The sequence below is a fragment of the Phascolarctos cinereus genome, unplaced genomic scaffold (genome assembly GCF_003287225.1).
Source record: "Phascolarctos cinereus isolate Bilbo 61053 unplaced genomic scaffold, phaCin_HiC Scaffold_4;HRSCAF=312, whole genome shotgun sequence".
In the NCBI taxonomy this organism is placed as follows: Eukaryota; Metazoa; Chordata; class Mammalia; order Diprotodontia; family Phascolarctidae; genus Phascolarctos; species Phascolarctos cinereus.
The window spans coordinates 337182952-337310058 of NW_027555847.1; the positions used below are offsets into that span (position 1 = coordinate 337182952).

The following is a 127107-nucleotide window of genomic DNA, read 5'->3' on the forward strand; positions in this document are numbered from 1 at the left end:
TTTGGGAGATGTCCAGTAGCCACTTAGGGATTCAGGAGAGAGGCTGGGGCTGGGTGTAGAGATTTGAGAGCCAACTGTGGAGATCACCAAGAAAATGAAAAATGAGAAAGAGGAGGTCCCAGATGAGAACCCAGGGATATATCCACGTATAGGAGATGGACAAGGATGATAATCCTGCAAAAGGGACCAGGATGGTGATTGTTCCATCTTCCTCTCCCTTTGTCAGACCACACCCGAATATTGTGTTCATTTCTGGAAATACATTTTAGGAAGGACGTTGGTCATCTAGAGGTTGTCTGAAGAAAGGCAGCTAGGATAGTGTAGGTCCACATTAGGATTTATTGAAGAAATTGGGACTATTTAGCCTGGAGAAGAAAGGAGTAAGGGGCACATGATAAACATTTTTTTTCCTAGCATTTGAGTAACTATCATATGCAAAAATGATTAGTCTTATTCTGATTCATCCCACTGAGCAGATAAAGAGCCATTGGTGGAAATTGCAAAAAAGCAAATTTATGCTCTTTTTAAGTCAAATAAAGGCTATTCAAGCATTTATTTAGTGCCTGCTATGTGCCAGGCTCTGTGCTAAACTGGGAATACAAAGAAAGACAAAAAAAAAAACCAAAACAGTACCTGTTCTCAAGGAGTTCACCAAGGGGGAGGCAACATGCAAGCAATATGTAGAAAACAAGCTACAGACAGGATAAATTGGAGACAATTTTAGCAGGAAGGCACTAGTATTAAGAAGGACAAAGAAAGGCTTCTTGAAAAAGGGGGAGTTTGAGCTGGGGCTTGAAGGAGGCCAGGAGATGAAGATGAGGAGGGAGAGCATTCCAGGCATGGGGGACAAATAAAAAAACATAAAAGATGTCTGAGGATGGGGTGTTTTGTACAAGGAACAGCAAGGAGGCTAATATCACAGAATCAGGGTATGTGAAGGGAATTAAGTAGGAAGGGGCCAAGTTACAAAGAGCTTTAAGAGCCAAACAAAGGATTTTGTATTTGATCCTGGATGTAATAGGGAGCCACTGGAGTTTGCTGAAATAGAGAGGTGGCATGGTCAGACTAGTCAGCTGTAGGAAGATCATTTTGACAGCTCTATGGAAGATGGACTGAAATGGGGAAACACCTGGGAGGGAAATTAACCAAAGGACTGCTATAGTGAGGTGATGACAGGTATTATGTAGGTAGCATTGACAGGGCTCAGCAATTGATTGAATGGAATGGGGAGGAGGTACACAGGAGGAAAGGTAAGTAAAAATGTCCTAACCATTATAGCAGAACGGTCTGGAGTGGATTCCCCCTCATTGGAGATCTTCAAGCAAATCTATATATCTATCACTTATAGCATATGCCATAGGGGGAATTCTCATTCAAAGTGTCATAGATTAAGAGTTGAAAGGCAGCTTCAAAGTCATCTTGTCCAATTCCTTTATTTTACAGATGAGGAATTTGAGGCTTAGAGAGGTGGTTTGATTTGCCCAATATCGCACAGGTCATATAGCTGTCTAGCATCTATATAGAAGAGAGACAACTTGGTGTAATGGATAGAGAGCTGACCTCAGAACCAGGAAGATCTAGGTTCAAGCCCTGACTCATACTAGTTGTGTGATCCTGGACAAGTCACTAAATCAGGGTTCTAGGTACTGTTCTAAGACTATAACTTTCAAATAAGGTGCTAACCTACATCAGCAAGAGGGAGTTTCCCTACCCAGGAGGGAATCACAAAACCATGTTGACTGGGTCCACTAAAAATTTATGTAATGTAATCTCAATTGGGCACTCAGTGAAGCAAGGCAATCCTTTCACATTTCCCTAATTAATTCATTATCCCTTTCACCACAGAGGCTTTTCATACATCTTCAAAACTTTCATGGCATCTTATTTCCCTCAGCTATGAACTCTGCTTCCTATTTCATTGAAAAAAATGGGGGCCATTCACCAAGAGCCCTGTCTTATCCCTCCTCATTTTTCATCACTCAGATGCCATTCCCCACTATTTCCTCCTTCACCGCTGTCTCAAATAAGAAGTATTCATTCTCCTTGCCAAGGCACACCCCTTTACATATCCAAATAACCCCGTTCCATTGCATCTTCCCCAGCAGATTCTTCCCTCCATCATCCCTACTCTCTCATTAATTTTCAGTCTCCCTAGCTACTAGCTGCTTTCCTACTGACTACAAACACACCCATGTCTCTCCCATCCTCAAAAAAACCCCTCATTTGAACTGTCCATCCCTGCCAGCTATCACCAGATATCTCTCCTCTAATTTGTGGCTAAACTCCTTAAGAAAGCTATCTATATTCAGGTCTCCGCTTTTGCTCTCAGTCTCTTCTTAACTCTCTACAATCTGCCTTCTGACCTCATTATTTAATGGAAATTGCTCTCTCTGAAGTTACCAATAATCCCTTAACAGCTGGGTCTAATGGCCTATTCTCAATCCTCAGACTTCTTGACCTCTCTGCAGCCTTTAATCATGTTGACCATCCTCTTCTCCTTGATACTCTCTTCTCTCTGGGTCAGCCCCATGCCTGGACATGTGACAACTTTGTCTCTTGCTTTGTCTGAGTGCTTCTTCTCTGCTAGATTTTCTTCCAGATCACTCATGCTAGTTGTGAGTTTATTCCAAGACTCTCTTGGGTCCTGTTCTCTCTGTGTACTATCTTTTGGTGATCTCATCAACTCCCATGGATTTAAGTATCATCTCCATACATACAATTCTCAGATCTATTTATCTAGCCCTAACTTTGCTCCTGACCGCCAGTCTTACATCTCCAACTGCCTACTAGACATCTTGAGCTAGATAGCCCATATGTAACTTAAACTCAACATGTCTAAAACTGAACTCATCTTTCCTCACCAAGCCTTCCCCTTTTCCTAACTTTCTTATTATTATCAAGGGTACCATTATCCTCCCAGCCACCCAGGCTCCCAACCTAGGTGTTATCCTTGACTCCTCATTTGCACCCTCAATATCCAACCAGTTGCCAAATCGACCTTCATAACATGTCTGATATATGCCCCATTCTCTCTTCTGCCACTGCCACTACCCTAGTGGAGGCTGTTGTTATCTCAGGTCTAGACTATGTAATATCTTGATGATTGGTCTGCCTGACACAAGTGTCTCCCTGCTCTAATCCATCCTCCACTCAGCTCTCAAAATAATCTTCCTGAAAAGTAGGTCTGACTATATCACTCCTTTATTCAGTAAATTCCAATGGTTCCCTATTTACCTCTAAGATCAAATATAAAATCCTTTGACTCTTAATGCTTCTCATAACCTGGCTCCTTCCTACCTTCATGGCCTTCTTGTACCTTTTCACTTACTCTGTGATTCTATGATGCTGGCCTCCTTGCTGTTCCTTGCACAAAGCACTGCATTTTCACTGACTGTCCCCCATGGCTGAAATGCTCTCCCTCCTCATCTTCATCTCCTGGCTTCCTTCAAGTCCCAGCTCAAGCCCCACCTTCTTCAGGAAGCCTTTCCTGGTCCTGCTTAATGCTAGTGCCTTCGCTCTGGTGATTATTCCCAATTTATCCTGTATATACATTGATTATACATAGTAGTTTGCATGTTTTATGCCTTAATAGATTGTGAGCTCCTCAAAGACAGAGACTGTTTGTTAGTTTTATTGGGTTTTGCCTTTTTTTGTATCCCCAGTTTAGCACAATACCTGGAAAATAGTAAGTGCTTTATAAATTTTTGTTGACTTAACTTGATTTGAATGACATTAGGGGCCTAGTTCCTATCCTATTTATGTATAGCTTTAAAGTTTGTCAAGTACTTTATGTAGATTATCTCATTTGACTATGGCCATGCCTATAGAGGAGTGGGCAGATAGAAGGTGGACCAGATGCCCTTTGGAATCTTGTCCAATTCAGATTCTATGGTTCTGAGAGATAAGACATGTATACACATACATTTGATGCAGATTAAAATATTACAAGTGCATATGAAAGGTATAAAGTATTTTAAGAGATATAAAGAGGGAGTGATCACTTCTAGAAATAAGAATCAGCAAAAGCTTCATGGAGGAAGTGACACCTGAGCTAGAAAGATTTCTACAGGTATAGATGGAAGATAGGAGATGGAAGCCATTCCAGGTATGGGCTCCTTTCCCAAGACTACCTGTGGGATAAGCTCTCCAGGTTTCAGTTTCCTCATGTATAAAAGAGGGGGTAGGAGGTTGGACCAGATAATCTTCAAAATCCTTTCTAGTTCTAATTCTACAGCCCTGTGATAGCTCAATGAGGTGTCAGGGCCAAAGGTCAATTGTTCTATTTTTCTTTTAAGACAGGAGAGCATGTTTGTGGTAGAGAAGGAGCCAACATGGGTACGAAAGATATCAAAGATGCACGAAGGTGGTGGAGGGTTTCAGACAGAATGAATCAAAGGTATATAGAGAGCATTTTTTAAATAGTATTTTTTCCCACTTACATGTCAAGACAATTTTTAGCATTTTAAAAATATTTATTTATTTATTGTTTTCAACATTTACTTCCACAAGATTTTGAGTTCCAAATTTTCTCCCCTTCCCTCCCCTCCCCTCACCCTGAGATGGTATGCAATCTGATATGGGCTCTACATACACATTCATATTAAACATATTTTCACCATTTTTGCAAGATTTTGAGTTCCAAATTGTTCTTCTTCCCTCCCTTCCCTTCTCTTCCCTCCCCTCTTCCTAAAATGGTAGGCAGTTTGATATAGTTTATGCATATGCTATCATGTAAAACATATTTCTATATTAGTCACAGTTGTGAAAGAAGAAACAGATCAAAAGGGGGGAAAACTACAAAAAAGAATAAAGTGGAAAAAAGTATGCTTTGATCTGTATTCAGAGCCCATAAGTTCTTTATCTGAATTGGACAGCATTTTCTTTTGTGAGTCCTTTGTACTTGTCTTGGATCAATGTGTTGGTGAGAAGAGCTGAGTCATTCATAGTTGATCATCACAAAATGTTGCTGATACTGTATACAATGTTTTCTTGGTTCTGCTAATTTCACTTTGCATCAGTCCATCAAAGTCTTTCCAGGTTTCTCTGAAATCTGCCTATTCATCATTTCTTATTGCACAATAAGATTCCATTCCGTTCATACAGCACAGCTTGTTCAGCCATTTTCCCAATTGATGGGCATGCCCTCAATTTCTAATATCTTGCCACCACAAAAAGGGCTGCTATAAATATTTTTGCACCTATAGGTCTTTCCCCGTTTTTTGTGATCTCTTTGAGATACAGACTTAGCAGTAGTATTACTGGATCAAAGAGTACAGTTTGGTTGCCCTTTGGGCATAGTTCCAAATTACTGTCTAGAATGGTTGGATCAATTCACAACTCCACCAACAGTGTATTAGTGTCCCAGTTTTCCCACATCCTTTCCAACATCTATCATTTTCCTTTTTTTTTTATCATATTAACCAATCTGTTAGGTATGAGGTAGTACCTCAGAGTTATTCTAATTTGCATTTCTCTAATCAAAAGTGATTTAGAGCACTTCTATGTATTCTAATATATTCTATATTAGAGCACTATCTTCTATGGGCCTATAGATAGCTTTGATTTCTTTATCTGAAAACTGCCTATCAATTGAAGAATGGCTTGTATTCTTACAAAATTGATTCAGTTCTCTATATATTTGAGAAATGAGACCTTTATCAGAGACACTTGCTGTAAAGATTGTTTCCCATCTTTCTGCTTTCCTTTTAATCTTGTTTGAATCCGTTTTGTTTGTGCAAAGGCTTTTTAATTTAATATAATCAAACTTATCTATTTTATATTTTGTAATGCTCTGTATCTCTTGTTTGGTCATGAAACTGAAATTCATTTAACTTTTTAAAGAATTTGGATGCTATATCACTTGTTGCATATATTTAGTATTAAGATTACTTCATTGTCTATGGTACCTTTTAGCAAGATGTAGTTTTCTTCTTTATCTCTTTTAATAAGGTATATTTTTGCTTTTGCTTTGTCTGAGATCGGGATTGCTACCCAGTTGTTGCATAACAGATTCTACTTCAGCCCCTTACCTTTACTCTGGGTATGTCTCTCTGCTTTAAGTGTGTTTCTTGTAAACAACACATTGTAAGATTTTGGTTTTTGATCCATTCTGCCATCTGCTTCTTTTTTATGAAAGTTTTCATACCATTAACATTCACAGTTTTTACTACTTCTGTATTTTCTTCCATCCTACTTTTCCTCCTATTTGTCCTCTCTCTCCTTTCAGCCTTTTCCTCCTCACGAGTGTTTTGCTTCTGTTTGCCATTTTCCCTGGTCTGCCCTTTCTTCTGTCAGTTCCCCTCTTCTTCCCCCCCACCCCCTCCCTGCCACCTTTACTTAATCTCCTCCTTTTCTACTTTCCTTTTCAGTAAGATCAATTTCCATATTCAACTGATTGTGTATATTGTTCCCTCTTTGAGCCAATACTGATGAGAGTAAGGTTCAAGGTATGCCAATTGACCACCCTCCCATCTTCCTCTCCACTTTAATATGTCTTTCACACCTCTTCACATGAAATAATTTACTCTACTCTACTTCTGCCTTTCCTCTGCATCCAGTGTACTCCTCTTTCTCATCCCTTATTACTTTTTAATGTCATTCCTTCAAATTCACCTTATACCTGTACCCTCTGTCTATATATATTCCTTCTAGCTGTACTATTAGTGGTACAATTTTTAAGAATTACATATATCATCTCCCCATGTAGGGATATAAACAGTTCGGTTCCATTGAATCCCATATGTTTTCTTTTCTCTTTTTATGTTCTTAGGCTTCTCTTGGGTCTTGATATTGGAGATAAAAATTTTCTTCAATTCTGGTCTTCTCCTTATGAAAGCTTGAAATCCTTTTATTTCATTGAATGACTATTTTTTTCCCTTGGAGTATTTCACTGGGTAAGTGATTCTTGGTTGTAGTCATAGCTCCTTTGCCTTCCAGGATATCATGTTCTATGACCTCTGATCCTTTAATGTTACAGCTGCCAAATCCTGTGTAATCTTGACTGTGGCTCCCTGACATTTGAATTGTTTCTTTCTGGCCACTTGCAGTATTTTTTCCTTGACCTGATAGCTCTGTAATTTGGTTATTATGTTCCTTAGAGTTTTTTGGGGGGGACCTCTTTCCTGAGATGATTGGTAGATTCTTTCAGTGCCTATTTTGCCCTCTGTTTCCAGGACATGAGGACAATTTTTTCTTGATAATTTCCTAAAAGATGCTGTCCAGATCCTCCTTTTGATTATGGCTTTCAGGTAGTCCAATGATTCTGATATTGTCTCTCCTGGATCTATTTTCCAGGTCAGTTGTTTTTCACATGAAGTATTTTACATTTTCTTCCATTTTTTCATTCTTTTGCATTTATTTGACTGATTCTTGATGTCTCATAGAGTCATTAGCTTCCATTTGCCCAATTTTAACTTTTTTGTTTTGTAAAGTAATTGGGATTAAGTGATTTGCCCAGAGTCACACAGCTAGTGAATGTGTTGTGTGTCTGAGGCCAGATTTGAACTCAGGTCCTCCTGACTCCAGGGCTGGCGCTCTAACTACTACACCACTACCTGCCCCATTTTTTTGTTTTGTTTTGTTTTTGTTTTGTTTTGGGGTTTTTTTTAATGTTTTTGTTTGTTTTTTTTTTTCTAGGCAATGAGGTTAAATGATTTGCCCAGTAAGTGTCAAATGTCTGAGGCTGGACCTAAACTCAGGTCCTCTGGACTCTAGGGCCAGTGCTCTATTTACTGTACCACCTAGCTGCCCCCCCAATTCTAACTTTTAAAAAGTTGTTTTCCCCAGTCAGTTTTTTGTACTTCCTTTTCCATTTGGCTAATTGTACTTTTTAGGGAGTTGTTTTCTTCAGTGGATTTTTGTGTCTCCTTTTCCATTTAGCCAATTTTACTTTTTAAGCAGTTGTTTTCTTTTTCCAAGCTCTTGACTCTTTTTTCATAACTCCCTTGCATCATTCATTTCTTTTTCCAATTTTATTTCTACCTCTCTTATATGATTTTTAAAATTCCTTTTTGAGCTCTTCCATGAGTTCTTTCAAGGCTTGAGAGCACTTCCCATTGGGGGAGGGGGGCGGCAGTTAGCCCATAGATGTTTTGACATCATTGTGTTCTGATTTGTGTCTTGGTCTTCCCTGTCACTATAATAACTTTCTATGGTCATTTTCATTTTTTTTTCTTTTCTGCTCATCTTTGGTTCTTTTTCCTTTCTTTTAAATTTGAGCTGTGCTCCCAAGGTGGAAGGGGCACTGTCTCAGACTTCTGTGCCAGTTGCTGCAGGCGCTGGCTGTTTACCTGGTGTTGTGCTGATATTGCTCTGTGGCCATCTCAGGACCTCATGTCTAGTGTTGTACTGGGAGGGGATGGGAAGCGGCTGGCACTGCTAGAGGCCATATGGGTCTGGCAGCTTACCTGGTGCTGAGCTAGGATCCTACTTGTGGTGTCTGGCATGTACTGAGTCTGGCAGGGTGTTTCTGTATTTTCTCATGGCTACACTAAAGCACACAGAGGTTCTCAGAGCTGGAGTCTGCTGGTTCCCCTGGCTATACTGAGGCATGTGGCAGGTTCTGGTGTTGGCATTTGCCCATTCCACCACACTGGGACTCAGGATCTCCTGCTGGTTTGCTGATGTGGGGCTTGCTGCTGGCTTGTTGGGACACTTCCTGTCCTGGACTATACTGTCCCTTTCCCCAAGTGAGACAGACCTTTCTTGCCAATCTTCCAAATTTCTTGGGCTAATTGTTTCACCTTGTCTTTTTGCTGGTTCTGCTGTTCCACAATTTGTTTTGGAGTGCTACTTTATGGCTGTTCAGAGGTAAGTATGGAAGAGGTACAGCGATTTACTGCTTACTCTACCATCTTGGCTCCCAGAAGTCTCTAGAGCATTTATTTTTGATAAGAAGAATGGACCCCTCATAGTCCGAAACCACAGAGATGACTGATGTCCCAGAGAGGTTTTGAAGTGTGAAATTCACATTGATATCTCATATTTACATAGTATTCAAAGGTTTGGGGAGCTAGGTGATGTAATGGATAGAGTGTCAGGCCTGGAGTCAGGTAGATGAATTTTCCTGAGTTCAAATCTGGTTTCAGATACTTACTAGCTGTGTGACCCTGAATAAGTCACTTAACCCTGTTTGCCTCAGTTTCTTCATCTGTCAAATGATCTGGAGGAGGAAATGGCAAACCACTTCAGTATCTTTGCCAAGAAAACCTCATATGGGGTCACAAAGAGTCAGACATATCTGAAAATAACTGAATAACAACAAAAATTATGAGATTTACAGAACACTTCCCTCACATCAACTCTGTGAGGAAAATGGTACAAGTGTTATTAACCTCATTTAAAGATGAGAAGACTGAAGCTCAAAGACATTTGCTCAAGGCCCCAGAGCTGGTTAAGTATCAAAGCTAGGATTGAAACCCAGTCTCTTGAATCCAAGCCTAGTGTCATTTTCACTTTACCAGCTGCCTCCTATATAGGTCCTCTGCCCTTCATCTTGATCAAATAAAAGACAAGGTTGCCTCCTGAGGGTGTGGGGATGAGGGTGTAGGATTTGAAAGTAGATATGGCGACTTGAGGAGGCTACAAAAAGTTTTGGAACAGCTGCTGGTAATTATTAGTCAATATGTGATGAATAAAATGATTGCAATTGTGAAGTTCCTCCTGAAGTTAGCAAAGATCTATAGCGGATCCAATAATTTCAGTTTTATGGCTTATTCCAGCAGTGTTCAATGGTTTGGTTATGAGTTAAGAAAGTAGATGGTGAGGATTACCCAGACTTTCAGATTAGGAGACCAGTCTAGAGTGAAAGGAAATTCAAGGCTGGAAGAGAATACATCATCAAAATGACTGAGCATAGGGTGAAGAGTAAGTATGGAGGGAAGTGAAACAACAGAATAGGCCAGGTAAATGGGGGGGTGGAGGAGGGGAAGGATTTCCCTAGACAGAGTGATCCAAAGATCCAAGGACTTGATACAAGCAGGCAATGACAGCTTCAGGGAGAGAGACTACGGGAAATAGGACAGGAAGTTGTGATTGGAGACTGGAATTTCAGAATTAAGGTGCCAGAGATAAGCAATTTTGGAAGGTGGTTAGAAGTCCAAGGTATGACCAGTATCATGGAATAGTCGAAATAACTTGTTCTCTTTCTATGCTAACTACATTCCCAAGTCCATTGCTTTCCCAACCATCCAATATATTATTGAAATGCCTACAGACAATTAAAAGAGATTATTCTTCATATCTGTATGTTATGTTAAAAAAAATTTCTGTATTCCTGGATAATAATCCCACTGGACTTGACTTCAGGATTTCTTGGAAAACTGAGTCATCCTATTATTTAAACCATCTGTGGAAGGCACTAACTTCTCTTAGTAACCTGCTCCAGAATTAGTTACTGTCACATTTTTCTTTTTATTTTTTCCTAAATCTCTCCTTGTGCTTTAAAACCCCAGTTCTACTTACCCTATCATCAGGAAATGGATGGTCACTATCCTCCATATTACAGTAAATTCTGCTTATTCAGTGTGGTAGAATAGGGGACCTGCCAAAAGGATTTCCAGAAGATTTAATATAGTAATACAGACACCATAGCAAAATCATACTGAACATAATTTAATTTTTCCTTGATGATAAATGTTTTCCTTATGTTTGTACTAGTGGAATATAAATTCCTTGAAGGCAGGAAAAGTCGTTTTCTCTTTTTTCCCCAGGTACCTAACACTGCTCCAGGCATAGAGTAAGTGCTTAATAAATGCTTATTAAATTCAATTGAATTCTCAGTTAACATCAATTATCTTGGTATAGAACTGTAGGCATGAGGTATTTGAACAAACCTATGCTAATTGCAACAAATTCTGAAAGTGGCCCTATTGAAGAAGCCATGTTATCAGTATGTTTATCATTCTTATTTTGAATAAAAGCAAACAGCATTGCAGTGGATAAAGTGTCTTTGAATCTAGGTAACTGGTGGTCAGTAGATAGAGTACTGGGCCTAGAGTCAGGAAGACCTGAATTTAAATCCTCCCCCAGATACTTACTAGCTAAGTGACCCTGGGTAAATTACTTAATCTCTGCCTCAATTTCTTCAACTAATGGGGATAATAACAGCACCTACCTCCCAGGGCTGATGTAAGGATCAAATGAGACAACATTTGTAAAACACTTGGCATAGAACCTGGCACACAGTGGGCATTATATCAATGCTAGCTACTATTATCTAGGACAATTTTGGTTCAAGCCTCACCTCTCACACATTTTGCTCCCAGTGCATTCTGCAGTTCTGTAAGTCCCAGAATAGGTGTTGACTTCTGTTGGTAAAAGGAATTTGTTCTTGGGGAATTCCCTATATTGATGAAATTACAGCTCTAGTCCCAATCTAGACTAAAGACATAGAATAAGGGGGCAGGGGGAGGGAATCTAGTGATTTGAACTTCCTTGTTTTGGATTCTGGTTAAATGAAAGATTACTATATACAATTCCATATTTTTGAAGATTGGCAACACACTCCTTTGCCTCTTCTTTAGGGTAAGTAATTTTACTTCCTTAATTATTTCTTCACAGATCCTATTTTCCGTCTGTAAAAAAAAAAAGATTCTTTGTATCTACTTCTCTATATTCAAAGTTTCCATAATTCTCTTTAAAAAATGTGAACCCCAGGATTGTGGCCTGATAAGATGTACGCTGATATGACTAATGTGTCACAAATATGGGGAATCGAGAAAGTTGACATTCTTTGCATGAAAGCCCTGGACTGATGATTCATTTCTGGTTTACAATCCACTGCAATTTCAATCAACAAATATTTACAAGCACCTGTTATATGCCAGATGCTGTACTAGATGCTGAGGACACAAAGACAAAAATGAACCAACCAGTCTATGTTGTCAGGAACTTACATTCTAGGGGGAGGGGAGGAAGGGCAGACAGAAGAAATCAAGGAAATTGCCTTTAAAATACAGGAGTGTTTGGTGGATCCCTGACTGGGGTTATTGTAAGGGTTAAAGACATGTTTAGCTAGTGGAGGAGGGACCCTTCATCTGGAATATCTGTGTAGAGGGATAATACCCAGGAGCGGAAGTTATAACAACTAAACAATCCTTGTGGAAGAATAAGGGCAAACAGGATGTGGTAGGAAAGATTACAAGGTGGCTATGTTGTGGTGTGAGAGGTTGAGAGGTTGTGACCCCTCAAAGACTGAAGTACACGGGTCATCTGGAATGAATTCACAGACTCAAGCATTCTTTAAGCCAAGGTGGCAAAGTTTATTGTTACGCTTTTCAGCGGGCGAGGATTTTTAAAGGATCCTCAACCTTAGAGAGGTACAGTTAAAGTTTATATAGGATAAAATACAATAAAACATGTGCCAAATATGCTAACTAGGGGATTCAGGGTGGGATTAGGGAGTGGTTAAGGAGTGGTCAGTTCTTAAAAGAACATGCACTTCTTGTACCTACTGCGCAGGCATATTACCCAGAGTTCATTAGGAAAAGCCCACAAGGGGGACCACATGGAGGTGTGGTTTTAGACCTGCTATGTCACTAAGTCAACTAGAGTTCAGGGTAACTGAGAGTTGTCCAGTTTGCCACCAATCAATGTCTTGTTAGACAAGATAGATGTAGGGAGTATACATATGTCTTAAGTCTAGAATATAGTTAATGAGGAGCCCAGGATGTAGATAGTAAGGTAGGGCGTAGGATAGTATAGTAGTGGATAAGAATATCTTTATGACCCAGTACAAAGCCAGTTTAAACTAATAAATCCTTCAGGTGCTGTTTGGAACTGCACCAGGGAGAGAGATAAGGGTCTTGCTGGGGCCCACTCATGAGTAATTGCTAAGCACAGGGTCCTTGGGCTGGGGAGAAACTGTCAGGGACAGTGTTTCTGAGGCTAGGGAGAAATTGGGGTCCAGTACAAGCACCTGAACACAAGCACACAAGCACCCAAGCACCCCGTCAGCTACAGAGAGGACCCACGAAAAATGAAGGATGAAGGATGAGTTAAGAGAAGAAATAGCAAAACTACCAGAGAGAATGAAATATGAAAAATCTGACACTGTTCGTGAAGAAGTGGGTAAGGTAGGAAGAGAACGGATGAGACAATAAAAGCCACAGATATGGGAGAAAAGGTGAGGATGGGATGGGAGGCTGGGATCCAGAGTTTGGCTGTAAATAGAGAAATCTCCTCCTCCAGCCCTCATGTTCTAATTCATCATAAATCAGCTTTGGCTATTAGAAATACATATGTAACATGGATGGCAGGTAAAACATTTTGCTAGGTCAAGAGTCACACCCTTTCTCATGCAGACACACACATCACCACTCACAGAGTCATAAACACACCTACACAAGCGCTCCAAGTGTATTAGCCAGTTAAATGCAACAAACGTGTATTAAGCACTGGGAAAACAAAGACAAAAACAAGAGTCTCTGCCCTCAAGTGGCTTACATTCAGAAAGGAGGATATGCCAGATATACAGATAAGTAAGATAATTAGAGGCAACATAACCAAGTATGCAAGGTAATTTGAGGAAGTTGGGAGTAGAGATAACTATGGGATCAGGGAAGGCTTCAGAGTGGGTGGTGCCTATGATGAAACTAGAAGCTCAGGTGAGAAGGAAGTGCATGCCTGGCATGGAGAAGCCGGTGTGAAGGCACGGAGATTGGAAATGGGATGTCGAGTTTGGATAACAAGGACTCTAGATTTTCTGGAATACAAAGTGCATGAAGAAGACAATGTGAAATAAGTCTGGAAAGTAAGGTAAAAGCCAGCTGGTTGGTGGAAGGTTTTATTTGCCAGACTGAGAAGTGAGTATTTTATCTTAGTGGCAATGGCAATAGGGAGCCAGCCACAGGCTGAAAAAGTCATGGACACAAGTTTGAGTAGAACAGAGAATTCATTTTTTTCTACTGTTTCTGTTGTTTCTCTTTTATTTGGCTGTGGTAATCATAAACCTGTTGAGCTGAATGTAGTGATCGTTTTGAAAGTCCCAGGAGTAAAGGACCTCACTTGGTGTTTCTTAAGATGCAAGAATCACAACACAGTATTCCAAGTGCCAATGCACCAGTTTTATGCAAGGATACAATAATGTTTTCTATTCCATTTCTGTCTAGTTCCATTCACTTCTACATTGCCCACTACATTCCTGAACACCCATCCATTAGCCCCTTCTGTGCCCATCTACTGTGCCCCCTGAGACCCCTGTTCTATTGTGAGCAAATCCCATATAGCCATAGGGTCTCCTTCCAGCCTATTCCTTGTTATCTAAGTCACTATGAAATCATTCTGCTATCATCACTCAACATCTTTTTAAGCCCATAGCATTTCCTGATAGAATTTTTCTCATCTTGGTCATGTCATCTCCTGACCTCCCAGACATGTTTTCTTCTGGTTTACAGTCTTTTCCCTATCTTGGTCTTAAAAGATATGACTTATTCTTTAGTGGCTCTCACATCCCACTTTAATGAACTAGGTGACAACCTGGACTTACAGATCCTCAATCTCCCTAATGACCCTTATCTACACTCTTCAGCTACCCACTGGCATGACTCCAAGTGGATGTCATCATTGCACTGATCTACTCCATATCCACTATAGGACATTAAACTCTGACCACAACCTCCTTACTACCTGCTTCTCCCATTTCCCCTGAACCTATTTTTGTCTTCATTATCACCTGTATGTTCTTGAAACCTCTCTATCCTCCTAGACTAGAGCATCAGCTCTTTTCTGGATGCATTTGCCTTCCTACCTAAGCTATATCCAGAACTGTGGCTAGGAATGAGCAAGGTAGGCAGTTACCACAGGCACACCACAGAGACAGGAATACATTTTAACATTACTTTTTATAAATGAATAATTTTAATGCCAGAAAATTCTCTCAATGGCAAGTATGTTTTGTTTGTTTGTTAATCTAAATATTCAGTTCATTAGTGTAGGGATTTCCCAGTGCATGGAGGGAAATTCCCTTTACTGACGCTTATCACTTACTCCTGTATAACTTAGTCTTAGAGAGTTTGAAGGTGCTTAGAGATTAGTTGACTTACCAGTGCTCACATAACTTGAGTGTAGCAGACGTATAATTTGAATCTAGGTGTTACTGACTCCAAAGTCAGTCCTCATCCACTATACCACATTGCCTCTCTTCGTAGGTACATATTTATTTTGTGATAGATCAAGGCATACATGTAACAATAAAGGCAGAACATTTCTGGTGGATGGTTATACACAAATAAACACAAAGAATATAATTTTTAAGCCTTTTCTTGGGCACGGGGCTTTACCCTAACTGTCTAATGTCCATAGTTATTTCAAGAATGTCTCTATTCATACCCCAGGATGTCTCCCCCTCAGTTGTCTGCCATATTAGCCATGCTAATCCCTAACCCTGTGTCATCCTACTGTCTACTCACGGGGTTCTATGTTTTGCTAGAGAAAGCTGTCAAACCAAAGAATTGCAGATGATATAACAGACATATGAAAAATTGCTCCAAGTCACTAACACTGAAAAAAAATCCAAAAAATCACCTCACTTCTAGAAAAAGTAGCTGCAATGACAAAAAATGGAAATAATCAGTATTGGGAAGGCTGTAGAAAGACAGTCACATCAATACACTTCTGCTGTAATTGTAAATTGGTCCACTTCTGGAAAGCAATTTATTTCTTCTGGAAAGGATTATTAATAACAACAACAATAATAGCTAGCATTTATATAACTCCTTAAGGCTTGCAAAGTGCTTTATCAAAATCTCATTTTACCCTCATAACAACCATGGGAAGTAGATGATAAATAATACCAAAAAATGTGTCTAAAATTACCCTTTGATCCCATTGCAAGATATACCTCAGTGAGATAAAAAAGAAACAAACAAAAGGTGCCACATATACTAAACTATTAACAGCAGCACTTTTTGTGGTCTTAAAGAACTGAAAAAAAGTCATCAATTAAGTAATAGCTAAACAAATTGTAGTACATGAATGTAATGGAATATCACCATACAATAAGAAATAATCGGGGCAGCTGGGTGGCGTAGTGGATAGAGCTCAGGCCCTGAAGTCAGGAGGACCTGAGTTCAAATCTGGCCTCAGACCAAACACTTGACACTTACTAGCTGTGTGACTCTGGCAAGTCACTTAACCCCAACTGCCTAAAAATAGAAATAATTAAAAAAAATTTTTTAAAAAAAGAAATAATGAATAGGAAGAATTCAGAGAAGCAGGGGAAGATGAGTCTGAACTGAGTAAAGTAAACAGAACCAGGAAAATTACACATACAGTGGCTATTACAATGTGAATAGAAAGAGCACCAACAGTAACAAAACTGAAACTGAATACTCTAGAATCATAATGTCTTAGCTTGAAATAGGAGAAGAGTTGAGAAAATTTTGTCCCTCCTTTCTATGCAGAGGTAGAGAACTAGGGGTATTTAGTTAGATAGATAGATAGATAGATAGATAGATAGATAGATAGATAGATAGATAGATAGATATACAAATATATAGATATAGATATATACACATATACGCATATACATGCACACACACACACACACACACACATATGATACTATCAGGCAGAGTTGGTGTGTTAGTTGGTTTGGCCAAGTTGCTTTTTTTTCTTGTTCTCTATAAATCTTTGTTACAAGGGAGGGCTTTCTGGGTAGCAGAGATGGGAGGGATCTATTCAGAAATGAAGGTGATATAAAAATAAAAGATGCCATAAAATTTTAGAAATAAGGTCATTAAACAGTGCTGATTGGATCCAGTACAGATTAATGCTAGTCAAACCTAATCAGGCGTTCACTGCTGTCACACAATCCATTTAATGCATCTCTTAGTGGCTGCCTATCTTGCCTCATAATAGCAGTTCCATATCAGTTCCATACTCCTGAAGTCCTATTCCTCTCACTCTCAGAATAGTAGCTTGCCAGAGAAATTGTGGGAAGATGGTGGAAGAAGGCAGGAAATTACCTGGCTCTCCCAAATCCCCTCCTACCCCAATAACTTAAAATAACTTTTCAAAGTGAATTTTAGAGGGACAGAAATAATTTAATTTGGGGGAAAGCAATTATCCAGTCTAAGACAACTTCAGAGGATATTAGGTAAGATCTGCTGCTGTGGGGGTCAGGTGGCTGATCAGGGAAGATTGATGGGGGAGGGAGACCTCTGCTGAACCAGGCCCAGGCACACTGACAAAACGAAGTCTCAGGCTTCTATGGTGAGGAGGAAGAAGCACACATTAAGGGGGGGGGCATACTGGTTGTGGTCATTTGCAGGAGAATAGAGTCCCTAGTTTTGGTTTTAAGGCAGAGAAGCAAACTGATATTTGTGGCAACTGCTGGAGGGACCACAGGGAGCAAGACCTTTTGCAGTGGCAGCAATACTGGGGACTCTGGTCTTAGCTTAGACACAGAGAGGAATACCTGAGATCACTCATAAATCAAGGTGTGAGCCAGAAGAGCAGTAACCACAGATGGCCTTGAATTATAGAATATTGAGAAAACCAAAAAGTCAAAGACCCCCAGACAGAGCTCATAAAACAACAAAAAGAAAACCTGAAGTCTGAGACATTATCCCCCACATCTTAGGAGCAGAGCCCAACCCTAACATAAAGTTAATAGCCAAAAAATAGGTTATTTTAAAAAAAGTAAACAAAAGAGAAGGAACCCAAGCATAGATAGCTGCTATGGTGATAGAGAAAATCAGAGTTCAAACTCAGAAGAAGACAATGAAGTCAAAACAACTACTTGTAAAGTTATACACACACACACACACACACACACACACACACACACACACATATACACATACGCATACATATACATATACATATACGCACATGGACATATATATAAGTATATGTATGTATGTATATATGTCACAAGAGCAAAAAGAGTTTTTGGAAGAGCCTAAAGAGGACTTTAAAAATCAAATAAGAGAGGTTAAGAAAAAATTGGGAAAAGAAATGAGTAATGCAAGAAAATTTTTAAAAATTATGAAAAAAGTCAACCTTGGAAAAAGATCCAAAAACTTATGGAAGAAAATAACTCCTTAAAAATTGGAATTGAGCAAGGGGAAGCTAATGACTTCATAAGACATCAAGAAATTAAAAAAAAACTAAATCAAAAGAATAAAAAAATAGAAGAGAATGTGAAATATCTCATTAGAAAAACAACTGACCTGGAAAACAGATCAAGGAAAAATAGTGTAAGAATTGTAGGACTACCTGAAAGTTATGATCAAAAAATGAATTTAAACACTACACTTCAAGAAATTATTAAGGAAGATTGCCTGAAGTTTTAGAACTAGAGGGTAAAATAGAAATTGAAAATAATCCACCAATCACTGCCTGAAAGAGATCCCAAAATGAAGACTTACAGGAATGTTATAGCTAAGTTTCAAAGTTTCCAGGTCAAAGAGAAAATATTTCAAGGACTAGAAAGAAACACTTCAGATATTATGTAGCTACAGTCAGGATAACACAAGATTTAGCAGCTTCCACATTAAAACACTGAAGGATATGGAATATGATATTCTGAAGAACAAAGGAGTTGAGTTTGCAACCATGAATAATCTACCCAGCAAAGTTGAATGTAATCTGCTCAGAAAAAACATGGATATTTAATGAATGAAAAGACTTTCAAGTATTCTTCAGGAAAAGACCTCTTTGACTTAAAAGAATCAGGAGAAACATAAGAAGGTAAACATGAAAGACTAAGTATAAGTGGTTTAATAATGTTAAACTGTTTACTTCTTATATGAAAAATATAATATTTGTAACTCTTAAGAATGTTATCATTACTAGAGTAGTTTGAAAGAGTATGAATAGATAAAATGCTTGGAGTTGAGTTGATTGTGATGGGATGATCTTAAAAAACTAAAAGTGAGTAGAGAAAGGTAAAATTGAGCAAATTATCTCATACAAAAAGGTGTAATTGGAAAAACTGTTACAGTGGAGGGGCAATAGGGTGGCGGATGGGTAGTGTGGGAACTTTATTTTCATTTGAACTGGGTTGAAGAGGAATAATATGTACACCGAGTAAGGTATAAAAGTCTTCTTAATTAAAAGGAGATAGGAGGGCAAGGGGATAAGATAACAGAGGGACTAACAGCAGGGTATGCAGATTAGGGAGGCAGTAGTCAGAAGTAAATTAGACTTCTGAGGAGGGATGGAGTAAAAAGAGAGAGAGAAGGATAAATAGTGAATAAAAATAGGATGGAGGGAGATACACAACTATTAAAACTTTGAATGTGAATGGGATGAACTCATCCATAAATTGGAAATGGAGAGCTGAATGAATCAAAAACCAGAATCCAACAATATGTTATTTATAAAGAACACATAAAAATTAAAGACACACATAGAGTAAAAACAAAGAGCTGGAGTAGAATTTATTATGCTTCAACTGATGTAAAAAAAGAGCAGGGGAAGCAATTAAAATCTCAAAGGTAAAGCTAGAATAGGTTTAATTAAAAGAGATGAACAGGGGAACTATTTTATGTTAAAAGGTACAATAGATAATGAAGTAATATCAATATTAACCATATATGCACCAAATGCTATAGCATCCAAATTTTTAAAGGAAAAGGTAAATGAATTATAGGTGGAAAGAGGTAGCAAAACTATAATAATGAGAGACTTCAACCTTTCTCTCTCACAACTAGATAAATCTAACAAAAAAAATAAAGAAGGCAAGCAGATGAATAGAATCTTAGATAAGCTATGTATGATAGACATCTGGAGAGAATTTAGGAAATAGAAAGGAATATACCTTTTCCTCAGTGGTACATGACACCTTCATAAAAATTTACCATATAATAGGACATAAAAAATTTATAGTTAAAAGCAGAAAAGCAAAATATTAAGTGAATTTTTAAATCAGAATGTAATAAAAATTGCATTGAATAAAGGATCATGGAAACTGATTAAAAATTAATTACAGACTAAATAACCTAATCTTAAAGAATGAGTAAATTAAAGAACAAGTCATAGGAACAATAAATAATTTGATTAAAGAGAATGATAATAATGACACAACATGCCAAAACTTATAAGATGCTGCAAAAGTAGTAATCAGAGGAAAATTTTTATTTCTAAATGCTTACATCAGTAAAATAAAGAGCAGATCAGTGAATTGGCTATGAATTTTTAAAAACTAACAGAAGAACAAACTAAAAATCCCCAATTAAATGCTAAATTGGAAATCTTAAAAATTAAAGATAAGATTAATAAATTGATTGTAATAAAACCATTGAATTAAAAAATAAAACTAGGAGTTGGTTTCATGAAAAAAATAAAATGATAAAGCATTAGTTAATATAATTCTTTTCTTTTTCTTTTTTTTTAGGCAGTTGGGGTTAAGTGACTTGCCCAGGGTCACACAGCTAGTAAGTGTTAAGTGTTTGGTCTGATGCTGGATTTGAATTCAGGTCCTCCTGACTTCAGGGCTGGTGCTCTATCCACTGTGCCACCTAGCTGCCCCATAGTTAATATAATTCTTAAGAAAAAGAGAAAAAGACCTATTTGGGTTTTTATATTACTAGTATCAAAAATGAAAAGGGTGAATACACCACAAATGAAGATGAAATGAAAGCAATCATTAGGAGTCTAATCATGTGCCAATTTAACAATTTCAGTGAAATGGAAGAACATTTACAAAAATATAAAATGTCCAGATTAACAGAAAAGAAAATAGAATATTTAAATAAACCTATTTTAGAAAAAGAAATTGAACAGGCCATAAATGAACTTCCTAAGGAAAAAGCATCAGGACCAGATGGATTTACAAGTGAATTCTACCAAATATTTAAAGATCAGCTAATTCCAATATTAAATAAAGCATTTGAAAAAATACACAAAGAAGAAGTCCTACCCAACTCCTTTATGGACATAAATATGGTGCTGATACCTAAACCAGGAAGAGAAAAACAGAGAAAGAAAATTATAGACCAATTTCATTAATATGGATGCAAAAAATCTTCAGTAAAATACTAGCGAGGATACTACAATATATCACATAGTAACTAAGTGGGATTTATACCAAGAATGCAGAGATGATTTGATATAAGGAAAAATATTAACATAATTGATTATATAGATAACAAAAGTAACAAAAATCATGATTACATCAACATATGTAGAAGTTTTTGATCAAATACAATACTTATTCCTATTAAAAACACCTGAAAGTATAGGTATAAAAAGATTTTTTCTTTAAAACAATAAGAGTATCTACCTAAAAGCATCAGTAAGCATTGTCTGTAATGGGGATAAGGTAGAAGTCTTCGTAATACGGTCAGGAGTGAACCAAGGATGCCCATTATCACCAAATATTTTTCAATATTGTACTAGAAATACTAGCAGTAGCAATAAGAGAAGAAAAAGAAATGGAAGGAAACAGAATGGACAATGAGGTAATACACTTATCTCTTTTTTGCAGACAATATGAAGTATGCTTGTAAAATCCTAGAGATTCAACTAAAAAGTTAATTGAAAAAAGAATTTTAGCAAAGTAGTAGGATATAAAAGAAACCCACATAAATCATCATCATTTCTATATATCAACAACAAAACCTGCAAGAAGATGTTATATGAGATATTTCATTTAAAATAACTGTAGAAAATATAAAATACCGGAGAGTATACCCGCTAAGATAAACTCAGGAACTATGTGAACATAATTATAAAACACTTTTTAGGGGTAGCTAGGTGGTGCAGTGAATAGAGCACTGGCCCTGAAGTCAGGAGGACCTGAGTTCAATTCCAGCCTCAGACCAAACATTTGACACTTACTAGCTGTGTGACCCTGGGCAAGTCACTTAATCCCAATTGCCTTAAAAAACAAAACAAAAAAACCCCCAACACTTTTTATACAAATAAAGTGAGATTTAAATAATTGGAGAAATATTCATTGTTCATGGGTGGGCTGAGCCAATATAATAAAAATGACAATTCTACCTAAGCTAATGTACTTATTCAATGCTATCCTGATTAAATTACAGGGAAAAAAATTATTGAGCTAGAAAAAATAACAAAATTCATTTGGAAGAACAAAAGGGCAAGAATATCAAAGAAATTAATGGAAAAAATGTAAAGGAAGAAAGTTGATTACTACCAGATCTTAATCTTTATTATAAGGCAGTAATTATCAAAATTATCTGGTACTAGCTAAGAAATAAAATGGTGGATCAGTGGAATACAGTAGATATACAATACACAGTAGGAAATGAGCACAGTAAGCTTGTATCTGATTAATGTAAAGATTTAAGCTTTGAGGATAAGAACTCACTATTGGGTTAAAGTTGTTGGGAAAACTGGAAAGCAGTCTGGCAGAAACTAGTATAGACCAATGTCTTACACCATTTACCAGGATAAAGTCAAAATGGATACATTGACCTAGACATAAAGAGAGATATCATAAGTAAATTAGAATAACATGAAACATATTACTTATCAGATTTTTGGACAGGAGAAGAGTTTATGAATAAACAAGAAATAGAGAATATTGTGAGATATAAAATGTGTAATTTTGATTTCATTAAATTAAAAAGGCTTTGTGCAAATAAAAGCAATGTAGCCAAGATTAGAAGGAAAGCAGAAAATTGAGAGTAGAGGGCCAGTTTCTTAGATAAAGGTCTCATATCTCAAATATATAGAGAACTTTGTCAAATTTATAAGAATATGAGTCATTCCCCAGTTGACAAATGGCCAAGGAATATGAACAGGCAAGTTTTGGGTGAAGAAACTAAAGCTATATATATAGTCATATGAAAAAATGCTCTAAATCATTATTGATCAGAGAAATACAAATTAAAACAACTTTGAGATACCACCTCAGATTGGCTAAAATGATAGAAGGGGAAGTGACAATTGTTGAAGAGGATGTGGAAAAGTTGGAGCACTAATACACTGTTGGTGGAACTGTGAACTGATCAAACCATTCTGGAAAGCAATCTGGAATTATACCCAAATAGTTATAAAACTGTATAACCTTTGACCCAGCAATATTACTATTAGGTCTGTTTCCCAACATGATCAGGGAAAAAGAAGAACCTACATAACCTAAAAATATTTATAACAGCTTTCTTTATGGTGGCAAAGAAGTAGATACTGAAGGGATGCCCATCAATTGGGGAATGGTTGAATAAGTTGTGGTATACAATTGTGATGGAATACTACTAATGCTATAAGAAATGATGAGTAGGTTGATTTTAGAAAAATATGGAAAGACTTGCATGAAATAACAAAGAGTGCAATGAACAGAACCAAGAAAGCACTGTATACAGTAACAGCAATTGTCAAAGAATAATTGTGAATAACTAAACCATTCTGAGTAATATTAAATTCAAATCAACTATAAAGGACCTATGAAGGAAAATGCTATTTACCTCCACAGAAGGAACTGGTATATGTAAGTATGCACTGTATGGTTTCATGTGTGTGTGTGTGTGTGTGTGTGTGTGTGACATGGTGGCCTTCTCTAATATGGGGTTGGGAGAGATGGAAGGAGACAGCTCAGAACTCAAAATATAAGAAAAATGAATGAATGAATAAACAAAGGAAAAGAAAAAAGAAAACTACCTTGTCTTCTAATGTACTGAGATTTTTTTCACACGAGATCTGTCAATTTCTCTCTTCCTCATCTCAAATTTTTAAATGTCAAATACTGAGAGATCATTCTTTCTGCCTTCTGTGAAATGACACCATTCTAGTTCTCCTACAGACTCCCTGACTTCCTTTTCAATTTTTTTCGCTAGCTTCCTGCCCCCAAAATGTAGGCATCCCCTCCCCCAAGGTTCTTCTCCTCTCTTGCCTCATTGACCTCATGTGCTTCCATGGCTTTAATGACCATCTCTAAGTGGACAATTTTCATATCTATATTTCTAGTCTCTAATTCTCTCCTGAGCTCAAGTACCACCTAGAATGGGTGGAAGTTTAAAGGGCACAAATTTGGACTGTGTCAGGAAAATTTTCCTAAAACTTTAAAAAAAAATCCCTAACAATTCCAGAAGGGCTGCCTCAAGAAATGATGGATTATCTATCTTTGGAGATCTTCAAGTAGGTAAATCAGGTATATTATAGTGGGGGTTACTTTAGTCAGCAGTTCTGAAAATGTTTGAGGTTTTTAGTGATCTGCAAACTCAGTATAACTTAGCAATGTAATATGGCAACTAGGGGTATAGGGGTGAGGGAAGAATGCCAGCTTGGGCTACACTGAAAGAGATGTAATAACATATAGTGTTCACAATCAGCATCACATTTTAGAAAGAGCATTGATAAACCAAAGAGTGCCCAGACCTTGAGTTCATGCTTCATGGAGTTCAGTTGAAGAAATTAAGAAAGAACCTGGAGAAGAAAATCTCGGGGTGGGGGGGGGGACACGACATGAGGACTGTCTTCAAGTGCTTAAAAAGGTGTCATATAGACAAGAGATGAGACTTGTTTTGGTTGATGGTAAACCACAGAGTTAGGAATGATGGATAGAAGCATGAGAGACAATTTTAGGTTTGCCAAGAGGGGAGATTTCCTAACAATAGAGCTCTACAAAAGCAGAATGACCTGACTGAGGACATAATGGGTTTCTCTTTCTGGGAGATCTTTAAGAAAGGGCTAAATGACCACCAGTCTTGTACCTTGTAGAAATTCTGTTTGGGGCATAGATTGGACTGCTGAGGTTCCTTCTGACTCTGGCGTTTTGTGATTCTTAAAGTGTGTCCAGGACTCAGGAGGTAAGTCTTGTCCTCTGCCCTGATAAGACCTTAAGTGCAATCCTATGTTCAGTATTAGATGACACATTGTAGGAGAGATGGAAAATATCCAGAGGATAACCAGGATGGTGAAGGGGCATGGCATATGAGGAACAAGTCCTTCAAAGTACAGTTCAAATGCCACCTCCTCCAGGAGGCTTTCCCTGATTTTCTCCATTTGATAAAACTCTCCCCTCCCTGTCTCTTTATATTATTTCATATGTACTTTGTATTTACTTATCTGTATATGTGGGGTCTCTGGGCATAGAATGCGCACCCCTTAACTGTTTTCATTTTTTTTGTCTTTGTATTCTGAGTGCCTAGCACAGTGTCTTGCACATAGTAGGCATGTTCAATAAATGTTTATTGAAATTAGTTGAATAGGTTGAATAATTGAAACTGGGGCTGTTGGCTTGGTGAAGAGAAGACATTGAGGGGGTGAGTCTTTAAGTATTTGAAGGACTGCCACATGAAAAATAGTGTAATAGAGTGCTAGGCAGTGGGGAGCTGGCACACTGGGTGGTATCCATCTGTGCAAGAGTCACTTCAGGTTTCTGAGGGGGAAAGAAAATGGCAGTAGATTATGTAGGAGCAATTGAGTAGGATTTTGAAGGGAATCCAGTAGCAGGCAATTGTTGCCTTTTCCTTTGGGGAAGTCCTTTGTTTTAGGACTCGAGAATGTAGGGAAGGGATTGACACAAGGTGACAAAGTGGAGACTTGATTTCCAGAACCTTATGTGATGTTGCTTGACCTAGCTGCACCGCCCCCCTCCGCAGACTCCCTCAATGCCATGAGTTTCTTGCATTCCATGATCAGCAAAAACAAACCTGTTTCAAAAGAATAAGGATTAACCACAAAAACAAAGAAAACTTGTCAGACTTCATCTCCAGAGGGCAGAACCGAGAGCTTTGAGTAGAAGGTGCAGAGGCAAATTTTGGTTTCATTTGAGTAAAAACTCTCTAACAAGAAGAAAGATCTAAAAGTGGAAGGATAACCACTTAGGTGTGTTGTACATAGGATTCTTAGCTACCTTTGGGTTGGACTAGATAGCCTCAGGGGTCCCTTCCAACGCTGAAGTTCCGAAATGCCCTGCCAGAACTAAAACTCAAAAAACTTAAAACTAAATCCATCATTTCTCTCTCAAAACTGAATTCTTCTGTCTCTGTTACTTCTGTTTATGGTTTATCATCTTTCTGGAACCCTGGCTAGAGGTCTCTCTATCATCTTTGACACCACCCCCTCTGGCCCCTTTCACACCTATTAGTGAATTCATCCTCTCATTTTTTTCCTTTAAAACATGTCATATCAATCCTTTTCTCTTCATTCCTACTGTTGCTATTTGTTCAGGTACCTACTATCTTTTTGTTGTTGTTCAGTCATGTCTTACTCTTCATGACCCCATTTGGATTTTCTTGGCAAAGATACTGAAGTGGTTTGCCATTTCCTTCTCCAGATCATTTTACAGATGAGGAACCTGAGGCAAACAGGGTCAAGTGACTTACCCAGGGTCACACAGCTAGTGTCTGAGGCAGGATTTGAAATTGGGTCTTCCTGACTCCAGTCCTGGCACTTTATCCATTGTGCCACTGTTATCTCCAGTCTGGACAATTACAATAGCCTACAAATTGCTATTTCTGGCTACTGTATCTTACTTATCTAATCCTTCTTATTTACCAGATAAATTTTCCTAAAGCAAAATTTAGACCCTATTATTCGCTTGCTGAAAAACTTTTATTGGCTCCCCCAATACATACTAAATATATCTCCTTATTCTAGCATTCAAAGTCCTTCATGACAGAGAGGATGGTCCAGAACTATATTTCTGGCCTTATCCCTCATGATCATTCCACTCTCTACTCCCTCCAAAATGAGCTATTTAATGTTCTTCAAACATTCCTTCATTCTTTCCCTCACTGCTGCACAGCAATCCTCATATTTAAACTTTGTTTCACCTTGTACTAGCTCACTATCGCATTTCCCACAGCTACTATTTCAAATCTTCCCTCCTCAAAACCCCAAACCTATACAACAATGCACACTCAGCAATTCTTATAGGGTTTTGGACTCAAAGCCATCTTAGAGCCCATCTTGTCCAAATCCCTCATTCTACAGACAATGAAATTGAGGCCCAGAAGAGAGAAGGGACTCTTCCAAGAACACAAAAGTGCAAAGTAGTAACAGCGCTGAGATTTGACATTGTCTCCTACTTTATTGAGACAAAGGAGCCAGGATGCAATGTGGTACAGTGCAAAGATTACTAGATTTAGAGTCAAAAAATCTGGGATTCGCATCCCAGTTCAGCTACTTACTAAACCTGTGTGATGTGGCCCTCCATCACACCTTATCTGGTGATTTAGATGCTTCATCTATAACATGAGGGGATTGGACTAAGATCTCTTCCAGCTCTAAATCTTAGATCCCATGGAGCCTAGTAGTCACTCTCTCCCTCATTTCTATGTATCAAAACTTCTCTTTGTCTTTATTCATCCTTTCTTCTTCTTGCCAAACTTCTTGAAAGGTTGCTGGTTTTAGAAGGGGGAGCTGGAGCTGAAACTGAATCCTGGTTCTACCATGTCACTTAACTTTCCTGGGACTCAATTTCCTCATCTGAAAAATGAGAGAACTAGAAGATAATGGCCTCCACATCCTAAATCTGTGGATCCTGTAATATACTAATGATTCTGTCCTGGAGGCTCTTTTCTTTTCTATTTTCTCTCTCCCTTGCAGATCTCAATCCCTCTCATGGCTTCAGCTGCCACTTCTACACAGATGATTCTTATCCCTAGCCCTGATCTCCATGCTAAGCACCAGGCATCTAATCACCTATTTTTGTTAATCAAACAAGCATTTATTAAACCCCTCCTAAGTGCTGGGGACACTGAGAAAGGCAAGACAGTTCCTGCTCTCAAGAAGTCTAATGGGGCAAATGACATGAAAACAACTTGGTACAAATAAGCTATATGCAGGATAAATTGGAGATAATTAATAGAGGGAAAGCATTAGCATTAAGACGCATCGGGAAAGGCTTCTTGTAGAAGGTAGATTTTAGGGAGCCAGAGAAGCCAGCAGGCAGAGATGAGGAGAGAGTTCCTGGCAAGGGGAGCAGCCAGTGAAAATGCCCCAAGCAGAGATGGAATGCAAGGAGGCCAATGTCACTGGATCATGTAGGGTTGAGTAAGGGGTAAGAAGACTAGACAGACAGGAGGGCCTCCACATGATTTCCCAATATAGGAACATAGGATCATAAATCATATATTTCAGACTTCAAGGGATTCTTTTAATTCATAGATAAAGAATTTCAGGCCTAGAAATACTAAACAAATTGCCGAAAGTCACACAGGTAGATGGCAGAGGAGGACTGGAAGAGAGAGAACAAATTCAGTGCTACAGAGCCACTCAAGGTATGTATTTGTGCTCCCTCTTTGTAACTTCTACAAGGGTAGAGGCAGTGGTTTTTCTAACCTTTATTTACTCACACACACACACATCCCCCACCCCCACCCAGCAACTTTCACAGTGTTTTGTACACATTAAGTGCTGAATAAATGTTTGTTGAAAGAATTGTGGATAATGTGTGATAAATGACTGGTCCTGGGCAGGTTTTCTCTCTTATTACAAAATCATAGAATCTCTGAGTTGGGAGCAACATGATTCACTATCACATTATTTTCTTTTCCCTAAAACCTTCTCTCCTTATTTCTTTTAATAACATCACCATTTATTCAGTCACTCTGATTTAAACCTCAGACTCATCTCTGCCTCCTTCCTTTCCCTCACCCTCCCACATCCCATTAGCTGCCAGTTCCAGCCTGTTCTGCCTCTTCATTATCTCCTGAATCTGTCCCTCCTTTCCATTCCCACTGTTGCCTCTTCACCTCTCTCCTAGGCCACTGAAATATCTGCCTGACCATTCTCTGAGACCAAGGATGGGGAACCTGTGGTCTCCAAGCCACACATGGCCTTGGGTGGGGCCTTTTGACTAAGTACAAATTTTACAGAACAAATCCTTTTATTAAGGACCTAGACTCTAGAGGTTGGTGGGTTTACATATCATTTTCATTATAGAATTCAATGTAATTCAACTCAATATTTATTAAATGCCTGCTATGTGCAAGAAACTAAGCTAGGCTTTGGAGATACAGATAATAACAAATAACCCCTGCACTCAAACTGTTTACATTCTACTGTAAGGATATACCTTGCACATAGATAAGAACAAGGGAATTTAAGGAAATAAAAAGCATTAATAATGGAGAGGCTAAACAAATTGTAGTATGTGAATGAAATGGACTACTGTGCCATAAGAAATGATAAAAGACATAGTTTTAGAGAAACCTGGTTAGACATATACATTGATACAGAGTGAACAGAAACAGGAGAACAACTTAGTAACAATAACAATGCAGACAAGCTTTGAAAGGTCTGAGAACTCTGATCAATGCAATGACCCACCACAATACCCGAGATCAGTGACAAAGCATGTTATCCATATCCTAAGAGAAGTGATGGATTCAGGGTACAGAATAAAACATACATTTTTTGTACATGACCACTTTGGGAATTTGTTTCATTTGACTGTGCACATCCATTATAAGGGTTTGTTTTTATTTCTTTATTCTTGTGCCTCCCCCGCCCCGCCCAAAAAAAAAAAAGGGAAGGGAAAGGTAAAAGAGAACATTTTTTTGTTTACTGAAAAATTAAATTTTAATTTAAAAAATGATGAGGATTGGGAAGCCTTAGTTGAGAAGGTAACATCTGAGCCAAGTCCCAAAGGAAGATAACGATTCTGAGAGGGGGAGATGAGGAGAGAGTATAGTCCAGAAATGGACAGGCTATACAAATAGTTGAAGGTAAGAGTTAAAATATCATCTTCAGGGAATAAGCGGTAGTCCAATTTTGCTGAAAAGTATGTGCATAAAGAGGAATAGTGTGAGATTAGATAAATCAGAGTCAGGTAGTGAAGAGTCTTAAACATTAAGCTCAGGAGTTTGTATTTTGCCTTAGAATCAATTGAGACTTAAAGCTTTTGAGCTAGACAGTGACATGGTCTGACCTGTACCTTAAGAAAATTATTTTGAATGATCAGTTGGAGAGGAAAGAGACAAGAAACTGAAAGATCAATTAGGAATCTGTTACAATAGTTTTAAGTAAGATACCATGAACTAGGGTGTTGGTAAGTTTCAATGAAGAGAAAGTGACAGATGTGAGAAATGTTACAGAGGAAAAATCAACAAGACTTGGGAACTGACTGAATGTACCGATTACAGGAGAGTGAAAAGTCAAGAATGACTGAAACGTTTTGAGCTTGGGGTGAGTTGGAGGGTGGTAGAGCACTTAATAGAGTCCTTTGGAGCACTAATAAGGAAATTTGATGAGGTTTTTTGTTTATTTGTTTGCTTGTTTACATATTGAGCTTGAGATGCTGTCAGGACATCCAAGTGGAGATGTCCACTGAGAAATTGATGATGTGGGAATGGCATTAAGGAGAAAGATTGCATTTATAGGTTTTGGAACATATTGCTTATCAAACTTGTGGATAGGTGAACAATTTATAAATAAACAAGAGGTAAAGAGCAAAGTTAGGTGTAAAACAGTGTTAGAGTCATCTTATAGAAATGATCATTGAACCTATGGGACCAAAGAGATCACCAAAGGAGAGAGTACAAAGTGAGAAAAAAAAGAGGCAGAGCTTTGAGGGGTATTCATGCTGAAACATGCATAATAGCACTTTAAAGGAGATTGAAAAAGAATAACCCTAGAAGGAGAGTCAAGAGAGAGCAAGGACATAGAAGCCAAAAGAGGAGTTTCCAGGAGGAAGGATAGTCAACAGGGTCAAAAATTGTAAAGAAGTCAAAAAGAAAAACGGCTAAGGAGAGATCATTGGTTTCACCAGTTAAGAGATATTTGGCAGCTTTAAGCCAATTCTGATGAGAGTGAGGTTCATTCACTCCCCTTACCTCTCCTTTCTACTGTAAAAGTTTTTCTTGCCCATTTTATGTGAGTTAATTTACCCCATTCTACCTCTCCTTTTCTCTTTCTTCCAGCACATTCCTCTCTCACCCCTTAATTTTATTTTTTTGATATCATCCCTTCATATTCAACTCACCATATGCCCTCTGTTTATATATACTCCTTCTAACTACCCGAATAATGATAGAGGTCTTATGAGTTACAAATAGCATCTTTCCATGTAGGAATGTAAACAGTTCAATAAATCCTTATTATTTCTCTTCCCTGTTTACCTTTTCATGCTTCTCTTGAGTCATACTTGAAAAGCAAATTTTCTGTTTAGTTTTGTTGGGTAGGTGATTCTTGGTTATAATCCTAGATCCTTTGCCTTCTGGAATATCATATTCCAAGCCCTCTGATCCTTTAATGTAGAAGGTGTTAAATCTTGTGTTATTCTGACTGTGGCTCCACCATACTTGAATTGTTTCTTTCTGGCTGCTTGCAATATTTTCTTCCTGACTGGGAACTCTGGAATTTGGCTATAATATTCCTGGAAGTTTTCATTTTTGGATCTCTTTCAGGAGGTGAATGGTAGATTCTTTCAATTTCTATTTTACCTTCTGGTTCCAGAATATCAGGGCAGATTTCCTTGATAATTTCTTGAAAGATGACGTCTGAGTTCTTTTTTTTTTAAATCATGGCTTTCAGGTAGTCCAATAATTTTAAAATTATCTCTCCTGCATCTATTTTCCAGGTCCGTTGTTTTTCCAATGGGATATTTCTCATTGTCTTCTATTTTTTTTTCATTCTTGTGGTTTTGTTTTAGAATGTCTTGATTTCTCATGGAGTCATTAGCTTCCATTTGCTCCATTCTAATTTTTAAGGAATTATTTTATTCAGTGAGCTTTTGCACTTCCTTTTCCATTTGGCCAATTCTGCTTTTTAAGGGATTCTTCTTCTCATTGGCTTTTTGTACCTCTTTCATCATTTGACCTAGTCTGTTTTTTAAGGTGTTATTTTCTCTGTGTGTGTGTGTGTGTGTGTGTGTGTCTCCTTGGAAATTAATTTATTTTGAATTATCAAGAATCACTTCCATAAGCCCCTGAGTTCAAATTTCTTACCCCCTCCCTCCCCACCTCCCTTCCCAAGACAGCGCACAATCTGATATGGGCTATATATGTACATTCCTACTAAACATTTCTTTACACTAGTGATGTTGTAAGCAAGAATCAGAACCAATAGGAAGAACCACCAGAAAGAGAAAACAAAACACAACAGAAGAAAAAAATAGCAAATAGTATGCTTCGATCTGCATTCAAACTCCATAGTTCTTTCTTCTTTGTGGATAGCATTTTCCATCATGAAGCCTTCGGAGATGTCTTAGATCCTTGTATTGCTGAGAAGGGTTAAGTCTATCAATATTAGTCATCCCACAACGTGGCTGTTACTGTGTACAATGTTCTCCTGGTTCTGCTCACTTCACTCAGCATCAGACCATACAAGTCTTTCCAGGTTTTTCTGAAGTCTGCCTTATAGCACAATAGTATTCCATTACATTCATATGCCACAACTTGTTCAGCCATTCCTCAATCGATGGGCATCCTCTCAATTTCCAATTCTTTGCCACCACAAAAAGAGCTGCTATAAATGTGGGTCCTTTTCCCATTTGTATGATCTCTTTGGGTTATAGCCCTAGAAGTGCTATTGCTGGGTCAAAGGGTATGCACATTTTTGTAGCCCTTTGGGCATAGTTCCAAATTGCTCTCCAAAATGATTGGATCATCTCACAGCTCCATAAGGTGTTATTTTCTTCAGCATTTTTTGTGTCTCCTTTACCAAGCTGTTTACTCATTTTTCATAATTTTCTTGCATCAGTCTCATTTCTCTTCTCAATTTTTCCTCTGTCTCTTACTTAATTTTCAAAATCCTTTTTGAGCTCTTCCATGGCCTGAGACCAATTCATAGTTTTCTTGGAAGTTTTAGATGTAGGAGCTTTGTTGTCTTCTTCTGAGTGTGTATTTTGATCTTCCTTGTCACCAAAGTAAGATTCTATAGTCAGAGGTTTTTTTTTTCCTTTTGTTTGCTCATTTCCCCAGCCTATTACTTGACTTTTAACTCTTTGTTAAAGTAGGGCTCTGCTTCCAGGGTGGAGGGCACACTGTCCCAAGCTTCAGGGGTTTTTGCAGCTGTTTTCAGAGATACTTCTAGGCACTATAAGTTTTCAGTTCTTCCAAGGTAGTATGATCTAAAGAGAGGGGTTTACTATTCCCTAGCCTGTGCTCTTGTTTATGAGCAACCACAGACACCATTTTCTGCCCTGGAACTGTGACGAAGGTTCCCTCTCCTCTGCTGCCACAAGCTCTGCTATGTAGTGCTCCTCATCCTGGGACTGTAACCTATAATTGCAACCAGGATCCAAGTATGGGCAAAGCAACAGAGTCCTGCCTCAGTGCTAGCAAAGAGACCCTTGTGATCTCCTTCTGACCAGTTGTTCAATCACCTCACCATCTGTGGGTTGAGAGCTCCAGAAGCAGCGGCTAGTGCTGCTGCTACTGATTCAGTCACTCCCAAGGCCTGCTCCTGGTTCGCTGTAGCTGGGTCTGTGCGGGCACAGCTTGTGCTGGACTGCCAGATGTACTCAATTTTCTCAGTAAAGAAGCGAGCTCATCTATTAGTAGGGATAGGACTTAGAGGGACTGAGGGATAAAAGAGATGAAATAGTTTGGAATAACTGCTGAGAGCAGTGGGATAGAGAAATAGTCTTAGAGAAATAATTTTTTTAAATGCCCTATAGGAAGGATTAGTTAAGATTAGATAACATCAAATTATAATGGGCCTAGTTATAGGACTTTCTTCAGAGAAGACAAACAGCACAAGAGAAGACAAGTGTTAGGAGTGAGTCTTGGTTGAAGATTGTCAAAATGTGAACGGCGGTAGGACACAGTGATTTAAGGGTGGAAGACAGGACATGGTTAAACTGGTCCAGCATAGGGTTGGGTCTGAAGAATGCAAAGTTTGGAAAGAAAAATTTCAGAGTTTGAGATCATGGAGGAGGCACAGTTGTGGTCAGAGGGTAAAATTTAAGGCATGACCATTCCTGTGGGTGACTGATGGAACAAAGATATAGGTCATAGGACTTGAGTTGAACTGAAAGCCAGCATATCAAGGGAACATCAATATGTATATTAAAGTGGAAATAAGGTTTGCATGATTGTATATGTATAATGGGTATCAGATTTTTTCCCTTCTCAATGGGTGGGGGGAGTTGAAGGGTAGAACAAGGGAGAGAATATGGAATTAAAAATAAAATTTAAATTTAAAAATATATATTGAAGTCCTCAAGTATGAGGCATAGGGATACTTTTAACCAGGTATGGAACTCCTTGAAAACAGAGGAAAATTGGCATGAAGGCCAGTATATTACAAGGATGTGGACTTGGTAATAAATATTGTTGGAGTGAACCTCAAAAGAGAAGAAATTGCTAAGTGATGGTGAAAAAGGATCATCTGAAGGTGGCATCAAGGAACAAGAAGTATGACTACTTCTCCTCCTGGCCTAGTATATCAAGTTTCCTGGGAAAAGGAACACCCAGAGTATTGGAAAGTGTAACCAGGGATGATTTTTTTTTCCATTGGGATTCAGGTTTCCATTAGAACCAAAAGATAGAAGGAATGTGAGGTAAAGAGCTCTAGGATAAATGACGGTTTGCTTACAATAGAGCATAAATTCCAAAGGGCACAATGAGATGAATGGGAGGCCATAGGAAGAATTTTGGATTATTAGGGCCCGTTGGATAAGGATGAGAGTGCATAGGGAGGCAGAAGAGGAAAGAGATTTTTCACATCAGCAATGCGTGTCTTATTCTTCAGATGAGGAAACTGAGGTCTTCAGTGATTAAGTGACTAGTCCAAGGTCAGAAGACTAGTAAATAGCAGTCAGAATTTAAATCCAATACTTCTAAGTTCAGTGTTTCCTTGATAATAACTTCTGAACTAAATTGAACTTTTACTTTCTATGCATATACCTTATTCACCTAATGTTCTATAGTAATTTTGTTTTTTCCATTGAGAAGTTAGCAACAGCAGCAATATTTCTGTTAAAGCCACTTAGGACTGTTAGATTTTCTATCTCCACCTGATTCCAAGAAATCTTGCTCTTAAGAAGAGATGTAAAACTGTTCTTTCTCTTCCCAGACTTTATGCAGTTTAATCAGAAAAGGAATGTCGCCTAAGACTAGATAGTAAAATGTTCCTGTCTTCAATGATCCCATGTGAACTACTTACTGCCATGTCATCTCGGATAAATCATTTAACCTCTTAGTCCCCAGTTTCCTCATCTATAAAATGAGAGGAATGGACAAAGTGATTTCTAACAACTTCTCCCTCTCATTTATGACCATGTGATAGCTGCAAGGGACAAGAAATCCCCCCCACCTTTACACCAACTAATATCGCTATATTTAGCTTCCTGTGAACTTTTATGCAACACCCAGCAAATATATATCATTAACATATGCATAATAATGGACAGCAAGATAAGCAGTCAAAATCATAAATGGGTGTACTAATCCTTTTATAACCTAGTACAAAGAATGAGTAGAGCTATACCAAGTACATCTTGATGTGGAAGTCTGGATAGTCTGAGCCTCAGGCTCATCTGTAAAATGGGGTTAATAGCACCTGCCTCACAGTGTTGTGAGGAGCCCACGAGATCTTGTATGTGAAGTCTTTTTCAAACCTGACGGTGCCCTATCAATGCCAGCCATCTTTCATATAGCCAAGATTTTATACAGTTCCTCAAACATGGCTAAGGTGGCTGAAGTGAATCCTAAAGACTATTCAAATTTTGAGTTGGCCAAGTTTTGGTATGAAGGAAACATCTTTTCCTTGTGAAATTCATGTGCCAGACTGTTGAAGATATTTTTGTCACTCCCTTCTAGCTCTAGAGCTATGAAGCTGTGATCCCACTTTGAGCCTCAGGGTTCCCTCTGTGTGGTCATGCTTCCCCAAGTACACTTTTAATGGCACTGTCCACGGTGCATGCCCAAGGCTACATTTTCTAAAGCTAATCCCTTGCTTTTAATTTCAAACCATTTTTTACTTTGAAAAGTCTGAATGCTTCATTAAGGATTGCACATATAGTATGTGCCAGGACTGGAGTTTCAAAGTTCAGCTGTTTTTGAGTTATTTGACTGGACAAAAGGTCGCAAGATATCTTTCACAGCAGGGAAAGTGTATTTTTCCACATGTTTATAGTGTTTTGAAATGGCCAAAGTAATTTTCCTTAAAATTTCCATAAAAAAATAACTTTCATCCATGGTATGAGTTGTAAAGACTAGCCAGCACAGTGTAGCAGATAGAACACTGGACTTGGAGTGAGGAGGTCTGAGCGTGAGTCCAAACTCTTAACATTCACTAGCTATATGACTTTGGGCAAGTCACATGGCCTCTAAGCCTTGGTTTTCTTACCTGTATAAAGTAGTGCAACATATTTGTATTACCTATCTCATGAGGTAGTTGGAAGAAAAACATTTTGTAAATCTTAAAGTGCCATGTAAATGTAGGTTATAAATTTCAGGCCCTCAAGTAAAACTTTTGTCACTGTCAAAGACATTTTCAACACATCCTGGGGTGAAAAGGTCCCCTTTGTGAGGCTGCTCTTCTCTATTGTTAAGCCTATAAATTCCACCTTTGAACTAAAAGAAAGGTTTCACCTCTAGAGATTAACTTAGTGAGATTATGATGATAATATCTCAGCTCTCACACCTAGAAGCTTGATCATTTTCCCGAAGGATTTAATGTATGAGCCCTTCCTTAGGCCCCCGGACTTTGCCTCTGCCTTCCCAGGAGGTTGCCTGTCTATATAAGTTATCTGATTGTCTCAGCCTTTGCTGATGCCGTCCTAATATGCCTTCTTTCTGTTGAAAAGAATAGTTTTCCCAAATCCTTTTCAGGATGACTTTCTGTCTCAGCTCTGCCAAAGTGCAACTGTGGGCAAGTCCCTTAACTTTCCTAAGCCTCAGTTTCCCCAAAAGTAAAATGAAGAGGTTGTACTAGAGGGCCTCTGAAGTCTCCTGCAGCTCTAAGTCTTTTGATATTAAGGTGGTTTGGAGGGTAAGATCTTTGCCTTGCCAGAACTACTATTCCTGAGGGGAGGAGAGGACTGCATGATAGAGGAGCCGGAAGAAGTCTCAATATATGTGACTTAGTGTAAGTCTCTTGGTATATGTGACTTTCCAAGTTGCTCGATTCATCCTCCGTGGCTAGGACTAGACTACCTCCACAAAGGACAGGGAAATTTCCATGGTATAAGGAGGACTAGGCAGTTTTCTGGATCAACAGGTCATCGTTGCTTCTCTCTTCTTCCTCCCAGTTCTCCCTCCCCCTGTGCAAAATGTACAGGTTAAGCTTTAAAACTACCAGGAAAACGCCCCATCCCTAGCACTGTGCCTCTGTCTGGATCCGTAGGTATAATCTGCTCACCTTCTCAACAGGTATCTTAGTTCCCCTGTCTCACCCCCTACAGTTCTGATGCCTGGCTAGCCCTATCACACCCAACTAGTAGTTTCATTCCTTTTTTAAAAACGGATGTCCAGTTTTACCCATATGACCCTCTCTTTCCCAGAAACTATGCCAGCATCGTTCTCTCCAAACTTGCATGTTGGCATAGGTCTGGTATGGGCATCCCTTCTCCCTGCTTCTCTGTTCATTCCCCTCCTTGGCACTGCCCCCTCCCTGCCCGCCTGTCTGGCATCAGCCCGTGTCCACTCTGCCCTGCAACATCCAGGGGCCATCCTGTCCTGCCTTTCCTGCTCTTCTAGGGCTCTCCAGCCCCCTGCCCGCCCCCGCCAAACCCACTTGTAACTGGCCGGGGTCCGTGCGTCCGTCGGTCAGTCAGTCCTTCCACGCTCGGAAGCCTTGGCTCCCGGGGTCTCTCTCCTCCTCCCTCTCCCCGGGCTCGGGAGATCTAGGGGGTCTGTCAGCCCGCCCCACCTCCCCGCCCAGAGGGGTCTCTCTCTCCGCGGTCCTCTCCTCCCCCATCCCCCCACCCCCACCCCCCAGGGCCGCGCAGTCCCAAGTCTCCTCCCCCGGAGCAGGAACTGTCCCGCCCGCTCCAAGCCCGCAGACCCCGGCCACCGCCTGGAGGAATCTGGGTGGGGAGCCTCTGCTGTCCCCGGAGCCGTCCCCTGCGCGGTCCCTCCAGCGCCCCGGGGCTGCGGCGGCCTGGGCGGGCTTGCGTGCGCCCCGCGCCTCGACCCTCGGCTCCTGCACCTCCGGGACCTCCCGGGACCGTCCGTGTGGCCACTCGCGTCCCCCCCACCGAGGCTGCGGGAACTTTGCCGAAGCCCGAAGCCCGGGCGGGTGAGTGGGGGGCCCGGGCAGGGTGGAGAGGGGCTGGGGGCTCCGCGGGGCCGGAGAGGGCGGCTGGGGCGGGGTGGGTGTGCTCGGCCGGGCTGGGGGTGTCGCCCTGCCCCGCTCCCTGCCCTATGGGGGCCGAGCCGCCTCCGCCGCCGGGCGGGTGCGCCGGGCCGACCGCGGCGGCGGCGGCTGCGATTGGCTCAGCGGCCCCATCCGGGGACTGGGCGCAGCGCTGCTCGTTCGCCCTAAAGGTACCAATATGGCGGAGGTGAGCAGGGAAACCGGGCAGGAGCGGCGGGGCTGGACCGGGCGCCCGCCGGGCTCGGGAAGCTGCCCGGCCGGCCAAGGTCCCCCTGGCCGGCCTCTGCGGCCTCCCTTTGGGCCGGGTGGTCGGCACCGGGGCCCTCCGGGAGGCGACCAGGCCGGTGGCGGGGCTGGCTGGGGGGGCGGGAGCGGGCTCGGGCTCCTCCGGGACTAGGCCGCGGCGACGGCGGCGGCAGCGGCCGCTCCGGCTCGGCGCCGGCCCCAGCCCGGCCGGGGGATGGAGAGGGGACCGAGGCGCCCGGCCAGGGCCAGGCTTGGCCCGGAGATGGTCGCAGAGCCCGGCTCCGGGGATCCCGCCCGCCAGGGGCGACGCGGGGAACTGGCGGTACCCGCTCCCTGCTCTGGGCTGGAGGTAGGTGGGTGGAAACCGGCGGAGCCTCCTTCGACCACCACCCCCCCCCAACCTCCGGGGGCCGGATTGCGAGGTGGGCTGCGGGCTGCGCCACGGCCACCGCTCCGGGGCCGGGGAGGCGGAGGGAGCGGAGGCTGTCCCCTCACCCCGCGAGCGAGCGGGCACTGGGGGGATCTCCGGCCCAGAGCCGGGGCTGCGCTGCCCCGGGGCTTGGGACGGCACTTTCCTCTGAGCGGCGGGATGCGCCCCTTCTTCTGCGGGAGACGTGCGGGCGGAGCTGGGGGAGTCTGCGGTCGGAGGGCGCCCCAGGGGAGCAGGTTAGGACCCTCCCCCACTTTGTCCCGCACCCCGAGCTGCACCCCCAGCTCCCCGGCCCACTTTAAAGCGTTTGGACGCGGGGCTGGGGGGGGCGCTGCCCGGGCTCCCCCGGGATGATGGCCCGCGGCGAGGGGACGGAGCTGTCCCTGCGCGGAGTTGGCGATGGAGAGGGCAGCCCCCCCACCCCAGTCTGGAGCTCGCCCGCAGGCCCGGGAGGGGGAGCGGACTTGTGCGGCGGCGGAACGGGGGGAGCGGAGCGGGACGGGCCGACGGAGGGAGGGGCGGGCGGCGGGCGGGAGGGCTCGCAGGCCGGGAAGGGGTCGTGGTGGGAGCCGCGCTCCGCCTGGGGCAGCACCGGAGGAAGCGAGCAGCAGCATCCCCGGGACGGAGCCGGGGCGGAGAGCGGGAGCAGCTGCATCCCGGGGGCCGGGACGGGGGCGCAGGCGGCTGCGCTTCGGCGGACGGGCAGGCTGCGCCCCGGGCCCGGCCTCCCGCACTCGCCCGGGGGCTGGCTGGAGGGAGCGCGGCGGGCCGGGCCGGGAGGGCAGGGGAGAGGTGTGGCGTTGTTACAATGGGGGGTCGGTAGGCTCGCTCCCGCGGCGGGGCCGGGGCGAGGCGGGGATGCCCGGGAGGGATGGCGGGGAGCGGCGGCGCTACCAGCCCTTTGCGCCGGTTTCGCTTCTCCGAAGCTTGGTAACTTCCTGAGCGAAAAGGGCGGCTGGAAGTTGCCGGTTCGCGCCGGGCTCCTTCTCCCTGGGCCCGCGGAGAGTCTGGGGCGCGGGGGACTTGGGGAGGAAGGGGAGGCGGCCGGGAGGGGCCGGGGGCAGGGGGAGCGGGCCGGGCCGGCGGGCCGGGCTGCGGCTCCGGTGCGGGCAGCGGCCGGCGCCGCCGCGGGGCTGCTTGCGGCCCCGCCTCCCGGCCGTCCCGGAGCCCGCCGCGCGCCTCTCCTCTCCGGGCTCGGCGCCGTCCAGCCCCGGCCGGGCCGCCCTAACCCCGCTTCTCTTCTTCTTCTTCTCTCTCTCCTCTCTAGGCTTCCTTTGGAAGTTCGAGCCCAGGTTTGTCCCGTTTCCTTCCCCCTTCCGTGGTCCCAGCGGGCGGCGAGTGGTAACGGGGCCCGGAACAGCTCTGGCCCGAGGCAGTCCCCCCAACTGCAAACTCTCTAGATGCTCTCGTCGCTCCCTCCGTTTCATTTTGTATCCTATGAGTTAATTGTTCGAGGAACAAAACAGTCGTAGTCTTTTTTATATGACTTTTTTTTTAAACGGGACCAGTTGGGAAAATTCACCTTTAGTTCCACTGAAGTTAAGCGTATAGGTAACAAAAATGAATGTTTGCTTTTTAAATAGTATGTGTCTTGACTCTTAGCCATCAAATTTGGGGCAGACCTGGAAAACACTCCTTTAGGAAGTTTTCTTGGAATACTGTTGAGTCTACTAACTTCAGATTTTGCTTTGAGATTTTGAAAGAGATTGACTCCACTTAAATTTTGACAGTTACTTGTTCATTCTGGAAGGGGAAACACATGATATTGCCCCGCACCCCAATTTGTTTTGACTTTTACATAGATTAAAATTTTTTGCAGATTTTGTGTTGGGAATCCAAGTTGGCTGTTGTCTTAATTATCATCTATATAATGAGAAGGTTAGATTAGAAGATCTCTAAAGTCCCATCCAGTTCTGTTTATGACTGTGATCATAAAGGAAAAGTCTAATAATAAAGGAAAAATTAAGAGTGAACAGGGAAGGTGACTCTTTAAGATGCTCTCAGTAAAAACTGTCATTTAACTGAGTATCATCCTTTAAACAGACTTCTTTAAGTAGCATTAAGTAATTTATCACCAAATTACTTAATATTTGAGGTTAGTGGAATCAATATCATTACTCTTAAGTAAGTTGGTTTTAGTATGCTATAAAGGGATTTAAAGATGATTGTCAACTAGAATACATTCTGGAAAATGTTTTTAAAACTTAATCCAGCAGAGGGTAATTCCCTCTCATAGACTAAATTTTTTTTTAGCATTAATTGATAAAAACAAAGCAGCAGCAGTCAGTACATTCCCATTCACGTGGAATTGTGACACAGAATTCTAGATTGTCTACAAATTTTTAGAAAGACATCTGAAGTGAGCTATGAGCAAACCAGTGAGAGCTATCATTTCATGAGCCTAGAAAAGTTATTTATTAAAGCTCAGGATTCTCCAGGTTGACAAATTTTTCTTATAATTTTTTTTAATATCCTAATTGTGAATTAAAACATTACTATCCCAGTCTGTGCTTTATACATTTCTTTGTAATAATTTGTGTTCAGGAAAAGAAAGCAAAACTCACACCACTGTCATAATTCCAGCCACTTTAGATGATGATGAAGTTGTTTTGGGTTTTTTTTTTAACTCAGCTACCTACTGTTGTATAGATACACCTAAGTGAAAAGAAAAGTGAATTTGATGACAAGACATCATTGTCTTGGTAACCAAACAGAATACATCTTGTTTTAAATTAATCAACTAATGTATATATTGCAGGCACATTTTACCAGATTGTGGGGCTACCAGAGACCTTTAGGATCATAGTAGCATATAATTTTGCAATTAAAAGGACATATAGAATCTATACCTTTAAAGTAACATGAAATCTGGTTGGCAGGACACAATGTAATTAAACCTCAGCCCTGGAATACGGAAAATGGTCCCAGCAGTTACTCAAAAAAACAATTTAGTGGCATATATTTTGGTTTAGAGCCTTCAAATTCATACTTCTCTCTGGAAAAAATAGTCACTTTATGATTCCCAAAACTTTAATGTTTTGGTGGGTATAGCCATCTCATCAGGCAGCCTTTTTTTTTTAAGTTTATCATATCAGAAATATACTTAAAAGAATTACATTCTATAGCAGTTGTATTAACTTTTAGGAATATTGGTTGAGGTTTTGTGAAGTCAGAAGAAGCACTGAAGTGGTTCTGGGATTTTTCAGTAGTAAAAGTAAGTGGTCTAGTTGAATGAAATACCAGTGTGAAATGGAGGAAATGGAGGAAAGCCATAGGGCTCCTGGGGTTTTGTCACCAGTTTTCCTTTTTTTCTTCTGTTTTGTTTTCTTGTTGAAGAATACTATTGCCTCTGCTTTTAATTTTGACGTAGAAAGAGATATGAGCAAACCAGTGAGAGCTAAAGAATACAGTATTATATGTGAAAATGTTTTAATAACATGTCTTTCCTCCAAATAATCCTTAAGAACTTTAAAATTTTTTATCATTTAACTTTAAAATGTAATACAAAATAAGATTTATAATAACAGTTTTATCTTACCATAACAATGAGGCTTTATGGAAATGAAAAAGTGATAACCCTTTCAAAGAAAGAATTGGTTGGCAATAGCTGTTTTGAAGAAAATACACAGATAGACAGTAACTAACCAGGTGTTAAGAAATTGGTTTTTTTTCCTATTTGAGAAATGTTTTCTTCCTGTATGAACTAAATCACCTTTAAAAGGCAGTGGATTCTAATGAGGTATCTTGGTTCATCTGTTAAACACCTATTTTAAATACAAAGAAATGTGGGAAGATACAGTGATAATAAGGACTTCTGCCCTCTTGAAACTTAGAATCTGTAAGCCTAAGAAACTAAATCTCTTTTTGCCTTTAGGCAGTGTTCTGATTTTGCTTTTATTTGTTCAGACTTTTTAAGTAAGTTTGACTTCGTCAAGTCAAAAAGAAAATCACCTTCTTGGGTACCAGGATCCTAGCTCTAGAGCAGGCCTGCACAACCTGCAGTGGGCAGGCTGCTTAAGGTACTTGTGGCACCTCAAAGGATTTCGTTGGCCTTAGAAAAATGTAGAGGAAAATGTAGAGGAAATCCTTTGGTGGGCCGAAGGTTGAACAGGCCTGCTCTGGAGCTAGCTTCAGGGGGCCCTTAGAAGCCAAGTAGTCCAACCTGATGACAGAGAAGAGGAAGCCAAGTTCCAGAAAGTTTAAATGACTTGGCTAAGGCCACACAGATGGTAAAGTCTGTGTCAGAGCCAGGTCCACTGACTCTTAGAGTGGTGTTGTTTTAGACCTGTGTGCCATGCACCGTTCTTCTGAACCATGTCTACACCAGCTTCTTTGAAGAAGCTGAAAAGGTAGTATGCCTTTTCTCTAGGTGGTAAGGCTAAAGTAGTATTAATGGAATCTTGTGTTAATGTGCTTTATTATATAGGCTACAAGTAAACGAATTTAATGAAACACAGACGTATAGTTTAGAGAATGCAGTTTTACTTTGTATTTTGTGGATATAGCAAATGATTTGGATTATTTTTATTATAGTTGGGTCTTTGTCTTCTGAGGATCATGATTTTGACCCCACTGCTGAAATGTTGGTACATGACTATGATGACGAAAGAACTCTTGAAGAAGAAGAAATGATGGATGAGGGCAAAAACTTCAGTTCTGAAATAGAAGATTTAGAAAAGGTAGGAAGATTATCTTATGGTACTATTCAACATAACAAGGTTAACAATGTTTAAAAAAGCTTAATGTGGAGAGATATGCAGGATTTTTGCTATTGTAGTACTTTACATTTTTAGAGCACAACTAATAATTTCTACTCTGTTACTTCATCTTATCCTCACACTACCTCTTTGAGGTAAGCTGGTGACTACTATTATAGCCATTTTACAGTTGAAGAAACCAAAGCACAATCATGTAGTGACTTATCTAAGGTCGTAAATTAGTTATTTGCAGATCAAATTAGAATGTAGGTCTCTTGAATCCCAGCCCAGCATTCTCTCTAGAAGACCACACTGCCTTGCCAGTTTAGTCCTAAATTTATGCCAGATAGGGAATACTTCTAAAATATTTAAAGAGGATGTATTGTATTTCACTTTTAAATGTTGATCAGTAAAACACTTCCTAAAATCATCTTTTAAAAATCAAACATAATCAGATGCCCTATTTTTCATGTCTCTTTCAAAATCAATAGTTATTTGCCATAAAAAGAAACTTTTAAACATGCATATAAAACAAAACCAGATAGGAGAGGTATTCCTTGGATGCTAGCTTCTGGGGCCTAGCCACATTACTGAAAAAGTTTTATCAAGTATTACAAATGAGTGGTGTTCAATAAAGAACTGAATTACATATGTTACATACCCATTACTCTTATGTCTAAATTAATAAGAGAAAAATGTGTAAATGGGTAGGGAACTTCACCTTGGTTTAAGAGGATCTTTATGCAAAGGATATTTTCTTTTTGAAAATTCCATTTTACTTCACTTCTTTATTTAATGCATCTTAGTATTTTTGGGTGTGTATGTATGTATGTATGTATTATAAGGATGGGGAAGAGAGAAGGTAGGACTATAATTTAGTTTTTCCTTCTGATGGTAAGCACCTGGTTAACATGTTCCTTACCCGATTTTTTGTATCTCAGGGTCATGTTTAAATGTCTAGTAATTATTAAAACTTGGGTGCTACATTGATCACATAAAGCCTTATCTATCTAAAACTAGCCTCCTTATTTGTGTATTTCTACCCAGACTAGAGTGAAGGTTATTTTGTTAGTAACATCCCTTACTTAATAGTAATGATAATACTCATGATTTATATAATACCTTTCTTCTGGAGAATTCAAAGGACTCCATAGCCTCAAAATAGACCGGTGGCCTGAGAAGGTGATATTATTACCCTCGTATCACCGGTAGAGAAACATCAAGGTCTCTTAATCTGAGGTCATCTGTGAGGCGGAGACTAGAACCTCAGATTCTGCCTACTACTGTTAAGTGTTCATCTCTTCCTTCTTCTGCCCTGCACAGTTGCAGTTAGATATATTTAGTTTCTATATTTTATTGACAATCTGAAGTTTGAGCAGATATTCGAAGATAGATACTCTTTGCTCATTTCCTGAAATGAGCAATTTAGGGATATAACTATTAGGAAATTCTCTGATATGAGAAGAAGAAAATTATCCCTTATTTACCCTGTACTGGGAGATGGAAGAGTGACCAAAAATTTTATTTGGTGGTTAAGTTGACAAAAGCAAATGCTTGACTACCTGTTGAACCTCTTTACTGCAATTCAACTTTGGACCTTGCCCAGGCTAGCTTCTCTCCATGTTCAAAAATATGTCCTTTCTACCTTTAAGGGCAAAAGATTTTGTGAGCCAGGTTTATTAGGTAGCTTTGACCCATAGTAGCAAAACTGTAGCGTAGAATTGAAAAGTTAGACCACTAGGGTAGTGGTTTAACTTTCACATGTTACTCAAGAGTTAGAAAGCACAGTGCTTTCCCTGATAAGTAAGGGACAGAGGTCGGAGGGAGAAGGGAAAAATGTAAATCTCCCCTTCCTCCATTCAGTCAGGCAATACTCTACCAAATTTGAAAGTTTGACTTGGGATCTTTTGAGTTCTGTCTTGAATGTACTTGTGGATAATCCATTCTTCCCAGACAGAATAGAATGGAAGCAAATTTCTTATATTTGAATTTTAAATCTCAAAATAGTATGGAATAATTGAAATTTGATTGAAATTCTTTTCTGTGACTTTGAGTGAGTGTTTTTTAACAATGGCTCATTCTCATTTTTCAGTGTTGTATTACATAAATTTAATTTATTATCATGCTTGTCATACATCTTTTGTTTAGAAGATTATGTTGGAATTGGGGGGGTTGTTTTGTTTTATCTAAAAACTTATGTATAATGGGGCAGCTAGGTGGCACAGTAGACAGAGTGCCGGCCCTGGAGTCAGGACGACCTGCGTTCAAATCTGACCTCAGATACGTGATACTTACTAGCTGTGTGACCCTAGACAAGTCACTTAACCCTGATTGCCTTACCCCCAAAAACAAATAAATAAATAAAAATAAAAACTTATGTATAAGCTGATTTAAGATTTTGGAATGCTTAATTGAGAAACGTGGTTAATACCCACAATATAGAATCCCACAATTTTTTTTAACCAGTTTAACCATCATCCTATAGATTACATATGTGTCATGAGGTAGTAGATAATGCATTGAATGTGAAGTCAGGAAGACTGAAATTTAAATCCCATCTCTGTCTATGAGCAACTTACTTTACCTCTCTGAGCATCAGAAAACCTCTCAAACTCTTGTCTGGGATGGCCTTGTTGGCTCTGTGTTGGTGTAGGGAGTTGCCACACCATCTTATTTCACATTCCTAGGTGGGAAGGTAGGGAAGAGATCTTTTTTTCTGGAATCCACTTTAATAGGTGGTTTGACCTAGTTTTAGTGAACTTTTTTCAAAATTAAAGGAAAAAAACTTTAAAGAGTTAAAGGAAAAAATTATTACCAATAACAAGCATTTATTGAGTTCTCAGTATGTGCTAGACTGGAGGTCCAAAGAGGTATAGAACATAATCTCTGATCTCAAATAGTGTGCAGTCTGACTGCTCTATTTTCATTTACCTATTCACAGAGCAATATATGATATCATAGTTATGATTTTCATTTTATTTGTAAATTCCCAATAATAAATTATCCACTCCTTGTTGATATTCACCATGAGCTTTGTAGATCAAAAAACCCCAAACTGTAAGCCCACAGAGATACTTATTTTTCTATGCCCAATTGGTTCAGCTTTTGACCTTTAAAAAGCATTTTAAAGCTTTACCTTCATTTTCTTATTGCCATCTCTCTACTGGAAATTGGTGGTAGCAGAAGGCAGATAGAAAGATTTATTGGCTAGAGCCAAGGTAGGCACACAGTGCCAGATCAGCAGGACTTTGTCAAGCTCATGTATTTTTTAAGGATATTTGATTATTTTCTAAAGAATTAGTGGGTTTTTATCCACAATATTAAATAAAAATAAGCAGACTAGCTAATTCAAGAATCTTTCACTGGTGAAGGTACTGCCTCCATTAATACAGATTGCAATGCCTTTATAACTAAGTAGATGGTCTTTAGAGTTGCTGTGGATTAAAAAAACATCACCCTGCTGCCAGTCTGGTGCTAAAGTTTTGAATTTAGGTAGACCAGACCTTTGACCACAGACAATAATCAGTCAGCAGGACAGTATTTAATGCCTTCTCCTCTCACCCTTACCCCTCCACCTTGGGCTGGACCTTCCAGAACTTAAGTTCTGTTAGGGACCTCCAAGCCATGATGAGGCATTGCAGTAGGACTTTAGTGGGAGAAATAGAGTAGTAGAGATAGAGGCGTAAAAATGATTGGAAAGCACCATATTTATACTTTGTTCAGTGGCATGATACTTTTATGAGTTTGTCCTTACTATGTTTTTTAACATGAAAATTTTTATAACAGTAATAAGTTTAATACATATTGGTTCATTCATGCATTTGTAATTACTACTTGTCACGTTATTTGATCGAAGCATCATTTTTAGTGTCTCCTGTAGATAACAAGAAGCTAGGAAGAAGTTATCTTATCAAGAGCACTAACAGTTAAACCTCTTAATGGCTCTCGTAAAGGTTTGGTGAGAGAGGAGTTTAAACTAACTAAACTAATGTGTATTCTTTCAATGTTGTCCCTTTCTTTTGATAACTCTTTCATTTTAAAGCATGGATTTAAAATGTTCTTAATTTCTACCATTAAAGTCTTTAGGAGAGGTTTTAATTTTTAAAAATCTGTACTGCTATACTGTACTGTACTGTTGAATTCCAGCAGACACAGATCTGTTGAGGAAAAAATCTCCAAGCCTTTTAAAAAGATTAGTGAAATTCGGTAAATTATATAATTAAGAAATGGAATACTTAAAATTAAATTAGAGTTAATAAAATGCCTACAAAAAGGCACTTGAGTCCCTGGAATAGGACATTGTATGAAAAATCTCAGATTCTACTACTGATTCACTGTGGATAAACTCATTCAGTTTTTAAGAACTTGATTGCTTTAGCTCTAGATTGATTTTTTAAATTTATATGTGGAGCAGATTAAAGCAGCTTTTCTGTCTCTGACATCTGTAGTGCTTAACAAGTTTTTAAGAGACTGTTTACATTTTTAGCAACGCCCCACTCTGTATACTTTTAATATGTTTACTACTCAGAAATCATTTCTCCTTTCAAATTGCATCATGATTCATTCTTAAAATGGACTGTATTCTGTAGATCTGTACATACGAATGTACATAAGGCAATAAATCAGCTTTTCAAAATCACATAATAAATTTTGATGCCCAAAAGCATGTAAGCTAGCAAATTATGTGGGTGACATTTGTTTGGAATTGGGTAAGATGAATTGCCAAAAATTACAAATAAATTGGTTAACAGGATCATCAGTTTAGAACTAGAAGGGACTTTAGAGGCAATTTAGTCCATCTTCCTCAATTTGTAGATGAGGGAACTAAGAATCAGTAAGAAAGTGACTTGCTCAGCGTCACACAGGCATAAACAGCAGCAACAAGATTTAGAACCAGGTCTTTTGACTCCAAAGTAACAGTTTTTTCCACTATATCTGTCCTAACCCATGGACCTTCTGTGTGTGTGTGTGTGTGTGTGTGTGTGTGTGTGTGTGTGCGTGTATTTTTTTTTAATTAAAATAATTAAGGGAATATAGCAAATGTAAGTTCAGTTTGATATGCATTTAAACTTTAATGAAGAAAACAATCTACAATAGTTTCAAAATTATTTCTGTCTACAGTAAAATATGACAATTTCAGAATAGTTTATACATAAAAGACTCTGACTTAGTGACTGAAGAATATCAGTAACTGAGATTGACAGTGTCAGAATCAAAGCTGAATTTATGACCTCAAACAAGTGACTTCCCTCTTCTGTACTGAAATGCTGTCATCTTTTAATGATCCTAGTAAATTCATTTCAGTTCAGGTGTTGGCTAAGCACCTAGTGTAGGGCTCAACGTTAAAGATACAAAGCAGATATATCTTCTTTAAGAAGCTGATGATCCGGCAGGGAAGGGAGATACAAAGAACTGATACTAGTTGGGGTAAAGTGAATGCATAGAGAGTGAGGAGAGATATGGGGAAGGAAGGGGTGATCATTGCCTTTGGGGGTTATCTGGGAAGGCTTCACGAAGGAGAGGGGACACTTAAGTGTGTTGGGACAGAAAAGTCTAGGAAACGTTTTTCAAGCATGGGAGACAGACTGTCCAAACACACGAGAGGCAGAGAGCACAGAATGAGGTAGAGGAATGGTGAGTAGACCAGTTGTTTACATTGTGAGCTTGGAAAGGAGAATGGTATGACATAAGGCTGGGAAATAGTTTGTCACCAGATGATGGGGGCCTTTGAATGGCAGGAGAAGTTTGTATTTTAGCCTAGAGACAGTGAGGAGACACTTAACAGTTTTAGAGCCAGGTAATAATGCAGTCAGATCATTGTATTAGATGACTTTGGAATGAGTGTGAAGGTTGCACTGGGGAGGGGAGGATCCTCCAAAGAATTCTGTTACAATTATTGAAGCAGAAGTAATGAAAACCTGAAGTAAGATGTTGGTACAGTAGGTAGAATGGAGGAGACATAGAGATATTTGCAGATATAAAACTAAAGGGACTTAGAAACTGATTAGATGGGCTTGGGGAGAGAAAAGCTGTCAGGGTTAGGGAGAAGGACAGGTCAAAAGTGATTGGTAGGAAGCAGGTCCAGCTGAGAGCAACAAGATGACATAAGGAGAAGCAGGTTTGCAGAAACAAAGTATACGTTAAGCGTTATGTATTGTATGAGGCTCAAGTTTTTAAAGCATGGACTGTTATATATGCTTTTGATTACATTTTAATTTTTGATCAAAAGATTAAAAATTTAACATACAGAAGCTCAGTAAAATTGTACAGTCACAAATGGCATGCAGTAATCACAAATTCAACAAATAGTACTTGTCATGAATGAAATACATATGACAAAATTTAGATCAGAACTCAAGTCTCATGTAATACATAACACTATAGATTTTGTACCATACCTATTGTTGTTTAAGAGCCGTATTTGCTTATTGGCTGATGCATTGGAATCTTAAATGATGGAAAAGATATAGCTATTTGGGGGCCCATGGGTGAGACTTACTTCTTGAATGCCCCTAACATGTACGTCTCCATCTCTACCACATTCGTAACAAAATACAACTTTGCTTCACAGTCTTTGCTCTCTTGGTGGTAGATTAGCATCTGGCTGCCTTGACTGCTGTTCCCACAGCCCTTTGTCTTTTAGGGTAGAGCAGTACTGATCAATATTCTGTTTCTCATCAGACTTCCCATGAGCTTCATCTTTCAAGTCTGGTCAACCAGGAGGTCTCCCACCTTGCTTCCATAGCCTATACATGAGAAGGTGGTTTGGAAGGCATTTTTTCTCTGTCACAGACCTTTCCCTCTGCAATCAAGTCTTTCCTCAAATAGTTTTACTGTCTGCAGCAACTCTTTATATCCAATTCACTCTTTCCCTCTTTCCAGTTGACTTCAAGTTTTTGAACCTCAGTGACTAGGAGGATGGTGGTGCTCTCAACAGAAATATATAAGTTAGGAGAGGGAAGATTTTGGAAGAAGATAATGAGTTAAGTTTTGAACATTGTTGAGTTTAAGGTGTGGTGGTACATACAAGTAGAGAGTCCAGCAAGCAATTGAAAATGAGGGAATAGAATCCTGGGGAGACGTTAGTACCAGGGTCTAGATATTTAAGAGTCTTCTGCATGGTGATAATAATTTAAGCCATGAAGGTAATTGAGATAGTTAAGGGAGGGAGAATGGAAGAGGGCCAAGGATAGCATTGAGGGACTCTCATGCAAGTATGACAGAAGAGAAACAAGCAAAGAAGACCAAGAAGAAACCATCAGAAAGGTGAGAGAATTAGGAAGAGAAAAAGAGACTTAAGAGGGTGGAGTCAATAGCGTCAACTGCTATAGATGGTCAAGGAGAAATAGGTATCACACAACTGTAGCTTCACATCAATAACATGAAAATATTGTTATATAATAGCCAAGGCCAGATATATTAGTAAACTTTTAGCAGCAATTTCCAGCTGCATATTTTCTAATTAGAGTGAAGGATAAACTGATGGATAAAGAAAAGCTTCATTCTTTCTGGAGGTGTAAGGACATATCAATTAATATAGTGCCAGTAAATTCTCTCTCGTAGTGAGAAACTTGGAGAAATTCAAAAGCAACCTGAGTCAGCGACACCTAAAGCACCAGGTTCAGTGGAAGCTTTAACAAGGGTCATCTTTGAACTGAGACAGAAAATGAAAAGCATCTGCACAAAAAACAACTATTTGGGGACTTTCAATTTATTGTGTTCTTCTTTGTAGTAGTATATTGAACTCATCAACTAAAAAAAAGTCTAGTTTTATTGAAGTTGTGATGTTTCCACCTCAACTCTAGTTAATTACCTTGTTCTTTTGAAGCACTCTAAATAGTTTAGTTTCTTTGTATGCTTTTCAGAACATGCTAAATAAATTGTAAAGATAGTTTGTTTACTTATAATTCATTAATGGGCCATTTTTGCAGAGTACATGTATGTTGTTTATATTTTTGTTTGACAAGGAAGGAAATATGCCTTTAGAAGATTTGCTGGCATTCTATGGCTATGAATCAACAATTCCAGGAATAGCAGGTTCCAGTGCGAATAGCTCCCCAAGTGAACTTGCAGATGAATTACCAGATATGACACTGGACAAGGTAAGTTGGCACTAATTGTATTAATAATCATTTAAACTTTTTAAAAAATTATCTTCTTTGGTTCCTGGCTGTTTTTTTATTTTTTTATGGATATTGATCTGTTGTTCAGTTCAGTTACTAGGTACTGAGTTGGATGCTGAGGCTATATAAAGCAAAAGTGAAGCAAGCGGCCCTTATCCTCAAGGAGCTTACATTCTAGTCTTGCCTTTCATGTTTTTCCCTTGCCCTTGGCTTCATCTTAAATAAGAATGTAAGCTCCTAGAGGGTAGAGACTGTTTCATTTTTGTCTTTATATTCCTTAATTCCTGGCACAGTGCCTGCAGCATAGTTGGCACTTGTTGATTGGCGGGTTTGGTTTTTTGGGGTTTTTTTTTTGGTCACAAATAATTTATAAGCAGTAATTATTTATAATTCTACATGAGCTTATGAATTCACGCATGGCTTTGGTCTTTATTTTGATGGATACGATGTATCTAAACTTAGATACACCTGTAATTCATGATCCTGAAGAAACATTAAGTGTAGTGACACCTAAATTAACGTGTCCTCTAGGCATGGAACTCCTTTTAACCAAGTTGGACAGTTTGGGCAAGCTTAAGATCCCATATTCAACTTCGGATCAGTGTCATCATAGGTCCAGAAGTGGGAGATTTTGATCTCTCAAATTCAGGTCCCTCTTAGGAGTTGTCAGCAGGCTCACTTGACTTAATAGCCACTGGCCTGAAATTTTCTTGATCTAGTTGCCTGGGAGTAGATGAGACGCTACCCTAGGGATATTCTAAAGAGAGACAGAAATCTCACACACACACACACACACACACACACCATTCCCCCTTCTCAGTTTTACCAGAATACAAGAATACAGAATATAAGAATTTTAATCTGTCCAGGGAAAAAGAAAGAGAATTGTGAAGAGAATTCACAACCCAAGACTTGGGTTATTTCTGCTTTATTAATGAAGTTTCTAATAATAATGTTCATCATCTGAATATGGCCTATCCATTAGTAAGGTTATTACTTCATAATTCTATGTTTTTTAAAGGTAAAGATTACTTATGTTGTGCTTATAAAGAAGTGAAATGTTACATGTGGTAACATATTGAAATGTTTAATTAAATAATTAAAGAATTAATTGATAGGAATTAATCAGGTTTTTAATGTCCAAAGGGATTGAGATTGGCCTCAGATAGATGGGATTTGCTAGGTACTTTTCTGATAAAATTTCAAACCACAGTATAAGGCATAAGTCATGTCATAAGCTTGAAGAATAATTATGACAACTGTATTTCATATTTTTAAAAAATATATAGCACAGGACTTTTTTCCAGTACTTTATCATCTTTTGGTGGTTTTTGGCAAGGTTTGTTTGTGTATTAGATGTTGTTTCTTGTGAAAGTCCGTCTTAAAAATTGGTTTACTGCTTCAGGCATACCTTTTGTGTTTTCACAGATTAAGTAGAGTGAGAGTGTTATTGTTCAGAGTTTTCAAGAATTAGAGATTAATATAGTAGTTGGTAAAATATAGCCAAGCTCCAATTGAGATCATATTTATAATTCTTGGACCAAGATTACAGGAGAATTTGTAATCCACTTCTTTCAAAGGCTAGGTGGTTTCAGGCAATTTTTAATTTGTTCAGAATATGATATGGCATAAAGGATGATTTTCCAAAATTCTAATGCAATTTGCTCACCTCTAACTAAAGCCTCCCTTCTTTCTCATGTAGGAGGAAATTGCAAAAGACCTCTTGTCAGGTGATGATGAAGAAACACAGTCTTCTGCTGATGACCTCACACCATCAGTGACTTCACATGAAGCTACAGATTTCTTCCCTCGACCCTTAAGATGTAGGAAAACTAATAATTATTGGTTAATTATAGCTTTATTGCTGTAGGTTGATGACATTTTCTTGGGTTTAATAGCTTTATATTCAGAATATTTTAAAATGACTACCCCAATTCCATCCAAATGCTAGTATAATTCAAATCTATTACCTTTTGTCAGAGCATAGGAAAAATGTAATGCCTTTTTAAATAAATAAACTAACCTCATCTTGCTGAATTATCTCTGTTTTCTGTCATCAGACTCATCTGTTGCTATAGTAACTAATCTTAGTTCAGTCATGAAATTTCACAGAAGTTTTTTGTTGGTACAGAAAGGTCTTCTTGCTACCTTGGTTTTGAAGATCCATCAGTATTCAAAAAAAGATATTTATCATTGTTGGTATTTCATTTGACTCTCTTTTTTCCTTCGGTCCTGAGAGTATACCAAATTGGAGTATATCAAAGCTCAAAATCATTGAATAAGCTATTGAATAGAAATAGCACCACTATCCTTTACATCTTTCCTCATATACAATGTAAAACTATCTGGCTTGCCTTCTATCAAAGTATGAAAAATTATTTGAGTTATCCAACTATTTTTGTAAAGAGTTATAGATAACATTATTCTGATGGACCTAAGGGTGGCTCTAACGTATGTGTCAGTTTCTGGGTTACAGTAACCAGAATTTACAGTACTCTGAATTTTAAATAAACATTGTTATGCAGACTTGCTAGGTTTTATTTTACAAATGAAAATGTATATAGTTGTACACCATTTACATTTATGTTATTATAAGAACATAATACATATCCTGTTTCGGCTAATGTATAAAGACATACCATTAGTCTGCTAGATTCAAAACATTTTGTGCTTTTATGTTATTGTCTATATGCTCCTAAACAGATAAATTAACTTTTTTCCCTCTTTTTTGGGGATATGTGTACAGCTAATACTACTTACGATGGAGATAAGGAATCAGAGGGTGAAGATGTTGAAGCAGATCCTGGTAATTCATCTGAAGATTTAAGAAAGGTAAATGGAATAACTAATAATTCCCTCAGACCATTTGATCCAAACTGTCTTTTTTAACTAGTTGTAATTCAAAAAAGAAATTCTTTTTTTTTAACTGTGTGAAGTTGTATTTCTTAAATTACTCAGGAATGAATATTTGTTTTCAACATAACACTAAGCTCTTTTTTTTCCCTCCTAAACTTTCTTTTAGGAAATAATGGTGGGTTTACAATATCAAGCTGAAATTCCACCCTATCTTGGAAAGTACAGTGGTAATGAGAAGGGTAAGATTCTGAATTTTGAAGGCTTTTGCTTTATTAATTCACCCCTGTAATAAAAAGTGGCCCAGCTGTCCCAGAATTATTAAAACAGGTGCTGGATAACCAGTTCAATGGTATCAGGCTGTGTCAAGGTAAGCACAGAGAATCGAGGGATAGCAGACCTCACAGGCCATCAAGTCTGACTTTTACCTGCCAAGAATTCCCTCTACATCATTTCCACAAATAGCCTTTGCTTGCTGATTTCCAGAGATGGGGAACTCATTACATCTTCACTTTTGGAAAGCTCTGATTATTAGGAAGCTTTTCTTTGTACCAGGCCTAGATTTGTCTGGACATTATGAGAAGTGTCCAAACTGAACTTTTTTTTTTTAACTCAAAAACCTGCTTATCTGAGTGCTACTTCTCTACAGGTCTGCTGTTGCACCCAGACAGTCCCATAAATAGCAGATCGGTGCAACAGAAGCTTCTCCACAGCAGCACTCGAATAGAAAATGGCAGATTTGAATCATCTTTAAGGTCATGAGAATGTCATAGCTATGACCTTTTCAGAAGATTCTGAGTATTTACCAAGGAGAAAACACTTGCAGAAGAAAGAATAGGGAAAATCTACTTGTCCCATAGCAGAGCAGAGAAGCTGTGCAAGCAAGTGCTTGGGGTTCAGAATTTAATGGCTCTTTAGGAATAACATTGATAAGCTGGAGTGTGTCCGGATGAGGCCATCCCAATTGGTAAAGGGCTTCAAAACCAAGCCATACAAAGATCACTTGAAGGAATTAAGAAAGATTTCACCTGGAGAGGAGAAGACTTGGGGGATAACAAGTGGGGCAGCAAGAAATTGAATGGTTGCTTTCAGCCGTTTGAAGAATTGTCATGTAAAAGAATTAGACATCCTTTCCTTGGCCACAGGAGACAGAACTAAGAACGATGAATGTGTGGAAATTTCTGAAAGGCAGATTTTTGCCCAAGAGTAAGAAAAATCTTCCTAACTGGGGGAATGTTCAAGAGTGGAAGGGCCTGCCCTGGGACATGAGGAAGGTAATGTGCATCCCAGTTGAGAGAGTGGCAGGAGAGATGCCTGCTTAGGTGTGAGTTGGATTTGATGACCTTTGTGGCTTGTATTTCTGAGGTCCTCTAATTCTGATTGAGGCAGTTAAGCCTGTTATTCAGATTTATTGACTGAAATGGAGCACTGTTTGAACACAGCCATGCTGTTTCTCAAGCACAGATATTATAGTTGTTTCTTTTCCTTTCCCTTGGAAGCACAGCAGCTACTCCCAGACCAGATGTCAGTGCTGATCAGTACGGAAGCTTTAATCTCCATTTTTCTGGTCTGGATGGGTTGATCCCTTCTTAGGCAGCATGGTGCCTGCCCCTCCTGGCAGGGAGGCTTGCCATATGAGTGAAGACACCCAGTTGGCTTTAGCCTTCGTGCAGCACAGAGCTCCCAGACTCAAACAATTCACCGACCTCAGGGGTCCCCTAGGTGTAGGAATTACAGATGTGTAATCTGTACACACCTGGCTAATCAACTCCTACACTCCTGAAGGAAAGGGAGGATGATCATCTCCACTAGATTCAGCTCTCGTCCTGTCCCCAATGAAGTGGAAGCCTTTTGATGGCATAGGCTGCTTACGTCTTTGGAAGCCCCTATTTTGGAAGTACCCTAGCATAATACTTTAATAAATGCTCATTTCATTTAGTTTAATTTAATTCAGTCTGTCACTGTATTTCAAGATTGGGGGAGTGTTCTTTTTCTGTATTTCCCCACTCAATTTGAAATTATTCTGCTCTCTATCTGTTCACATCAGAATAGATACACATTGCAAGCTTGTTTTAAAAGTGTCAGGACAGTGCATGGGAGGGATAAGTTATTTTAATTTGGGTGTGAGATAGTGGGGAATAAAGATATATTTCCACATTTTATTTAGGACTTATTTCATTAGCTTCATTTGTTTTTCCCCTTTGAACTTAGGAAAACAAAAATAACATACACCACTGAGCACAGAAGTTAGGAGGATGGGGAAGAAGAGGAAAAACTTCCTTCTTTGCCCTTCCTGCCAGACCCTACTCTCAGATCAAAGGAAGATTGGCTGTCTTAGAACCAGAATCTTTAGCAGCAGCCACCTCTGACATGCTTTTCTTCTCTTGCTTCGAGGTGGTCGAGGAAAGCTGCCTTGACAGAAGTTATAATGTGGCTTTTGTTTCAGATTCCAGATATCCTGTCTAGGATCACTGTGGAGTGATTTTTGTGTCCAAAAGCCTTAAGTGACAGTCTCCCTTTCTTTGAATTCATAGAATGTTTTGCCTTCGTTAGTACTTATCAATTATACAAGAAAACTCTGAGGCATTCTACAAGCCTCACGTGAAAATCAGTGAACTTACTACTCCCTAGTCATTTTTTTAACCTTAATGTCCTGAGACTTCTATTGTAGCTACATTTTGAAATTACTGTGCACTTTTTAAAAGTCTTATCATTGAGGCCTGAGGGGAAGCTGGATAGTCATCCTACAAAGAGAGAGTAGTTATTGTACAATGCAGAACATTAGTTGATAACTTTCCAGAGCAGGGTCAACTGCATATGAGCCAATGGACAATGATAGTTTTTAGATTCATGACGTGCACCTGAAGAATTATAGGCTAATGTTTTCTTTTTCTAAAATACTCTCTTGCAAGTACAATGATTAGTATCTCTTTATAGTTGTGATCTGACAATTTTGTCAGTTCATTGCACTAACTTTTGTTTGGGAGGTCTAAGAAAAGTAATAGTTATATCTATATTTCAAAGACATTTTTTAGGTCTTTTGGGGAAAACTCAGTGACGGAGAAATATACTTTCTTTGGGTATTTCAACACTGATAGATTTATTAGCCTCTCTGGTCATGGTGATTAATTCTCATTTTCCCAGTGATTTCGTAAGACAAAAATTTCTAGGTAAATTAAGCATAGAGTTCCAATGGGGTGAAATTTTTCACAGCTTAATTTGATTACTTCATCATCATTATAAAGATCCTGCTATTGAGATTTTCATAAAATCTATCAGGTATTCTACTCCCTTTTGTGAATAGGATAAGAAACCTCTTCTTCCTGGTATCTCTCCACACCTCCCCATTCTCCCCCCCCCAAAAAAACCCCAACACCCTATCCTGATTAGCTATTAGCAGTCCTAGCCTCATGATGAGTAAAACTTTCCATTGAGAAAGAGGCTCTGCAGTGAGCAGACCAACTTACTGGTATCAGAAATCCATCCACTTCCTATTAAATAAGTCAAAGAATAGTTTGCAAGTTTCATAAGTGGATTCATTGTTTTTATAAATCGATGGAACTTTCTTTACCAGCATATGAAAATGAAGACCAGTTACTGTGGAGTCCTGATGTGGTTCTGGAGAGCAAAGTTAAAGAGTACCTTGTGGAGACCTCTTTAAGAACTGGAAGTGAAAAAACGATGGCTAGGACTTGTGAGGAAACACACACAAGGGATAATGAGCAGGTATGTGTTTGGTCATTTTCTGTTGAAACAAATCATCTCCAAATAAATTTCTTTAAGGAATTTTTGAGTAGTGACTACAGTCTCAGTTTTCTTAGGGTTAGCAACAAAGTATTTGTCTCATGGTCTTTATAATAAATTGTATGATAGGAGATATTTGTTCTTTATTAGGCTTTTTTGAACCTTGTTTTACATCAGACTTTTCTGTTTGGAGAAAATGCTGTCTGCAAGTTCAATATACAATAGTTCTGAATAACTGTTGAGCTCCCACAGCATACTGAACACTATATAGTGCTGAAGGCCTCTTCCTTTTAAACCACCTTTGTAGTCATACCTACCACTTATTTTTATTTCTGTGTCATCAGCCAGAGGGAACATAAAGAAATGTCTTTAGACAGATTCACATATAAATTTACAGCAGTAAACATGAAAATTTTCACAACTGGTACATTTCACATTTATTTATTAAATGGTTGGTGTTACCTGACACCTCGGCCAGTGATGTCTTTGGGAGCTAATCTGCAGTTTAGTCCTGCTTATTATTCCTCCTAGGGCTGGGGTATAAGTAAAGATAGGGAGGTGGTAGCCATGAGCTAGTTATCACCTTCCCTCACTCTGCAGAGAGCCTGGCACCATCCCAGCTCCCACTTTGACCTAGCATTCATCCCTCAGAAGAAGTAGCTCCAAAGGAGCCCTTTGGCAGCAGCAGAGCCACTGAGAGGAGCCCAGGGATGCTCTTCCCAGAATGGCAGTGGAAGGGGGCAAGAATAGCTTAGGAGCTTCAGCCAACACTGGCTCCCTGCACTTGGGTGAGCAAGATCTCAGCTGGCTCCACTTGCCTTCTCAAGCTGCAAAACAGAGAAAGAGATGAAAGGCCAGGGAAAAGTATGACAGAACAGCTACAGTAAAGAAATACAAAGTTCAAACTCATTTTCTAAAATTTGGTTTAAACATATGCTCATTTTCTTAATTGGCAGAATTAAGTATAAACTTTAGATGATTGACTTCAGTATTTTTTTCTCTCTATTGCTTAGGCACTATATGAACTTCTCAAATGTAATCACAATGTAAAGGAAGCAATTGAAAGATACTGCAGCAATGGAAAAGCATCTCAAGGTAAGAAGCCCTGGAAAAGAGGGTGATGGGAGGAGTGGAGGCCTATCTTAAGAATTCTTTGTATGTTCTTGATCTAGCTAAACAATGTAGTTCTGATCCACCAAAATGTTTTAATGTTTGATCCTTGTAGCGTTACTTTTCTTCTTTTTAATTTTTATCTGTTGTCTGTGTTTATTCTCATCAGAAGTTTTCAAAAGAATTTTTTTTGCCCTGTCACTACAACTTTCTTGAAGAATCAGATATAGAATAAAGCAGATGTCAGAAATGACAGTTTTTCAAAAGTGTTTAAAAGAGTAATTAAAATTTTTTTTGCCAGATTGTGAACCCAAAAAAAGCTAAATCATGGCACTGTGATAAAATGACCGTTATTGATTGCTTAGTTTTGTTTCATATGTACTTAGAAAATGGCTTTACATTGCATGCTTTAAATTGTTTCAGAATTTGCTTACATTTTATAAATGGAATGTGTGTGCCTTCAGTGCCATTGGAAATATGCAACATCACAGTAATGCTAAGCAATATGTCATGTTTGGAGAAAATATAAAAATCAGCTGTTAAAACTCTAGCTATTAGAGATAGTCCATTGAATTGTTTAACCTGTGACAAGCTCTTTGAAAGAGCTTCAAATAATTTTTGACTCACAGAATCAGCCATCAGTTGCTAGGTTTATTATTGCTCATCTTCTAAACCCAGGTAGAGCAGGATGTACTGGTTTTAGTGGCTGGTCCCAGGGGTGGAAGTGATGCCTGAGGGAGTTAGTGAAATGCCTCTGCTGCTTGATTTTTTTCATTTTAGACAAGTACTGTGTCTTATCTAAACTTTCTGTCTTCCACAGAACAGTGCACTTAAGTAAGCACCTAATGAGTGTGAGTGTGAATCAAATCATGTTGTCCCTGTGACAGTACTAACTAAAATTCAAGGGGAAAATGTTAGGCAGTAGAGAGGAAAGTGAGTATATTCTGTCTCCCAGACAGAACAGAGAATTTAATTCAACAAGCATATATTAAGCTTGCTATATACAATGCATCCTTCTATATACTGTTCACACAAAGACAAACCAAAAAACAGCCCTTCTCTGAACAAGCTTAGTCTGAAACACTGTCCTTGTGTCCCCACTCACATTTTTTAATCTGCCATCATAAATAGCCATGGGAAAGTAGAACTTAATTTAGTCAGTATTTCTATATGATTGTTTTTTCTGTCTTCCTGACCTGCCAAATCTATCTCTCTCAATCTCTCTTTCTCTCTCTTTGTATTTGTGTTATGTGCTATGTATTTTTATGTGATTACAAGATTCATTCCTTAGGTCTCATTCCTTTTTTCTGCTTTTTTTTTCTTTTAGTTCTTAGTACAATGCCTGACATTTAGAAGGCACTTAATAAATGTTTAATTGATTGATTGATAAGATTACGAATCTTGAGGACATAAATGTGAAGTTTAGGAGATTATTGATTCTGTAACTGCCTCTCACATTTTGTGTTCAAGCCTTTTAATTACCTAGTATTGTAAAATTGGTGACCACCTTGTTTGTATGGTATTCTGACTTCTGTAACTATTAGTGTTTCGAGTCCTTTGGGGTCAAGAACTATGTTTTTAAACTTCAGTCTTACTATGGTTTCTCACGTACAGTAGGTGTCCATTACATTTGGTGTTAATGATTATGTTTTATTCAGTATAGATAGAGATGACATAGAATCCCTAATCAGAATCTTACCATTTGTATCAGACTAATAAGACAGGCCATCCCCCCATCTCACACGCGCGCGCGCGCGCGCGCGCACACACACACACACACACACACACACACACACGAATTGTTGTAATGTTTGTTCGTTGTTTGAAGTCCACAAGTGAGAATTATAGAAATAAATGAAAGCAAAATTTGGCAAAATGATTTGGTTTGCTGAGCTATAATAATTCTCTCCTACTTTCATTTAGAATTACATAAGGAAATAATGGCAAGTGTATATGCCCAGAATTTAACATTAACATATTTCATGACTGTCAGCTATAAAGATTTTCAATTAAAATATGCCAAAAGATAGGATTTCTCTCTTGGGAACTTGGATTTTATAACTTTTTATAGAAAAAATATTTTGAGAATCAGTAATTCACACAAAATAATTTGTTATAAATAATTTTTTGTGTTTTGATCATTCTCCAGAAGAGATGACAGCATGGACAGAAGAAGAATGCAGAAATTTCGAGCATGCCCTTCTGATTTATGGGAAAGATTTTCATCTTATACAGAAGAATAAGGTAAATATTATGCAAATTGAACCAGAGAAGGAGTTTAGTAATATAAAATCTATGCAAGGAACTCATTTATCAAGACAGTGCCAAGAACAGAAAAAAAGGAACAACTGATTATTTTTCCTTATCATTTACATTCTGATTTTTCTTTAAACACCTCCAGGAGAACTCACTTGTAGGTGTCACAACCTATTCACCCTTAAAGTCATCAAAAGCACAGATATTGTTTTCACATATATTTCCGTGTTTGCATTTATAGTAAAATAAGCTTTAGTATTCAGAACTTATTCTGTATTTCCAGGAGGTGTACCTGATGTTTAGTCCTTATTTCCTTAATCAGCCAAGGACTTTTGGCCATGTATAAGTCTCAGATGATCTTCAACAGTGAGCTCTTTATTTCCTGAAAGACTGATAATTAAACTTTCCTGAGCCATATCCTAATATTTTGGGGTTTATTTCATTTTATTTTCAGTTCCAAATTCTCTCCTTCCCTCTGTCATCTCCCCTACTCATTGAGAAGGCAAGAAATATGATACCTTTCATACATATTAAGTCAAATAAAACAAATTTCTGCATTAGCCACGTTCTAAGAAAAGAAAGCAGAAAAATAAAGGGAAAAAATAAGTTTCAGACTTCATGTAGTTCATCTATTCTCTGTCTGGATGGAGATAGCATTTTATATTGCGAGTGCTTTGGAGTTATGGTAGATTATCGCATTGATCAGAGTTCCTAAGTTTTTGACAATTGATTATCTTTACAATATTGCTGTTATGATGTAGCTTGTTCTTCTGGTTCTGCTTACTTCACTCTGCAGCAGTTGATGCAAGTCTTTCCAGGTCTGTCTGAAAGCATTCCCTTCATCGTTTCCTGTAACATGACAATGTTCCATCACTTCATTCCCCAGTTGATGGGCATCCATCCCCTCAGTTTCTAATTTTTTGCCACCACAAAAGGCCACTATAAATATTTTTGTATATGTTATCTTAGTGATTTGTAAAGGAAATAGCACATATAGTAAAATCTAATTTGTATTTAAGTCTTCCCCTCTTAGTAGAATTACAGGAAAGACATTTGCCAACCAGATTGTAAAGAATTTAGTATAACTTGGTCACTTTGTGCTTTCTGTGGGAAGGGCAGGCGTCTGAAATACTTTGATAGGCAGGTTTTATACTTGAATAGTTTTGAACTTGATTGTTGACATAAAGACTCTAATATTGAATTTCCAACAAGATGGCTACATGAAAAAGTGTGCCTAAGCAGCTTCCCAACATTGTCTCAGAATAGTGAAAAATGTGCTAAAAAGAGCAAAGTAATAACAAATAACAAAGGAGGGAATGGGGAGAATTCATCTAGGAAAGGTATCACTGAAAAACCTGTAGAGAGACTGAAAAAAAAAATAGGAAGATCAGGTCATCTGTCAGTATGTGTGTGTATCTGTAGTATCTGTGTCTAGACAAATACATACATAAATACACACATACACAATCTTGAACACTGCAAATTGATTATAAGTTAGGTCCAGAATGGGACAGATTGACTTTGGGAAATTGTATCATTCGTTTAATTACCTCAAGCTTCTCTGAAACAGAGGCCCATCTTTTAACACTTATGTTGTTCTAATGGTGTTTAATGGCTAGTTGTGGAGTACCATGACTTTTATAGAATTGAAGGTCCGGACCCAAAGGGCAATGGAAGGGTATATGGTAGTAGTGAATACACAGTAGTACATTACAGATAAAGAATTGTACAGAAGACAGTTCACATAAAAGAAGTTATCAAAGAAATGGATAAGCAGAAAAAAAAAGATTAGTTGGTCACATAAAGTAATTGAGGAGTAAATAATAGATATTCCTCATGTCCCATTGATAGCCACACAATTCAAGAGAAAGGGTTGTAACTCACTGGATACATGCCTCATGAGATTTATGGGAGAATTTGGACAAGGGTACCACGTAACAGATATGTATAAATGGTTTGCAGACTACATGGTTGGAGGGAGTACCCATGTCTATGAGAGCACAGATCCATTAACAGATACGTCAGGAAATCATACCACAAAATTGATCATGAGTGTTGAAGCACTGAAAACAGGACAAAGTATAGAGTGATAGCATCTGTAAGATATCAAGAGAAAGAAAAACTAAATTTCTTTCGTTACATTTAGTCCTTAGCAACTTCAGAGAAAGGAAACCTAAGGAAGGTTATGTAGTAAAAATAACAAGAAAATATTTAAAAGTGAAATTAATGCTTATATATATGCTCCTTAAGGACAGGGCCTGTCCTTTGCCTTTCTTCGTATCCCCAGCACATTGGCTGGCACATAGAAGGTGTTTAACAAATGCTTGTTGCCTTGACTTTTCATGATTTACATAAGGTCCTGATGCCCAGTGTGAGAAGGGATAAAACAGAAAGAGAAATATAGACCAATACCACAAATTAATATTGACAGTAACATTTTAGCCAAAAAGTTATAGCAATATACCCCAAAAAATTATTCATTATAATCAAATTGGATTTATATTAGGAATGAAAAGATGGTTCAACATTAGGAAAATACTTAAGAAGCTGGCATGATTCAGTGGAAAGAATGCTGGATTTGGAGTCAGGATCTGGGTTTGAATCCCAGCTCTGCCCCTTATGAACTATGTGGCCTTGGACAAATCATTAAAACTTTATGGACCTCAGTTTTCCTAAATAAAATGAGAGTGCTGGACCAAATTACTTCTAAGATCTCTTGTAGCTCCAAATCTATGATCCCATGATCCATATTAGCTTAATGGATCATATAAATAAAACCCACAAAACTATGCCAATAGATTTATAAAAAGCCTTCAGCAGAATCCAGCACTCATTTATGTTAAAAATCCTAACAAGCATAGACATGAAAGGGCCCTTTAATACAAAAACATATACTGAAAGCCAAGATCTAGCATTATTTACAATGAAGAAACACTGGAAGCTTTCCTAGTAGGTTTATGACAAAAGCAAAAATGTCCCTTTCTCCACTATCATTTGACATAGTATTAGAAAGGCTAGCTTTAACAAGATAAAGAAATTAAAGAAATTAACATCAGCAAAGAGAAGGGAAAATTAACCCCATTTGCAGACAGTATGATATTTTACTTATAAAATGCTAAAGATATCCACAAAACAACTAATAGAGATGATTAATAGCTCCAATAAAATTAGGGTAAAAAGCAAGTCTACAAATCATCACCATTTTCATATAATGTTAACAAAACCAAAAAAGAACTGATACAGAAATTCCATGAAAAATAAGAACAAAATGCATCAAATATCTGGAAATTAGTATGGTAAGATACCTAGGACATATATAAGTAGAACTATAAAATGCTTTAGAAATAAGGGAATACCTAAATAATTGGAAACCATATTCAGTATTCATGGCTAGGTTTTGCCAACATAATAAAAAAATGATATCTAAGCTAATCCACAGATGTAATGTTATTCCAAGTTGATGATTTCTAGAAGTTGACAAATTACCATAGCAAGGTTGATAAATGAAAAGTTAATAAATTCAAGGAAAATAAGGCATATGGGGAGGGAAGAGAATGGAGCATTCGTATTACCAGATCTCAAATTATAGAACAGTAATTATAAAAACTATATGTTACTAGTTAAAGAGTAGAAAAGTAGATCACTGGAACAGACCAGATAAGAAGACCTAGAAGCAGAATACAGCAGCCTCATATACCATAAACCTAAGAGAACAAACCATTTAGAGGGTAAGGTAGTCTCCTGGGACAAGAACTGCTGGGAAAACTAGAAAGCAGTTTGACAGAAAGAGTAGGTTTAGATGGTACCGTTTGCCATATATCACAATGGATGTGACTTAACTCTAAAATTTAAATCTTAAGTTAAAAAAAAACAACTAGAGGAGAGTGGAGGATGATGCCTATTACAATGGTGAGATTGGGAGAGAATTCATCAAACAAGTGAAAGAGGTGATTACAAAAGACAAAATAGAGAATGTTGACTATGCTTTATAAAAAGAAACAAAACTTTTCCATGAGTAGAATCAGTACAGCTAAAATGGAGAAGCCATTGTAAGTCTGATATCCAAAATACATAGGGATTTGACACAAATATATTAGGCAGTGGAGACAGCCATTTAAAAAAAAAGGTGGTACAAATTATCAGCAACCATGCAGAGTCCTTCTGGGACAGGAGATAGAGCTGGCCTTGAAGCCAGGAAAAAAGTGGGTTCGAGCCCTTCCTCTGTTTGACATCTACCTGCTTTGTAACCCTGGGCAGATCACTTAGCCCTAGTTGCTCTAGGCAACTTTCTAAGCCTGTAGGTTGCACCAAAGGTACTAACCTGCATTGGTGAATAGTTTCCTCACCTGGGAGTTCTCTACGTGATTGAAATCACAGGTGTCCAGTCTAACAGCTAAAACTGTATTTCTGAATGCTCCAAATTGGTAATAAGAGAAATGAGTTCTTTGTAGTTTGAAGTCTAAACATTTGAAGATACAGTTATTGGGTAGGGACTGGAAACATGTGATGTCATTCTTTTAGGAAACACCTAGGTGAGGAAACTCCCTTGACCAAAGCAGGTTAATATGCAAATATTAAATAGCCATTAGTAGAAACATGTTTGCATTGACAATATAAAAACAAGCCCTCTACCCGAAATTCTGTTTTAACATCCTAATTGATGATAAAGATAGCATGCTTATTTTTTGGATAATGTAGAGCTGGGAGGGTCAATCAACATGTTGGATGACTAAATGAAAGATCTCAGCAGGCTGGAATAATAGACCAAATTCAGCAAGGTAAAGTGTAATAGGGATAAGTAGAAAATCCTACAAGTAGGTTCAGAAAATCAAGGACACTAGTAGGGAATGTGTTTTGGTTGACCAGATGAGTATATCTAGAAGAAGGCAACCAGAAGAGTGAAGGGGGTGGGGGAGGGGCGGAAGTCTTATAAGTCACATGCTAGCTAATTTCAGATATTCCAGGAACTCTTCTGGGGGCAAAGGATTAGATTTGCTCTGGGTAGCCCTAGAAGAGAGAGCTTGGACCAGTGCATGGAAGTTACAGGGAAGCAGTTTTCAGTCTTTACCCAACTTGTAGTTAGAGCTATTGAGGGCACTGTTCCATGTCACTGTAAGGGATTCAGACAGAGGCTTCTCAAAAAGAGATTCAAACACATTTGTTGGGGATGATCTAGAAGGGATTCCTTCCTTTTATCAAGGAGAGAATTGGACTGCAAAATTTCCAATCCTAACATTTGAGAGAATTTCCTGTTAAGGTAGAAAGGTTCCCAAAGATTGACATTTTCAAATGCACTTTTCTTAGGTGAGAACTAGAACCGTTGCTGAATGTGTAGCATTCTACTATATGTGGAAGAAATCAGAACGTTACGATTATTTTGCTCAACAAACAAGATTTGGGAAAAAACGATATAACCATCATCCTGGAGTCACGTAAGTATTTGAGATGTGCGGCTCTTACTCATCCTGATGTAGCTATACCTTATCTGTGTAAATGTATGTAATTTCATGTTTTAATTCTACTATATATTCATGATCAGTAATGAAATATGAATGTGCATGTCTAGGGACTATATGGATCGTTTGGTAGATGAAACAGAAGCTCTTGGAGGAGCAGTAAATTCTTCAGCCTTAACGTCTAACCGGACCGAGCCTCTTCCTGACCAGCAGCTAAGCATTCTGAACTCCTTCACTGCCAGCGACTTGACAGGTACAGTCAGCTTTGAATTTATCTTTTTAGATACACATTTAGATAATCAAAATTTTGTGATACTTCTTTTCTGAGGAAGATGAAATAGAATCATTTCTCTCCATTTCTCTTTCAGCATTGACCAATAGTGTCGCTACCGTCTGCAACTCTACAGACGTGAATTGCCTCGATGACAGCTTTCCTCCACTGGGCAATTTGCCCCGGGGACAAGTAAATCATGTGCCTGTTGTAACAGAAGAGTTACTTAACCTGCCTAGCAATGGTGAAAGTGATTGTTTTAATTTATTCGAGACTGGATTTTATCACTCAGAGCTAAACCCTATGAACATCTGCGGTGAAGAGTCAGAAAGACCAGCAAAGAGATTAAAAATGGGCATTTCTGTCCCTGAATCTTTTATAAATGATGTTTCTGTAAATAATCTGGGTGTGGACTTTGAAAATCACACGCATCATATCACCAGTGCCAAAATGGCTGTCTCAGTGGCTGACTTCAGCAGTCTATCTGCAAATGAGACAAATGGTTTCATCAGCTCCCACACTCTCCATCAACACACTGCCCTTCACTCAGAGTGATTCCGATGGCAAACTCCAAAAACAGTGGGTCTGCAGTACCAGTAAACTTGATGGGAGCTATCAGGTTTGCTTAGTCTTTCACTGGAAGTTTGAACCTTTTTCACTATGACATCAGTGATGTCTTTGTATGTATAGAACTATATCTTGATTTATCAAGAGTAATTTCATTTTTCAATCCATAAATGTGGAAATGAACTATGATGTTCAGCAGAGTTTGGGACTAAGAATGAACTCTGTGGCGCAGCTTTAAGCTCTGCTTTTCTCTCTCTCTTTTTTTTCTTTTCGTGTTTTGTTTTGTTTTGTGTTTTCTTTTAAAGCCTGTAGACAGGGGCCACCATCTCAAAACCAGCACCGAAGGTCTGAGCTGAATGGGGTGGCTTCTTTTAGAGTCAGTTCCTTTTGCCGTAATGGATGCAGTGGAATAACAATGTTTACAGGTACCAATCCTGATCCCTGTGCGATGTAGCATTTTTTTTTGTTTCATTTTGTTTTGTTGTTTTATTTTTTAGTTAAATAAAAGCAGGGGCAGGTTTCTTTAATTTAAACTGCACAAACATGCAAGGATGTTTTTTAAATGGAAACTTCTCTCATGTGATACTAAACTAGAGCACTTCGGTTTACAAAACAGCAAGTCCATCTTTATGGAAGCCAGCACAAGGGGCTGTGTGTGAGACGTAAGAAGACCCCTGCTCGGATGAGACTGTGAAGTTCTAGGCCCTGGCTACCTTACACATGAGTCATGCCAGGAGGTTTTGTGTACTTAACTTACAGGCTAAAATTTGAAGCTTCATGATAATTGTGTTTGATGGTGTTTTGTCCAAAATTTCCAAAATTGTAATATAACAGATTACACAGGTTATTGTGTTACTTAAACTATCCTAAGGCAGTTGACATACAAAGGCACAGCGTGCAGAGCCTAGGATATTACTCGGACATGGGTTACATTTGAGGACACCTCATAGGTTGTTTGGAGTACTGCAGTTCAAACTTTACGTTTAGGAGGCACCGTCTAGATTTTACACATAATGCAGTAGAACCTTGAAGTATATTTAAGCTTTTCAGGGGCTTAAATTACATCTGGAAAATGAAATAAGAGTTACTATCTCAAATCTGGTACTTTGCCACTTTAATTATTGGAAAATTTAGATGTCCAAATGCATCTTAGAGTCAATTTTACCTTTACTTTATTCCAAATGCATTGTAAGTGAAAGTCATCTTCAGAAACTTTGTGTTTGGTGATTTTGTTTTTTATTACATGCATACCCATCAACTTACAGGGCAGATTAAAACAATGTGTAGTACAATATTAGTACATGATAAACATCACGACTTTCACACATTAGACAAAAATGTCTTTAGTTGAAATGCAGTAGAATTCCTTCACTTTTTTTCTTTGCACTGTCTTAGTAACACCATTTTTTATTGCCACTAGTTGCGTTGAGTATAAAACCTTAAAAGTTTGGCTGCATTAGTGATATTTGTAAGTATAGGGCGCTTCAAGGTTGTGCTGAATTAGTAGGATTTAGTGAACTTATACCATAGTGTTGCAAAGGGAGGGTATTTATTATACAAACTGTAAACTGCATTGACATCCTTAATTTTGGATGAAGCACAGTCCTGTTTTTCTTTACAGCATTTGAAATGAAGATTGCTTTTTGAAGTGCTTATGCCGGAGTAGCACATCTACCATAAGCAGCATTAGTTTAGCACAGTGGACAAAAGTAGTTAAAATGGTAACTTCTTTAAAATCAGTTCACTAACCTACATCTGAAATATATAATAATTCTTGTAAGTACACAGTAATAACGGGTAGCCTGGGCCCTGTGTTGTACTCTGTGACATTTTTAGCCAAGTTGTCAGCTTCTTGTTGCTGTGTTTTTGTGCTAAACTTTGTACCTTGTTTCTTTTGTTAAAAATCAAAACATTTTATGTGATTTAGTAAAATACTGGCCATAATCTTCCATTGTTATGCATTTGAGTTTAACTCTGGGTTTACAGTGGCTGGTCTGTATAAAATCATTTACACAAAGATGACTGAATGCTAATACCAGTTGCACTTAAATGAACATGCCCATTCTCAGTAGCTGATGCAGTAAATATATTCAGTTTATCTATGCATTGCTGGGATCTTGATGTAGATGGAGACAGTCTAGTTTCTTATCTAAAGTTTGGATTGTCAGCAAGTTGAATGGACACTTTAGTTATTTAATAAAGATTTTTGACCAAAATCCAGAAAATGGTATATGAGAGAAAAATGAATTCCAGCTAGTATAATAGATTTTTAAATGCCAATCTGATTTTAGCCTCTCGGGGAGTGCTAGCTAGCTGGTAACGTTTACTTTTAATTCCTTGTTAAAATGAGGCAATAATTTGCAAGATTTTGTATATACATGTAAATTCTGCATATCTTTTTAGATATCTAATTCAATATTTTCTGACTACTTCTGCCATGTATAGTACCATTTTTGTGCATGCTTGATGTGACATTCATAAATTGTACCACTATGACTTTATCCATGTAAAATAGCTATTTATTGAATTTTCCTTTTAAAGCTGGACTTATCTATTTTTCTCTCAGTTTTTAAGCATCTTAATGGAGAATTTGTTACTGTTTATTAAAAGAATTGCGTTTAAGAGTTAGCATGAAGAAAGCTGAGCTGCAATTATATGAAGAAACTCTATTGCCTTTATTCTTACTTGTTGAAGCACAATTCTTATAACAAACTGTGATGAATTCTTTTTTTCTTTGCCGCATTTTTTTTTCATATGAACAAACCAAAAATCCATGATGAGCAATTGCAGTGTTGGTGGATATCTTGGTGTACAGGGAATCCGACGAGGACAGCTGATTCATTTAGAAGTGTGACTGGTGCTGTGATGATAGCAATACTTTTCTTTTGTTAGTCATATTTCATCTTTCCATGCTAGCTTTTAAAATGTTTAGTTTTCCTCTTGTCATGGTCAACTGCTGAATTTACTTGAAGGATGTACAATACTGTTTGCTGAAGAATACAGAAGTGTGTACAATTAGGTCAAAGAATTGTGCAATTGTTTCCTTTTTTTAAAAAATTTTTAAATTGAGGGTCATAAATGTGTGAGAACTTCAGATCTAGTAGAGCATAGTGATACTATTTAATTTAACCAAAGTCTCTAGTAAATATCTCAACTTTGAATGTAAACTAATGAATAAGTCTGACCAACCAGGAGATTGTTTGCCCAGAGTTACAAGCACATTGTCTACAAATGGGAATTGAAAATAATTTATAAAAATATTGACATGGTTACTATGTTTTTTAAAAAGTTCCTAATTTTTCACTAAAAGGAAACTCTTAGCAGTTATATTGTTAAAATATGGTAGGTATTAATATTCCTTTTAGACAACCAGTGATTCCAATTGTCCCAGTTTGAAATAAGTACCCTATGAGTATGAGATAAATTAGTGACAATCAGAACAAGTTTTAGTATCAGATGTTCAAGAGGAAGTCGCTATTGTTGCATTGACTTTAATATTTGTACATAAACACTGATTTTTTTGAGCATTATTTTGTATTTGTTGTACTTTAATACCTGGTGTACAGTTCCAGAAATAAATGTCTGGAAATCTTTTTTTCCTTGGTTCGTCTGTGTATCTGCAGTGGGTGACTTTTCAGTTAAAGAGGCCAGAAATCCTTAATATGCCAGTAGATTAAGTTAATGCTCTTTGAATTTTATAGCAGCCTCAGAAATAATCATTTTCTTAGGCTAAATGAGATTTAGGGTGAATGAGTAATGTTTTTTGGTTTTAAAATGTTTAAAGAGTTTTTTGGGGGGGGTGTAGAGGGTGGGCTATGATTTCATTGGTGTGGGGAATTCCCGGTGTGGCCTCCCCCTTCCATCTGTGGAAATGGGTGACTCCTCTGGAATTTAGCATCTTAGAGAATTACCTCAGGGACTGAGAGGTTAACTAGCTTGCCTGCCGTCATATAGCCAGTCTGTGTCAAGAGGCAGGACTTGAATCCAGGTCTGACCGACTCCAAAGCTAGCCCTCTTACCACTATGCCAAGCTGCCACACCTTAGGTTTTTAAATCATTTGAAAATTCCTCAAGATACCCTAAACAATTGTTTCAGTCTAAAAATTTAAAGAGATCACAGAATAAAACTTTTTTTTTTACATTTTTGTTCAAAGCTTTGAGTTCCAAATTCTATCCCTCCCTCCCTCCCTGAGATGGTAAGCAATCAGATATAGGTTATACATGTGCAATTATGTAAAACATTTCCATATTAGTCATTTTGTATGAGAAGACTCAAAAAAATGAAAGTGAAAAATAATATGCTTCAGTCTTTATTCAAACTATCAGTTCTTTCTCTAGAGGCAGATAGCATGCTTCATCATTAGTCCTTCGGGACTGTCTTGGATCATTGTATTGCTGAGAACAGCTAAGTCATTCACAGTTCTTCATCAAACTGCATTGCTGTTATCATGTACAATGTTCTCCTGGTTCTGTTCACTTCACTGTGCATCAGTTCATGTAAGACCAGGTTTTTCTGAAATCATCCTGCTTGTCATTTCTTGTAGCACAACAATATCCCATTACAATCATATACCACAGCTCGTTTAGTCATTCCCCAATTAATGGACATCCCTTCAATTTCCAATACAGAATAGAGCTTATTAGACTTTTTGAGATAATGTATAGAATATTCAAAGTGAACAAGTAAGTCTGTTTACTTTTTCAAGAATATTCATGGTGTTATTTAATTGATGAATTCTGTACTTTTTCTAGTTTGAGTTGTAGGAGCCAGAACTTTATGACATTATATTCCAGGTACTGTATACCACAGTGCCTCCCGTCTTCTCCAGCAGATTGCCCCCTCTAGCATCCCTATTCTCTCTCTCACCTTCAGTTTCTCTCCATCAACTGGCTCTTTCCCTGCCACCTGCAAACATCCTTAAAAAACCCTCACTCAGTATGACCATCCCAGCTGATGATCAGCCTTATCTCTATTCCCCCTTTTCTGCTAAATGAGAAAGTCTACCCTCAGTGCCTCCATTTCCTCCCTCTTCTTAAGTCTTCTAAAACTTCAATCTGGCTTCCAGCCTTACCTTTCAACTGAAACTGCTCCCTCCAAAGTCACTAGGGATCACCTTTCCAAATCTAATGGCCTTTTCTCAGTCTCTGTTCTTCACCTATCTGCATTCTTTGACAATGCTGATCGCTCTCCCTTTATATCTAGATCCTACCAGTCTGATTGTTCCTCTGCTGCCTCTTCATCCAGGTCACTGTGCACTGTGGTGTCCCCAAAGGATCTACCCAGGCCCTCCTTTCCCATTACACTCTGCTCCATGGGTTCAGTTATCAGTATTCTCAGAACATTTCAGCCCTGCACTTTTCAGTTCTCCAGTCTTCCGTTACCCATCTTGAACTACATGCCCCATAGGCATCCCAAACTCAACATAGCCAAAATTGAACTCATCTTTCCCCCAAAAAAACTCTTCCTGTCTATCCAACTTTCCTATTGCTCTTGAGGGCACCACCCAGGCTTGTAACCTCTGTATCATCCTCTACTCACACGCCCCATACAGCCAATCTGTTGTCAAGTCAACAAACATTTATTAAGCACAGTGCTAAGCGCTAGGAGTACAAAGATCATCCAAAACGCCCTGCTCCGAAGGAGCTCGCCGTGTAATGAGGGAGGCAACCATGTACAAACAAAGACATACAAACTATATATACAGAAAATCAACCTGTAGGACGCTAAAGATTAAGGGGAATTAGAAAAGTCTTCTTGTAGAAGGTGGGATTTTAGTCGGGACTTGAAGTAAGCCAGGAGACTGAGATGAGATGGGAGAGAAGTCGACAGCTAGTGAGAAGGCCTGGACTGAGGAGGGGTAGTTCTCTTGTGTGAGGAACGACAGGGACACCACAGCCCCTGGTTCTCACATGGAGGGAGCAAGATGGGAGAAGGTGCGAGGGGAGGAAGGGCTCTGAGCAGCAGAGGATTTTCTGTTTGATCGTATTTGGAGGCACTGGAGTTATTGTCAAGTCTTGTTATTTCCACCTTTCCATCATCTTCCTCCGTGCCCCCTTCTCTTCTCTCACATAGCCACCAGCCTGATAGAAACCCTCATCACCTTGTACCTAGACTATTGCAAAAGCCTTCTGGTCATTCTCCCTACCTCAATTCTCTCTTCACTCCAATCCATCCTCCACTCAGCTGCCAACGTGATTTTCCTAAAGCACAGGTCTCTTCATGTCATCCCCATATTCAGTAAACTCCAGGGGGCTCCATATTACTTTCAACATAAAATGTAAAATGTTTTGTTTGACACTGAAACTTGCAGAGGCAGCTGGTAACACAGGGGATAGAATGCTGGGCTTGGAGTCAAGAAGACAAGTTCAAATCTGATCTCATGCTTACTAGCTGAGAGCTCCTGGGCAAGTCACTTAACCTCTGTCTGCCTCAGTTTCCTCATCTGCAAAAATGGGGATCATAATAGCACCAGGGTTGTGGTGAGGATCAAATGAAATAATATTTATAAAGCACTTAACACAGTACCTGGCACATAGCAGATATTTAATAAATACTAGTTTCCTCCCTTCCTTCATGACCTAGTCCCTTCCTGTTCTAGGCTTCTTATACTTTACTTCCCTCCATGTACACAAGGATCCAGCTACACTGACCTGCTTTGCTGTTCCTAACACATACCACTCAATCTCCAAACTCCTTGCCTTTTTTTTTCTTTTTGAATTAATTTTTTTTTTCAATCAGCAAAAACCTGCCTTCTTTCCTTCCTTCACTTTACCACCACCACTGCCGTCTCCATTGAGGAACAAAACCCCTGTCATGAACGTGGATAGGCAAGCAGAACAAATTTCCATATTGATCATGTCAAAAAAAAAATGTTTCATTCTGCAACTCTGAGTGTTTCACTTCTCTGTTTCGTCATGAGTCCTGCAGAATTGTGGTTAGTCAGTACGCTGGTTAGAGTTCCTCAGGCTTTCAGAGTCGTTTGTCTTTACCATGTTGTTCTCACTGTATAAATTATTCTCCTAGTGCTGCTCTCTTCACTCTGCAGCAGTTTATACATATCTTCCCAGGTTTCTCTGAAACCATCCACTTCATCATTTCTTACAGCACAATAGCATTCCATCACATTTATATACCATAACTTGTTCAGGCATGGGCACCCCTTCAGTTTCCAATTCTCTGCTACCCCCAAAAGAGCCATAAATATTTTCACACATCCTTAGAATTTGTTTTACTTAGGCTTAATCCCTCCCTTAATCTATATTCCCTTTACTTCTCCCTTCTTTCTTCTTCCCTTTCCTTCCTATTTCCCTGTTGAATGAAATATGTGTGACTGTGTGTGTATTCTTCCCTCCTTTGATCAGTGCAGATGGTGGTGAGCTTTGTGTCAGCCTCACCCTCTACACCTTCCTCTTTGTAAGGCATTTGAGATAATTTTCCCTAACTTTCATCTCCTGCCCCAGTGTATATTCTTCTCCCCCTCTGTCTCCATTCTTCTTTTAAGACTATGAAATTAGAACCATGTCCTTCTGTGTAATTAGTTTCCCTCTGTGAAGATGATGATGATGATGATGATAGGGTTCAGAAAGCACATTTCTCTGTTTTAGAATATAAGCAGTTTATCCCTGTTTAGTCCTTTCTCATTTTTTCATTCATGTTTACCTTTTAATGCTTCTTTTCACTCCTGTGTTTGAACGTCAAAGTTTCTAGGAGGCTCCAGTCTTTTCATCAGGAATGCTTAGAAGTCCTCTATTGCATTAAAAATTCATTTTTCCCCCTGTAGGATTATACTCAGTTTTCCCAGCTAAATTATTCTTGATTGTAAGCCCTTGACATATTTCAAGTTCTCCACTCTTTGACAGTGGTAGTTGCTAAATTGTGTGTGTGTAAATATAAAATGCCTCATGGAAAAAACAACTGACCTGGAAAATAGATCCAGGAGAGACAATATCAGAATCACTCGACTACCTGAAATAGGTTCTTGATACTTAAATTCTTTCTCTCTGCTTGCAGTATTTTTTCTTTGACCTGGAAACTCTGGATTTTAGCTATGATGTTCCCGAGAGTTTTCATTTTGGGTTTCCTTTCAGGAAGTGACCAGTGGATTCCTTCTATTTCTACTTTGCCTTCTGGTTCTAAGAAACCTATGCAATTTTCTTTAATGATTTCTTTTTTTTAAATAGTATTTTATTTTTTCCAATTATATATAAAAACAATTTTTAACATTCATTTTTACATAATTATGAATTCCAAGTTTTTCTCCCTCCTTCCCCATCTTCCTAAAAATTAAGCAATTTGATATGTTATGTATATATATGCAATCATGTAAAATATATTTCCATATTAGTCATGTTGTGAAAGAAGAAATAGACCAAAAGGAAAAAAAATTACAAAAAAAAAAGTGAAAATAGTATGCTTTGATCTGCATTCAAAGTCCATCAGTTCTTTTTCTGGATCTGGATGACATTTTCCATCATGAGTCCTTTGTAATTGTCTTGGATAAATGAATTCTTGAAATAGGATGTTTAGGCTCTTATTTTTTTTGTCATGGTTTTTAGGTAATCTGATAATTCTTAATTTTTTTTCTCCTTTATCTGTTTTCCAGGCCAATTGTTTTTAATATGAGATACCTTACATCGTCTTCTATTTTCTTTTTTTAGTCTTTTGACTTTGTGTTATTATGCCTTTGTCATCAGTTTCTCTGGCCCATTTTAATTTTCATGGAGTTTGTTGCTTGGGCAAGGTTTTGTACCCTTTGTGCCAAGCTATTCATTCCCTTTCCAGTTCTTTCTTCTATATGTCTCATTCCTGTCCTGGTTATTCCTCTACAAGCTTCAGATCAGGCTGGAAGCTGGAGCTGAGACTCAGTTCTAGCTCTGAGGGTCAGGATGCACACTTGCTTCTGAATTTGTTCCTTGCTTGTCACACATTCTAGAGCCCATCACCACCCCTCACACTAGAACACCACAGGAGCTCACTGTACTTTGTCTGGCTACCCTGCCATCTTGGTTGTACCTACTCTGTGCCTTTTCAATGGCTACCTCCCAGGCCTGGAATGGTCTCCCTCCTCACCTCTGCCTCCGACCTTCCTTGGCCTCCTTCAAGATCTAGCTCAAGACTTCTGGGAGCCAAGATGGTGGAGTAAGCAGTAAATTGCTGTAATTCTCCCATGTTCACCACCAAATGACCATAAAATAGTGCCTCAGAATAAATCCTGAAACAGTAGAACCATCAAAAAGATGAGGTGAAACAATCTTTTAGCCCAAGAAACTTAGAAGATTGGCAAGAAGTGTTTAGTTCACTCAGGTAAAAAGGGAGCATATTCCAGGATAAGAAGTGTTCCAAGAAGCCAGCAGCAAGCTCCACCTCCGCAAACTCTCAGGAGATCCTGAGACCCAGTGTGGTGGAGCAGGCAAATGCTGACACCAGGACCCCTCACATGCCTCAGCATAGCCAAGGGAACCAGCAGGCTTCACCTCCAGCCTCCAGAACCACCACGTGCAGCCCCAGGGAAACAGACATCCTCTGACATGACAAGAAAGTAGTCCAGATCTCCATGTGCTTCAGCATAGCACCAGGGAAATACAGAAATACCCCACCAGTCTCAACACAGGCCAGACACCACCACTAGGACCCCAGCCTTAGCACCAGGTAAGCTGCCAGATCCCTATGGTCTCCAGCAGCACCAGCCACATCCTATCAACACCTACTCAGCACAGCACTACTTACAAGGGTCACCCTGGGCTTCAGGGCAACATCAGCACAACACCAGGTCAATAGCCATGGTCTGCAGCCACTGTACAAGAAGCCTGAGACGGTACCCCTTCTACCCTGGAAGCAGAACTCAAATTTAAAAGAAAGGAAAAGGGCTAGGGCGGGGGGGGAAAGATGTGCAAATAAACAAACAAAAAACAGCAAAAGAGTGAATCTGACCTAGAAAGTTATTATGGTGACAGGGAGACCCAAGACACAATCTCAGAAGAGGACAACAATGTCAAAATATATATGGGTAAAACCCCAAAGAAAAATAGGAAGTGATCTTGCCCATGGAAGAGCTCAAAAAGGAGCTTAAAAAATCATCTAAGAGAGGTAGAAGGAAAAAAATGGTGAAAGAAATTAAAGTGGTTCAAGAGAATTATGAAAAAAAAAAGCATCAACAGCTTGGAAAACTGCTTAAAAAGTAGAGGTGGCTAAATGGAAAAGGAGATACAAAAATCACTGAAGAAAACAATTCCTTAAAGAGTACAGTTGGCCAAATGGAAAAGAAAGTACAAAATCTAATTGAGGAAAACAACACCTTAAAAGTTAGAATTGGGCAAGTGTAAGCTAATGACTCTATAAGACATCAAGAATAAAACGAATCCAAAAGATTAAAAAATGGAAGAAAAATGTAAAATGCCTTATGGAAAAAACAACTGACCTGGGAAATAGAGCCAGGACAGACAATATCAGAATCACTGAACAACCTGAAAGCCATAATCAAAAGGAGAACCTGGGCAGCATCTTTCAAGAAATTATCAAGGAAAACTGCCCTGATGTCCTAGAATCAGAGGGCAAAACAGGCATTGAAAGAATCCACCAGTCAACCTCAGGAAAGAGAGCCCAAAATAAAAACTCCAAGAAACATTACAGCCAAATTTCAGAACTATCAGGTCAAGGAAAAAATACCACAAGCAGTCAGAAAGAAACAATTCAAATATCAGGGAGTCACAATCAGGAGTACACAGGACTTGGCAGCTGCAACATTAAAGGATCATAGGTCATAGAACATGATATTCCAGGAGGCAAAAGAGCTAGGATTACAACCAAGAATCACTTAGCTGGCAAAAATTAATTACAATACTCCAAGGGAAAAAATGGTTATTCAATGAAATAGAAAGATTTCAAGTTTTCATAAGTAGAAGACCAGAACTAAACCAAAGATTGGACCTCCAATATCAAAACCCAAGAGAAGCATAAACAGGTAAAAAGGGAAGAGAAAACATAAGGGATTCAATAGAGCTAAACTATTTACATCCCTACATAGGAAGACGATACTTGCAATTCCTGAAAATTGTAATATTAATAGTACAGCTAGAAGGAATATACATAGACAGAGGGTATGGGTATAAGGTGAATTTGAGAGAATGACAAAAAAAAAGGGATGAGAAAAAAAGAGTACAATGGGTGCAGAAGGAAGGGAGAAATATAATGGGGTAAATTATTTCACAGGAAAAGGCACGAAAGATCTATTACAATGGAGGGGAAGATGGGAGGATAGGTAACAAGCATCATTTGAACCTTACTCACATCAGTATTAACTCAAAGAGGGAATAATCATATACACAATCAGTTGAATATAGAAATCTATCTTACCTGACAGGGAAATAGGGTGGATGGAGATCAACTAAAGGTGCAGTGGGGACTGACAGAAGACAGGGCAGATCAGGGGAGGTGGTAGACAGAAACAAAACACTGGTGAGAAGGAAAAGAGTGAAAGGAGACAGAGGACAGACAAGAGAAAGAATAGGATGGAGAGAAATACAAGGTAGTAATCATAACCGTAATGTGAATGGGATGAACTCTCTCATAAAATGGAAGCAGACAGAGTGGATCAAAAACCAGAACCCTACAATGTGATTGTTTGCAAGAAACACACTTGAAGCAGAGAGACACACATAGAGTAAAGATAAGGGACTAGAGCAGAATCTATTATGCTTCAGCTGATCTCAGACAAAGTAAAAGTGAAAATGGACCTCATTAAAAGATATAAGAAAGGAAACTACATCTTGCTAAAAGGTACCATAGACAATGAAATAATATCAATACTAAACATATTCACCAAGTGGTATAGCATCCAAATTCTTAAAGGAAAAGTTAAGTGAGTTACAGGAAGAAACAGATAGCAAAATTATACTAGTGGGGGACCTCAACTGTCCCCTCTCAGAACTCAATAAATTCAACCAAAAAATAAACAATAAAGAAACTAAGGAGATAAATGGAATATTGAAAAGTTAGGTATGACAGACCTTTGACATGATTTAGACATAAAGGGTGACACCATAAGCAAATCAGAAGAGCAGGGAATAGTCTACCTGTCAGATCTATGGGGAGGGGAAGAATTCATGACCAAACAAGAGACAGAGAGCATTGCAAAATGTAAAATACAGAATTTTGATTATATTAAATTAAAAACCTTTTGTACAAATAAAACCAATGCAACCAAGATTAGAAGGAAAGCAGAAAGATGGGAAATGATCTTTTTAGCAAGTGTCTCTGTTAAAGGCCTAACTTCTCAAATATATAGAGAACTGAGTCAAATTTACAAGAATACAAGCCATTCTCCAATTGATAAATGGTCAAAGGATATGAACAGGCAGTTTTCAGATGAAGAAATAAAAGCTATCTGTAGGCATATGAAAAAATGCTCTAGATCACTTTTGATTAGAGAAATGCAATTTATGAGAACTCTGAGATACCACCACTATCAAATTGGTTAATTTGACAGAAAAGGGAAATGATAAATGCTGGAGAAGATGTGGGAAAATTAGGACACTAATGCATTGATGATGGAGTTGTGAACTAATCCAATCATTCTGGAGAATAATTTGGAACCATACCCAAAGGGCAACAAAACTGTGCATACCCTTTGATCCAGCAATACCACTACTAGGTCTATAGCCCAAGGAGATCATAAAAAAGGGAAAAGGACCTACAGGTGCAAAAATATTTATAGCAGACCTTTTTGTTGTGGCAAAATATTAGAAATTGAGGGGATGCCCACCAATTGGGGAACGGCTGAACAAGCTGTGGTATATGAATGTAATGGAATAAGTGTGGAATAAGAAATGATGAACAGGCAGATTTCAGAGAAACCTGGAAAGACTTGTACAAACTGATGCAAAGTGAAATGAGCAGAACCAGGAAAACATTGCATACAGTATCAGCAACATTGTGTGATAATCAATTATTAATAACTTGGCTCTTCTCAGCGATACAATGATCCAAGACAAGTACAAAGGACTCACAAAGGAAAATGCTATCCACATCCGGCTAAAGAACTGATGGACTGAATGCAGATCAAAGCATATTTTTTTCACTTATTTTATTCTTTCTCACAGTTTTTTTTTCTTTTACTTTTGATATATTTCTTCTTTCACAACTGTGACTAATATGGAATATTTTTACATGATAGTACATGTATAAACTATATCAAACTACCTACTATTTTAGGAAGAGGGGGAGGGGAGGGAGGGAGAAAAATTTGGGACTCAAAATCTTGTAAAAATTAATGCTAAATTTTTTCCCTGGTTAATAGGGAAAAAATTATGTCTAAATCTAAAATACAACTTCAGCTTGAATCTTGTCTTCTATAGGAAGCTTTCCTAGTCTCTTCCTTATTTATAGCTAGTGCCCCTCTCCCTCAAGCTTTGTTCCTTGAGAGCTAGGACTGCATTATTGCTTTTCTTTGTATTCCCAGGACTTGAAATAATGCCTGAAACAGTAAGTTTTTGTTGACTAAAACTCCAAAGCCCAACATCCATAGTTCATAGAGCTAGAACTTGGAAGAACCTTAGAGATCATCTATTTCTATTCCCTCATTTTATTGATGAGGAAAGTGATGCCCAGAGAGGTGGTGACTTACTCAAGGTCACACAGATAATGTCAGGACCAGGATTGAAATCCAACACTGTATTTCCTTAAATATATTACCTTACATTTTAAACTTCAGCTCTCATTTTTCTGCCCACTCACATGTTTTCATAAATTCTTCTTACAGGCTCTTCCCATTGACTTGGATTTTCAGTACTTCTGTCTAGCACTGATTCCTGGGGAACCCTACCATATATCTTTTGGTACTCAGAGAAGGACCTACCCTTTATGACTCTATTTGTGACAAAAGTCTTCTGTTTCCAATCTCATGGTAACTCAATTTTTCAAATAGCCGTTGGTGCACAATCTTACTAATGACTTTCTGCCTATCTAAATGGATTACTTTCCGTGATTCTCTTTCAACCCACATTACCTTCTGGGAAAACCAACAAATTACTCAGGCACACTTTCCCCTCCTCTAAACAATGCTATTATTCCCTCAGTGGCTTGACTGTCAAGGGATCCTGCCCATTATTGATTCCACCAGCTTGCTGGGCACAGAGGAAGATTCAATAGTCAATAGATCCCAGCATCCTCTCTGGAACCCTTTTTATGAATGGGGGCTAACTACAGCAGCTGTCAATCAGTCTCCTGGCAGAGAGAATGTCTAACAATAGGTTATGTGTTCTGGCTAAAGCTTCACTTCTTCTTTCTTGTTTCTATGAAATTTCCAAGGTGTACTTGGTTATTTGATGTATCAGCATCTATTTTATTGACCAGATCTAGAACAAACTGTACTTGGCATTATTTGATCTAATACTTATTCATTGTAAAGAAGTTCGGAGATAATCTGGTCTAATTCTGCCATTTTAAAATATAGACACTGAGGCCCAAGGAGTTGGTGTCTTGCCTGTGGTCATACAGCTCATTAGTAGTACAACTGGGACTAGAGCCCAGGTCTCATGACTCTCAGACCAGTGTTTTTTTCCACTGGATAGATTCTATTGCTTGTACTTCAGCATGTTTGATTAAAGGTTCAAGTACAATCACCAGGAGTTAGAGAAAGGGGATAAGCATTTATAGAGCACCCACTGTGTACTGGACACTGTACAAATATTGTCTCATTTGATCCTCATGACAACTCTGTGAGGTAGGTGATATTATTATCCTCATTTAAAGTTGGGAAACTGAGGCAAACAGAGTTAAGTGATTTGCCCGGGGTCACACTGCTAGTAAGTATCTGAATCTGGATTTGAACTCAGATTTCCCTGATTCCAAGCCCAGCACTCTCTCCACTGCACCACCAGCTGCCTCTGGAGATGTAAGAAATGACAGAGAAGGAAGGATCAAGGAGGACTGCAAAGTTGCCAGTCTGAGTGACTAGAAGGAAGATGATATCCTCAAAAACAATAGGTAAGTTTTGAGGTTGGAACAGATAGTTAGCATCACATTGTGCATGATGAATTTGAGATGCCTACAGAACATCCAGGTAGAAGTCTGTAGCAGGCAGTTAGTGGTAGGGCTTGAGCTCAAAAGATTAGTGTTGGATGGATATTTGGTGGTGGTTTTGGAAGAAATGATGATTGAACTTGGTGATCTATCACTGTTGGAATCCAGGGCCGGTTATTTTACAATTATGTGCCCTATCTAGAAGAAGGAAGTAGACCAGTGTCTTCCCCTCCTCCCCTGCCCAGTAGACAAGACAGTATCATGCAGAGCTTTCTCTCCCTCAGGGAGACTGAGGAAAGGTAAGGTTGCTGTGAAAAATCAGGGGAGACGATGTACACAAAGCATTTTGTTGTTATTGTTGTTTTAACGTTTATTTTCAGTTTCAAATTCTCTCTCTCTCTCTACCCCTCCTCCACCCATTGAAACATAAAGCATTTTGTAAACTTTCAAGTGAGAATTCTGTAATCTACTGCCATCATTAGAGCAAAGGCATTAAGAAGTCAATAGTTAAGGGCTTTGTAGCAACCCTTCTCAGTTTAGAATTCGATAGGCCAAGTCAGAGGCAGCTTGGTGGTGCAGGGGAAAGAGCACTAGGCCTGGGGTCCCAAAGACCCCCCCCCCGAGTTCAAATCTAGCCTCAGACACTTACTAGCTTTATAGTGCTGGGCAAGTCACTTAAACTCCTTTTGCCTCAGTTTTCTCAACTGCCAAATAATGGCGCCTACCTTTTCCAGGCCTATTGTGAAGATCAAAAGAGACACTATTTGTCAAGCATTTAGCGCAATGCCCAGCACATAGTAGGTGTTTAAAAAATGCTTATTCCCTTCTCCTAGGCTCCTATGAGCCAAGTGAGAAGCTCTTTTAATTTCACACCTAATGTGATCTAATGACAGCCATAGCAATCTCATTCCCAATCCCATCCTTCCTTAAAAGGGAGGATGAGATTCTTAAAAAGCCTGGAACACATCAAAGCCACAAAAAGAATGACCAATGTTGTTCCAACACCAAATGAGGTCCGTTAAGTCTCTGCCTGTTAATGCTACAGAATCAGACCTCCATCTTGGGGATATGCGAGTAAACAAAAGAGACAATGAAAGGATATGTTCAGGAAGCTGATTTTAATTTAATAAGTTATCCTGCATTTGGGTGAAAAGCAATTTAACTTGAAACAGTAAGACAAATTTTAAAAGTCACTGAAGCAAACAGCTTCCATCACTGCATCAAAATATAAAAGCAATATTTACATGAAGACGAAAATCCCCAATCTAATTAGATCTCAAAGGGCAAATCTCCACCACACATAACCCAGAGAAATTCACTGAGAAAGCTCTCTTGAGCCAAATGAATAGTTAAGCAGAAAAACCGATTCTGTCAAGTTAGTTGATAATCGTGTAGTAGTTAGAGAAAAGCTCTTCTCCTTGCTGGATGTCCCTGAGTGCCACGAGAACCACACATCGCAATGGGCTGTTAGAAACAAAGGGGAAAATAGAGATTTGATTAATTAACTCTGATCAACTTGGTGCATTTAGAGTAACGCGGGTTCACATCTTTAAATACAAATGTAGCTGAGATAAACATTACAGTTGGAATGTTCCTTCTCTTCTGATTCTTCCTTAACATCTTAATTTTTTAATTTAATTTTATAACTAACTCACAAGGGAACGGAAGCTTTTTTCTTTCTTCCCCAACACATAACAAAAGCAGGATTCTGGTAAAGCAGAAACAAAGCAAGCATCATTCTAAAGAGAAGACTCATCTTCCTGAATCTTTTAAATCTGGCCTCATACACTTCCTAGCTGTGTGGCCCTGGGCAAGTCACTTTACCCTGTTTGCCTCAGTTTCCTCATGTATAAAATGAGCTGGAGAAGGAAGTGGCAAACCCCTCCAGTATCTTTGCCAAGAAAATCATAAACGGGATCACGGTGAGTCAGACACGACTGAAATGACTGAATAACACCACAAAATAAAACTTAGTAAATATTTGCTCATTGATAGGCTGAGATGAAATGTCAATCTCATAGTTTGTATATACTGAGTATATACTAGAGCTGAAAGAGACCCAGTCCAACACCCTCATTTTACAAATAAGGAAACTGTCCAAAGTCAAACAGCTACTAAATAACAGAGCCAGGATTTGAACCCAGCTTCTTTGACTCTAGGGCGAGGGTTCTCTCCACCATACCATGCTGCCTCCCCAACTGAGCAAATCAAAAACACAAAATGCAGCCAGCACTCTCAAGGCAAACAGTGCAGAAGCTCTCTCTACTCTTTCTTCTAGAATGTGTTGAGAGCTTCCCAAGTCCGCATTAGAATCTAGAACCTCCTCTGAAAATGTTGGGTTTCATATTCTTGCCACGAAAATTAATTTTAAGAATCAAAAGTTTTCACAATGATAAATTATACTCTGGGCATTATATTTTAAATGACCTTATTAGTATGTGTTCTACACTAGGGCCTGAGTGTGGGAGTGGGGGTGGGGAGAATCACTCCCACACAAGGGCCCCAGCTAGAAAAGCAACAATTTAAAGCTCACCAGATAAGGACAAAATCTATTTCTGGATACATTGCATGTAAACTCTTTCAAGTTTCTTACATGTCGATACATTGCATGTAAACTCTTCCAAGTTTCTTACATGTCCAACACTTTCTATTCTTCTATTACAATATGTAAGAACATCAATATTTATTCATTTATTTGTTCATTCAATTATGCATTTGTTTTTTTAAAAATTTTATTAATTTATTTTGATTTATCAACAATCACTTCCATATGCTTTTGAGTTGAAAATTTTTCTCCCCCTTCCTCCCCCCCAACCTCCCCAAGAGGGCGCACAATCCGATATAGGCTTTACATACCCATTAAACATATTTTCACATTAGTGAAGTTGTAAGTAAAAATCAAAACCAATAGGAGGAACCATCAAAAAGATGAAACAAAACTCAACAGAGGGTAAAAATAAGTGATAGCGATTCGACTTCCACAGTTCTTTCTTTGGATGAGGACAGCATTTTCCATCCTGAGGCCTCTGTAAGTGTCTTAGATCCTCGTAATGCTGAGAAGGGTTCAGTTTAACAATCTTATTCATTGCATAACGTGGCTGTTACTGTGTACAAAGTCCTCTTGGTTCTGCTCACTTCACTCAGCATCAGACCGTAAAAGTCTTTCCAGGTTTTTCTGAAGTCAGCCTGTTCATCATTTCTTATAACACAATAGTATTCCATTACATTCATATACCACACCTTGCTCAGCCATTCCCCAATTGATGGGCATCCTCTCAATTTCCAATTCTTTGCCACCACAAAAAGAGCTGCTAGGAATATTTTTGTACATGTGGGTCCTATTCCCATTTGTTTGATCTCTTTGGGATATAGCCCTAGAAGTGCTATTGCTGGATCAAAGGGTATGCACATTTTTGTAGCCCTTTGGGCAGAGCTCCAAATTGTTCTCCAAAACGGTTGGATCCAATTATGCATTTGTTCAACAAGAATTTACCAAGCGCCTACTCTATACCAGACACAGTGCTAGTCTGCTAGTTGCTGGGGATGGGAAGTAAAACACTGAAACACTTCCTGCCTTCTAAGAGCTTTCATTTATTCTATTTGCAAGGAAACTATAGGTACATGCACACAAAGAAAACGCTAAGACATTCTTTTTAGTGGAGAGACAGCACCTTTTTACTGAGGGGGATCAGGAAAGACCTTGCATGGGAGTGGAACTTAGAGGGATAGGCTTAAAGCAAATTAGTCACAAAAATGGATCTACCCCCAGCTTCTGACTGATGAGAATGGCTCACATTTTACACGTAAGAACAGAAAGTTAATTTTCTAAAACCGATCGATGAGATCTTCACAAGACCAAAGAACACTTACAAACAACTGTTAAGTGCAGCAATGGAGACTACCGTGGTGAAATGAGTGGGCAGACCATCAGGCCTGGAGTCAGGGAGACCTGAGTTCAAGTTCAGCCTCAGATACTTACTAGTTGAGTGACCCTGGGCAAGTCACTTAACCCATCTACCTCAGTCTCTTCAACTGTAAATTGGGGATAATAATAGCACCTACCTCCCAGGATTATTGTGAGGATTAAATGAGATAACATTTGTAAATCACTTAGCACAGTGCCTGGCACATAGTAGGTACAACATAAATGCTTTTCCAAAACTTTCCTTCCCAATGTCATAAGTTTACTTTTAAGGAAGTGGATTCTCTGTGAGCTTACTCACTTTACTGGTCCTTCAGAATGTTATTTATGCAGACTTAGCATGGCTAGAACAGGTTTCTTCCATTTCAAACTATAGCATATCTTCTGGTTTTCATCCTTTCCATCTGCACCATACTTTTAACAGCCACTTAAACGGGCAAAAAAGAAACTGTTCATAATTAGTGTTAAGTCGGTCCCTTTCCTCAATCCAGATCTCCCATGTGTGGGTTTATGAACCCAGGGGAAATGGGGAGCAAGGTACTTTAAATTGATTACAGCAAAACCTCATCTGAAGAAGTTGAAGGGTGGGAGGATTAGAGAATACTTTGAAAGAAATGTCTTTTTTTAAGTACTGTCTATTTTATCAATGAGTACCAACCAAAAGGCAAAAATAAAGTTAATTTTAAAATTATAATTCCTAGTAAGCCCACACTACAATAATGCATCATAAGACTCCTAAATTATATATCTTAGAAATTCTTGTATTAAAAAGGAATCACATCTTTAATAAATTATGCCTCAGAAATTCCTTTATTCAAAAAGAAGCCCATCTTTGAGATAGGAATTATGACAAATTTCCAGTTAGTGGTGGCTGACCCTGATATCTGACTGAATTGAAAGCAATGAACCTATCTGAGTAACAAAGACATTCTTTTCGCTCTCTGATTATAAATTTTATCTATCACCAATAAAGTGTCTCTGGAGATATCTTCCAAACACATACATAAGCATGCTTGCAACCACCATCCTGATGTGCAGCCTTTTCTAATGCCCCCAACATCTCATTAGATGCTTATTTCACTGTGAGTGTGGTCCTGCTTCCCTGTACCCATCTCTAAACATGTTTTGGAGGTTAAAATAAAAATGACAAGGGATGAAATCTGACAACAGAGATTTTTGTGTTCCTTTTTCAGGTAGCATTTTTCATTTCAAAGAACCATGTGTTTATACCACACTGGGGGGAAGCAGGATAACTGTTTTTAACCATCATCTACCTCACAGGAATCTGTACTTGGACAAATAGGGCCATTCAGTATCATTAAGGTTAATTAATTATCTACATTCTGGTCCTAGTTTTCATTTAATGCTAATATATTCCAGAGGATAGAAATATTGCTCTGGCTAAATTATTCTATCTTTGGGCCAAATGCTTCAAGTCTTTCCTAAAAAACGTGGTATAGAATCCTGGTGTCCTGTTCAGTAGGAGCAGTGAAAGGGATAGCACCTATGATTTCACTGGTACAGAGAAATTCCAGGTGAAAAAACACCTTTGACCAATGCAGGCTGGCACTTTTGCTGAAATTTATGGTCTTAAGAGAGCTGTCTAGAACAAAGAGGTTAAGTAACTGGTCCAGGGTCATATAGCCAATACAGATTCGAGGTGGGCCTTGAATCTATGTTTTCCTGATTTCAAGGAGAGTTCTCTATTACATCAGGCTGCCTCCTGTTCTGTTCAATATGAAAGAAAATTCATAATAAAATGTCAATGCTACCACTATATCCTGCTAAAAAATACTATGAAATCATGTATATATGTGTTATGTAACAATTTGGGGAGTAAGAAAATATGTTTAATTTCATTTGCTTGTTCAAAGACACCCCAAACCTCTCCTTTTGAAAGGGGTTAGCATATAATCCCGGGCAAGTCTTCCCAGAATTTAGCACCTACCTCCTACGGTTATTGTGAGGATTAACTGAGATAATATTTGTAAATCACTTAGCACAGTGCCTGGCACATACTAGGTGCTACATAAATGCTTTCCCAAGCATGTTTATCTCTCCCCTCCCACCTTTCTGCCAAATGAGCATTTGTGGATTCCATCAATAAATTTCAGACCCCAAAAATGTTTTGGGACCAGATCAATTTGGGAAATGCTGTTCTACACAGATTTTTCCTCAGAAAAGCAGCTAATAAAATATGAGGCAAAAGATAGATACAAACCACTGTTCTGAGAGATGCTGACCTTTGTGTGTCATGACTGTACATGATATTTGGAAGATACTGCTTAAATTCTAATGGGAAAAGTTCGGGCACATCAAATTCCTGATAGCAGACATTAGCTTCTTTGTCTAGAGGAAAAAGAGAGAGAATGATAAAGAGAGAGAGAGAGAGAAAGAGAGAGAAAATGCAAGAGAGAGGAAAAGAGTAGGGAGAGAGGGGGTAGGAGGGAGAAAGGGGAAGAGAAAGGGAGAGGAAAAGAGAGAAAAAAGAGCAGGAAAGAGAGCAAGAGAGAGAGAGATACAGACAGAGAGGGAAAGAGGGAGGGAGACAGAAATAGGAGAGAGAGGAGAGAGAGAAAGAGAAGGAGGGAGGAAGGAAGAGACAGTAAAAGAGAGAGACAGAGAGAGAGAATAAAAAGATAAAGAAAGAACAAAAGAAAGAGAGAAAGAGAAAGATAGAGGGAGAGGAACCAAAAAAGGGGGAGAGAGGAGGGAGGGAGGGGAGGGGAGAGAGAGAGAGAGAGAGAGATTTTGCAAGTTAGTAATGAATTTTTTTTCTGAACTTAACCAAATCAGATGAACATTTCCACATACAAAGCACAAAGGAAAAAGAAGATTGCAACAAAGCCACAAACCAGCATCATGTACAGCCTGCTTCTCCCTCCAAGTTTACAAGAAATTAAACATGTTATTTTCAAACCGTCATGCTTGTCTGTGTTTTCTACTGACCTTGAATGAAATTTTTTTTAAAAAACAAGGTATCTAAGCGTTTCCTGTAATTGCTGTAATATTTTGTATAGTAATAAGCCCCCCAACAAAGTAAGCAGCCATCTAGACTTATCCTCTTCTCTACACCTGGTCTGCAGGTCACAGAGAAGGTAAATGACAGGATCAAAACCACACAGGAAGCTAAAGTCAGATTGAACAACACAGCAGAGACACAACTCCAGCGTGACCTGCTCAATATGACCATGTGAAGTCAGGAAAAAATAACCAGCAGATGATTATGAAGCAAGGGGAAATGTCAAAATATCATGGTCAGTAAGGACAAGGGAGGCGTCCAATCCCCAATGATAAAACAAAAATGACAAAAATAGGGTTCTTGTGGAGCTGACCTTAATACAGCTGCTGAAAAGAGCACCCAAAATGTCACACTCTTAACGGAATCATCATCAGCGGTTTAAGAGGCTGACCACGAGGCAATCCTGCCTTAAAGGAAAAGCCATCGCACTTTTTTTCTACACACACAATTTGCCTCCACGTTACCTCCATGCTTCCTATCAGAGCCATTTGCCCATTTTGTGTATGTGGTCCTAAAACCAGACTCTTTTGAAAGCCAGACATTTTCAAATTCTTGAAACAAAAATTTGCTGCAAGTATTTTGTTAAGGGGAAAGGGGCCGACATCAGCTCAGAACTGAAAACTAAAGCTGTCTATTTCCAAAATTGTTTTCAAAAATTCCATTAATTCACAATTTAAGTGAAATGGAAGAATATTTATAAAAACATAAACTGCTTAGATTAACAGAAGAGAAAATAAAATTTCTTAGTAAACCTATTTTAGAGGAAAAAAAATTGAACAGGCCATGTAAGAGCTTAATAAGAAAAAAACATTAGAAGCAGATGGATTTACAAGTGAATTCTACCAAAATTTTAAAGATCAACTAATTCCAATATTAAATAAATTATTTGGAATAATAGGCAAAGAAAGAGTCCTACTAAACTCTTTTTATGAAATAAATATGGTAATGATATTTAAACCAAGAGCAAAAAGAGAAAGAAAATTACAGACTATTTTCATTAACAAACATGGATGCAAAAATTTTTAAATGAAATACTCAGAGGCTTTGCTTGCAAATGTTTAGGGATCTTTCTCTTCATTTGTGTTCTAGGCATCCCTGCCACTATAATAGCTCTATACGGTGGTCATCTTCATCCATTCTTCCAGCCTACTTCCTCACTGAGGACTTGATCTCAGGGCTGGGCTCAGGGACCTTCTGGAGTGATGTTCTGGGTTGGTTCTTTTGCTGCTTTCTTGGGGTTGGAGCACTGTATTATTTCAGGATCTTAAGGACAGGCTGGGGATGTGTAAGCTTTCAGTACTCCCCAAAAAAGCAGTTTGACTGCTATATCCTGGTTTGAGCTTTGCAAGTTCCTGACTTGGGGTATGGGTCTGAACAAGAGTAGATGCGGCTGGACTCAGCCCCTATCAGCAGGTGGAGAGATCTGGTGGTTCAGAGCAGCGGAACTGTGGGCTCCCCTTTGGTCTAGGATTCCAGAACTCATTACTGTTTCTGTTGGCTGGGCTGGAGGTTAGAAGTGAAATTTTGCTATGCACCTGAAGTTTGTCCCACACAACTGTTGCAGCTGCAGCTGCTTCTGTTTGCCTCCAAACGTCCTCCTTTCTCAGTACTCAGCCCCGGGCTTCCCTACCCAGGAATACTACTGACATGTAGGGGTCCCCTTCTCACTCTGCCCTAGATTTGCAACCTGGGACTGGATAGTGGACAACCATGCTGGCAGTTGGCACCTGCCACCGTCACAGTGCTGGTAAAAGTTTGGTATCTCCTCTTCTTGGGGCACACAGCCTCTCCCTGAGTGTGGCCAGGCTCCTCAGTGCTACTGACTGAGCGGATGTCAATCCACAGACCTCCCTGTCTGTCTCCCATTGCTGAGCTGCACTGGACAAATGACTCCCTGCAACTTTTTCTAGATTTCCCCATCAGGATTTTGTCTGGCACATTTTCCAGATTAGGAGGAGTTTGTGGAGAAGAGCTCACCATCACTCTGTGATCTTGGCTCCCCCTACCCCTACTTTAAGGTGTGCAAAGCTACTTTACAAATATCTTCTCCTTGCCCGTGGTCACACAGCTAGTAACTGTCTAATTCAGGATTTGAATTCAGGTCTTTCTGATTCCACTGTCCCACCTACTGGCTAAATAATCACCAGTGTTTATATAGCACTTTAAGATTTCCAAAGCACTTTACAAATATCAGCTTCTTCTATCTTCACAACAAAAACAACCACCCTGAAAAGCAGATGCTATTTTTAACCTCGTTTTACAAATGAGGAAACCAAGGCAGAGAGAGGTTATTAAGTGATTCACCTAGGGTCACTCACACAGCTAATAAGTGTCTGAGGACAGATTTGAATTTAGGTCTCTCTGACTCCAGATCTAGTGCTCTCTATGTACTGCACCATCTAGCTTCCATGCTTCCTTCCTAAGAAATACAAAGGAGAGATCCAAGATGCTTGGAAGTAGAAATCAATAAAGGCTTCGTGGAAGAGCTAGTGGCTGAAGTGGGCCTGAAAGAACAATAGGGATTTCATAAAGGGAAGAGATCATCTAAGCAAAAGCTCAGAAACAGGAGAGACCGTGACAAGGAGGGCGATGGTCTCAGTTTAGCTGGAATATAGATTATGTAAAGAGGAGTTGTTTGTCCTTCGTTCTTGAAGAGGACCATGACATCAGGAAGGTGATGTCATGACTTGCAAGTGATTTGGATTTAAGTGAGGGAGGACTGTGCAAGGTCACCAGCCTCGCTTTTTCCTCTGGAGCCATCTGGGTCCAAAGGTAAGATATAGATCAGGATCACTGGAGATGGCCCCCATGAAGAGGAGTAATATTAAGCTGAAGACCTGCATGTATGTGAAATGCTTCCAGAGCTGGCAGAAGGCTTAACACCCTCCTTGGTCAATGGTCAGACATTGAATCATTCTGACATCAAAGAGTGATATAATGAGAGGAGTGCACGGGAAAGTGCCTTCAGGAAGCACGAACGATAGATTGCAGATGGGAGAACGCAGAACAAGGAAAAAAAACCCAGTGAGGAGGTTGTCCAAATTGTCTGGCTAAGGGGTAACATGGTTCTGAACAAGGGGGGGTTGCAATGGGAGTAGAAAAGAGAGAGAAATATTGCAAAGTTTGAATCAAGAGGGCCTGGAGACTGACTAACTGTAGGGGAGAATGAGACAAAGAGGGAGAAATCAAGAAAGGGGCAGAGATTTCCAGCTTGTGACTGAGAGGATCATAGTGGCATCGATTATGATGTAGTGATTGATGTTAGAGAGAAAAGATTATGAGGAAGGGATGGATAGAGAGATGATAGATAATAAAGATAGAAACAGATAGAGGATAGAGATAAAATAGAGAGATAGCTGATAGATGAGAGACAGAGACAGATAAAGATAAATGATAGAGATAGAGGAAGAGATAGATATTGATAAAAAGAGAGAAAATAGCTAGAGAGATAGATGATACAGACAACATAGAGTCAGAAAAATATAGATAGATTACAGATAGAAATAAAAAGAAAGAGAGGGATAGAAAGAGATGGAGATAGATGATATTGGTAGATAATAGATATGAGACAGACATAGATACATAGAGATAGATGATAGAGATAGAGAGGAAGAGAAAGATATTGGTAGAAAGAGATAGATAGAAGATTGATAGGTAATAGCTAGATAGAGATAGACAACAACAATGTTTTTGGAGCAGCTAGGTGGTGCAGTAGATAGAGTGCTGGGCCTGGAGTCAGGAAGACTCATCCTCCTGAGTTCAAATCTGGCCTCAGACACTTACTAGCTGTGTGACCCTGGGCAAGTCACTTAACCTTGTTTGCCTCAGTTTCCTCATCTGTAAAATGACTTGGAGAAGAAAATGGCAAACTGCTCCAGTATCTTTGCCAAATGGGATCGTGAAGAGTTGTACGTGACTGAAAAATGACTGAACAGCAAGAGATAGAAAGATGACTCAGAGATAGAGTTAGAAAGATATAGACAGATTATAGAGTTCGAAAGGGATAAAGAGATACAGATGGAGATGGATAGCTAGCTAGATGATATGGATAGATATATGAAATCTAAGAGAGATAGTTATAGACAGATGATAGAGATAGAGAAGAGAAAAATATTGGTAGAAAGAGATAGAAGATTGATAGATAATAGCTAGAGATAGATAATTCAGACAATAGAAAGATATAGATTACAGAGACAGATGGAAATTGATGAGTTATAGACACAGTATTCATTTATTGAGGGAGGGGAGGGCAATCAAGGTTAAGTGACTTGCCCAGGTCACACAGTTAGTAAGTATCTGAGGCTGAATTTGAACTCAGGTCCTCCTGACTCCAAGGCCAGTGCTCTATCCACTGCACCACTTAGCTGCCCCAATAGAGTATTTATTAAACACTTTTTATATACCAGGTATTCTGCTAAGTGCTAGTGATACAAATATAAGAAAGCAAGACAATCCCTACCCTCAGTTCTAAATGAGAGAAGACACCATGTAAAGTGAAGCTGGAAGGCATGGAGAGGGAAGAGCGATTGGGGTGATGGCCAAGAAGTGGTTTGGAGACCTGTTCCCAGCACAAAAAGGCAAAAGCTTACCTGTCAGTGCTGAGGGACCCAGAGATGAAGTTCCTGTTTGGGGGTGTAGCAGATGCTGTAGGAAGCATGGTGAGGAGATAGCCAGGAAGCGACGAGCTCAGCTTTGGACAAGAGGAATTTAAGTGGTCCATGGGGCATTCCCATAGAGACAGCTAACAAGCTGCTGGCAATGTGGGACTGCAGAGGTCAGAGGCAGGGGAGCAGACAAGAGAATCATCTTCACAGGGATGAAAATTGAAGCCGTGGGAGTAGATGAGAAGGCTAAAGGACATAATACCGACAAAGAAGAGTCTTGAAGCATGAGGGAAAACAGGGCAGAAAAGAAGAACAAGAAATGGTCAGGGAAGGAAGAGCATCCACAGATCAAAACGTTGAGGAAACAGTTATCAAGAACATGGCAGTCCCAACCTCTTCTCTATCAGCTAAAAACCTTGCCTTATGCTTAACTGCAATTTACCAAGAGCTCCTCCCCTCCTCCTTATCTTACATCACTCAGATGCCTTCCCCCATAAACTCCTTTACTTCTGTATCAGACGAAGATGTGGTCCTTTTCTGCATCAAGTTAAACCCCCCCCCGCCATGAGTCCTTCATAGCAGACCCTTCCATCCTCGCCAGCAAATTGCCCCTACTCTCATCCCCAGCTTCTAATGAAGCTACAATCTCTCCCTGTTTTCTGACCAGGATGCAGTGTTTATTCTCTATTTCCTAAGACATGCCCATCTCTCCCCCATTCTTACAAAACAATCTCACCTGATCATCTGCATCTTTATCATCTTATCTCTCCTCTTCTTAGAAAACTCCTTGAGAAGGCTTTCTACACCTGGTGGCACTGGCCCTCTCCTCTAATTCTTTTCTAAACCCTCTACAATGTGGTCCAACCTCATCATTTAACTAAAATTGCTCTCTCCCAAGTTACCAGTGGTCTCTTAACTGCCCATCTAATGCCCTTTTCTCTTGCCTCACCCTCCTTGACCTCTCTTCAGTCTCTGACACTCCATCACCATCTTCTCTTGAATACTTTCTCTTCTCTAGGTTTTCATGACACTGGCCTCCTTCTTCCTCCTGTCTGACCCTCTCCCTCTCAGTCTTCTTTGCTGGATCTTTAGCCAGGCCATGCCCACTAACTGTGGGTGTCTCTCCAGGCTCTGTCCTAGGTCTTCTTCTCTTCTCCCTCTATACTATCTCACTTGGTGATCTCATCAGCTCCCATTGGCTCAATTATCATTTCTAACACAGATAATTCCCAGATCATATACATCCTGCCCTAACCTCCTGGCCACCGAGATTTAGCTCATAATCAAAGTCTCAGCCTCTTTCCTCATATCTAGGGACAACCATTCCCTTGACCTCGTGATTGCTTGTAACTGCTCGGTGTCTATGATCCAAAACTCTGAAATTTCTTTCTCAGACCATAAGCACATCTCTCCTCTTCACTTTTCCTATACCTAGTCTTGCCTTCATCAGGACCCCAGTTCCTACATCCCTTTACTTTACCAGTTACTTTACCAGTTCATCAACTCCTTTTCTGGACTTAGGCAGTCAACTACCATTAATTAAGAGTGTACTATGTGCCAGGCACTCTGCTAAGGGTTAGGAATACAAACAAAGATAACATATAGTCCCTGCTCTCAAGGAGACCACAGTGTAATGGAGGAGACAATATGCAAAATTATGTACAAATAAGATAGACAGAATAAATTGGGCAGAGTCTCAAGCGGATGGCACTAAGATTAAGGAGGATGGGGAAAGGCTTCTTACAGAAGGTGGGACGTTAGCTGATATTTGAAAGAAGCCAGGGAAGAGAGCAGGTGGAGATAAGAAAGGGGAACATTCCAGATATGGGGGTCAGCCAGAGAAAATACTCAGAGCTGGAGGATCGAATGTCATATTCAAAGAATAGCAAAATAGTGAGTAAAGCATAAGAAGACTGGAAAGGTAGGTGGGGCCAGGTTAGGAAGGGCTTTGAAAACAAAACAGAGGATTTTATATTGGATCCTGGAGGTAATAGGCATTATCGGACTTTACTGAATAGAATGATATGGAGAGGCTTGTGTTTTAGGAAAATCAGTTTAACAGCTGATTGGGGACCTTTCTTTTCTCCCTTCACGATTCTGACTCTCTGGTAAACCAGTTCAATGTTCTGCTGGCCTTTACCTTGAATCTCTTGCCCCCTAACACCACTCATCTCTTTCCCAATTCCAGTCTTGGGTTACTTCTCACTTCTTCACTCCTACTCGGGTACTATGCAAGGCCCACAATCATTCTGATGGCCCGCCCATAGATCTGTTATCTAATTTCAACTAGGCACTCGTGGCTTCATAAATACCATGCTTGTATTTACATAGCTGTATGCATGCTGTCTCCTCTATTAGAACGTGAGTTTTGGAGGGCAGGGACTGTGTTATTGCCTTTCTTTGTATTTCTAGCACTCAGCCCAGTGCCTGGCACATAGAAGGTACTTAACAAATGCTTACTGACTGACTGAATGAGCCTCTATCACTTACTACATTTAGGTTCCAAATCTCTTTTCTTCTTAAGCTACCCACATTCAGCCCTGTGGAGGAAGGATCTCACCTTACTGACAAAATACAGACCTTTCCTCATTCTTCATCCTTCTTGACCTCTCTGAAGCATTAGACAGCTGACTAACTCCGTCTAGATACTCTCTCCTCCCTAGGTTTCCATGACACTGCTCTCTCCTGGTTCTCTTCCCATTAACCGTTCCTTCTCCATCTCCTTTACTAGGTTATCATCAAGATCATGGCCACTTCGTGTGACTACTTCCCAAGGCTCTGGCCACAGGCCTCTTTTCTTCTTGGTGATCTCATCAGCTCCCACGGGTTGGATCTTTGCGAAGATGACAACATGTCCAGCCTTCATCTCTCTCCTAAGCTCTAATCCCACACCTACCTTCAATCGCCTGCTGAACGTTCCCTCCTGGATGTCCCATAAGCATCTCAAACTCAACATGCTCAAAATCTAACATTATCTTTCTCCTTAAACCAACCCCTTCTCTTAACTTCCCTGTTTCTGTGAAGGGCACCGTCATCTTTCCAGTCTCCCAGTTTTGTAGCACCAGACTCTTCTTCTCCCTTACTTCCCTCCTCTCTTTTCCTCCCCCACTCAACGAGTTGCCAGTCATTCTAATTTTACCTTCACAACATCTCTTGTATCAATCACCTGCTCTCCACTCACTCTATCCCCTTTTACCTAGACTAAGTGATTGAGGCCAGATTTGAACTCATGTCTTCCTGACTCTAGACCCTGCATGTTATCCAACTTCACCTTAAAAAATATGCTTATTTTCTTTTACCCTATCACAGCGCTCTTGTACTCCTGTTTCTATACCCACCTAACCCATTTCCTGGCATCCAGTCTTTTTCTTCTCCAACGTAGCCTCCACACAGTCGTCAGGCTGATATTTTTAAAGCATAGGTCTGACCAAGTCGCTCCCTTTCTAAATAACCTTCTGTGCCTCCTCTGGGAGAAAATATAAACACCTCTGTTTATCACTTGGAACCTCCCCAATCTATCTCTAACCTACCTTTCCAGTCGGATTTCCCATTTATCCTCCTGATGAACTCAACATTCCAAACTTGGCTCCTCGCTATTTCCCATAGACAACATCAACAATGATAACTTACACTTACAAAACACCTACTATGTGCCAGTTACTGTGCTAAGCCCTTTAAAATTACTATCTCATTTGAGGCTCACAACAACCCTATAAAGTAGGTGCTATTATTATTATTCCATTTTTATAGAGGAAGAAACTGAGGCAGACAGAGGTTAAGTGACTTGCCCAGAGTCACACAGATAGAAAGTATCTGAGGCTGAATTTGAATTCAAGTCTTCCTGATTCTAGGCCCAGCACCCTATGCACTGGGCCACCTAGCTGTCCAAATACAAAGTAATTTTGTATTATACATACATACATACATTTACACATATATGTACACACACACACACATATATAGAGTATTTCATTATCTGTACAAATGCTGTCTTTCAACACCTCCTTCTTACTTCCCTAAGTAGAATGCAAATTCCTTGCAGTCAGGGATTATTTTGTTTTGGCCTCTGTATATCTAGCACTTAGTACATGGGAGGAATTTAATACATGCTGGCTGAATTGAACTGAATGGTCCCCTGCTAGCTGTCACAATGGATACAGCACCAGGCCTGGAGTCAGGAAGACTCAACTTCCTGAGTTCAAGTGTGGTCTCAGACACTTACTAGTTGTGATCCTGGGCAAGTCACTTAACCCTGTTTGCCTTAGTTTCTTTATCTGTCAAATAAGCCAGAGAAGGAAATGGCAAACCATTCTAGTACCTTTGCCAAAAGAACTCCAAATAGGATCACAGAGAATAGGACAAGACGGAACAACTACCGCATTGTAAGTTCCACATTATAAGGGAATAGAAATATGTCTTAGATAACCTTTGTGCATGCAAGAATGTAAACTTCTTGAAGTTAGGGACTGGGTTTTGTTTTTGTTATCTCCAGGGCTTAGCTTGGTGCTTCGAGTAGAGCTAAATAAATGTTTGCTTAATTGAAATTAATTGCATCTCATCAAGCTCCTAGCAGTGTTCTGTACACAGTGGGCACTTGTACAATTGAATGTTGAATCCAATTCATCAGCACAATCTGTTAAACATAATTTAATCTTTCTTTGGTGGCTCAGGACCTTGCAGCACCTATTCAAGAACAACATTATGAACATCAATCATCACTGTGCCTTAGATATAAAAGATGGAGGACTCACAGGTGGTTAGCACTGGCAGGGAACCAAGGTATCGTTAAGTCTGCTTCTCTCATTTTGGAGGACCACAGCCATTCAGTGATTTACTAAAGGTCACCCAGCTAGTAAGTGGCAAAGACTTTGGACTCCCAAGCCTCAGCCCTTCCTAGACTGGTGTCAGTGTGTACTGGCCACAGAATCCATTCTTGAAGTTTTGATAATAGCTAACAATAATAATAGCTAACATTTATATAGCACTTACTATGTGTGAGACACTGTGCTAAGTACTTTACAATTATTATCTCATTTGATCCTCAAAGCAATCCTAGGAGAGTTAATATGCCATTATTACCCCCATTTTACAGATGAAGACATTGAGGGAAACAGATGTTATGTGACTTGCCCAGGGGCACACAGCTAATAAGTGCCTGAGGCTGGATTTGAACTCATGTCTTCCTGACTCTAGACTCAGCACATTGTCCACTTCACCTAAAAGAATTAGCTTATTTTCTTTTACCCGGTCATAGCCCTCTTATACTCCTGTTTCCCTATAGGCTTAAAAAAGAAGCCAGAGGATAGGATTTACTCTGTTATCAGAGTTTTCAGGACTGAACACCTAGCCCTATTCTGTGCTTCATGGACCATGACTGTGTAGAAGATACAGAGCTGGCTTTACCTCTGTGCTCTGCCCTCTTTCCAGCTTGGTTCCCCACCACCACCTCTGTAATTGCTCCAGTTTCTCTCTCAACACTCTTGTTTGCTACAGCTTCCCTCTTCTGCACATCCCGGAAACCTGTCTCTTCATACTTTCCTTCTTCCTTCTGTCCCTGGTCACCTCAACTTCTGTTTTCTTCACTGCTGCACTTGTAGGACTGGGATCTTAGTGATTTGCCAACCACATATGGACTGCCTAACCCTTAGAAATGCTCAGTCAGCACAAGGACCAGTCATCAAAATCATGGAAATGAATCTAGTTTCCCTTTCAATTCTCCTGGCAGCCTTTGTTACCCATGATTTATTTTTTTCCAAAAAAAAAAAACATTCAAAGTTCCAGTGAGCCAATTTAAGCTACATTATTAGATTAATAGTCTTGGGAAGCTCTGATAAAATAAGGGGTAAGAACCACTATTTAAAGAAAACCTTGGTTCCCAGTTTACCAGCCATATGACCCTGGACAAGTAACATTTTTTTGATTCTACTTTTTCATCTGTAATAAAGAGGTAATAACACACCATCAACCTCATGGGGCTGTTGTAAGGCCCAAATGGACTAATAAAGGCACGGATGGCATGCTTCTCATATTTGCAGATGGACAAAGCTAGGGAAGGACAGCTAACATATTGGATGAAAGACTGAGATCTCAAAAGACCTGGGCAGGCTACAACTGTGTAAAATGAAGGGTCTGGACTTTGATAGCTCTGAGGTCCCATCCGGCTCTAAACCTACAATGCTTAAGGCAGTGGACCACATCTAACAAGGTGAAATTTAACTTCAACAGTACTAGGTGCGGGGAGCAGGAGGCATGGCTAGACAGCTCTTCACTTCTACTAGATCCAGGGGGCTTAGGGGTTTGTAGGCCCAGCTTAAGGCAACAATGTGATAGTGGAGCCAGAAAAAGCCCATTGTAGCTTAGGCTACATTAAGAGGCTAGAGAGGTAACAATCTCTATATATCCAGAGTACTGAGTTCAGTTCTTGGGGCCCTATTTTAAGAAGAATATTAGTGGCAACTAGGTGGTGAAGTGGATAAAGCACCAGCTCTGGAGTCAGGAGGACCTGAGTTCAAATCTGGTCTCAGACCAGACACTTGACGCTTACTAGCTGTGTGACCCTGGGCAAGTCACTTAACCCCAATTGCCTCACAAAGAAAAAAAAGTTAGTAAGCCAGAAGCCTAGAACTAGAAGGGTCCTCAGTGACCACCTAGCCTGATTCCTTCATTTTATAGATAGATAGAATTTACATAACACTTTAAGATTTGCAAAGCACTTTAACAAGTATTGTCTCATTTGATCCTAGAAACAAACCTGGGAGGTAGGTACTATTATGACCCCCATTTCATAGATGAGAAAACTGAGGCAGACAAAAGTCAAGTGAATTGTCCATGGTCACAGAGATAGTGTTTGAGTGAATTCTGTTCTTGCTGACTTCTAAGTGCTATAACCTGGGACAGCTAGGTGGCACAGTGGATAGAGTGACAGGCCTGGAGCCAGAAAGACTCATGTTCTTGAGTTCAAATCTGGCCATTTACTAGCTGTATGACCTTGGGCAAGTCATTTAACTCTACCTCAGTTTTCTTACCTGTAAAATGAACCAGAGAAGCAAATGGCAAACTGCTCCAGTCTCTGTGCCAAGAAAAATCCCAAAATGGGGTCACGAAGAGTAGGACAGGACTGAAAAACACCTGAGCAAATGCTATATATTCACTGTGCCACCTAGCTGCCATGTCAGTGACAGCCAATGAAATTAAGTGACTTACTGAAGGTTATACAGTTAGTTAACCACACAGCAGGATTTGAACCCAGATCTTCAAACTCCAGAGCCAGTGCTGATACTACTACACCATGCTGCCTCCTACAAAAGGGCAACCAGGATGCTCAAAGACCTCAAGATCACACTGTGTGAGGACCAGATAAAGGAACCAGAGATGCTTAGTTTATAGAAGAGAATACTGGATGGTATGGTCCATGATCACTGTCTTCAAGTAACTGAAGGACTGCCCCATAAAAAGTCAATGAGACTTTTTCTGTTTTACTCCAGAAGGCAGAATCGGGAATAAGAGGCAGAAACTGCAGAGACAAATTTAGGCCAAATATAAGGAAAATTTCCCTAATAATCAGAGCTACTTCAAGATGGAATAGATTGACTTAGGAGGAAGTGGGTTCCCCAATCTCCCTGCCCTTACTAGAGGTCTTCAAAGAAAGACTAGACTTTTTAAAGCCTTAATCACTGAATGAATGCTGCTGCCTCAGTCAAACAGACCTGTTAAAGACCTTAGCTTGAAAAGGCCAAGGACCCCTACTGCATCCTGGGTCATCTCCAATTGTCCTGATCCATATTTGGCCACTGGACCCAGATGGCTCCAGAGGAGAAAGTGAGGCTAGTGACTTTGCAGAGCCCTGCCTCACTTAAATCCAATTCATTTGCATGTCATGGCATCATCTCCCTGATGTCATGGTCCTCTTCCAGAGCAAAGGACAAACAGTAAGACTAGGACCATTTTGGCAATGTTGTAGAAGGGGGTCTTCTTCATATATGGGCCAAACAACATGGCCTTGAGATCCTCCCCAACTCTAAGACTTGATCCTGCTTCAGGATAATGTATGCAGAGCACTTGAGAAGGTGCTAGATAAACATAAGCTGTAGTGGCAAAAGCATTCATTTACACATTCAGCCATCCCTGTACAAACCAGATACTCCAAGAAAGCTCATGATGGCTTACCATTGGAGCAATTGTTAACATACTGTCCCACAGCCAGTGGATTTTGTACCTCTGACGTCAGCCATGTACTATCACTCATTTTAAAAGGGCCAAGTTGGTCCCTCCCATTGCATGACCTAAAAGAGGTAAAAACATTAGCTCAAAGATTGATCTCATCTAACTCAAAAACACAATTTGAAAACATTATTAACACTAGAATTCTAATTAAAATATTTTTTCCATCTTTCTACTACTCAAAAACCTCAAAAAATCAGATTCTGCACCACAGTGCCATTCACCAAATATTACTTATCTATTTCATAAGGCAGTTAACACACAGGGGCTCTTAAACTGGATTTTTATCTTTTTCTCATTAATTTATTTTTAGTTTTCAACAATACGCTTTTGAGTTTTACATTTTTCTCCCTCTCCCTTTTCCTCTCCCCCTCCCCTCCCCAAGATGGTGTGCAATCTGATATAGGCTCTACATATACATTCCTCTGAAACATATTTTCACATTAGTCTTGTTGTAAGTAACCGGATTTTTAATCCCAGGACAAGGTGTAGTAGAAAGAATATTCAATTTAGGGTCAGAAGATGTGTGCTAAAATCCTGGCTCTACTACTTACTGGCTGGCTACCTTGGATGGGTCATTTAACCTTTTCCAGGCCTCAGTATCCCCAGATATAAAATAAGAAGGCTTTACTAGATGATTCCTAGGGTCCTTTCCAGACCAGAATCCTACATCAGGAAATAAATATTTATTAAGCACTTATTTTGTGCCAGGTACAGTGCTCAATGCTGGGGATACAGAGAAAGGCAAAAAACATTGTCCCTACTGTCAAGCAACTCACATTATAATTGGAGAGACTGTAAGCAACAACTATATACATAGAATATGTGGGGAGCGAGACTGGGAAGTAATCAAAGAGAAGGAGCATTAATGGTTAGAGGAACTGGGAGAAGGACTCCTGAAGAAGGCAGGATTTGAGGTGACTTGGGAAGGAAGGGAGGGGGCAGAGGTGAGGAGGGGGAGCATTCCAGGCATGGAGGACATCCAGTAAAATGGCACCATATCAACCACTCTGGAGAATAATTTGGAACTATGCCCAAAGGGCTATATAATTGTACGTACCTTTTGACCCAGCAATACTACTATCAGGTCTGTATCCCAAAGAGATCAAAGAAAAGGCACAAAGACCTATTTGTACAAGAATATTTATAACCACTATTTTTGTGGTGGCTAAGAACTGCAAATTGAAGGGCTGACCATCAGCTGTGGGAATGGCAGAATAAGTTGTGGTATATGATTGTGATGGAATACTATTGTGCTAATAGAAATGATGAGCAGTATTGTTTAAGAAAAATCTGGGAAGGCTTATATGAATTGATGCAAAGCAAAGAGAGCAGAACCAGAAGAACACTGTATACAGTAATAGCAATACTGTAACAAAGCTCAGCTGTGAAAGATTTAGCTATTCTGATCAAGACAGTGATCTAAGGCAATTCCAAAGGACACATGAGGAAAATTGCTACCTACCTCCAGAGACAGAACTGATAAACTCTGAGTACAGACTCAAGAATACGTTTTTTCCTTTATTTTTCTTGGGGTTATGTGTGTGTGTGTGTGTGTGTGTGTGTGTGTGTGTGTGTGTGTGTGTGTGTTTTTCTTTTGCAACATGGCTAATATGGAAATGTTTTGCATGACTACATATATATAAATAATCAACATCATCTTCCTGCCTCCTCAAGGGGTGAAGGAGCAGGAGGAAGAGAATTTGGAACTCAATTTTTTTAAAAAAAATAGTCTATTTCCCCCCAATTACATGTAAAAACAATTTTTAACATTCATTGTGTTTTTTTTAAGTTTTAAGTTCCAAATTCTATCCCTCACTCCTTTCCCTCCCCCCTCCTTGAGAAAGGAAACAATCCGATATAGGTTATAACTGTACAATCATATAAAACATTTCCATATTAGTCATTTTGTACAAGAAAACAAACAAAAAAAGGAAGAAAATGAAAAACAGTATGCCTCAGTCTGTATTCGGATGACATCAGTTCTTTCTTTGGAGGCAGATAGCATTTTTCATCATGGGTCCTTTGGAATTGTGTTGAATCACTGTCTTGATCAGAGTAGCTAAATCTTTTACAGCTGAGTTTTGTTACATTACCATTACCAACTTACCTGTACACAACTTTTGATATTCCTTTATCATTTCCATCAATAAGCATCCCATCTAGGCATCTAAAAATGAATGGATTTCCAATGGACTGGAAAAAAATTGGCTCATGCTTCTGATATACTGTACCTATTAACACAACAAGACATGAACATGTATATATTATAAATACAAACATCTGGACAGTTTGGTTGTGAGGAAAACCTCAAGACTATTTCTTTTTCCTAACATACTGTATTCTATCCTTTTGCAAAATATCTGAAGGAACTTAGAATGCCTAAGATGCATGCTTCTAATCTTTGTTGGTAGGATTTCAGATTAACCTCTCTACCTCAAACAAACAAACAAAATTGTTAGAACATTAAACTTTATCCTCTCTGATTTCTGGACAGATCTTTGTGAGATGTTAAAGTGTCTCATCACACAGCAGTTAAACCTGTAAATCCAACAATACAAAACAATTATCTTAGCAACCAACAACTTCAGATTTGGGGGTCTTTTTACACATCTAATTTTTAAGAGGTAAGTATTTAGTTTCTATTATGAGGCCTTTGAAAAATGAGTTTAGTTCATTTGAAGGAAGAAAGGAAACAGTAGCTGTTGTTCAATCGTATCTGACTCTTCATGACCCCTTATGGGGTTTTCTTGGCAAAGATACCAGAGTGGTTTGCCATTTCCTTCACCAACTCGTTTTACAGATGAGGATCTGAGGCAAACAGGGTTAAGTGACTTGCCCAGGGTCACACAGCTAGTAAGCGTTTGAGGCCAGATTTGAACTCGGGTCCTCCTGACTCCAGGCCTGCTGTTCTATCCATTGCACCATCTAACTGCCCTCCAAAAAGCAGTATGATGTAGAGGGGGGAAAAAAAGCCTTACTTTTGGAGCTAGCAGTAGATGTAAGTTCAAATCCTGCCCTGACACTTGCTAACTCTATAACCATAGGTTAGTCACTTAACTCTCTAAGCCCTGGTTTTCTCATCTCTACAATGCAAAGAATATCTGTAGCATAGACTTCAAGGCTTTTGTGAGGATCAAATGAGATGTTTATGGGTTCTTGCAAACTGTAAAAGCACTAGGTCAGGCACCATTTTCAGTAAGAGAATATAAACAAAAATCAACATAAATTTTCTGACTTCCAACTTTGAGAAAGTTTATCATTTAAGAAAACACTCAAGTATTTTTTTTTCAATAACTGAAAATGCCATAGGTAAATATATTCTGTGGTGTATTCTGTAGTCACTGTACAGTATAGAAACTCCTTCCAAGTGATACAGATAAGACAATTTGCAACTTAGAGTCTGGAGAGACTTGTTTGGCACACTCAGAAGTTAAGTACTCGCCCTGGGCCACACGGCTAGCATGTGTCAGAAGCAGGACTCAGATTCAGGTCTCCCTGCCATAGAGATTAGCCCTCTATCCTCTGTGTCCACAGCCTTTCACTGGAACTGATAATTTTCTAATTGCAAAAAGAATATGAAAGTTCTATTAACTTACCCATGAGGTGTTAAGTCTATTTTCCATACTGTTATCTATACTTGTAGTTTTCTAAGCTTATGTGGCTTTTTCTGTCTGCCAAATAGTCACTCACACAAATGTGCCAGTGCAGAAATTAGAACATTTTCCTGAGTCTATGTACATTTAAGCTAAATAAAAACATTTACTGTAGTAAACATGCCAAAATATTATTTATGAGTAACTTCAGTTCTATAGCATCAAACTTGAGTTGCATGTTAATATGTAAAAGATGCGTCATCTAGTTAGCCTGGGAAAGTCCCAGTGTTAGAACTCTATCAAAACAGTTCACAATTTTTCTGTGATTTAGTATACATGCTCTAGGGAGCCTCCTGAGACACAGAGTTGTCCAAAAGCATTCAGCTAGTAGGTATCAGAGGTAGGTGCCAGAGTCTAGGTCTGCAAGCCCAGTGCAGCTGTACCACACTAAAACAATGTACTGAAGGAAGAGGGGGGAGGATGGTGAGGTGGCAGCTAGGTGGTGCAGTGGATAGAGTACCTGGAGTCAGGAGGACCTGAGTTCAAAGCTGGCCTCAGACACTTGACACTTCCTAGCTGTGTGCCCTGGGCAAGTCACTTAACCCCAATTGCCTCACACAAAAAGGAAAAAACAAAACAAAACAAAAAAGTATACCTGGGAAATGTTTAATGAAATAAATAAAAATATAGTACAACACAGATAATGCCAATTTGTGGTTTTCTAAGTCAATTTGGGGCAGCGAGGTGGCACAGCAGATAGAGTACTGGGTTTGGATCAGTAAGACTACTTAGAAGCTGTGTGACCCTGGGCAAATCATTTAACTCTGTTTGCCTCAGTTTCTTCATCAGTAAAAGGAACTGGAGAAGGAAATGGCAAAACACTTTTGTATCTTTGTCAAGAAAACCCCAAATGGGGTCACAGAGAGTCAAACACAGGTGAAAAAAGACTGAATAACAACAAAAAAAGTCAACATGTAGCATGCAGGGATTTATTTATATTTGAGTTTGGCACCACTGCATACCCCATTGCCTCTATTAATACACAGTAAATTTCCAAACCAGGATGATGATCTATAGAAAATAGAGGCTGGGCAATGCTCTCAGGACAGGTGTTAGCCATTTTTACTAAATCTACTTTCATTTAATTCATTCAATAAGCATTTACTAAGCATCTCCTATGTATCAAGAGCGTATTAGTAAGTAATCGAACATGTCAGTACCAGGATACATAGACACAACTGTTCCTTTCGGCACAAATCCTTTGGTAACAAAGACTCCTTTTCCAGCAGAAATCAATGAACTAGTTTCTCGGGAAATACTGAAGCCCAATGTATTAAAGAGAACTTCTCCAGGCTTGTAGATCTTTTGTTGCTGAGTGTTGTATCTGGGCTGTTCCGTCCTTTGATGAGTGACCAATAAATCCCGATATTTTGATTTAATGGCTTCTGGAAGCAAGAGAAGGATGTCTGTTTGTCTGCTGAAATTACTTATAAACAGAGCCTGAAAAACTTTCAGTAATGTTCCTAGGACATCTTCGTCTGGAATAATTTTGTCTTTGGAGTCCTCTGGAACATATCTCAAGGTCCTAAAAAATGGGAAAAATGACTGTTCATTATTCTCTGCCAGGAACCAAGGGGAAATCATTGCCATCATCTGATAAAAAGTTTGACTTTTTTTGATGGGTTTAAGGTTACTGGGCCCAACTGGGAACTGAGATAACAAATGCTCAAGCATTTGAAGGCCATAACATCTAGAACTATTTGGAATAGCCTGACTCTGCAGCTAGATTGAACAGTACCCCTTGGTCTAAAAATGAGACTTCCCACTTTCCACTTGGGATCCTCATATCCCAATAGGTCTTTCTATAAACATGTTGTAATCTCAGCACAGGGGAGAGATGTCACATTTATGCATAAACTCATAGGATCATAGAACTAGAGCCTGAAAGGAACTCAGAGACCTATGATATCTCCTTGTAGCATGAAGATGACCCTTAGTCCATTGTATTTGGAGGTAGAAGAGAACTCAGGGACCAGGTTACACCATTATACAAACAGGGAAATTGAGGCTCAAAAAAAAAAAGCAAAATGATTTGCCCAAGACTGCACAAGCAGTAAGGAGCAGAACCAGAATTCTAACCCAGATTCTCTGACTCTTAAGACTTGTTTCCTTTCCACGACTCTTTACCTCCTCTTCTGGAAGTCCTGAAAGGTGCCATACAGAGCTGGAAACTCACTGGGGACAAGTTTGGCAGTGGACTCTATGGTGTATGTGTTCTGAAGACCTGTTTAACTAGGTATGGAGATGCTCATGACCAGATGCTTGGTCTCAAAGCAATGAAATTTTCCACCACAAACTGTGAAGTCTTGATGATATCACATTTTGTGTTGGTAGAATGAGTGCCCAATGAAATCACAGACTTTTTCAAAGTACTAAAGTATGCTAGCCAAACAATTTCACCCTATTCTTTCCCACTTCTATCTGCTCGACTTTGGGGAGGTTAAACTAATTTCTAGATTTTGTCTTTTCCTTTCTGCAAGGCAGGTAAATAATTCCTGCCTAAGACTTCAAGTGTATAAATTCATTAAATTTATCTGAGGCAAAGCAAAAACTCCACTCAATTTGTAAAAGACAGAAGTTAAACAGTATCTGTGGGTTGTTATTGTTCAATTGTTTCAGTCATGTCCAACTTGGAGTTGTCTTGGCAAAGATAGAGTGGTTTGCCATTTCCTTCTCCAGGTCATTTGACAGATGAGGAAACTGAGACAAACAGGGTTAAGTGACTTATCCAGGGTCACACAGCCAGTAAGTGTCTGGGAGATTTTAACTCTGGAAGATGAATCTTCCTGACTCCAAGCCTGGTGTTCTATCCACTGCACCATCTAGCCGCCCTGCAAGTTACTAGAACTTAACAGTTCTCTCACACTGTGGGTGCTTACTCAACGTTAATTGATTGATTTCATTGTTTTTCAGTCGTATTCAATTCTTCATGGCCCCATTTGTGGTTTTCTTGGCAAAGATACTGGAGTGGTTTGCATTTCCTTCTCTAGCTTATTTTACAGATGAGGCCAACAGGGTGACTCACCCAGGGTTACTTGCTAGTGTCTGAGGCCAGACATGAACTAAGGCAGTTGAATCTTCCTGACTCCAGGCTCAGCATTCTATCCACTGTGCCATCTAGCTGCCCAATTTGATTTCATTTTCATTCAGCTTATTTCTTCGATTTGACTAACAAATTATTCAATAAAATCTAACACAGCACTAGTTCCAATCTTTTATCACTAGTTAGAAATGTTTGTATTTCTTACGACTATAGATGGCTTTAATTTCTTCATCTGAGAACTGCCTGTTCATATCCTTTGATCATTTATCAATTGGGGAATGACATGTATTGTTATAAATTTGACTTAATTCTCTATATATTTTAGAAATGGGGCCCTTATAAGAGACTGGTTGTAAAAATTCCTTCCCAATTTTCTATTTTCCTTCTAATCTTGGTTGCATTGGCTTTGTTTGTGCAAAAACTTTTCAATTTAACGTAATCAGAGTTATCCATTTTGCATTTCGTAATATTCTCTGTCTCCTGTTTGGTCATGAATTAGCTTCTGTTTTCCATAAATCTGATAGGTAAACTATTTCTTACTCTTCCAGTTTGCTTATAGTATCAGCCTTTACATCTAAATCACAAACCCATTCTGACTTTATTTTGGTATATGGTGTGAGATTTTGGTCTATGTCTAGTTTCTGCCATACTCTTTTCCAGTTTTCCCAGCAGTTTTTGTCAAAGAGTGAAGAAATGTTTCTATTTCTCCAAATAGCTTGTTTAATTTGCCTTTATGGATTTATGTCTCTAGTATAAGAGTTATACAACTCCAATGTTGATTTTAGGGTAGGTGATGGGCTTGTGAATTTCATCAAGTTCATTAATCTCTCCAGACCTCAGCTTTGTCATAAGTAAAATGGGAAGAAAGGGTTGCAGTAAATAAATGAACTTTAAAATCCTTCCCAACTCTATCCTATGATCATATTTTAAATAGGTTTTTCTCAGATATGAGCTTATGTGTATAGGTTACTTCCTTTTGTGTTGTGTCTCCCTATTAGGCTGTAAGCTTCCAGAGGGCAGGTACTTTTTAATTAATTGTATTCCTGTTGCTTAGCACATAGTAGGTGCTTAATAAATATTTACTGGATCAGATTTTTAAAAATACAGCCTTGAATCTGCATAATTGCCAAATTTATTATTTAGGCTAGCTGTTATTTTTCTATTTGTAGAAGAAAGCAGTGCCTTTTTTTGAGGAAGAAATTCCAAAATTGTGATTCTGACTTTGCTGGTCAGTGGCAGAGCCCAAGACTCCTCAGATTTGGTTTCCTGTTCACTGAAATGCAAATTCTCCCTCCTCTACCCTGAAGTTCTTTTGAAGATGAGGAAAAATTCCGGTGGGGAAGAAGAAGGATGACTAGGGTAAAACAACCAAAGGCAACAGCAATAAAATATAACATCCCTCTTCCCCTTCTCCCCCCAAAAAGAGATTCAATATAGTGCCAGGAGAGATAAGGTCTGATGCAAAGTCCTAATATTTACTGTGTGATGGACAAGTTACTCAAGTTCTCAGTCACAGGTTCCCCTAACAATTGCACCGTCTGCCTGCCTCACTGGGTTCTTGTGAGCACAAATGAGGTGAAGGCACCCTACAAACCTTAAGGCACTAGTGAGTTGTTATTATTGGAACTGGGAAAATAACTCCACCTTCCTAAGCCTCCTTCCCCACCATCTGTAAAACTGGGAGAGTAATTCCCTAGCTTGCTTCAAGGAAGTGATTCGCATATCGAGATACAAACTTAGCTGTTTAATGCTGTTATTATCCTCCCAAACCAAGGCGGGAAGGGATTGTTGGATTGCAGTCTTCTAGCTGGAAGCTTGCTGCTGTCAAAACCTTTCATGTCACACACCTGGAGGGGTCTAGAGGAGGCATCGGAGCAGTACAAAAACACAGAACTCGATACAGGTTCTAATCCAGGCTCGGCCACTTTATTCGCCAGACCTCCCATCAAGTCACTAAGCTTCCCTGGGCCTCAGTTTCCTCATCTGTAAAATGAGACATTGGATTTAGATGTCTCTTTCAGCTCCAAAGCTTTTCTTAAAACACATTTTTATTTTTTAAAAATTTAAAGTCAAGGTTTTATTTTCAAAACCTTTAAAATAAAATTTAAAGTCAAAGTTTTATTTTCAAAATAGTTAAAATAAATTTAAAGTTTTATTTTCAAAATCTTTTAAAATACATTTCATTTTATTTAATCTTCCAACATTTTATTTATTGTTATCTGTTTTTACATCCCCTACGTTTTCCATTGTCTCTTTCCCCCTTTTCCCCTCCCCAAAAGTAATTCTTTATACTAAATAATAAAAACTCAAAACCAAAAACAAACACAGTTCTAAGTGCAAGATCCTAAGCGCAGGAAAGAAAGCGCAGCCAGGAAGTCGAGGACTCCCCGGAGCTCGCAGGGAGAGCCCGCCCCGCCCCAAGCCCGCGCCAGCCCCGCCCACGTCCCCTCCCCCTCTCCCCTCCCCTCCCCTCCCTCCCAAGCCCCGGGCGCTCAGACTCGGATCCCGTCCTCAGGCAGGAGCTCCCAGCACGCGCGCGCGCCCGGCCCGCCCAGAGCCGAGCAGCGCGGGGCAGGCGCGCAGCAGGAGCAGGGCTCTGCCGGGCCGGCCCGAGGGTGAGGGGCCCTGCTGGGAGGAGCACCGTCCTCACCTCCGGTTCTGGCTCAGGTTGAGTGCGATCCAGGGCACGAACCGGTATTTGTAGCGGTGCCACCGCTGCCGCAGGACCCGGAGCAGCGTGCGGAACAACATGGAGCACCCACCGAGGCCCCTCCTCCCTCCGCCTCCCGGGCCCCTCCTCCTCTCCTCCCCCTAGCGCTGTCTCTGGCTCCTCCTCCCTCCTCCCTCTATAACTATTCCTGGCTTCTCCTCCGAGGACCGTCTGTGGCTTCTCTTCCTCCCTCCGCCTCCCGGGCTCCTCCTCCTCCTCCCCCCTAGGGCTGTCTCAGGCTCCTCCTCCTGTCTCCTCCCCTTTCTCTCCCTCCTCCCTCTATAAGTATTCCTGGCTTCTCCGAGGACTGTCTCTGGCTTCTCTTCCTCTTCTTCCTCCTCCATTAGGCTTATCCCTGCCTCCTCTTCCTCTCTTCTCCTCTTCCTCCTCCTAGGACTATCCCTGGATTCTACTCCCCACCCCCAGCTTCTCCTCCTCCCTGCCTTAAGCTCCTTAACAGTTTGTACAGCAATCTCTTTTCCCCCCCTACACTTCCCATCAGTCTTCTTCCCTTACTTCGGTCCCTAAATCAAATCACTTCCGCATTCTTGCTTAATATTATTTCCCTTCGCAATCTCTCCGTCCTACTGTAAAGGCCTGCTAGCTATAGTTAACCACCCCCCTAACTCACTCACCGGTCTCACAATACAACATATTCCACCTCCCTTCTCTGAACCTTTGCACAAGTACTGGCCAGTTCCTCCAGTCTAGAATAGTCTTCTTCCCCTCTGCCTGCTAAAATCCCTAGCTTCCTTCAAAGAATCAATTTGGTGCCACCCAGTAGCTAAAATGAGTCCTTTCCTTTTCCTTTCATTTATCAACACTTTGCATTACATTGTATATCGTTTGTGTTTACTTGCGAACACGTCTTTGTATTTCGAGGTTAGTAGGGTATTGGGAATTTGTTTTTTTGCACATAAATGTAGAATTGAATTCCTACCTTTCCTTTCCTCTTCTATATTTGTTCATTCATTCTTTTATTCAGCAAGTATTTATTCAGGACCCAGTATGCATAGGAATTTTGATTTAGAGCTGAAAGGGATTTTAGGAATCATCTAATCCAACCGCCACCCTCTCTCATTTTATAGGCTTAAAGAGAGGAAAGGATCTTCCCCAAAGCACTACTGTAGCAAGTAGCAGAGCTAGCATTGGAGCTCAGATCTTCTAAAATCCAAATCCCGTCATCTTTATACCAAGCAAGGCTCTCAGCCAGCTGTGAGAGGAGATACAAAGATAAATTCAAATTCAACAGCTAACACTTAGTCTCTTGTCCTTCAGTAATGCCCCAATTCAACCCTACAACTATTATATGTAATAGAATGTTAGAATAGGAAGGGACCTTGGAGACCGTTTAGTCCAGTCCTCTCCTTTTACAGATGAAGAAATGGAAGCCCAGAAAGGTAGGCAACTTGCACCGGATATAACAGCTAATTTCTGGCAAGGTTCATCAACCTCTCTAGACTTCAGTTTCCTCAACTACAAAATGAGAGATTGGACAAAATGATCCCTAAGATCCTAGCTCTAAAATTTTAACTTGCCTTAAGACCACCGTTATTTAACAACAGAGGTTATTTTATTCCTTAGCTTTCCTGTTTGCACAATGGAAAACACAACATTAAAATGTGATTGAGAGGGAGAAGTGCATGATTTCTGAACTGAAGTTATCTGTCATGACCTTTTAAAAGAACCCTCCTTGGATTGAGTGAAATACTTGTAAAGGTCAGAATTGTCTGATAAAATCTGAGACTGATTATCTGTTCAGCTGATCTTTCCACTTTAACTTATCCTTTTCATCTGTCTTCTCTCCCTATACCTGAGCCTTCCCCCCCCATAAAAGAAGTTGTAAGAGCTTCATTTCTTAGACTGACAGACTTCAAGCCCTTCACTTTAACAATAATTAAGTACCATAAGTAAGTACTATTGCAAGGAATTGTCCTAGGTGAATCACCGAGACAAAAATGAAAACAGGTCCTTGACTTCCAGAAATTTACATTTCACTAAGGAGACATGGCATGTACAGGCATATATAAATGAAGGTAATTTGATGGAGTGAGCACTAACTTAATTGATGGATGAGGGAAGAGTTAGGAAGGAATTTGGTGGGAAGGTGACAGCTGAGCTGAGCCTTGAAAGAAGATAAGAATTCTGAAAGACAAAGTCCAGAAGGGAGTGGGGATCCAAGTCTAGCAATTCAATTGATATTCCTAAGGTATCAACCCCACCTGAAGAACTTTTAATGACACCTTATAGTCTTCACTTCCCACCTGGGTGCTCCATTGTCTCTAGAAGCTCACCTTCCTGAAAGATCAAATGGTCTCTGAAACTCACACACATTCAGTACCCTCTACACCCTGGGCCCCTATGATTGGCAACCGTAGAAGGTGGGAATAGGAGAACTCCCCCAAGATCCTCTATTTTAGGAGGAGACCCAAGGCAGGCACCTCATCAGGCCCTTGTCCCTTTCAGCCAGTATGCTCCCTCTCACCCCTCCCCACTCCTCCTTTCAGTTTCTTTCTTTTTTTTTTTTTTGGCAAGGCAATGAGGGTGATTTGCCTAGGATCATACAGCCAGTAAGTATCAAATGTCTGAAGCGGATTTGAACTTAGGTCCTCCTTACTCTAGGGCCAGTGCTCCACTTCGCCACCTACCTGCCCCACCTCCTCTCAATTTCTTTTAATGTATTTTGTGAGTCACTGAGGCAAGGACTGTCTGTATCCCCAGAGCTTAGCTCATTGCCTGGCACATAATAGGTGCTGAATAAGTGTTTATTGACTGACTGGTTGACTATCTCTAGAATAAAATAAATAAATAAATAAATAAAACATTGTCTGATGTTTAAAGCTTCCCAAACCCTCCTACTTCCAAATTTTCCTATTATGTACTATGTAGGGCACAGCTATTGTTCCAGTCACTCAGACTCCCCACGGTGGTGTTATCTTTGACTCCTCACTCTCACCCTACTTGTCCAGTCTGTTGTTATATCTTGTTATTTCTAACATCACAACATCTCTTGTGTTGTACACAGTTCCATAGCTACCACCCTAATGTAGGCTCTCATTACCTCACCTGGATGGGTCCTTAACCTTTTTTTATGCCATGGACCCCTTTTGGTAGTCTGGTGAAAACTATGGACACTTTTTCAGAATTTTATTTTTAAATGCACAAAGTCCATTGGATTACAAAAGAAAGCAATTATACCAAAATATAGTCAGCAAATTAAATCATAGACCCTAGGTTAAGAACTTCTATTCTAATTAGTTTCTTCCCAATTTAATTCATTTCCCACAGTGCTTTTCTTAAAGCAAGGGCCTGCCCATGTCTTTCCCCTACTCAGTAAACCCCATTGTCTACAATTAGCTGGAATAGGTTCCCAAAGTGGGTGATACTGCCCCCTGGGGGGTGCTGAAATGAGAGGGGTGGTAGACTCTAGTGCAATTGGGGGGCATTGAATAAAAATAAGGGGGCAGTGGAAGCATAAGGAAAGGGGAGAAGATAAGAAAATTTTGAAAAACCATTCATAAGTGTTTCATCTGTTGTGTAACAGAGTTAAAGTTGTAGTGATTATTACGTTATTTTCCAAATAAACACATAAAACCCAAGTTATAACTCATCAGTGGTCAAGTCAGCTAACAAGTTTTAACAAGCAAGTGTTGGCAGGTGAGCTTGTCTCACATTGTTGGGAAGTCCAGTGTTCATATGCAGGAATATGTGCATATAATGACTTGTTTATGATATAATACTAAGTTGTTACATGATGAAATATTGCATCATCAAAATTTCAATGCAGGAAAAAACCCACAAATTTACAATACATAATTAAATTTGTGTCATTTTAAAAAATATGTATTTCATATTCTTTTGAAGTGACACAAATTTTTAAAAAGTTAAAGGGTTAAAGAAAGTAGATTTCCAGGGGGGCACTGAGTAAATTTTTTTTGAAAAGGGAGTGGTAGGACAAATAAGTTTGGGAATCTCTGAACTACAGCATCAAACATAAAGTTGTCTGTGTGGGGGGAAAGAATAAGCATTTATTAAGCACCTACTATGTGTCAGGCACTATGCTAAGCAGTACAAATATCTCATTTGATCCTCACAACAGCCTTATGATCTCCTTTTTCCAGTTGAGGAAACTGAGACAGACAGAGATTAAGTGACTAGCCCAGGGTTACACCGCTAGCTAGGATGTGTCTGAATCCAGATTTGAATTTAGCCCAGGACAGCTGCCTCAGCCCGTTGCTTTCCCAGTTACAATGCCAAGTGGAGTATCACTCTCAGTAACGAAATTAAGTGCAAAGTGAAAGAAGAATCATTTATTATGGTTCTTGCAAGAATTAGGTGCACCCCCCTGAAGGGAGAGCCAGCTTTTATACTGTTAGTATGATCCTGCTACTCCCATCTGAGCTAGGATTGGTCCTAGCCCTTCCAGGTTACAATCTTCCTTATACACTCAACCCATAGTGCTCCTTGACATGTCACCCCACCTGGATCATATTCAAAAGTGGCAGCTCTCTCTGCCCTTGGGGTGTGTCAGTTAATATTCAATAAGCTTATTAAGCAGTGGAGAAAAGCCTTTGCTCTTTCCTTGATGGTTTAGCCTGCAGGGCTCTTTCTTAAGGACCAGTAGTTTTGCAAAATGTTTGAGGCGCTTTCTGATTGGTTGAGGAACTACCTGCAAGATCTTTTAAGTCCTCAGACTTCCTGTGGTCTGCTGCGGAAGCCTAACCTCTAAAGCTTTCCCATATACAGCTAGTGTCTGAAGCCAGATCTGAACTCAGGAAGATGAGTCTTTCTGACTCTAGGGATGATCAAAGATTGGGGATTGATAAAGTGGGAATGACAGATGGACAACGGGACAAGATATTGACTGATGGTGGATAATCCCTTGTTGAAAAGACTAACTATTGAGCCAAGACAGACGTAAGGGAAGTAAAGCTACAGTAGGGAATAAATGGTGTGGAAGAGATTGATGGCCCTTTCATCTTCATGAGGATAAAGATCATAGAATCAGATTTAGAGCTGTAAGGGATCTCAGATATATTCAATGAAAGAGGAGGAAACTCAGGCCTAAAGAAATTAAAGGAATACATTCTGGAGAAGCAAAACAGTGACAAAGGTGAGAGACTGTGATCTGCAATGGGATAGATAATCTGTATGACTAGACTCTCTGGAGTTTAAAATACTTCCTAGGCTGAAATTTTCCCTGAGAACTTGTGATGACTAGCAACCCTAAATCACTTGGAGGTTTTTTTTTTTTTGGTTTTTGTTTTGTTTTTTTTTAGGTCAATCAACATTTTTTTAAAAATTAATTAATTTATTTTTAGTTTTCAACATCCACTTCCACAAGATTTTGACTTCCAAATTTTCTCCCCATCTTGTTCCTCCCTCCACTCCAAGAAGGCATGCATTCTGAATACCCCTTCTCCTAATCTGCCTATCTCTCCCCTCCTTTTCTTATCCCTTTCCCCTTCAATTTTCTGTAGGGCAGGATAGATTTCTAAACCCAATTTCCTGTATATCTTATTTCCCAGTTGCATATCAAAACAACTTTTTTAAACTTTTGTTTTTAAAACTTTGGGTTCCAAATTTTCTCCCTTGCTCCCTCCCCACCCACCCTCATTGAGAAGGCAAGCAACTTGATATGGGTTATACATGGGTAGTCATGTAAAACACTTCCATAGTAGTCATGTTGTGAAAAACTAACTCTATTTCCCTTAATCCTATCCTGCCCCCATTTATTCTATTCTCTCTTTTGACCCTGTCTCTCCTAAAAGGTGTTTGCTTCTGATTACCCCCTCCCCTAATGTGCCCCCCCATTATCCTCCTACTCTCTTGTCCCCTTTCTCCCCCCCCCCCTTTTCCTGTAGGGTAACATAGATTTCCATACCCAATTGAGTGTGTATGTTATTCTCTAATTAAGCCAAGTCCGATGAGAATAAGATTCACTCATTCACCTTCCTCCGTTTCCCCCCCACTGTAAAAGCCTTTTCTTGTCTGTTTTATGTGAGATAATTTACCCCATTCTACCTCTCCCTTTCTCCTTCTCTCCCTACCCACCCCTTCATCTTCAACTCACGCTGTACCCTCTATCTATCTATCTATCTATCTATCTATCTATCTATCTATCTATCATCTATCTACCTATACATACATATAATTTTCCCTCCAACTACTCTAATACTGATAAAGGACTCATGAGTTACAGATATCATCTTTCCATGCAGAATGTAAACAGTTCAACCTTAATAAGTCTCTTATGATTTTTCTTTCCTGTTTACCTCTTCATGTTTCTCTTGAGTCTTTTATCTGAAAGTTAAATTTTCTATTCAGCTCTGGTCTTTTCATCAAGAATTCTTGAAAGTCCTCTATTTCATTGAATATCTATTTTTTTCCCCTGAAGGATTATGCTCAGTTTTGCTAGGTAGGTGATTCTTGGTTGTAATCCTATCCCCTTTGCCCTCCAGAATATTATATTCCAATGCCCTGCGGTCTCTTAATATAGAAGCTGCTAAATCTTGTGTTATCTTTTGTTGTGTTTCCACAATACTTGAATGTTTCTTTCTGGCTGCTTGAAATATTTTCTGCTTGACCTGGGAACTCTGGAATTTGGCTACATTATTCCTAGGAGTTTTCCTTTGGGGAACTCTTTCAGGAGGAGATCGATGGATTTTTTCAATTTCTATTTTGCCCTCTGGTTCTAAAATATCAGGGCAGTTTTCCTTAATAATTTCTTGAAAGATGATGTCTAGGCTCTGTTTTTGATCATGGCTTTCAGATAGTCCAATAATTTTAAAAGTCTCTCTTCTGGATCTATTTTCCAGGTCAGTTGTTTTTCCAATGAGATAATTCACATTGTTTTCTATTTTTTCATTCTTTTGGATTTGTTTTACAGTGTCTTGATTTCTCATGAAGTCACTAGCTTCCAATTGCTCCATTCCAATTTTTAAGGAAGTAGTTTCTCCAGTAAGCTTTTGGACTTCCTTTTCCATTTGGCCAGTTTTGCTTTTTAAGGCATTCTTCTCCTCATTGGCTTTTTGGACTCTTTGCCATTTGGGTAGGCTATTTTTTAAGGTGTTATTTTCTTCGGTATTTTTTTGGGTCTCCTTTAGCAAGCTGTTGACTTGTTTTTCATGATTTTCTTGCATCACTCTCATTTCTCTTCCCAGTTTTTCCTCTACTTCCCTTACTTGCTTCTCAAAATCCTTTTTGAGCTCTTCCAAGGCCTGAGACTGATTTATATTTTTTTGGAGGCTTTGGATGTAGGAGCTTTGACTTTGTTGTCTTCTTCTAGTTGTATATTTTGATCTTCTTTTTCACCAAAGTAAGATAATATAGTCTGACTCTTTTTGTGCTGCTTGCTCATGATCCTGGCCAATTACTTGAGTTTTAAACTCTTTGTTAAGGTAAGAGTCTGCTTCCAGTGTGGAGAATGTACTGTCCCAAGCTTCGGGGGTTTTGTGCAGTTGTTTTCAGAGATACTTCCAGGGACCTATAAATTTTCAGAACTTCCAAGGTGCTCCTTTCCTGGCTTGTGCTCTGGTCTATGAGTGACCACAAGCACTCTTTTCTGTCTTGGAACTGTGAGGAGGATTCTCCCTTTACAGCCACTACAAGCTCCACCATGCCAGCGCTCCTCTTCACCCCAGGACCACCACCCAGAACTGTGACCCAGATCCAAGCATGGGCAAAGCAAGAGAATCCTGCACCAGCAAAGAGATCCCTGCAATCCCCCTCTGATGAGCTACTCAATTGCCCCTCAGTCTGTGGGCTGGAAGCTCTGGAGGCAGCCACTGTCTCAGGGCCTCGCTCAGGGATTAGAGCTGGGAACCAGTCCTTCTCTCTCACCTGCAGACACAGACTTTTCCTACTGACCTTCTAAGTTGTGTTTGGCATTCGTGGGTTGAGAAGTGTGGAAACCACCACAGCTGCCGGCGATTCAGTCCTCTGAGCCCTGCTCCAGGTTTGTTGAGGCCTGTGCACCCGCACCAGACTGCGTTCCTCTCCCCACCCAGTGCGATAGATCTTTCCGGTCAATCATCCAGGTTGTCTTGGGCTGGAAATTTGTTTCATTCTGTCTTTTTGTGCGTTCTGCTGCTCTAGAATTTGTTTAGAGCCATTTTTACAAGTATTTGGAGGGGTTTGGGAGAGAGCTCAAGCAAGTCGCTGCTTTCACTCTGCCATCTTGTCTCTGTCCTCCCTAAATCACTTGTTTATAGAGGTAGCAAAATGCTAATATCCAGCCTTTCAAAACTGTACTTGTGAGAGTTGTATACCTATTGACAAGACTCTTTTGGGAGGAACATCAGCTTTGCTCGTTTGCACAAGCCCCCTCCCTCTCAACCTGAATTAAAGAAGACTGACAAACAGCAAAAACCAGGGTCTTTAAACTGAGGCAAGGCAATTGCAATCCAGGGCCGTCACACAGTACCTGAGTGCAGGAATGCCCAAGAAGGGTGGGGGAGGGAGGGGGAAAGAGTTAAATACATTTAAACAGGGAGGGAATCTCATGGGAGGCACAGTCTCAAGAAGCTGTTACATAAGTTGTTTTGTATAACAACCAAAAGTCCATAGCAAAGGTTGGGGGAGGCTGGTGGGGAGGGGTGACATCTGGTCAGAACAGTAGGCTTGGGTTCCAGGTTCAGCAATGGGGAAACCAGTTTGGATCTGCTCCAATTATGGGATCAGTTGGGATCAAAATCAGGTAGCCCCTTCAGATGTCTGCATTCAACACCCGTCACTTTGGAAGCCAGAAGAGAGAAAAACCAATTAGAAATTATAGGCCCTGGTCTTTAGCTCTCCCTATTCCACTCCCAAAGTTCCACAGTTTGAGTTCTTTGAATAGGTGTGGCATCTGGACCTGGATAGATGTGTTTGACATTCAGCTCCACAAACATTTATTGCATACCTACTCTATGTAAATCCATGAGCCACGTAAATTATAATCCAGGCTTTGCTACTTAGGACCTATGTAACCACAGGCAAATGAATCATTTGTAGAGTGAGGGGATTGGACTTCTGTAGTCCCTTTCTGCCCCTTTAAATCTGTGATCATATGATCTAAGGATCTTGCCATCTAATAATAAAAAAAAAAGTCAGGACTAAAAACTAGAAAAAATGAAAAAAAAAATGCCAGCTTTGGTAAGGAGGGCCTGGCTTCAAATCCTAGTCCTACCTATGAAAGCTTGGATGTGTCGTTTTATTTCATTGAACCTCAGTTTCCTTGTCTGTAAAATAAGGCAGTTGGTCTTAAAGATCTATCAAATTCCTTCTAGCTCTGAGTAGTTTTGTCAAGAAAAAAAAAAAGTGAATTAGTCTCCCTGTCACCTCCAGGCTCTGAACTCTAATATGTCCTCTGACACATCTACCAAAGTGGTTTCTGTCAACTCTAATCTGATAATCATAGCACTCCCCTGATCAATTCCAGTGTCTTCCTACTTATTGTCTCTAAGAGAAAAAAATAAGCTCCTCTGTTTGTCTTCTCAAGCCCTTCATGACCTGGCTCCAACCCATCCTTCCAAGCTCGTTATACATGTTTCTCCTGCCTGGACTCCTCTTTCCAGCCAAACTGGCTTCCTCTCTTTTCCTCACCCATGACACTCCTTCTATCCCCACGCTTTTGCACTGGTCGTCCTTCGTGCCTGGTGCCTCCTCCCATGCCCACTGGAATCTTCTTTTCCTTCCGGAAGTACATCATCTTCTATAAAAATCCTTTTCTTCTCTACAACCCCCATACCCAATAGCTGGTGCCCTCCCACCCTACCTGTATTTTTATGTAACTGCTTTATATTTTTACTTACAAATGCACGTTGTCTCTCCTGATAGAATGTAAACTCCTTGAAATCAGGGATTGCTTCTTGTTTTGTCTTTTTATCCCCAGTACAGCACCTGGTACATAATGGCTACTTAATAAAATGCTTGTAGATTAATTGATTTTATTTGGAGTAAGGAGACTCGGGTTTGACCAGATTCTGCCATCTGCTACCTTTATCATTCTAGACAAGTCAGTGAGTCTCTCTGGGTCTCAGTTCCTCTATATGTAAAAAAAAATGGGGCGGGAGGGGAGTAATTTGGACTAGATAATTTTTACCTCTTCTAGCCCTAAACCTAAGATCCTAGGAACTTGCTGAGATTTTAATTACTATGGTTATAGTGTGGAAACAATTTACTCTGCTGCCATCTCCTGGACATCACATTTTATTACACAACAGCCACAAAAAAGTATGGTCTGCTTAAAACAAGAGGCCCACAGAAAAGGCATTCAGGCAGAGCAAGAAGGAACAGACCCTAATGTGAATGATGGAGGCAGGCTGACAGAGAGAGCTAGCCCAAGAGGTATGAGGTTAGTGGACAAGAAAGCAAGTTGGGGAAACCAGTACTCTTTGTCTTGGGGTACTGAGCCCTGTGCACACGGTAATGTTGTTGCTATGCACATTTGACCAGCACTTCTATAGGAGTGATGTGTTGTGATGTGGCTGCAATAGCCGAGACTAGCACTTCTACTCTAAGGAGACAGATACAGAAAAGAAGCAATTATTTTGGGAATGGGTACAAGAATACTTGATTTTACGTTGTTTACTTTTCTGTTTTGTTTCATTTTGTATGCTATCTGCTTTGGTTGGGGAGGGGGGGAGAGAAGAAACAAGGCTGTAAGGATTTTGAAAAATTAGGAAGTGCTAACCATTCTAATTATCGCATCTCCTCAAGCCAATGTTGCTCTTTGCCAAGTATCACTGCCAGGTGGCACGGTATGAGAGAAGGACTGAGGGATAGAAGCTGCCTGGACAGCTCCCAAACAGAAAGCTCCCCAGACGCTATCACTTCTTGCTTGGGTAATCTTCCTCTGGTGTGACCACCTGAAATATCGCATATTTGCTTAATTTTACCCACTGGAGAACTCTTATTTCTTTCTTGAAAATGCAACCTATCAAAGTGAATAGAATCAAGAGAACAGTTTAGACAGTGACAACAAAGTGATAAAGACAAACAACTTTGAAAGAATTAGGAACTCTGTTCAATATAATCACCTACCATGATTCCAGAGGACTCATGATGACGCATGCTATGCACCTCTTGATAGAAGTGAAGGCCTCAGAGCACAGAAATGGGATCTATCTATCTATCTATCTATCTATCTATCTATCTATCTATGTATAATTTTTGGACATAGGCAATAGGTCAATTACTTGACTATATATGTTTATAGCAAGGGTTTTGTTTTTCTTTCATTTGCTGAATGAAGTTATATTCTTGCTGATTTTTAAACATATAATAAAAAGAAAAAAATGTAGCGCATCTCCCAATTGGACAAAATATACATATATGTATGTGAATGCATATATGTTATTTCCCTTAATATAATGTAAACACCTTGAAAGGAAGTAATGTTTTATTTTTGTCTTTGTAACCCCAACACCTAGCACAGAACATGAAAGTATTTAATAAATCCTTGTGGATTGAATGATTGAGAATAAAGTCAGATTTTGCTAGAAGGCTAGAGCTAGTACTAATCCAGAGGACATTTGTGTAAAGCAGAATCTACCTCAAGAAACAATGAGTCTTGGGGAAGCTGGGTGGTGCAGTGGATAGAGCACCAGGCTTGGAGTCAAGAGGACCTGAGTCCAAATCCAGTCTCAGACCAGACACTTTATACTAACTAGCTGTGTGACCCTGGGAAAGTCACTTAAGCCCAATTACCTCACCAAGTAGTAAAAAAAGAAACAATTAGTCTGTCCTTAAATTATTAAGACATTTCCAGTTCTGTCATTGCTGGAATGGCAAGCTAAGTGGATGGAGCTAAGTCACAAAGAAAAACACCAAAACTTCATATTCTATACTTGACCCAGCTAGACTATAAATGTTCCTTTAAAACAAAACACCTATGAGCTCAATCAATTGATTCTTTTCTTCTTTAATTTTTATTGATACCTTTTGCTTTTATATCACCTTCCTGTCCAAATGTATCCCTGCCTTACTCAGAGGGCCACCCCTTGTAACAAAGAATTAAGAAAAATTGAAAAAATATCAGTTCATCAAAACTAATTTTAAAAAAAACTGAGTTTAACAGTATATGTATTATTCCGTGCCCTCAGCCACCCCATTTCTAAAATGAAGGGAGGGAAGGGAATCTTCTCACCTGTCATCCAGAACCCAGCTTGATTATTCTAATTAGACTCAGCTGCTTTTTTGATTGTTTGTTTTCCATTTACATTGTTGTATTTTTTGTATATACTGTTTTCCAGTCACTTATTTTACTCTGCACCAGTTCATGTCTTCTCATATTTCTCTGTACACATTATATTCATTGTCTCATTACTTTTAGGTACCACAATTTGTTTAACCATTCTTCTATGGATGGTATTTACTTTGTTCCCAGTTCCTTGCTGATATATATCAGCAAGGAACTGGGAACAAAGAGAGGGAGACAGACAGACAGACAGAGTCAGAGAGGGTATCCTATGAATATATTAGTCTCTTTCTTTGTCAATTGCTCTTTTACAGCAAGAACAGCAGCAGGGGGCGCTAGCTCCCTGCTAGGTAGTCTACTTAGGAGGGCCATGTTTTCAGTTTCTATTATCTCTTCTGCACATCTAACTCACCTACAACTCGGCATCTTTCTAATAAAAACATCCACTTGCTTTCAGCCTTATCTATTACCTTTTCCCCCCATCCTCTTGTAAAACAATCAAATGATCTGCCTGAAAAGAAGAGGCAACCCAGTTGTCTTTCCCTACCTGTCTGGTCCATCGTAGAATGGAGCTGTCAATCATGCTAGTGATAGAATATCTGTTCAGAGTTGTGGCACGAGGGATGGAACAGTGGGTTTGGAATCTGGATGATCTGAGTTCAAATGTGGCCTCAGATACTTACTAGCTGTGTGACCCTGGGCATGTCACTTAACCGCTGTTTGCCTCAGTTTCCCCAGCTGTAAAATGAAGGTCACAATAGCACCTATCTCCCAGGTTTGTTGTGAGGATTGAATGAGATAATAATTGTAAAGCACTTAGCACATAGTGGGTGATTAATAAATGCTTCTTCTGACCTCTTTCTCCTTGTTTTAAGCCCCCTTCTCCCTTCATTTTCTTCACTAACTTATCTTGTGGGAAACCTTTTTGGATTTATGTCATAGTTTTAATTAACTCAACGACAACAGGAGTTACAATAGATGGTGAAATACAATGGAAAGAGTTTAGGACTTGTAGTCAGAGATCTTGGGCTTCCAATCTGGCATCTGGGTGACCTGGCAAGTCATTTCTCACCAAATCTCAATTTGCTACAACAAACCCAGCCCCTCTCCAGAAGAAGCCAGACCTGTGATAGCTCCTGAGAACTATGGAAAACTGAAGATTGGCTGTATTAATCCTTCACAGAACCCCCTAGACTGGGTGCTCATAACCTTTTGTGTGTGTGTCATGGACCTCTTTGGCATTCTGGTGAAATCTATGGATTGTTTCTTAATGTTTTTAAATGTGTAAAATAAAATGCATCGAATTAGAAATAAAGCAATTATATTGAAATACAATTATCAAAAATTTTTTTTAAGTTCATAGACCTCATGTTAAATACCTTTGTCCCTAGAGCAATCCAATAACTTGTTTCTAGATATACCACTCAAATGGAAGACAAAATTCAAAAGGGGTAGTGGAAGTCATTTGTTCCCAATCGCATTTATTTATTTATTTATTTTTGGGTGAGGCAGTTGGGGTTAAGTGGCTTGCCCAGAGTCACACAGCTAGTAAGTGTTATGTGTCTGAGGTGGGATTTGAACTCAGGTCCTCCTGACTCCAGGGCCGGTGCTCTATCCACTGTGCCACCTACCTGCCACCTACCTGCCCTCCACTCCCCTGTCATGATTATGAAATAGATTAAGGAGTGGAACAAGTATACCTATTTGTAGGGAAGACTGGGACTCAGGCTGGGCCATTTTTCCATCTTTTTGCCAAAAACTTTTTTTTAAGGCAATCTGGTTTAGGTGCTAAGTACTTTTTATGAATAGGATCTCATTTGACCCTCACAACAATGCTGAGAGGTAGGTGCTATTGTTATCCCCCTTTTACAATTGAGAAAACAGTTAACAAGTTTGTGACTTGCCCACAGTCACACAGCTAGTAAGTGTCTGAGGCCAGATTTGCACTCAGGTCCTCTACACTCCAGGGCCAATGCTCAAAGACTGTTTTCCAGATTAGAATTGTTTTTGTTTGTTTCCCAAATTGCAATAGTATGTGTGCCCAAGCTTTGCCCTACTGTTTCTTCCTAGGTTAAACCCTGAGGACCAGGGCATTGGACTCTCTTGCCATGGTGGGTTAAGCCTTGCATTATTGGGCTACTCTGTGGTTCTATAAATGGATTGATAGATTTCTGAAGCTCTCAATATAAAATGAAAGGGACTTCTGCTAATGAGATCGGAGGGAGGGGGACCGAAAGACATGAGGTTCAGAGCAAGCCCCTAGTTAGTCCCAGTCTGGATATCATTCAGTCAATACACATTTATTAATGTCTGCTGTGTGCCAGGCACTGTGCTGAGTGCTGATGATAGAGAAATGGAAAATCTGTCTTCCTGGGACATGGGCTTATTCTCCCAGACCTTGATCTCTATGGTTCCTAAGAGGAATTGTGGGAGGTGGGTGCAGACGTGGGGAGGGTAGACCCAGTCTTGGCAAAGCTTGAGAGGCCTAGGGCACCTTGGAGAACTGCTGGAGGGCGGGAATTGCTTTGGCAGGTCTTTGGAACTCTGTTTATGTGACAGGGGTGAGAGCGGATCATGGAGTGCAAGGTTCAGGGCAAGGGTGCTGGTCAGAGTGGAAGAGGCTCCCTCCATTTGGGGCATGAGACTCTTGCCCTCAGCCCTTGCTGGGGTAGAAGAGACTGGACGAGGTGTAGGTGCAGCCCTCATCCATGGTTCCTGGCTAGGGCATTTCCTGATGCAGAGGAGAATCGGGTAGGGGTAAGAGGGATTCCTGTGGGGGGCTTGGGAGGGGACTCTGGCAGTGGTACAAAATGAACCACAGAGGCAAGGTAGAGTTAAAGCAAGTCA

The 127107-nt window shown here is 39.6% G+C and overlaps 2 protein-coding genes across 8 annotated transcripts; one reads left to right on the top strand and one right to left on the bottom strand.

Moving 5' to 3' along the window:
* The first annotated feature begins 37824 nt into the window (after positions 1-37824).
* Positions 37825-71477, top strand: MIER3 (MIER family member 3). Of its 4 annotated transcripts, none has more exons than XM_020997451.2 (13): positions 37825-38052; positions 40074-40098; positions 43340-43485; positions 51471-51605; positions 53329-53449; positions 54373-54458; positions 54649-54721; positions 58054-58205; positions 59237-59318; positions 61483-61577; positions 66894-67021; positions 67156-67298; positions 67414-71477. In XM_020997451.2, exons 3-13 carry the CDS (start codon positions 43387-43389, stop codon positions 67869-67871), a joined length of 1572 nt encoding a protein of 523 aa, XP_020853110.1. In that variant the 5' UTR covers positions 37825-38052; positions 40074-40098; positions 43340-43386; the 3' UTR covers positions 67872-71477. The 4 variants fall into 4 exon arrangements, with proteins under 4 accessions (XP_020853110.1, XP_020853092.1, XP_020853064.1 ...); XM_020997433.2 differs by having other exon boundaries at positions 38035-38052; positions 40074-40357; XM_020997405.2 differs by lacking the exon at positions 37825-38052 and adding an exon at positions 38238-38317.
* A 12528-nt stretch (positions 71478-84005) lies between these two features.
* SETD9 (SET domain containing 9) lies at positions 84006-112155 on the bottom strand. 4 transcript variants are annotated; one of them, XM_020997507.2, is made up of 7 exons: positions 112020-112101; positions 111217-111352; positions 107487-107851; positions 104781-104904; positions 102617-102732; positions 89068-89173; positions 84006-84366 (listed from the first exon to the last, which is right to left on the bottom strand). In XM_020997507.2, exons 2-7 carry the CDS (start codon positions 111237-111239, stop codon positions 84279-84281), a joined length of 822 nt encoding a protein of 273 aa, XP_020853166.1. In that variant the 5' UTR covers positions 111240-111352; positions 112020-112101; the 3' UTR covers positions 84006-84278. The 4 variants fall into 4 exon arrangements, with proteins under 4 accessions (XP_020853166.1, XP_020853124.1, XP_020853141.1 ...); XM_020997465.2 differs by lacking the exon at positions 111217-111352 and having other exon boundaries at positions 112020-112155; XM_020997482.2 differs by lacking the exons at positions 89068-89173; positions 111217-111352 and having other exon boundaries at positions 112020-112155.
* Positions 112156-127107: the final 14952 nt, after the last annotated feature.

Excerpts from the sequence above, each read along its gene's own strand:
- MIER3 (XM_020997405.2), top strand. Across the intron at positions 53,450-54,372 it reads CTTCCCTCGACCCTTAAGAT|CTAATACTACTTACGATGGA; the intron begins GTAGGAAAACTA and ends ATATGTGTACAG. Across the intron at positions 54,459-54,648 it reads CATCTGAAGATTTAAGAAAG|GAAATAATGGTGGGTTTACA; the intron begins GTAAATGGAATA and ends ACTTTCTTTTAG.
- SETD9 (XM_020997465.2), bottom strand. The coding sequence starts at position 112,120 with ATGTTGTTCCGCACGCTGCTCCGGGTCCTGCGGCAGCGGTGGCACCGC. Across the intron at positions 107,852-112,019 it reads AACCTGAGCCAGAACCGGAG|GACCTTGAGATATGTTCCAG; the intron begins GTGAGGACGGTG and ends CCCATTTTTTAG. Across the intron at positions 102,733-104,780 it reads ATATCAAAAGTTGTGTACAG|GTCATGCAATGGGAGGGACC; the intron begins GTAAGTTGGTAA and ends TACCTCTTTTAG.